Here is a 114445-nt window from a genome sequence, read left to right as displayed (position 1 = left end):
CCCTGTCTGAGGCAGGACTCGGGAGAACAATAGCTGGCTACAGTCAATGATGCTGCAGCAGAGACTGGTTAAAAATACATGTTTGCATTGCCATCTTCTACTGAGAAATGCCAGTATATAATAGCAGCACATAACAGTTACAGCAGAAAAGTATTAGTAATTCTAAGTGCTGAAAATCACCAACTGATTTATCTTTTAGCTTGACAATTGCTAGCAAGAATTATCTCCCTTTAAAAAGAAAACCAGATAGACGGCATAAAAAGGTTTACAAAGAAATTCACCACAGTACAAACCAAAACCATGGCACAGTGAGGTTTAAAACAGAAGAGCTCATTTTTCCCCAAGGCCATAATTTTTCATCTTGATTTCAGTTCCGAGGATTGGCGATGCCATAGCACCTGAGATGGTGAAACAGGGTGGGCCTAGAGTCATTATTCTGCATATCCTTCTCAATGCTATATCACAACCTTCAAAACTGATAAGCAGTTTCTTTCAGTGTAAGCTCCAAAGCTGTTCATCCTGTTGTAGTTTTCCAAAGCCATCTTCAGTACTCAAATGAGTTAGCCTAATTTTCCCACAAAAAGCATCCCTTCTTTGCCTCCTGGAGCAATGACAAAGTTGTCCAGCATGGAAGACAAAGCTTGAGTAGCTACACAATTCACATGGTTGCCTCTACCAGACTAGAGACCCCAGCACACAAGTGAGGGAACTAAATGTCGGAATGCACAACAGGCTGTGTCCTTCTGTAAAGTTGCCATTGTCTCCAGCTTACTTCCCACCATTGTCAGCATAAAGCTACTAAAAATACATGACGCTTTCCAGGTTGCTTCAATACATGTGATAAGATCTCCTCTATAAAGATCTTCCTCTTCAAATCCTGCTCAGATTTCCTCTGATAGCAGGGGACATCATAGAAAAAATCAATAGATGTGAGGCTGACTTCTTTTGAGGAGAAGGTGAAGTGTCATCTCGTATTTTTCTCTCGCAATGCTGACACTCAGTTGAGTCTCCCACTCAGCACTGGCATCACCCAAGATATCAGCTGTTCCCACTGATTTGGAAACTTGAAAAACCAATTCTGAAAACAGCAAACGGGACCGGAGGCCTGAATCCTGTTTATCTGGCTTTAAGGGAGAACCACACATTGAATCAGTTCTTCCTTCTGCAAGAACGCATGAAGCAGAGGCGTGGCTGTATAAGCAGCAGTGGCTGACTCGGGGAGATCCGGTCAGACCGCAGCACATCCGACAAATTAAAAGAGGCTAAGCGGAGCACAACAGCCCCTGTCCTGTTGAGAACTGGGAGGCCTGACGATCAAACTCTCTCAAAATCAGACTGCTTACCAGAAGCATCTCTGCATATGAATGTCTGGTGCCTACCCACAGAGGCTCAAGCTTGACCAAGTTGCACAGCCTAAAAATGTCAAGATCACCAAGGAAATTCTGTGAAAAAACAGGAATAAAACCCTTATTGTCCTATCACTACAAGGCTTGCTTTCTTGCTTTGTTACAGTAATTCATTTCGTACAGATTTAACAAGCTAAATCTTAAAGTCTTCCTAAACCAGATTTGGATCCAAACTGCCCTGCATACCAGCTGGCATAACCGAGCTCAGAACTCAGACTTTCATTCTTCTTCATTCCCTTCCAGGCAGCCCCCCAGCTCCTTCAAAATAAAGTGTAGGTGCCAGTTACAGAATTAAGAGTTCATCTCCACGTAAATAATTAGAATTGCATTTTTTTCTGTACTTTTTCCCTTATTAATAGCACCATAGTATTTCTGGAGAGTAATGGTAGCATTAACAACTAATGATCATTTTAGAAATAGCAGTAATACTTTGCTTTGCTTTCCCTAATAGGGTTCAAGAAACACAACGAGCAGTAGAAACCCCTGTTGTGCATCTCAGTCTCCCACGGAGATCGTCACTGGGGCGCACGTGTTTAACAGAAGTGCCATCGCCACCTTGCTGTTCCCAAGGAGAGGAAAGGCCTCTGGAAGGAATTCATCACAGTCGTTAGGCCACAGGTTTCTTGTGCTCAGAAAGAATCACCGAGCTCTTAACTCCTGAAAGAAGTGTTCTTCAGAAAGTTCAAGGGCTTGCTTCTGCGCCGGGGAGGAATACTGTGAGGAACAACCCCTGGCTTCAGTGCCGGCTGGGGGCTGCCTGGCCGGGGAGCAGCGCTGCCGAGAAGGACCTCAGGATGGTGGTGAGCAGCGACCTGGGCACCAGCCACAGCCTCCCTGGCAGCCAGGAAGGCCAGCAGCGTCCCGGGCTGGGCCAGCAGCATCCCAGGCTGCAAACCAAGGGCAGCCATTACTTCCTTTCACTTGGCATTCATGAGACTGCACCTAGAATATGGCATCCAGTTCTGGCCCCAGGGTGAGAAAGAGGACAGTCACACAGGGCAAGCCCAGGGAAGGGCCAGGGGCTGGCACACAGCTCTGTGAGGAGACGCTGAGGGACCAAGGCTTTTCATCCTCGAGGAGGGACGGCTTGGGGGATGGGGAGGGAGGTAGACAGCAGAGAGACAATGGGCACAAATTGAAGCAGGGATGGGAAGGGGAGAACTCCCTGTTTGGACAGTCAGGCAGTGGCTCGGGTTGCTGAGAGTGGTTGTGCAACCTCGGTCCTTGGAGGATTTTGGGATCTGACGGGATAAAGCCCTGAGCAACCTGGTCTGATCTCATCGCTAATCCTGCTTTGGGTAGGACGTTGGACCTGAGGTCCCTTCTAACCTAAATGGTTTTATAAAATATTACAAAGCAATAAAAGTTGCTAGACATCTACACAAACAAGTAAAAAAAAAAATCCACCCCTTGTCACAGCAGAACTGCAAAGTTTTAGTAAGCAGGATTTTTCAGACGCAATTTATAAAAACAAAACCAAACACTCCCCTTCTTCCTCAACAACATGCAATATTGAGCCATTATACTCAAACCTACTCCAGATATCATTATCTGACACTTCAACTTTGTCCTGACCAGTCATTTCAGAGATGAATGCATTTGGGATTCTGAAGAAAGAAATCCTTTCCTTTCTTCTGGCACGTATTCCTAGCGAAGCAAAGAAGGGAGTGTATTATTAAAGCTTAACTGCTGTTGAAGCTTTTGAAATAGGACTTTTGCCTGTTTCTTCCAAGAAAATCCCTGCTCCCCTGCTCTACAAACATCAAATCACACTAAATCCACTAATGTCATCCAGGGAGATTCTTGTCCTGTTTACACTGGCCTGAGTCTGAACAACTCCCCAAGAAAGAAGTTCCTCTTGATTTACACCATGAGGACCGAGAAATGCACACCCCACTGAGTCTCAGCATAAACGACTGCACAAGAAAAAAAGCCCAATCAAGCTAGGTATGGCTTAAGAAGAATGGAAAGGCATCAAAAGAAAGCAGTTAGTGCCTATCACTCTTTGTCGGAACAGGTAGGAAGCTGCCTAACACTCTCAGCTCCTAAAGTTACGTGCCACGTAAGTTGGCCATAGGGGCTCGTAGGACCCGAGCAGAGAAGGCTGCTCTCATCTGCACAAGAACTTCTAAAGTCCTCGCAGCTGTATGGGGTTATGCAGGACACGTCCAGAGTGCTTATTGCATGTCCCATCAAAGGGCCAGACAGGGTACCACCTTCTCACAGCCATGAAAGGAGTCAGAAACCACTTGCATTAGCTCTTTTGACATCAAAAACCATAGGTCTCGCTTAATTCTTCATAATGACCTAGAACAGAGATGACCAACTTGGGAAAGATATGCAGGATCAGGTTCCATGTGAAGAAGAGTTTTTAACTAGATGCTGGGTGCATTATAGGTTTTTGGTCTGGGAAGACCATCTATATGGCAACTTACAGGGTGAAGAGTAAGCTCTGTGCCGAAAACGTACCTCACTCCATGCTTTGAAATGTTACACTGTTTTCAAATTAACTCCCATTCCTTTTTGGTTAATGCAAGTTTAAATATTCTTTCATATACATCTGCATTTTAAAAAGCATTCCAGAATGAACCCCCTCCACCCTACAAGAAAAATGCTTTGGGGAATTTGTAGGAGGATTAGAGCTTTAACAACAACATGCAGAATAAAATATTAAAGTAATTTTCAGAAGCCAGCCTTTCAAAAAGTGGCATTTTCTTTGGCAGTTCTGTGGTAGAAAGCCCTGACCATGAATCTTCTCTGCTTTTAAGTCTTAGCCCTTTTGCAAAATAGGAAAAATTGAATCTGGAGCATAGGGACTGTAATTGTACTCCATCATTCAAAATAAAGGGGAATAAAAAGCACATGCTTCCTTGAGTCTTAAAGCTGTAATGCTCATGACCATGAAGGAGGTGGTAAAGCCTCGGGATAAAATTCCAGCTTCGCTGAAGTTGACAAGGGCTCTACCATAAGATTCCACACTGAGGATTTCACTCCAAGGGCCTGAACTTGGCCTTGTGCTGGTGTAGGTCTTGCTGCATGCTGGTGTGCAACAGCGTGTTGCACTGGATCACCTAATGCTTCCAGACTCATGCTGACCTCTTCCTTTGCTGCTCCAGTCCCCTCAGAAGTCAAGGGACCGAAAAGCTTAGGTTCAAGATCTTCCATTACATAGAATACATCCACATAGTCTTAAAGCTGATATCTGACAAAGCATCAGAACTCAAGAACTTCAATCATTCACTTTAGTTCAAAATTAAATAGTCCTTATATCACTTATCAGCACAAAAATGTGGTCCAAAAAAGCTAGGGAAGAACAGTACCTACTGCACGCTCCATGTTGTCATTTTCATTGAGAGCATGAGGATTTATTATTTGTCTTACTGCCGGTTTAGATATTCTAGGAAAAAAATATAAAAACATCAGGACCGAAAGAAAGAAAGAAAGAAAGAAAGAAAAGAAAGAAAGAAAGAAAGAAAAGTAAGTTATGATTTGGTGTGCCTATTTAAACAAAACCTCTGCTTATGCATGCTCTTTCCTCATCTGTCTGACATCACTGGATTTTGGTTTACATGCTTTTTAAGTCCAGCCTGAAGAAAACACTTTCCTAATTAGGGCCTAAATAGTTCAGAAGGCAAAACTGGGAGCCAAAACACATTGACAGCATCATCCGCATTTTGTAGTTAAGGAAGCAAGAGAAAAGGAGACCAGCTCTGGAGCCCCACAGCCCTCTTGGTGTCACCTGCGACCTCCACTGTGGCGTGCCCCCTAAAAATACAACTAGGAAGAGTATTTTTAGGTCACGGGACTAGGAGAGCTCTTCTTCGTCCCAAATATTGGGTCTAGACAGCTTATTTGTCCTTCTTAACTTGGTCAGTCATAAATGCTGCAGTGGAAGATGACATCTGACTTCCACAGTGATTGTTTGTGATTTCATAAAAGCATCATTATGATATTGATTCAGACGGAAGGCAACTGAGATATAGGTAGATAAACAATAGTTAACAATTACAGATACACCAACTCTAATCATGTAAAACCCTTCATTCAAGGAATTATACCACATCTGATTAAATATGATGGAAGATACATGGAAAGCATATGTAATAACGTATTTCAGCAGCGACAAGCGTTCCTTCTTGCTAAGCATTTCAAGTAAAACACGGACAACCACTCTAAAAGGTTAATTCAGAATAAAACACTGAACTAGGATCAAAGAGATCCACCTCCAGTTCTCCCCAGCAACAGAAGTTTCTCCTGAAACTTTTAACAAGTCTCTTCTAACCAGCACTATCTGTGAAATGATTTTCTCTAGTCTAAGAAACTCCAGCATTTCAGTAACTTTCCTTAGTCTATGTCAGTGCCATAGGCTCTTCACTGGGTTAGCAGAGGCCAAGCCTGAATGCCTTGATACTGACCAAGAATTCGAATGTGATCTAAAACTTCAGGATGTTTTGTAGGGGTGCAAATGACCTTTGATAATTCTCTTCTGTAATCAAAATTCTCGTCCCGATAACAGATTTCCACTTCTAACACTTCAGAAGCACAGACAATCAGAAATCCCTCTTCAGTTCAACTCCTCTAGATGCAGGCAACATTTCTCTTCGTCTCTTTACAACGCAGAACACTATGAAATACACATTTAGCTTCGCTAAGGCAAAATGCCCCAGAAAATGGCATATTCAGGACGTAATGAATACAGCTCCCTTCAGCTGCCTGCAGAGCAGAGCCCAGTTTAGTACATTAAGGCCCTTTCTTGCCCGTGAACAGCAGTTAATTAACCTCTAGGTTGTCCTGATGAAAATCCTTGTAAGACCAATCCAGACTGCACACTGGACCAGGTAAAAGAAGGAATGTTAGTTTAAAAAAAAAAAAAAAAAAAAAAAGGTGGTTTCACCTTTCTGGTTTCGTAGCAAGGCCCCACAAGCAAGTGCTCTGGCTCCTGTTTGGAAGAGGAGGGCAGCAGAAACAAACCACTCTCTAATTCAGCTGGTCTTCTATTCTAGCTTCATTTTAGTCATCAGCAAATTTCACATTTACTTTATCAGATCTTAAGTTTATACATGTTTGCTTCTATTTGTCACTTCAAACGCTCAGTTTGTCATAACTGGTTCATACTCTGAGTTTCCCCTTAAGCACTTCAAATGCTCTCTGTCTAGACACTACTTCTATATATCAGGTCAAAATTATTTTCTCAGTTGTGCTCAGCTCTGGGCAATAACCTCCTATGTGGTAAATGCTACAAAGACCTTCCCCGTCTAAAACTGAAAGAAGGATTAAAGCAGTGTTTTCCTCACATAGAAGTAGCCCTCCCCTCCCTTTGTAGGCCCAAAGAAAAATATTTAAAATGGGTTTTCATTGAAACTCTTCCCACTTTCATTTGCCTACATTTTCATTGTGAGATGTGTTACAAAAAGGAGCAGAAAAACAAGTTTCTGTGTTTGGTTGGTTGTTTTGAAATCCATCAAAAGTTTTTTCTCCTCAATTTCATATCCAAAATGTTTTCGAAAAGAAGAACATAAAAAGTAATAGAAAGCAAAAGCAATACCAGCTTCTCTTCTCTCCACCAAGAATAACAAAACAAAAAAGGAGAAATTACGATCTCTCTACAGCCATATATACATTGACTCTTTTATCTTCTCCACTAGAAATCTAGGATATTTAAGAGCATTTTACTACCCTATTCATTTCCCTTCATGATTTTATTCATGTTTGCAGAAAATTAAGTCTATTTTCAGTCAGTACTCCATCAGATCATATGCATTTTAAGAGCCCGTTTGGCAGCACACCTTATCAGAACTCCTGTTCATAGGAGTCAGACACCGCATTCACAGGCACAGCACAACCCTGCTCTGCGAGCAGCTCCGTAAAGAAAGGGAGTTTCAACTTTGCCCATTACCTCTTTCTTCAATAAAATGAAGTGAAGGGTTGAAATTTCAAGGGTTGGTATGCGTCCAGCCAAGACCTGTGGGTGACTTCTGCCTTTCAGTAGCAAGGAGGTAACTCCACTCTTGCCGAGTGAGACAGCTGCGACATCAGAAAGGAGCCTGGAACATCTTCAAAGTCAGGCTCAGCCCTTACTTCACAGATGCAAATCCAGAGGAACGCCATGTATCCCTGGAACTGCATTAACATCCCACGTTGGATGACGGGATTTGGTCCATGTACATCAAGAAAACTATTCTCAGGTTGAATCTTGGTTACTGGGGGGCAATACAGGTATTGGGGTACACCAGGAGTCCAGCACAGAACCAGCCTGGGCAGGCTGAAACATAACAAATGCCTCTGTGAGGCGGAGAGGAAAAGGGAATTCTTCACACATATACAAACCAGATTTTTATCATTTGAAAAGGGTTCTTTTAAGGACACTCTGCCAGGACAGGTTTGGGAGTTTTTTTGATAGCTGCTTTGTCACTTCCTTCTTGTCCAGCAAAAAATGAATTGATGCTTTTTGACAAACTCATACTCACAGCTCAGATAATTCCTAGCCAGCCATCACATACCATACAATTTAAGAAACCATAAAAATAAAATAATGTGGAAAGTTTGGAGTTTTTAAAAAGAACTTTTTACAGTTTCAGCTCAAACATGCTGCCACCAAAGACAATTGGTGCTCTGGGGCTTGCAGCAGTGGCAGACTTAGCTTTCAGCAATGGACACTTCTTCCAAAAAGAGTTTATTTTCAGGTCAGTTCTTCTGAAAGTGTAAGTCTAATGGTAGACAACACTGCTACTATACCATCATGTAAAGACCATTTGCAGTTATAAGCTTAAGCTATCTTTTAACAGGGAATACTGGACAGTATGTGCCCTGGGCTTGCTGGTGTACACATTTGGGAATCGGAACAAGGAAGAAAGGTAAGAAACATCTCTTTGTACTGCTGGATTTTGGCCTACTGCTTTTGAGGAGTTCTGCAAGCTGCAGAACTGCAAACCCCATTAACTGCAAACCTGGCCTCGGTGAACTTAGTAATGGAAGGGACTATCAGAGCTTACAATGTAGGAAAGAGAAGACTCCTAGAACACAGGACATCAAAGGTTAACACAAGCCAGTGAAAAGGCATTGTTGGTACCTGAACATTCACCTACACTTCTATTGCAAACGTAAATGGGACAGTTTATTTGTAAGATACAAAAGGAAGACCATAGAAATGTCTTCTCTGAAAACTTTACTAACAGCAAAGCATTTATTCTAATACATTCAGCATGTCCTTTTGAGACCTGTCATCCATGTGCATTAAGTTCTTCTTGCTGCTTTAAAACCGAAAGGGTCTCCATGAAGGCCCTGGATACCTTAGGTAATGAAGACTGACCAGGAGCTACTGGTGCAGAAGGGCCCAAGAAACAATCTTCCCACGTTCAAGCTGATGTTCTTGGGCACTCTGTAACTTCCACCACTGCTGAATGTGATCAGTCCTAACACTGTAAGGAAAGCTAACAACATCTATGGGCAGAAACCTATTGATCCGAGTTGGAATGGGTCTCAGGTCGCCTCTCAACAAGATGGTGAGCTAAAGAATGGCTAGCACTGTGCTGGCAGCCTGGGCCACATCTGCAGCTGTGCAGATGACACAGCGGCTTGGCATTAACCCTCCAGTCTGCCACTGCTCCCTCCCTTACCTGAGCTCTGCTTGTCTCCTGGCATGCTTTAGCAGGTGACACCCTGAAAGGCCACATGGCACAGGGGAGCACTGGGCAGCGTGGGGCACATCAGGAGCGCCTGGCAGGACAGAGCAGGGAAGCGAGGAAAGGAGCAGTGAGGCAGGCGCGCTCCCCCCCGGGGAGAGCAGAGCGGAGGCTGCTGCACAGCGAGGGGCAGCACTCACAGCCCTGCCAGGCGGCTGCGGGACGCGCGCTCGGGAGCGGACGATGGTAAAAAGTTTGTAGTCACAACAAGTACTGCAATGCAGAGATCCTCCCAAGTGCCACGATGTGCAGCCTATGGGAGAAACAAAGCGTGTAACCTTGTAGTTCAAATGCAAAACCAGGTTATGCCAGTTCTTAGCAGATGACCTCTTAGATGTACGTACGCATGCATAACAAGATGAGACAGTTGTGTGCAAACGGAGAGCCAGCGCTAGTGACTGGATATAAAAAGACAAGCCTTTTCGAAATAATGTGTTTGTTTCAGAGAAGTTTTAGATTAACAAGCTTTTAGGGTAAACTGCTGCAGTCCATCTAATCTCACAAAGGCCACTGCGCCGTAGAGCTGGCAAGCGAGGATTAAATCTGAATATGGTCCTAGATCAGTTTTGACAAAAACTTCCAGAAAACTCTTCCGAGGTGGCAACAACCACTGTGCAAAGACTTCCAGGGCTGTGTCAAGGCTCCTCTTCTCTCCAAGAGGGTGGACCATCTTCTTAGAGTTTCAGATCCTACCTAGGACCACCATCTGCACCTGGGGTCTGACATCTGGAAAATACATACATATATGCAACACGGTAGAAGCACAATGTGCAGCTTGAATTTCTCTCCAGAGGAAAAGAAAATAGCAGAAGGCAAGAAAAGTAAGAGATTCCATACGAAATAGGGAGGTGGTAGTTGCAATAAGTGTATTGGCCCATGAACAGCTCTTTCCAGTTTGGAGGCAATAGAAGTCCAGTCATGAGCAAGATTCTAGGTGTGACAGATAAAGTCAGAGATGTTAATTGCCAAGAAGAAAAACACCTGATGTGAAGTGCCAGATCACAATATCATGTGAGTTTTGCCACTGACTTCAGCGCAGCCAAGCCTTTGCTGCAGGTTTCTTCAGGGCAAGTAACGGTAATTTCCTTGAGCTGCAAAGGAAAGCATGGAATTTCCTCTCTTTCCCTCCCTTGAGACATTTTCAAGTTTTCTGAATAAGGCACAATGAGGACTTTGCATACACCAGGGTTTGTAGAACTTCCCCTGCATCTGCTGGAACAGTATTCACACCAGGGTTAACTTTGGCTTGGTGACCTCAGTGGATGTCTCGCTCACATTGGCAGTCCCTCACAGAGGTTTTCCCTGCTGCAATGTATTATCTGGAAATCTCAGGTCTCTGTTAAAGATTGATTTCCAAACAGCTCTTACGTCAAATTCATTATGCTGTACCGCAATCCTAGACAGAAGACAAAGGCAGCACATTTCATTAGAGCGACTAAATGTTACAGAACACGACACAAGTGCTAATATCTAGGATGGCCGCTCTCCCAAACCTATGCCAAATTTACATTTACACGGTGTGGAAACCATCAAAACAGAACCCAATAGGTGCTACACAAATAACTGTGCTCATTTCAAGCCTCAACTCCATGCATCTAGAATACACAGCTCTCTTTCTGTGACTGCAGACTAAAGGAATCTTGTAGGAAAGGAAGCAGCATCCATCGGTATAGTCCCACTGCCCTTCTTGAAACCCTCTGTGGCGCCGTGCCTCTTCACCTGCAGCAGGTATCCCATTTCTCTTCTGAGCTGTAAGCTTACTCTCTTTTGAGAAAGTCAGACGCTATTTTCTGTTTTCACATCTCCAACCCAAAAGGGCTGGCTTTCAAGACAACCTGCGAAGTCCACAGGAAGCCCTCCCTCTGTCTCTGGGCTCAATTCCACTTTCGTCCTCCTTGGCCTACAACAGCCTTTCAGCTGTCCCCAGGCAGCATAACCTCTTTAATAAAAAACCTCCATCAGAAAAACATTTCTTGCACAGCTCCCCTGGAGCTTTCCTGCACTGAGGCAGAAAAGGAAAAAGAAACTTCCACATTTCGCTTGAGATCCTAGTTTGGAGCCTCTGAAACACCACTGGTGCCTGCTCCAGCATTTGCCTTTGTTGCACTACCTTTTCCTCTTCGCAGGTTTAACGTCGCCGCAGGGTTCTCTCCCTTCCCCTCCTCCCCTGGCCTGCAGCCAGCTCGCTTGGATGATTTCACTGTTATCACCCCTTGGGTCAAGAGCCGCAACACATCTCTCCAGCAAGTTCCACAGAGAAAGCCAAAAGAAACACGCGCTGCACAGTCTTGCAACCAGCAGCCTTTGCCATATGCCCTCTGTCGTGAGCCTCTGATCAGGCAGTCAAGATTGTAACCTTCTCAAATCCTTTGCTTTGGGCTGGCTGAGGTGGTTCCTGTCTTATGGATTCCCCCATGAGAGCCAGATACCAGCCGGTTGACATCCTTATGATTCATTTATCAGCACATTCGAATCAATACAGTTAACACTGAGGTAGTACAAACTTGTGTAAAGATGTTTGCACAACATTTGGAGTTTTGATGAAACAACATCGAGAAACAGATACCGGAGAACTAGACTCTGGAGAAGCCTCGATTTTATTATTTGTTCCTCCCTTGGGTTCTTCTCTGCTTTCTCTCCTGTTCTGCATGGTTTCCAAACTCTTTCCTCCTTCATGGAATTCTTCTCACCCTTGACTCCTGCCCTCCAGCCTGGTGGGTTTTTCTGGTTTGCAAAGCCAGCGTGGGCTGGGGAAAGCAGGTGCTTCCTCCGGCAGTCAAGGGGCCACCGTATTTTCAGTAGTGGCTCAGCCCAAAGCGAACCCCACAGCATAGGGCTAGCAGTGATGGCTCTCGGTGTCATGGCACTGTACAGCCACACTGGTTTTGAGCTGTCTTCTCCATAGTGAATGATCTCCATGGGGGAGAAGTGAGGTGTCACCACCCCCAATTTTTTTTCCCCTCTTAACATCTGCAACTTCTGAGAACACTTTCCCTGCAGCTCCAGATTCAAGCCCCAAATCCCATGCTTTCTTCACAGGAAAACCAACAACTGTTCCTTGTTCCTGAATAGCTTCAAAAGCCCAAACATTGCTTTTCCAACACAGATTGATCAATATTTCCACATGGGAGGAAAATGATGGTCTATATTAATACTTTGACTAATACTCAAAGATACCAAGCAACAAGTATCATCCAAAATTTTTCTAGGCAGAAATGAAATCTAAAAGAAATTGCTCATTCTGCCACCCACAGCTTCCTAACCCAGACATACCAGCAAAGGCACGGAACTAGAAAGAGTTCCCACAGCCACTTTCATTAGGAAAATGCACCTACTATGATTTTCCTACCGCAATATGAATTGTTATCTCTTTCACAAAACACATGATCGACTGTACCCTGTGTCTTCTCAGAAGACCTGTGAATTCCTTATTTGCACTACAGCAAGCGAGAGTAAGTGCTATGTTTGGGACTGTTGCCTTGGTTGACCCTTTGAATGTGCTGATTTTTTACTTCTTTAGTTGTTTGTTCAAAACCACTAATCTATGAGGACAGGAGTTTGCTGGCTACCATTATACTATTTAGTGAAGTGTCTACAGAACATCTTACAATATTGGTAAATACAACACTAGAGCAGCAGCAGCAATTCTGTAATTGAAAGCGTCACGAGGGGCAACTATAATAAAAAACAGCAGCACAGACCCCTGGATTAGCTAGGCTGAAATTCTTCAGCTTATAAGGGCTTTGGAAAACACTACAGAAATAATTTTGAGACATACTTGGTTTTAATTTCACACATTACCCAGAAGTCAACTCAATCACTTCTAACAGCTGCTGGAAAACCCACAAGATGCACAGTCAATTTTTTTTCAACCTGATCGCTTCAAACCTCATCTGTGGTTTTTTGGCACTTGCTGTGTCTCTCATCTGGAGTTCACGTAGGTTTCAAAGAATACCAGACCTCACTCAAGGCTTGCAGGTGAACAGAAAACATCACGACCTCGCTTCCCTTCTTTGGGAAACAGCTGTCAAATTAAGAAAAATATCTTCTGTTCTTCAATATTTTCCTCTGCCTGCTGTTTTCGGTTGACATCAGTAACTCAGTGTCAAGTAATTAGTCCAGAAGGTTCATTGGGATGCAGCACTCACACCATACCTCTTAGGTGGAAAAAGAAAGGAAATTAGAAAAGACTGTCTCCAGTGAGTATTACTGCTCTGCAGTCAACAGCGGGGAGTCCAAGTGTCTGCTGCGTACCTGGAGGCTGAGATAATTGAATCGTGTGATCTTCTTTGTATCTGCCAGCTTGATGAAATAACAACCCAGAGCTGCTTCTGCACCCTTTCGTGATCCCACGGGTTGAGCTGCCATGCAAGCGCTTGTTTTGACTCATGTGGAAGAGGGTTAGTGCCAGTCTTCATCCTCTGCACCGACCGCAGAGCAAAGGGAAAACAAGGAAGACTGAATGCATCGCTCATTAAACACTGCCAGGGTTTCCTTTCACTTGAGATTGCGATGCTGGATGTTAAGAAGTTTTACTGGTATCACGTTAACATGGGAAATGTTTGGTCTGTGAAATCATTCATCCTCCCAGCACTTCCCCTCCTGGATTTCTGTCCTTCGGCCAAGCCAATCTTCTGAGTATTTCACAAAGCTGCAATTATCACTGCCTCGTAGCATCAAAGCAAGTACACAGTGAAGAAGCCTGCTTAGGTAACCACAGGAATGGCTCAGGAGAGGCGGGAGAGCCAAGTTTGGTGAGCAGTGCTGAGTGACATTACCTCCCAGAGGGGTTCAGCTGCCTTCCCAGGCTGCAGTAAACACGTCTTCCCCTCTGGCAGAAAGGAGGAGTCATCAGTAAGTGTTACCTACTCCTGTTGCTATCTGTGAGCCTAATACAAACGTTGAGGTAGCCTCATAATTTACACAGAGAACTTAATTAAATTCTGGTGGATCCAGTTACAGGAGGGAGGGCAGGGCACAACAGCAGAGGAAAGCACCACAGCTTCATTTTTTAAAGGTAATTAGGTGATATTTCCATGGCATTAAGAGGCCTAAATGCCATTTTCAAGAATAACTCAGGTCTGTGGAGCAAAGTCTCAATGACGTGCAAGGGGATTTCAGCAGAGTCAATGCCTGAGGTGAACGTCAGCCATCCACATCACACAGGCCATGCAAAAAGTGGAAGGACACCCAATAACCTGTAAAATCTGAGCCTGGGCCCCCATTCATTGCCAACACTATTAAACAGCACTCTGCATTTTATTGACGTTCTAAGGGATTCACCCCTTTACTCTTCCATAGTAGAAGGAGCAAACCACTGATTTAGTGATAAACCTGCTAGAGGGTGCAGGCAGTACTTCAGATACACTGTTGCTAATTACCTGATGATCTATCAGATGCAATTTGTTTCAAAACACAAAAGCAGAGTGGTCTTTTCAAATAGTCAGCCAACTAATAATAACACAAAGTATTTATTTTGGAGCTACGATTATTTGGAAAGGAAATGCGATTTATCTTTATAAATCCTTTAAGTATCTTGAAATATTCCTGTTGTCTCCAAAGACCCCTTGAGGGCATTCCTTTATGTGTCTGGATCAAAGGGAAAAAGGGGTGTATGAGAAATAACACAGTCGCTCAGGCAGTCAGATTATTCAACAGAACATGAAGTCCTCCGTAATGTCAGGAGAGCTCTGCAACATAAAGAAAGCACGACTCTTTAAAGAGAATAGCTGTAAGCAAAAAAAAAATACTCCTAGGAACATGAAAATATGGCGAAAGCATGTGATTTGTAGTAAAAGAATCTCAAAAACTGTTTTCAGAAAGCCTCTCACTGAAAAGCTCAGACTGCAGAAAATTTGCTTCCTCCACGGAGGTGTTTGGTCCTGATTTTTAGAGGCACTACTTCCATGACAGTCGCAGTTTCTTGGCTCTTCTACTATGGATCACGCATAAGGAGCAAGAAGTCAGATGAAATGACCCCCTCAAGTTTCCCAATAATGCTACAAAACGTTGGAGAGCTGCCCACAGCTTGCCAGTGGAAGCCTGGGCGTCCTGAAAGCCTTTTGCATGAAACGCCCGCTACAACAGAGCGTAAAAATGCACCCTTTGCAGAAGGGCAGGCTGTGGCTGAAGAGGAGCACCCCCAACCAAAGGCGTGCAGCAGGGTAGGGGATGGAGCCACACACAGGGAAACGCGATGCAGGACTGCAGTCAGCTACGAGAACCGGGTAATGGGATATGGCCCACGTCCTTTTCCCAGCATCCCGTTACTTGAAGCGCGTGGCCAGAGTCCTGACTGAAGGCCATTTGAGGCAATGATGCAGACCCTGGCACTGGCAGTGGTGTGAGGAAGGGGTACCATATGCCTTGGCAAAGAGTAATTTTATCAGGAAATAGACACCAAAGGCCAAAGAATAGCCTTAAAAACTGAAACCACCAGAATAACATTTACTTCCCTGGGAAAGGAACTTTTCATGAATGCTTAGAAGGTTCCATGTACTTTCCCAGTCCCACAACAGCTATTTTCCATACAGCATATGGGACAGACCAAAATAATCAGTCACATAACTCTGCTCTGGTCCTGAACAAATCCTGCCAAAATTAATCTGGGTTTGGACTTTCCCATATAGGCCCTCCACATGCAGTTGGCTTCATTTGCAGACCCCACTCATTTCTAGGGGTCAGATAAGACCGACTCACAACTTCGATCCAACTCCAAACAAGTCAGTAACTCGAATCAAATACATTATCTCTTCGTGATGGACTTCTGGCTGTAGGCTGAAGGATACCAGTGACTGTCTGGACGAGCGCATACAAGGGAATGTCAGACCCGCAGTGGGAATTGTGAGCAACATGCTGCTGGGCAAAAAGGGATGGGGATAACCTAGGATGTCTCTGCCCATGTGGAGGTTATTTCTGCAGCTGGCAAAAGGTTCTGGGGGAAGCTTCAGAACGACAAAGATGACACATTCCTTCTTTGCAGAGAGCATCAGTCCACCACTGCCATCTTGGGAAGAAAAATTACTTAAGCGTCTGCCAAGCACCTAATAAAAGGTCAATATTGTTATGATAGTCAAGGCTGCATGGGGAACACCAGTTTTTAGGCTCAGAAGGCCTGCAGTGTAGCTTCTATAGGAAGCACTGAATGTTTGGTGCCCAGAAGAAAAGCAAATTGTACTGAGCCAAGGAAAGTATATGGGAGTCAGGAGCTTCATTGAAATTTCCAGCTCATTGCCTTTCAGATCCCTCTTTCGTAAACTGTGGATGAAGTTTCTTTGATTCACGGAATTGTTTGGAGAACAAGATAATGTTTATGAGATACTTCAAAAGTAGAATGGTCAGAGTATTATTTTACTGCATTCATCTTCTCACTTCCTCGGTATCGTTGTCCCATAACAAGACCTCAGACCCTCTTAAGTGTTTCTTTACATTCACATCGCTGTTCAAAATGGATGCATATATGAATTTATGCTGGTCAAGAACTGTGAAAGGTTGTAGGCAGATCTTCATCTAGACCATTGAATGGCCACTATTTCAGGCAAAGATCTTGAGGCACCCATATTCCTCTATTATTTTAATTCTTGGCCCAGACTGTGTCTGCTGACAGCATTACAGCACGGGCACACAGGGCAATAAAATTGTTCTCTGAATGATCCTGGGAACAGATTGCAGAAGCAGCATGAACCAATGAAACAACAAAGAAAAGTACATCTGAGTGATTGCCCACAGAAGATTTCCCTGGGTTCTCATGTAGGCATTTCCATTAGAGAGAAGAATCTTAGGGCTGGGGTAGCTGAGCTGGTTGTCCACCCTCCAGGTTCAACCAGATGCCACATATCATCCGTAGCAAGCAAAAATGGGCTGTCTAGAAATATAGGGGGTATCTAAAGGAGCTGCTGGAATGAAACTGAAGCTACAAATAGCTAACAAAAAAACAGAAAGATCAATAATGCATTTACAAAATAAAAACCCAGACCAGAGGAAATACATTACAGCCACCTATTACTGTCTGAGAGAAAGGGGTAAAACTCATTCATCTGGCTTAAAGGCCATGTAGCTAATGCTTCCTGAATTTTTGCTGCCAGACAACGTACCTAAATAGAAGATTTATTCCTCTCCTACATACATAGCTAATCAAAAATTGTCATGGTGTTATGGGACATCTGTAACTGGCCTTGTGTGGAAGCTCTGTATTCCACTGGTAATTAAAATTACTCTCCCATTGCAACCAACTTCAGCTTCACTAAATCAGCCATTTATTTTCTCAGCTGTCAGGGTCCTGGCTGAAAACACAGGAACGATTCAACTTCCATCCTCCTCTTTCACAGTGCGGTATACAAGAAACATCTATACATTCTTCACTTTTCATAAGACATTTTATTCCGTTAACTCGGAGCAGATTTCCTCCAATAATGTACACATTCAAGGCAAAATCCAGCTCCCCTTGGATGGTAGGCTTCAAATGCAAAATAACTCTTTGATTCCTTTTTTCCCCATAGTTACGTCTCTCCCTTCAAAATGCTGTTAGACAAAACCCCAAGTTCTAACAGGTAACACCACTGAAAGTATCCACATCCCACACCAACCTACAAGCTTAGCTACAGGCTGGACCTTCAGCCTGTGTAAGAACTAGGCAGTGTCCCATGAATTTCATAGTAACAACCATTGGCATCGCTTTGCTTTTGAGGGACTTCCTTTGAAACAGATTTTACAGACGTTTCCAAATTTGGCATCAGTGCAAGCCCACAGAGTTCATCAGAAATAGCATCATTTACTGTGCTTCATGGAGAAGAAAAAAGGACTGGAACTCTGGAAATTCAGTCACTTGTAGGCAGTGTCAGATTCTTAAAATTAAGAAGCAAGACAGCTGTCCCCAGGAATTTCAGAGCAGATGAGGTTGGTGAAGACAAATTATATGTGCAGGCATGTGTAGGAGCCTGAATTCCTGTTCAGGAAACAGGGACTAAAGCAGGGGAATGACAATGCTGCATGCTCGCACCTGGATCTGGGCATGCTTGGGGGCTAAAATAGCCAAAATATATTCAGATATATAATACATTATATGATACAAAACTTCACTGAAAAATGAAGTTTTGTGGAAGGGCAAAGCAACCTACAAATTTGAAACAAGACCATAGAACAGGAGAAAAATAGGGATGGCCAAATCAATTATTTTTACATCCTCAAATGATTTTTTTTTCTATTTTGAAAATTGGCTGAACATAGTTTTAAAAGGTAATTAAAGGAGGTTTGAACAAATGTAAATGCCTCACCAAAACTTGGATGGTGCCAAAATATTTCATCCAGTCAAAACAGTTTTGTTTTGTTTGTTTATTTTCCCCAGAAAAAGGGAAATGGGGAATTAATTGCTATATTTATGCTTTCCTCATACGAAAATCAGCAGTTTGCAGTATGTGCTACAGTTGCCAGTCAATGTCACATCTTGTGACTGGACGTGACTAACCCACGTAAGGTCTGGTGGTTTCTGACTCGCCGCTGCCGCAGTGCGAGCGCTCGCTGCTCCCCAGCGCAAACTCCCTGAACTCTCAGGGGAAACAGAACTTCCCTCTCACGCATACAGCCGTCCGCTGCCACAGCATCTCCCTCTTCAGCCTGCTGCTCGCACTACCAGGACTGCTGTAATCCGAACATGTGCCTACAGTGACAAAATATAAGGCTTTAATTAAGATGCTTTTAAACACTCATCATTCCTGAGATTTCCTCCCAGTGAATCACGAGTTTATTTTCGTACGCCTGCGCCAGCCGTGCCTGCTGCACCAGCACTGGAGCTGCTAGTAGGGAAGGGGTTTGCGGGGACGGTCACCTCTCCTCCAAAACAGACGACATCGGTTACCCTCTCTGCACCATCCTTTTCCTCTTGCCAAACCACATCTTAAAGGCGAAAGAAGGAAACGTGGTGCCTGGGGTGGCACCGGGCAGAGAGGGACCCTCAGCCGTGGCTTTGAACATGGCACAGGCACTGGCGACCCGGTGAGGAGCTCCTCCGAAAACCAGCGCTGGTCGGTGAGGTGCTGTGGGAGGCAGAGGGGTACAACACAGTCACCTCCCCACTGGGGCTTCCTTTTGTGAGAGCATGCAGAAGGTCCTAGCCAGCTGCCTAACGTGCTTTTCGTGCCTTTCGCAGGCAGGGCCGAAACAAACACCCTTCTGAGCATCCTCACCTGCCGTGACCGCAGCCCTGCCACCAGCCACGGCTGCCGGCACAGCAGCCTCGCCCCAGAACGCGCAGCACCCGGCAGGCTGCGACGCTCGCTCCTTCCTGCTGCTGGCATGGGTTTTCGGCCTGTGCTATGATCATCGCTGCCCGCTTCCGCCCTTTCGCCTTCCTCCTGGCTGGGTCCGCGGCTCTGGTGACACTGCTGCCCAGCAGCCCCAGCTTCACACGCCGCTGGTGCCTACTGCAGATGAGCACAGTCGGGGAGGAATCACAGGCCAGAGGGGCCGTCTGGCTGGCTGCACCTCCTCTGTCTACACCTTTTCCTACGCTACACTCCCGCAGCGCAACACGGGGAGCCTGGGAGAGGGGCAGACATTGCAGCAGGGGTGGCTGCAGCAGCCTCGGGAGCGCGCATACCCTCTGCCCTGCGTTGGCACCACGTCCGGGCTTCGGCTTCGCTGTCTCTAGAGCTGAGCTGAACACCTTGGTCACACTGCAGAGGCTGAAACTGGGCTTTTCCAGTTCCTTCAGCTAGAAGGCTATTATGCAAGAAAAGTAGTCAATGTGGTTTGGTAAAATATTTTCTATGTTTTGAGCCTACTGCTTCAGAAAACTTTTTTTTCCAACAGCTTGCCACAAGGTGTGACTTTCCAGATCACTATACACTATGCCAGTAAAATGTCATTACTAACATTCAGTATGTACGTTCCTTAAAAACGTTGGATGGGAATAACAGTACTGATGCCCATAAATTTATACAAATCAAATTTAAAAAACAATTTTGAAATCAGCACATACTTGATTTTGTTCCTCACCAATGTACCTCTGCCAGTTTTACATCTGGACATGCTTCTTGCCAGGCACCGCTACTGATTTTTAGTTTATTCTTGTATTGTAAGAGCTGCAGAGACAACTATTGTCCTAGGCACTGTTTACTAAGCTATAGCAACATGCTGGATTTCAGAGACTCTTATCAGCTCTGCCACTGAGTGGTCCTTAAGCCAAAGTCCCACTTTTAAAGGAAAATACGTCAACGCAAACATGCTGCCTTAGCATCTCCAGATTTTCCAGCTAATCTCTTACAAGGTACCAGAAGCACAGTCTTGAGAACTCAGGGATAAAGCATATCAGGTTGTGATGAGTGCCTGGCGGCTTCCTTTTCATTATCCTAGAAAATAGATAAATTCTTTGCTAGCTTTGTGCTTGCAGAGTTCACAGGAATCGTCACCTAGGTATAATTCTTATTCTTAAGAAGCAAAAAAAAGGAAATCCAGCCAAGCAAACCCGCACTGGCAATCAACTGAGAAATGTAAAGAAGATTAGACACTACTTACAGTTTCTATACTTTTTTACAGATGTATAATCACCTGTTTGGATGGGATTTTTCTTCAGTACTTTCAGCTGTTTCCCCTGCTACAATTTACACATCCATATCTCCCACTTGACTTGTCATTACTGATAAAAACCTTACAAGACTATGTCTAGTGCTATTTCGCAGGACAGCCAAGAAACCAAACTGCTTCTGCCTCCGAGCATCACTCTGCAACCCTTCTCACAGCAAGGACGGCATTTTCCAAGGCCTGGGACAGGATGCCGAAGCACTGATGTAATCTGCCTCAACTGCCAGGCCCTTCTTTTCCTGTTTCTCTTCACTCAACAAACTCCTGAATCCTTCCAGCTCCACCATGTGACTCACACACAGCTTGTTCCATAAATAATTGGAAGTAGGAGGGAGCCGAGAGCAACAAAAACAGAACCTGAAAGTGCTGGAATGAGATCGGTTGCCTTGGTGTTGCCTTGGGTTTTTTTTTCCTTTTCCATCAGGAAATCTGCTCTTTAAAAGCAAAAAAAGAAAAGTCGTCATCTTTATTTAGCAGGAGTTAGCAATGCATGCTTTGTTCCCTGCAATGGGCCAAGCTGATGTCACCAGCAGCAGCTGGCTGATATATTCCTCCTCGTATATTCCTCAAACCCTTATACTGAAGTTGGGATGAGAGGATTCCAAGCTGATTTGCCTGAACGCAAGCCAGAGGAATAAAGTTCCTCTAGTGGCTTCATTTTGTGCTGTTGTAGGTGTTTATTAGCCATCACATACCTCACCTGGAACAGCGATCAAACCCTGTAATCTCCTAGCATCTTCCAGCCAATACTTATCAAATATTAATTATATTAACCTTCCATAATTCTACTCCTGTGAAGTAAAGCAGAACCTTTGTCTATCTTATCTCTATTTTAAACAGAAGACAAGAAGATAAGGGCAAGAATAGGTGTCTATGCCAACACACACAACAAATCTGCACTAAAAATGTGAGTAGAATAAAAGGACTGCATTTTCTTATCTGTCATATGATGCATATTCAACTGAAAAGGTTAGGTGGATTGGCTGAACTACGCATTAAACAGTGCTATCCAAGCGCTAGGAGCAAGGAGAGATATCACCAAGTTTTGACATATTATAAGAAGTGTGGGAGTGATATTGCAAGGAAGCAAACAAGCAAGGAAACAAATTGTATTCAAGGCCAAATTTCTCATCAATCACTTAACATGGTGCCCTCCAAAACAAGAATCATTTAGACCTGTGAGAGAGATTCAGCTTGCCTGCTTTCCGCTCTACGTGACTGATCTACACAGCAGACATTAGCGCAGATGTGAGGTTACCACACATTCAGGACAGGGTGGGAGCTTTGCCACAAACAGCTTTCAACTCATGTTATGGGTTTGTGTGGCAAGGTTTTGGTAGCCAGGGGCCTACAGGGGTGGTTTCTGTGAGAAGCTGCGAGAAGCTTCCCCCATATCTGATAAAGCCAATGCCAGCTGGCTCTGAGACGGACCCACCGCTGGCCAACGCAATCAGTGATGGTGGTAGCACCTCTGGGATAACATATTTAAGAAAGGGAAGAAAAAAACTGTGGGGAGACAGCAGTTGAGAGAGAGGAGTGAGACGATGTGAAAGAAACAACTCTGCAGACACCAAGGTCAGTGAAGAAGGAGGACGGAGGAGGTGCTTGAGACGCTGGAGCAGAGAGTCTTCCCTTGCAGCCCGTGATGAAGACCATGGTGAGGCAGGCTGTCCCCCTGCAGTCCACGGAGGTCCACCTGTAGCCCAGGGAAGGGACCCCACGCTGGAGCAGGTGGATGCCTGAAGGAAGCTGTGATCCCGTGGGGGACCCATGCTGGAGCAGGCTGTTCCTGAAGGACCGCACCCGTGGGAAGGACCCACGCTGGGGCAGTTCGTGAAGAGCTGCAGCCCATGGGAAGGACTCACCTTGGAGCATTTCATGGAGTTCTGTCTCCAGGGGAGGGACCCCACGCTGGAGCAGGGGCAGAGGGTGAGGAGTCCTCCCCCTGAGGGACAAGGAGCGGCAGAGACAGTGTGTGATGAACTGACCATAACCCCCATTCCCCATCCCCCTGCGCTGTTTGAGGGGTAGAGAAATGGGAGTGAAGTTGAGCCTGGGAAGAAGGGAGGGGTGGGGGGAAGGTGTTTTAAGACCTGGTTTTATTTCTCATTACCCTACTCTGATTTGATTGGTGATGAATTAAACTGCCCTTTCTCCCCAGGTTCAGTCTGGTTTGTCCGTGATGGTCATTGGTGAGTGATCTCGCCCTGTCCTCGTCTCGACCCTCGAGCCTTTCATCATATTTCCTCTCCCCTGTCCAGCTGAGGAGGGCGAGTGACAGAGTGGTTTTGGTGGGCACCTGGCATTTATCCAGGCCAAACCAAAACATGAAGGTTTTATTGATTGCACATTAATGTTACATGCGTACCCCAAATGGGCCAATGCTGGGGGGCACTCCTGATTTGTGTGCTCATTGTTTCTTCTGGACAATTCACATCTGAATGTATCACATAACTCATTCTGGCTCTCTGTTCTCTTATTAATTTCTGTGTTGCCAAATTGGATTAGCTGACCCACGGCCCACAGCACCTTTAAGATACACACACCTGTGAAAACAGTTTCCAGACCAGCAGGTCTGCATTTCTGCAGCAGAATTGTCACTGTGGATGCATGCCATGCAAAGCAGCTGTGCTTGTGGACAGCTACACCTGAGGTGCCCCCTTCCTTTTGAACACCTCCAGATCACCCCTGAGATTATTAACTCATCCACGATTGCAGCCCTGTTGCCCACTGCTGCAGGCTCTGGAACAAAATGGGAACGGATGTCTGAGTGTACCTAGTAAATTTTCGCTAGGAAAGAGCTCTCCTTGAAGTGGTCACAAGAAAAGAACAACAAAAACATCTATCAAAATAATAATGGAGCAAGAAAAAAAAATAGTACAAGTTCTCTACGATTTGGATTTATTTATCACAGAGAGCTATTCTTCAGTTATTTTGCCACTGAATCTTTTAAGGCCTTTCTTCTCCCTCTAGCCCCACATAGTTCAGGGGATCTGTCATACAGGTCTCCAGTGCCTCAGCTGCTCCTGGCTTGGTCATTACTCGTGAGTTAGACCAGCTCTACTCTCCACAGAAAGGCACTACCTTTTTCATCTCTGAAGTCAATTTTTCTGCCAGACTGTGGCACTGACACCCTCTGGGTGTGATTCAGACAATTTTCTCACCCACTTCAATGAGACTTGACTCTGTCTTAAGAGGATAATTTCTTCCCACAGCTTCTGGGAACATCAAATGAAATTGGACTGTCACTTACTGGACCCCACTTTGTCTTGTTTTTAGGGCAGCCTAAGTCTCCAGTGTACTGGATCTGCTTTCTTTTCACTTCTTTCAGCCTGTGTTTTCTTTCAGCCTGTGTTATCCTTTTACCTGTTTTTCTTCCACAACACAAAATAATCTGCCTTGTCCTCATATAGGGCTGGAAATTCACCAGCATGGCTCAATCTGCAAGGGAAAAGGTCATCCCAAATTTCCCTTGTATAGAGATCTTCAGGCGCCCAAAAGAGTTGCTCTCATGAGGATGCCACTGCCTGGGCCCTCTATAATTCTGCTTGCTGAAAACACAGCAGGAAAGCATCAGCGTTAGAGCAGGTAGGAATATCTGTTCAAATATCCAGGAATATCTGTTGACATTGTGAAGAAACCTGTCACAGAATACACCATTCTCCTCCACAGTTGTACCCACCACCTTGGCAGAGCAGATTCTCTGCCCCTGCAAAGCTATCCCAAGAAAGCTGAACTGAAATTTTTGTGGGTTTCTCTCCCATACAAAGCTTTATGGGATGCAGGTCCTGGATCTGACTTCATTAGGATATATGAGGCGGGCCAGGGCCAAAGGGGCCTTCCCAGCTTGTCCTCGCTGTCTTTCCCACCCTGTAGCAGGTATGTGCTGTCCTCAAAATCTGCCAGGCCCATCTCTAGAAGTATTCAGATTTTTTCCCTAAGGCAAATGGTCAAACCAGGAAATGTTGCAACCCACAGCAAAAGAGAATTTAAAACCGGGAAGAGACACTCCAGCTAAAGAAGGAAGAGATCTGGATGTGTGTCTCGCTGTCGCCGCAGTATTCTCTCCTAGACCCATTTTTCAGCACAGCACTGGCAGGAAGGCAAAACCAGCAGGCTCCTGCCAGGTCACTCACCCTAGCCCTCTGCGAACACACGCGTCCACACCACCCTTTGCCAGTCATGACCACAGCAAGGTCTGTCCGAAAAGCAGTCACGCATCCCGCTTGTGGGGCTACCGTTCGAATGCCTAGAAACCATTTTCTGATTTCAAGCTTAAATTTATTCCTGGTCATTTGTATTCTAAGCCATCCATGGCTCCTTTTCTCCTCTCTGGTATTTACCCGCCTGATGCATTTCCAGACAGCAAACATATCCCATTTCTGCTTTTGTTTTGCAAGGTTAAACAAATAGTTCCCTTCAATTTCTTACTATAAAGCAGGATCCCCGTTCTGCTGATCTTTCTCACTGCCCTTGTCTGCATCTGCCAGTTCCATTTCACCTTTCTGCAAAGAGAGTGATCAGAACTACATGTGGTATTGGAGTTAAAATTAGCTACCTCAAAATGGGGAGAAAAAGGATCACTTCTGAGGACCAGCTAAAAACTTGTAAAGAAAACCCCATCGACACTTACAGCACCCATTAGAACTAAACTCCTTCATGCCTTGTATCTGTGGAAAAAGACTTTAAGAATAGCACTGTGTGGCTGTTCTGTCTAAGGATTAGATGGTCAGTTGGTCGTCACTACTATTATCTTGTATAAATATGTTATAAAATGATCCCAGACTCAAGAAGAGGTTGATAGAAAATAAATTGTAAGGTCTCTGGGATGTCTACTGTGTCATGGTGACATTGCTTCTGGCCCTGAACTTGGGATTAAGGGCTTGCGGCAAGGACGCAGAACTCGAGTGAAAGCCTATGCGCTGATATCAGCAGGCAGAAAACCAGCTCGAGAGGAGTGATTCTCATATTTCTGAACCAACGGACCTTTGCAAGTCCACAGAATTTCCTTTCTTTAGGTGGGAGCAGAGCGTGGGGAGTGGCCTGCTGAACACCTGTAAGGCCCTGTACATCCCTGCAGCCCCAGTGTTTGCCACCTGCCGGGATGCATCCTACATAAGCCCTGATGCAGCCTCTGCAACCAACCAAAATCATTTTCTGTAGCCTTCTGACCACAGAGGGTTTCCCTGGAGCAGAGTTTGTGCAATGCTTCCCTAGGAACATACTTGGACACAGAGAGAAGCTTTCAGAGACAGTTTATGAAAGCTCATGGACATATCTTCTCAGGCCAGATGTAGAAACACCCTCACAACGAAAACCAAAATGGCTCTACCCGGCAATCATTTCAGTGACTTTGTTTCTGCAGTCCCAGGAAGGATTCCTTCAGTTCTGAAGGTAGCACAATGCAACCACAGCAGATACTGTCAATTTGCTGCATTAGGAGTCCTTCCAGGGAAAAAGTGTGTCACTTTCTGGTACCATTCTGTCTTGCATGGATGCATTCTCCAAGCAGGAAAAGGGGAAAGCCAAGAGATTCCCACCACCATCTGCTTTCTGTCCTTTACACACAGAAAATTTACGTTATGAACAAAGAAAAGAAATATGCATGCACTAGAGCCACAGTGCCAGCAACATCCTCAGAGTATTGGCCAGACCTTCTCTGTAAGCTGTTTTTGAAGCCATCAAAAAATAGAGGGATTTCTTCCACACTTATGACAGAAATAAAGTTCAGAATGCCTTATGGCTACCTCAAGCAATTGCTCGACTTCAGCACTTACTGTTTCACAGGCCTCAAGAATAGCTACTGTCCAGGTTAATTCCAATTGTACATCCTTGGTAGGTTAGATTTATGCCGAGATATGCTAGTGCTCTACTTGCATACAGCAGAGAGGAACAACATCCTTGGGTCTGAACTTTTCCAACTGTCAGCCTTGCTAAGGTCTGTAGTGCACGCTTAGTTGGGTTTACATGGCAATCGAACAAGAAATGTTTGTTTCTAGGTCTTTTCATGTGGAGATATTTGAAACAGAGATATTGTTTGTAGCACAAATGACTTTTCAGGGTATCACATGGATGTCAATGAAACACACTTTTGCCGGCATTGGTTGAAGTCACAGAGAAGTCACAATCTCAGAGAGGCTCAGCTAGGCAGGCACGCCCAGGCTCTCATGCCTGCTCTGTTTTCTTGCAGGAGACTCTGTCTGTACACATATTTATTCATGGGAGAGAACTGTTAACAGCAGCAGAAGTGTAACAGAGTTTTAAACTTGCTTACTAACATTTTCTTGACCTAATGCCCAACCTACTGGAAACTGCCAGAGAGAAAAACATTAAAGTAGCTGTAAATACAAAATTTCTTGTGAAGGGATGAAAGCCAACTCACAAGGCTGAGCCTTTCCCCCAAGAAGTATATAGAAAGCTGGTACTAGGAGAGAATCCAGGACATCTAACAGTACTTAATGTCTTGAGAATAGGTCCTGAGACTGTATTCAAGTCTCCTTTTCTCATCACAAGAACCTATTAGCTCATCTGCCTTAGGGCATAAATCTCTTTGCGTCGATTCAAGCATGCCCACAGTGTACCTATGCACTCCAACACTGTTACCTATGCTAGTAAACTGTGAGAGAGCTCCCCGGCATGAACATAGCCTGCTCCAACGAGTGCTTTCCCAAGCAACTTCTGGACCTGTTTTGGCCGCGGGAGCGTGCCAGGAACCGCACCCAAGCAGCAGTTTGCTTGCAGGCACCTAGAGCAGGCAAACCCAGCCCACTGGCACAGATGCAGGCTGTTCCATGCCAGTTGGCCTCGATGGCTGGGACCATTCCCAGGCACGTTTAATATAGTGGTATAAACCCAGCCTAAGTCCTTTAACAAAATTACAAAGTCAAATCAAATCGTCACTGAAAAGCTGTTATGCATACGGTTTTAATAGTGTACAATTTTGCAAGTGTCTGGCATTTTCTGGGCTCGCTATGCTAATAGTGTGCTCCAGTTACACACACTGAAACAATTTCTCAGCTAACCATGGAGTTGCTGCGACGCAGAACTCCAGAAAGGCTGTAATGAACTGGCTCCTATAGAATGACAAGGGTGGAAGAACCTAAAAAAAGACTTTCTGAGGTCAAGTTTGGCCACGACCTAAGCTGCTATCAATAAATCTTTTCTACATGTAACAATCTCATGGTAATTTTCTGCTGTGTCATTGCAACTGCCTCCCACAGCCAGGCACCACCTGAAACAATTCCAACAAAGCAACTGCTCTCCTCTTCTGAGAGCAAAGTTGGAAACACAGATGTGATTGATCGGAGGTTTGGCAAACTCCAAACTCTATTTTTAACTCAAATCACAAGCTCTAGGGTGTCTCATTAAATTACTGAAATAAACATAATACCTTACTTCCTTCAAAACCAACATGCTGTCAGTCCAGTTGGAAGGGACTTCCAGAGGTCTGCAGTTCAACCTCCTGCTCAAAGCAGATCTAGTTAAACCAAGTTGCTCAGGGGGCAGCTGTGTTTTGAAGATCCCCAACGGTGGTGAGTTTACAGCTTCTCTAAGAACCTGTTCCGGTGTTTGACCACCTTCAGGGTAAAAAAATCTTATACAAGTCAGAATTTCCCATGTTCCAGCATGTGTTTGGTTCTTCTTGTCCTGCCATGGTGTGCCCGACAAGTCTGGCCCGATCTTCTCTATATTGTCCCACTGGGTAGCTGTAGACAGCAAAAAGATCTCTCCTCAGCCATTCTCTTCTCCAGGTGGGACAGACCCAGGTCTCAGCCTCTTTTCACACATCCTGTGCTCCAGGTCTCTAACCATTTTGGTGGCCCTCCACTTAACTCCCTCCAGTATATCAATGCCTGCCTTGTACTGGGGAGCCCAAAACTGGGCATAGTACACCAGATGCTGTCTCACAAGTTTCCATGATCTTCCCAGGGTTTGAGGTGAGTCTGAGCAACCCGTAGCTCCCTGGATCCTCCTTCCTCTCCTTGAATGCAGGTGTGATACCTATTCTCAGGCAGCAGGAACCTACCTCACTCGCTTATACTCACTCGCTATAACCTTTCAAAAAGGATAGAGAGCAGCCTCGCTATGACATCAGTCAGCTCCCTTTGCACCCTTGGGTGCATCCCATGTGGTCACATGGACTTCAGTATGTCAGGCTGGCTTAGTACTCTCTACTGTATCTACAGAAAGTAATGAGATTTGCATTCCCACAGACTCTGCTAGAAGGCTCAGGGAAGCAGGAAGCAAGAAATTAGATTATTTTGGTTTCTGTACCTTTTAGACACATATCTGGTCTGTCATGTGCACTGAAATTGCAAGAGTCAACAAAGACTTTATTCTACTCTGTATGTCCAAATGGGCCAAGTTCAGACTGCACAGTGACCCTAATTCTTAGTCTTCTCAGTTCCCAAGGCAGAGGTTTTAGTAATACTGTTTTTCAATGCAGGATATAGTATGTATTTGTAATATACTGTAAAATGCAACATAGAATATGAAAAGCTTGACAGCTAAAAGCCTACCCCGTACTCTGCCTCCAAAATTAGAGACAGTTGAGCAAGGCCCAAACAGATTTTTTTCCTCCTTGCACTTATCTCTATCTCTATGATGATTCTTTACCACAGGAGCTTTATGAGATATGATATGGCCTTTAAAGTAATTGGTCCAGGCCCTTCATAATAAGGACAGCTGAACTCAGTTTGGTTCGCTATGATTGATGCTAATTCTGGTTGCTTCCATTAGGAGGCTTGCTGTACTATGAACAGTCAGGGGAAAAAACACCACTACCTTCATTAGGGGAACTTCCATACCTTTTAATAAAGGACAAACCCATCAGACCTGTGTGTCACCAAAGCCACATCCACCGCTAAAGCGCTTTGTTGGGTCAGGGCAGGAGGTGATGACACCATTCACTGAGCATTTAGGCCAGTGCAGGCACAGCCCATCGCATGATTAGGCCCTAAGAGAAGCATCAAGGATAAATTACAGGACATTTTTTTCTAACAAAGGTTCAAAACCCAGTAACAGAAGATACGCTGTGCCCTGACAGCTACTGAATTCAGTCTTGCATGGACTGCCAGTGAACTTGGTTGGTTGGTCTGCATCTTTCGCAGTGACTCATGTTGTGACACACTTGTCAGGGGAATACTCACATCACCAGAAATACACACACAGGGCAAACAGGCACAGTATTACAAAGGGAGGTCAAATTATGGTTCCATTAACCTTCAGAGCATCTTTTTAAAAGGAGACGAAAAACAAAACAACAAACAACCAAACCTAACCTCCAGCTAAAAATAGGAGCTCTTCAGCTGAGCTCTTTTGTACCAGACCAAATATTTATAGATTGCTCAAAAATCCTGAATAATGGGGGGTTTAATGGAGTCTGAGAGGTTCTTTACTAAAATAGTGCTAACGGGTACCATGATGAGGCTTCTCTACCCTTTACCACAGGGGGCATTGTGCCAGCAGACGGTTTTGCAGTCTCTACCACCATGGATAATTCATATTTCATAATTAACAACTCCTCAGAGGGAAGCAAATGATCGTTCCTGGAGCTTAATGGCAAAGTAAGTGGGTAAATAAATAAATAAAACCTACAGCTTTCAGATTTCTGTCACATCCATCAGGAAAATCTCAGAATAAAATGCAGAGAGAAAGATCTATCAAAGACAAACCACAAAAACAACAATGGCATGTTTTTGACTGCCATCCATCTGCAACTGGACATGGTGAAGGATTTGGGGCAGATGGACAGTGCACTCAAATTTTTAAAATCACTTGTTTTTATTTAAGAACTTCCAGTGTTAATTTTTAAACTTTCCACCAGAAAATAAACGGCTCATTGTAGTGTCAAAAACTGTCAAGAAATGAGTAAGAGACCTGCAGAGTTCTTCATGCAGCCCTAGGGAGGGCTCTCTGGTGACAGCAGACAACCCAGAGTGTGTTTAAATAACTCAGATGCTAAATCCCATGGAAAAATAGTGGGTTTTGTTTGCTACTCGTAACGTTAATAAACAGCCTCCATTCCTTACAACCCCATCCTGACTCTTTTTTAGGGCACAGGATTTTAGAGGAGCCAGTGGGGTAGTTGAGGTCTGAGTGTCAATTCAAAGGACTGAGATGTTTGGCTCTGAAGCTTGGGTTTGCCTGACTGTAAAGACAGGAGAGAGCAACAGGGACCAGAGCCAAGGCTAAACCTGGACGTCTCTGGACTCGGCCTGCCCACAGGTTACGTCTGGAGCATCCATTCTCCTCCACAGCAGGACTGGAGAAGTACTAACAGTCACAATCATGCAAGCTATGGTATTAATCCCTATGACTTTTATCCCTCCATTTCACAGCGACTTTGTTTATGACTCAATCACCAAGAGAATTCTGGAAGCTTTTATTCTGGCGATCCCAAAGCATTTTTTTCCTTTTATGAAAACGTTAGTATTTCTTTGGGGTGTGGTATATAACTTGGATATAAATTTTGGCTGAGGGCTAAGGCTGACTAAGAAGAGTGGGAATGACATTTTGCAAGAGATCAACCTTTTTGAGTTCTCTCAGTTATTACTGTGAATAACTTAGGCACCTTATTTTGAAACAACATATCTAAAATACATGCTGAAAGGCTAAAATATACATTGCAAAGTATTGATCCTTACAATACCAGATTTAGAAAAGTTCAGTGCAAGAAACTGGCTTTAATCCAGTAAATAAACAATGCCTCTTATTTTGTTTCAGACAGCTGGAGGGGGTAGCCAAATCTCGGTTCAAACCCAGAAAAAATCAAGTCCAGCTTTTCTTATTTTGCTAATAAAATGAAGTTTCATCCTCCTGGGTGAACACTTAGTAATAACGATTGCTTGAAGATTTTGTGACCTCTAAACAACACCTCCTTGACTTTGCATATCGTTACAGTTTCTCTGAGTGCCAGTCACCGGAGCAGTACATGCCAACTACTGTCCTTTTCCTCAGCAGTGGCTGCCTTCCAACAACTTTGGTTATATATAACTACTGGAGTGTTTGAGGAATTTGGAGAATGAAAAATCTCCAGCAGACTAATTTGCCCAAGTCTGTAGTAGAAGCTTGAGACCTATCCCTACATTTCCTAATTAATGGTAATTCAGGAATATCTATTTTGCTGGCCTCTGTACAGTGCATTACATCTGCAGTCCACCCAGACCATGGCTCCTAGATGTCTCTTTTAGGGGCAGTGCTCATGTGAACCTCCACCGGCTCCCATTCCCTTCACAGCCGTTCCTTTCCGCTACTTCACCACCTCCCTCTTAGTGGTGCCAGGACACTTCCCGATTAGAAACTCGTGTCTCAACAAACCTCAGGCCGCAGCACTTTCCTCTTAGGGACCATTTGTTTGGGATGTGGTTATACAATACAGCTATAAACATCACAAGGTGAACTGATCAGGGAATTGATCCAGGTTTTGAATCAGGATATTTTTCACTGAAATAAGTTCCTTGATCTGATTCATCACTATAACTAATGAAGAATGAAACAAAAATGAGGAGACTGGTGGTGCTGAAGGTGGCACTGGCATCAAGAGTATCCACAGATGTCTTAAACGGTCTTTCTGTGCCCACAAGTCGCTACAAAGCTGCTTTATGCCAAAATTGATGGCCTTATCTCACCTGCTGATGGAGCATATTGACATCTGTGTAGGCCATGGATCAAACCTAAGAGCAGCTCCCCAGGCAAGAACCAGGCAGAGCACTAGAGGAGTTCATCCTTTTCCTGTGATGCTGGGTCCAGATGAAAGCACAATGATCCGGAGGAGAGCTCTGTCTCCTGTGCTCAGTGTGTGCTGGCCAGGGGCTATCCCTCTGGCCAGAGGTGGCCAGGAATTGGATAAAGTCTGTACGATGGACTCCAGGGCATATCCCAGGCTACAGCATATCAGCTTAGTTCAAGCGGAGGACTCACGCTGCCCAAGCTTAGACCGCTTGCATAAGGAACGGAGAGAGAAGACCTCCGTCATTTAGGCACTCTCAGTCACTCTCTGAAGGTCCCATTGGCATATGATGCCTGCACTTTTATTTTAGGCTCTCATGATAGACAAAAATAAAGCCAGACAATGTGAATACTCCATACCCTTTAAAAAGGATAGGAAGGAGGACCCTGGGAACTACCGACCTGTCAGCCTCACCTCTGGGCCTGGAAAGACCATGGAGCAGATCCTCCTAGCAGCTGTGCTAAGGCACATGGAGGACAGGGAGGTGATTTGAGACAGCCAGCACAGCTTTACCAATAGCAAGTCCTGTGTGACCAACCTAGAGGCTTTCTATGATGGCGTGACTAGATCAGTGGACAAGGGAAGAGCTATGGATGTGATCTGCCTGGACTTCTGTAAAGCCATCGACACAGTCCCTCACAACATCCTTCTCTCTAAATTGAAGAAATATGGATTTGATGGGTGGACTGTTTGGTGGCTAAGGAATTGGTTGGAAGGTCGCAGCCAGAGGGTAGTGGTCAACAGCTCAATGTCCAAATGGACGCCAGTGACGAGTGGTGTCCCTCAGGGGTCTGTACTGGGACCAGTGCTGTTTAACATCTTCATCAAAGATTTATACAATGAGATTGAGTGCACCCTCAGTAAGTTTGCAGACAACACCGAGATGAGTTGTGCAGCTGACACACCAGAAGGACGGGATGCCATCCAGAGGGACCTGGACAATCTCGAGAAATGGGCCTCTGTGAACCTCATGAGGTTCAACTAGGCGAAGTGCAAGGTCCTGCATCTGAGTCGGGGCAACCCCCGCTATCAGTACAGGCTGAGGGATGAGGGGATTGAGAGCAGCCCTGCCGAGAGGTACTTGGGGGTACTGGTGGATGAAAAGCTGGACATCAGCCACCAGTGTGTGCTCACAGCCCAGAAGGCCAACCATATCCTGAGCTGCATCAAGAGAAGCATTGCCAGCAGGTCAAGGGAGGTGATTCTGCCCCTCTACTCTGCTCTGGTGAGACCCTACCTGCAGTCCTGTGTCCAGCTCTGGAGCCCCCAGCACAAGAAGGACATCGACCTGTTGGAGCGGGTCCAGAGGAGGGCCACAAAGGTGATCAGAGGGCTGGAGCACCTCTCCTATGAGGAAAGGCTGAGAGAGTTGGGGCTGTTCAGCCTGGAGAGGAGAAGGCACCGGGGGGACCTTATAGCAGCCTACCAGCACCTGAAGAGGGCTTACAGGAAAGATGGGGAAGATACTTTCAGCAGGGCTTGACACGATAGGACAAGGAGCAATGGCTTTAAACTAAGAGAAGGTAGATTTAGACTAGATATAAGGACAAAATTTTTTACGATAAGGGTGGTGAAACACTGGCACATGTTGCCCAGAGAAGTAGTGGAGGCCCCGTCCCTGGAAACATTCAAGGCCAGGTTGGATGGTGCTCTGAGCAGCCTGGTCTAGTTGAAGATATCCCTGCTCACTGCAGGGTGGTTGGGCTAAACGACCTCTAAAGGTCCCATCCAACCCAAGCATTCTATGATGATATATGTGTCCCTACTTACCATGTCTTTTGTCACTTTGAGGGTTGAAGGAAATGAACAGGGGCTCTAACATTGCAGACTGCTCAAATCCCAGAAACGCTATTACCGATGCATGTTTGCAAAAGCCATCAAACAGCAGTATGGAACAAATTGTTCGGCAGAAGAAAATCTTTAGCTAGCAGTCGAAGATTAGATCCTTTTTTAACCATTGTCTTACTGCAGTTTCTCACACCATCACTGGACATTTGAAATTCTATCTAGAAACCCTTGTATACATAAGAACAATTTCCACCTTCTTTATTTTAACTCTGTACTTTGTGGTACACAGAGTTCATCTGGATCGCAGTGCGAATTTTGTGCCTCACACCTCTGTTCAGACTCAGACATAGCAGATGCATCAGCAGGCGTGAAGTTTCAGACCATCTAGCAGAATGTTACAGCTCTGGAATTCTTCTTCCCTTTTTTCTCAGTCATATTTCTCACTCATTGAGTAGAGTGAGGATACATATCTCTGGTCTTGTTTCCCTATAATGCACTTCATTTTCTTTTTCTTCGAAGCTGTAGTAGGAAAATCAGCTTCTTAAACAGCTGGGCGAGGCCAACAGTTTCAGCAGCTATCATTATGGCACGCGAGGTCAGAGGCTCTCACCTGCAGGGCAGTGGGTATACCATCCCCACCAGAGCTTTATAAACTATATTAAAATCTTTCTTCGTTGTTCTGTCTTAACACCATCAAGCACGGGCAGCATAACACAATGGAGACAGCATGTGATTAAAAGGTACCATGTAACAAGCTTCCATAGATTTGGGTTTTTTTTAAAATGCCTAAATGCATTACAGAGTTCTCGTGCATTTGTGCGCTTGTGCAGCAGCCCACAGCGGAGATTCTGCTGGCTCTCCCCCAGACTCTCAGAGACCGGCATGTGGCAACCTGGGCTGAACATAAAAAGGAGGGCATAGGAAAAAGTTACAAGGTCTTAAAATGTTCATGGTCATTTGCTTCTGGCTTTCAGTATATAACAAATAAATATACTCATCTTGTTAGTACAATCTTAGTAATCAAGAACCCAGACTGTTCTGGTTTTGCATGATACTGTTCTAAATCTCTCGTGCATTACACTCGTGTGGGCACATGTGCACACACTCCGCTACAAAATTTTCTGCTGTGATCCCCCCAGCTAAAAAGCATTACAGCCACTACTGGCACCAGCAGAGAAGGGAAGGAGGTACAGCATACTTTTTAACAATGAGGCTAAGCAAGCCAGTAATTAGAATTTGCTATGGTCAGCTGCATTCCAGAACACTTTACTAAAGGCACATTAGAAGTCTGTCCTTTCTGAAAGACTTTCTCCTGTAAGACTCACATTCATGCAGAAGGCAGACATGCATCTGTGGTTCGCAGCCTTTCAATAAATAAGTCGCCCACAACTAAAATTTAAAAACCTGGAGAAAGCAACAGATGAACCCAGCTTCTGAAGAAGCGAAAGAGACTTCCCCGCAGTGAGGATGTCACACACAAAGCTACTTGAACAGAACATCTGTTGGCTATAATCTGATAGCAGTCTAGTTTTTGTACTGCACAAAGAGATCCGAAAACACGGGCAGATGCGTGGTTAAAGGCTGTGCACAGGATGGGGACCATCCTGTGCTACCCTCTCCCAGCACATGGAAGAACAAAACCCCACGCCTACCAGAGCGCCGTCTCTCTGTCAGCACACATTTGGACAGCCGAAGACCCTACGGCTTGTTTTATGGAGTACCAGCCTTGCATCAGTCAACCTGAGCCTTTGTCCTTGTGAAATCATGCCAAAACGCTGCTCGGGCCAGGGACAGATGTCCTTTGTTCCAGAGCAGACGTGGCCTTGCTTTGTGCCCTTTCTTTCACGGCCTCCTGGCTGGGGCTGCAGCAGAGCCCCGTCCCCTAAATTGCCGTGCCTGACCTCTGCCGCAGAGGCACAGGGGACACCCCTGCCTTGGACGCAGAGCAGCTGCGTGAGCTGTGAGGGATCCGCTGCCGGGATCTGTTCGCCGCGCCGCGGGGAGTTCGTGCGTGTGCTCGCCTTCCTGTCTGCGCTTGGTGACTGCAGGAGCTGGCACGCCTGTGACTGAAAGCGGTGACACCAGCGCCGAGGGTGCCGAGCAGCCGGACGCGGGGAAGCACCGGAGTCGCGACGGCCGAGTCAGCCGCCCCAGCCAGCTCGCGCCCGTTTGTCTTGCAGCAGGCTGCACAGCAAGCTTCCCATCAAGCCACGCTTGCTCGGTGCATTAGAAAAGTGCATTAGAGTGGTCTCAGCTCTCCCAAAGCAGAACAAAATATCTGAATTTGCGTCCCTGGGCTGGCTATTTCTGCTCTGATCTTTGCACGCAGAACACCGCTCGCATTTCATCCCTCACCAGCCCTCCACACCATTCCTACAGAACTCATTGATGGAGGCAAGGATAAAGACATTTAATTCTGCTTCCCCACAGAGTTCAGCTTCTTTACCATCATTCAGAAAGAAATTCCCTGTCCACAACTCTTAAAAAGTTCCTGTCCAACAGCATGTGTGGAATCACTATGGCTGTGCCTAACCTGACCTTCAGCATATTGCAGGATGCTGAATCACCCAGATCTTCTGTCTTTGTAGATCGTCTCCCTACCTTTTCATTTGTGCCAGCAGTAAGTAGCACAGCAACTGGAAAACAAGCCACTTCAAATAATTTAAAATTAATTTTTTACTTTTTGCTAAACTCATTTTTAGCTGTATCAGTTCCCTGAACCACTCCACTGCCTGATAACAGAAGTCTCTGGGGTGTGAGCGAGCAGGGACTGAAGGCTGGCTGGATTTGGACTGGCTTCAGCCATGGTGAAACTGTGTCTTCCTTTGAGAAGGGAGGCCTCTACCAAGGTATGACTCGTGCAATGACCTGGAAGGTTTAAAAAACCTGTGGTGAGTGATAACAGCAAAGCCTGAGGTAGAAGAAAAGGCTGAAGGACAAGCAAGGCTGTGTGAAGTAGCCAGTCCCTTGGTGGAGCATGTAATGCTCCTCTCTTTCATACACGCCATTAGTTGGTTGGCTCATGGCTGAAGATTAAGCTGTCTAATTTCTAATCACTGCCTGGTGTGGCAAGGACTTGCTACACACACCTTCTGGAGGGAGAAGCTATGAAGTTCACATCTATGAAGTTCAAATAGAGAAATATCTTCAGATACCCAGAGGAAGAAAAACTCCCTGTGAAACCTGAGGCAGCTACAAGTGTTCATGGAACTGGCGGGGAGAGGATCTGAGTCTGTCTTGAAAGGGTGGGGAGAAAATATCACTATTTTCCTAGAGAAAATACCTTAATGTCTTTTTGGTCATTGTCAGGAATACCTCTGCAGTTGGAAACTGTGGAATGATGGTAAACTGTAGAGAAAAAAAAAAAAAAAGAGATGCCCCCTGATGTCTTACGTTCTCTTCCTGAAGCATATATGGTAGTCACAGCTTTTCAAGTTGGTATCGTATCTTAAATTTGTAGGGACATTTTCTGTAAGTTGGGATATGTAAGGGCAAGTGAAAACAATGTTTTCTGGCCTCCAGAGTATACGAAACAGCTCTTGTCTTGGAAAAACAGAATCATTAGGTTCAAGTGCACAGGCTTCCTCAGAGGCCTCACTTCACCAAGCAAATTCCTTAGATCCTACTACCTGAAATGGTGACACCAGGGGTTTCAAAAGTAGTATCCCAGTTATTCTGCATCCATCCCATTTCTGTAACAGTTTTTCTCACTGAATTCAGAAATACCTCCCACCCCAGTACAGTCACTATACAAAAATGCTCCTTTCTTCCAGGAGTTGAAGAGGGACACATGTCTTATCATCAGCCTGGAGATTAGGACCAGTAGATGGATGTCAAGGGTTAGCCTTGATCATCAAGCACCTCTCTCTTCCTCAGGCATGGACACAGGCTACAGGTCCCTCCCCCAGGACTAGCCCTCTCCCAAAGTTTATCTTGAACATACAACTTCTTTCAACCAGACTAATCTCCCCCATTGTCTAGACTGCACAATACAGCTTTCAAACAAGAAGTGCAAACGAGGACATTGGAATGTTCTCTCCTTATCCCTCCTACGTGAACAGCCAAGAGACCAACAGGGAATAGAGACTTAGATCTTTGATTTAGTTTACACACTGCAATAAAATCGCAATTCAAATCGTAATGATATGACAGGAGGAGGATTTCTTGGGTATATTCATAGACTCCACAGGCATTTCCTCGGAGATATTCTTTGAAATTCAGGGCAAAGAGCTTCCTCCTCAGACAAAGGGTTTTCTGTCTTTTCTAGATGACTTGTTGCAGAGGCCTCTCCTTGGCTTGCCACTTGCACTCCGATTGTCAGACACGACCTCTTTCTGTGAGAAACCCTCAGAAAGCCTTTGGTGCTGTTGGCGTCGACCCCCCATGGGAAAACCTGTCAGTGTGAAGGAAGAGGAGGAGATGTTTATAATGTGTGACAATTGGGTGGCTCTTGGCCAGCAAGAAGTGAGGTCCAAAGGTCATGTATGCCCTGCTCTGCTGCCTGTTCTGAATGAATAGTAAAGGTCCAAACAAAACAGCCCTTGCTATAGCCTTCTGCTGCAGGTTCTTTGACGGTGTTTCAAGGATTTTATTCTAAAAATTATTCTTCTGGCCACAGTTTCCACCTGGTTTTCCCAGAGTTGGTGGATGGTCAATTAACTCGCGTTTGGGGAAATCAGCAGGTTTTTGTTTGCAATCATTCATGCAAATCTTTCTCTGCCTTCAGCCTGAGCTGATTTGCAAACAAAAACAACTAAAATAAACATAGCTATAACACTGCCTGGTTCAGAGTCAACTGAATATTCAGCTCTGGAAGCACTATGTGATTTTTAGGTAAAAGCATAAATCAGTCCCGATTTTTGAAAGAGACCCATCACCAGATGGGCCTGCCTCGGAGCCAGGGGCTGACGGAGTTAGACTGCGCTCACGCTTCCTTCCTGGGAGCAGCGGCAGCAATTTCAGTGGAAATACTCACAGAGTAAAAGCTGAACCCTGAGCAGGAGCCTCACAATCTAGTCTTTTGAGTTAACTCCACTTCCTTGGCTTCCACATTGACTGGTTGCGAGAAAACACCCTTCAAATAGTTCCTGGCTTATTCCCCTGACGTCCCTGCTCCTCACCCCGTGCTGTTCACTTTCAGCTCTGCCGACATGGCTCTTTGCATGGCCAAACTGTAAAACCAGTTGAAAAAAAAGAGGATGGACATTTAGGGGAGAGGAGGGAAATAAGGAGTTATAACACAAATTGGTTCCCCGAGCCCATTTAAGATGGGATCCCACCAGCCGCTGTGTTAGCCCAGCCGAGTGGGGAGGCTGGAAAGGAGAAGGGGGAACCAGGGCAGGTGGAGACGGAGCAAGTCTGGCTGCTGAGCATAACGGCTTGTGAAACCCTGACCTGGCCTGGCCGGGACAGGAGCTCCGTAAGCCAGCGCTGCAGCTGCTGCAGCACCCGTCCCATCGTGCCACACCACGGGGCAGCCTGAGAAGCAGATTTAAATCCCCGTGGACCTTCAAAAGAAGATAAAAAATCTGTAGCTTTGTGGGGGAAAAAAGCAGAGGATATGTTTCACTGCTCCTCGCCTTTTATGATTAGATACTGATCTGAATTTCACTGAATTCATTTGAAAGACTGTTACTGAGTGCACTGCCTTGGATCAAGACTTCAGATCAAAAATTTTAAAGACTTCGTCAACTCTTCCACTGGCTACAAAGCACTGAGAAGGAAGCCTGGGAAAAGATACAAAAAGGAGAAAGAAACACAGAGAGACAGAAACAGCTGTACGCGACTGAAACAGGATGTTACTGCGAGATGTAGTTTATAATAATTAGTTGATCAACATGCTAGGCAAGGGATTTTTTTCCATTCTGAACCAGTAGATGCACAGATGGGGTCTATAATAGAACTGGCATGTGTCTGGATTTTTTTTTTTTAAGGCTGCATAATTTTACAACCACTACTAACATTCACGTGTGTTCATATAATGGTAAGTGTACTCAAAATTCTGAGAATGAACAGTGTCAAACTGGCTTCCTGCCCACCAGGTGACGTTAAGATTGCAATAGTGCTTGTCTGGGGCAGCAGTAGTGGCTACAGCCAGGTTATGCAGATCCACAAACTGCTCCTAACTAGTAGTAACAGCAGTAGTAGTAGTATGATCAGAAGTAGTTTAAAAAAATGCAATTTTCCCCATGTTTTCAGCCAGAGGCACAGTGACAGCTACATTGATGAGGATCAAGCAATAGATTTGCTTTTGAGTCAGAGTCAGAAATGAGCTTTTCCGACTCCTGTTCCAGTGCTCTTGCCATATACGATATGGTTTCCACGTGAAAGAGAGCGTCAGCGCACACTATCCGTTTAGGCCACATTGCCAAACCACGTCCAAGAGCATTCCCACGCGCTCCAGCGTGCTCCTCCCCACCAGTTCACTACCTGAACGTCCTCTGTCACAAATTCACCACTTCCAGCCACACTTTCCTCAGACCATGACCAGACACGGTCTGGCAGTTCGAACGGTCCCGGGACCTTTCCCAAGAGGTGGTTTGCCTGTGCCAAGCCTATTCTGGAGGTGAGGATAGCCCCCCTTGGCCAGAGGCGGGCTGTCCCACACAGGCGGCCAGCCCCTCGGGTTGTTGGTGGCCACAGCCATGGCGGCCACTTAGCACACGCGCCTTCTGATTGCCCGTTCACGGGTTCACTAAGTGGCCAGATTTTCTGAGGCTAGTTTGAGGAGGGATCATTACCCCTTCCTCATCCACCTCTGTCAGTGAGAAGTGAAGAAAATGAAACAAATACCACCATTTATCAGGAATAAAAAGCCTCAGAAAAACAAAGATAAGTCCACAAATGTGTATTCTGCCTCTCTCCAAGCACACTGTCAGGAGTACATTTTGTTCTGGGATTTCCACAAGGAAGCAATTAACTCTTGGAGATTAACAAATAAATACATTAGTCAATATTTTAAAATTTGGATGTGTTAGAAAAGATCAGCACTAGAGAAACTCACACAAACACGCTTTCAATATTCTTTTGGTGCTATCAGTTCAGATGAATGCCACCCGTTCACGGGAAGTGCAGGGGGTCCCATAAGCCACTCAGCAGCTTTGAAATACTTATTTAAAAGTCCAGCTACAGCAGGAAAAGCCTAACCTACAGATCTCTGTAGATCTATCGGAGTTCCATGCATAAAACATTACACTAAAAGAAGGTATTCCAGCATTTGGTCACTCCTAAGACTGATCCAAACTATTCTGCAAAAATATTGGAGGAAGCGTCCTGATCCCTGGGATGCAACCCAGTTGTGATACATGCCACTGCAGACATATCTGTCCACGTTTTAAAAGAAATGCCCGTATAATGCTAACTTGATCAAACCACAAGCTCAGCACTTAAGCAATAAAACTGTAGTTTTATTGGTCTTCATTACTGCATAAGTCTTCAAATCTCTGACATGTAATATGATATCTAAAAGAACTGATACCTGCTTTTAAAAGCATAGCTATCCTAGACAGGAAAAGAACAGAGTAAAATCGGAGTAATAATTAAAGTAACCATAATCCAACTAACTAGTAATCGAGAGCCTCTCTGAAGAGCCTCCTATTTTGGATAGGTTCTGCTGATCCCTTTTATTTGTTTGATTTTATCAGCAATGTCAGTGAATCAGCAGCCCCAAGAGCTGAGGCCCATACAGGCAGCCACTGCAGGCACCACACCAGCATGAACATTGCTGCTCCAAAACGAGTTGCAAATTCTGGGACACCAGGTGAACAAAACCCACCTCCACCAAAAAAGAAAACCTACAGAATTCAAACTCGGACGCAGGCAGGACGAAGAAAGCAATGCTGTTACTGTAAAGTCATAGACTTTTTCCAGTATGCTTGTCGTTCAGATTATTGCCTCCTCAACTGCAGGTAGCTGAATTCCCATCTCAAAAGTTTTTTGGAAGAAAATCCCTCAGAGATAGTCTACTTTCCCATTTTTTTCTTCATTTCTTTAGCTCTGTGGGAGGCCCACCCACAGTTCTGGCTCCCTACTGCAGCTCTCTATTCTGTTTAAGTTTTTTTCTTGCTCAGTTATTTGCAGCTTCCAGTTAGAGCAAAATGTCTGCAGGGGTCTTATTAATTTAAAAAAAAAAAAAAGAAAAAAAAAATCTTCATCTCAGTGCCAAAATCACATTTGGAAACCTACAAATATTTGAAAATAGATCCTATCTTTTTTGTTTGGTTGTTTTTTTATTCTCTGTCCTGACTAGCTCCGAAATCATTACCTATGATGGATAAATGCAAAAAATATACCATCACTTATAGCAGTAATTCTCAGTGTGAGGTTTGTGAACCACCACATACCCATGATGCTTTCCTCAAGAGATGCCAGAGTGGTCCTTGGAGGCAGAGGGTAGCAGACATGCTGAAGTTGTTATAGCACAAATCATAAGGGCTGTGTGACCACTGTTTTGGCATTATAAAATGCTTTTGTATAGAGTGGGAGTTTTCACTTGAGTAACAAGGCACTGTGATAATTCATGAAAACACTTCCACAGCTCCATGAAAGGCTACGACCAGAAACAACACCTGTATTCTAGGCTACCCTCTTCAGGTTCTGCCTGAAACTGTGTAAGCCTTCAACTGTTTTTTGTAATACATGTTTCCTACCTCCAGTCCCCACTTTGGCAGTGGTACACACACTAATTGATGTCTCATTGTAATACCATTACCTCAAACCTTCCTATAGCACAGTTATCTTGTAGCCCTGCAAAACACTGTTTTCATTGCAGTGCCATTTTCTTTCACTTAATGCAATTATAAAATAGCACATACATCTGTTAAATAGTTATTAGTGAAGCAATAAATCCCCTGTAGCACACGCAATAAAACTTTTTACAGAGAGCATATTTATCTTTTGACATGTTATTATATTGACTCACGAAAAACAGAAGCAATGCCCTCATTATTTATCTAGTCTAACTTAAAGGATGCTCCAGCCAGTTCCTTCCAGGAAGAAAGGATGTTGAATATTTGATATACGTGATTAGTGAAGTCTGCAGCGACCCTCTTCCAGTATTCTGTATTGTTAAAAATCATTGAACCTTAAAGAGGAAGAGGAACAGGGGCTTTAAGAGATGTCATGCACTTAAGATGATAGCTTCACAAAGCATTAAGTTCCTTGAGGGAAACACGTAACTTAAACTGTTAAGGAACTTCAACCAAAACATGGGTAAAAGTCACCATCCAATACAAATGGTCATGAGAAACTGCTCGGGGGGTTGAATTCTGTGCCTAAGTGGGATTCCCTGCGTACTATTTTATGTTTGTTCGAGACAACAGGAACACATCTGGATTTACCTTTCATCTTCAGCGTTGAAATTGAAAATTACTACAGTAACCTTGGGTTTTCTCTAGCTCAACCTCTCAGCAAATCTGCTGGCTGCTGAAAACAATGTAGAAATAGGTCCAAAACACAGCGAGCTCTAGAGGCATCGCTTCCACGACAGCTGAGATGCAGGCTCTTCCCATCCAGACCCTAAGAGAGTAAGAGTGGACAGTGCTTGTAAGCGGGATTTTGGCTTGGGCTCTCCTCCAGTCCAAAAGGGTCAGGCAAAAAAGAAATCAATGCTCACAGGAGCATTGGTGAAAAAGCAGGGATCGTAATTCGGTATTCACTAGAGCACTGGGGTTACTCTTTCCCCTCTCGCAGAGCTGCCCTGTTCCGCCGGTGCCCCCTGCCCTTCCCAGCACCCAGCAGCTCATGGACCCTCCTGCTGGCACATCCCAGCTCCGCTGTTGCTCTGGCAGATGAGAAAAGCAACCTTGGGGATGCTGCTGCACCCAGCACTTACTCCTACGGTAACTGTGCCAGCTGAAGAGCGCTTTGCATTTTTCTTCACTACTAGCTTTTTCTTGGAAAGGGAGAGATTTTTAGAGCATCATAGAAAATTCATCTGGGGCTTTTTACATAGCATGTTGTAGCCAGATTCTGACTGCTGCACAGCAATAGATGTAAAACTTGTTTTGAAGTCAACTCTTGATTTTCTCAAAGCAGAAAAAGCATTTCCCTCTCCTGCTGGGATTAAGGCTATGTATCACTGATCACAGTGACTTCTCACAGTGATCACTTCCAGAGGCAATAAAATAAACTGTATTTCAGCATTTGCTGACCATAAGGCTTTAATAGTTTCAGCCATAAGCAAGCAGCATATTTTCTTTGCTGTCATAGATGTGTGAATTTCAGTTGTAAACTCTTAATAAATACTTATTCATGTACCTTTTCCTGTTACATTTCTCAAATGCGTTGAGCAGAAGACTTACTTCTGTACTTCTACAGCTGATCCAAATGGCTTTAGAACTCTCAACACACTAGTCACTTTTGAAGCCTCATTTAACCATCCAGGCTCTTCCTATATGTCAAGCATAGATTTGAATCGTGAGACAGACACTGTAAATTTTTGGAGACCCATTTCAACTACAGTCAGACATGGCAGAAAACACTCTGCACTGGAATGAAGCTTATGAAGCTTCCTTCACTTCAGCCAGAGCAACCTGCAATAGCTCAGAGACATCTAAACAGTGCTGGTTTTCAAATTTCTACATTGGAAAAATTTTACAAAAATCTTGCCTCCTTCCATCTCTCATTTTCCTCCTTGGAATAAACTGGCTAGCTCATGGCTGCCTTCTGATGTGCTATATTAAAGGGAAGGAGTGCTAGTACAGAGTTTTGCATTGGGCAAAAAGAAACAGTGCATCTGCCATATTTTTCTTGGAGTTTCTTTATCTTACAGAACATGCATATTATTTTGCACATACACAACAGCAGTCCCAGACTTGTACTACTACTGAGAGCGATCTGACCTATGATCTTCAGCCCAGTTACCTATGAACTTCTGCAGTCTAATCATCACCCTCCCTTTCCCCTGATAACAGACATAAGTAATACAGCCACACTCATACTTCTAGCTGCACCTTGTAAAGCCGGGCTCCACGGCTGCCAGGAGCTCGTTCCCAGCAATGGCATCAGGCTACAACGCAAAAGAAGCTTTAGGAGTCCCAGAGGCAATCCCCGAGCCCTGGAGAATAGCTAGGGTTACGGTGGGTGGAATTTCACAGTTTCTCCCTTTCCCACGTTGTAAAGCCATCATCTACTCGGAAATGTACGGTACTTGCAAACTGTTTTTGCCAAGGGTTAAATACTTTTTATTCACAACACCACAAAAACTTCTCTGTCCATCAGTGCCAGAAATGTCTATGAATTCTGCTTGGCTCCATCTACATCTCTCTGGATGTTGTGCGTACTACATTTTCACACATTAAGGATTTCTGTAGAATTTATCATTAGCTGTAATGGTTTCCAGGAGAATTGCTGGCTCAGCTTGAAGAGCGAATAGCTTCGTCTTTAGTTTAGCACTTCTGTCAGGCTAGGATCAAATCCAGACACTTTCAATTTTTCTTTTAGTGGATCATCTACACTTAATCTTAGCCTCTGACAAATGGGATTAAGAAAACTCTCTATTTTTCTTCAAGGTCCCAAACCCATATATAAACACTGTAATTTACTATAATGGCAGCTCTTTCAAGGCATAAGTATAAACAGCAATAACAATCATGCCTTTTTTGAGAAGTTCTTGTTTCCAGAGGTAAAAACCACACAGCCAAAGCGGGATGTGCATGACCTTCATGTGCCTGATCTCCATAACGCACTGAAAATCCTGCTGCAGAACAGCAGGATCAACACCATCCCTTCTCATCTGGAAACCTTAATGAGACTACACAGAAAAGCAACAATTTCTCACTTGATCCCTCCTGCAAATGAGGTTTGTTAAATTGGCTTGGAGATTTCAGAGGGCAAATTCACCCACTGAGTTGCAGGAGTTATGGCAGGGTTCCGTCTGGTTTTGGCTTTTGAGTACTGCTGATGTTATGGTGTGTGCAGAGGTAATAAGACAAATTCACAGATTAGGGAAGGCTTCATTTGCTAACATCTTTTAACAAAAATAGAATATTCCTATGCATCTAGTGTATTTTATCAGTTTAGCTGGTGGGGGGGGGGGAGAAATCAACCAAAAACTCCAAGCTATTTTCCATGGAGACTTTAAACAAGGTGAGGAAGGGCTTACTGAAGTAAATTGGTTTAGTTTCAATTTAACAAACAAAGATTTTGGGCTGTAAAGACTTTTGAATGAAACATTATCATATTTAGCAAAAAATCCCTTTTTGGCCAAAATTAAAATTCCAGCTGAGAGAAGGGTGGGGGGGGAAAAGGTTTTGAACAATTTCTGCAAATATTCTGGGGAAGCTTTGCCTTCTGGTACAGCCATAGCAGGTTAGAAGACAGCATACATTGCATGTTTTAAAAAGCATACATTTGACTTTCCCTGTTCTTACTTCCTTTACTGCTGAGCTTGCAGAAACAACAGGCTGAGGGGAGGAAAGATTCCCGTGCTCCTCGCGGGCTGGTTTAGTCTGCACCTCCCCGCTCAGTCCCTGAACCAGACTGCAGCGGCTCCAGAAAGATTCTCAGGCACGGCGCTGTGCTGTTTCTTCCTGCATGCTGAAGTAACAACAATTTGTATAAATCTTTTTTCCTCTATTCCCCCACTGTTCCTGCACAGAGCAGCAAACAGAACCTGTTTTTCCAAGCACTGTGTTGGAAGAGCTAACATAGACCTAAAGAAAAGGGGGCAGGGAAAAGTGCAATATTTTTTTGTTTCTTTGAAAGGCTGAGTGAACTCTGAAATAAAGAAAGTTCTTGTTATAACAATTCCTTTAGTATGTGAGGTTTTAACCTAAGTAACTTTAAATAAATGAAGAGCTTTATACAGGGATAATAAGCTTCTCAATAATATTTCAGCAGGGAATATTTCAGTAAGCCCCACAGAAATGAGCATAATAAGAGTTAAATTGCTCCTGCTCCAACAGTAGATTTTTCTTCAAACAAATGCAATGAAAGCACCGTCCCCTGAGTATCATTTGGTACTCTGGAGCCAAAATCCTCTCTTATTTACACATAAATCTAGGTGCCTTACTCGCAGGGTACCAGTTGCCTCAACTCCTTTCCCAAGGCATGCTCTCTCCGTCCCCCTAGGTACAACCCAACATCTGCAGGCAGGCTGTGGATCTCAGCAGACATTTTCCAGAGATACATCAGGATAACCACGTTCAGAGCTTCATTCTCATAGTTATGGCTAATGAAAGCCCGATGTTGCAGAGGTTGATGTACCAGCAGAGGCCAGCAATATCTGAACAGGGGTAGCTTAAATTACTATGTATAACAGTGTTCAGACTCCTTTTGCAGCAACAAAGAAGAAAAAAAAAAAAAAACCATTTGAATCTGACTCAAGAAAGGAAAGGTTATTACTCCTATCCCAAGGAGATACGGTGTGTGTGATGAACTGAAAATGTTATCAGAGAAGAACAGATTCCTGTTATGATAGGCCAAGTAAGTGCTGGTTTCACTGGTATGCTGTTAATTACACATTCACTCTTTCACATAATGAAAAAAAAGTCTCATGTAGTGTCTACAAAAGGGGCTTGCATATTTGCATATAATAAAACCAGCAATGACAAATGTCAGCAGCACCATACACTGATGCCATGAATAATGCATAACAGCGAATTGTGGAGCTAAAAGCAGAGAAATAATCTAAACCGTTGCTTTTTTCCAGCCCCCTCTCTCTACAGGCAGATAAAGTCTAATTTTCTGAGCACTTCAAATCCAAGCGGTTTCAAGGATGCTGTTTCAGACAGAGGAAACCGATAAATGGCCATGGTGGCTTTCACTTTTAGAGCATCAGTTCATGTCTGGTCAGTCAAGCTTTATCTGCCAGCTTCTCTGTCTGCCCATGGCACTACCTGGGACTTTATTTGGCCATCCCCAGCAGAGGCCAGGATTTACCTGGTTGTTTCCTGCCAGGAGCAGCGTCTGCATAAAAATGGTGGGGCTGGTAAGAGGAAACATGGAGAGTCACCAGCCCCTGCTGTATTTACTTGGGTTCCTAAGATTTTTTCCGTGTCAGCTGGAAGCCTCCTGAAAGGTTGCTTCAGAGCAATAACTGAGGATGGAGAAGAAACCACCACGTTCTGCTCATATTCAGCCATGCTATATCCTCAGACAGTACCAGCTGGGTTACTAAGCTGTGCTTTCTGACGGCCTGGCTGGGCAGATGGCACCTAGAAACTGCCAGATCAGAAGTTAACGTTTCTCCACTGGCTATAGGAAGCACTGTAATTGCCTGAGCTGAGGGATGCTTGGATAATCGTTTGATTAAATAAGCAGATGCTCACTGACTTCGGAAAGCATCAGCACATGCTTCCACAGAGGAGTTGACATAACCAGCCCCGCCAGGCGAGAAACAGAAACAGCCCACGGGGAAGAGGGATACCGAGCAAAGCTGGGGAGAGCGGCATTGCCGCTCTGCAGGGAGGTCTAGGAAGAGACTTCAGGTTGAGCAGTTCAGCAAAACGCTTTCCTCTGTCGTGACGAGTATTTGAACTGGAATTTGAATAAGATCTGACCTGAATGAGGCAGCACTGATCTAACTCTCCACTGATAACACCTCACGCTATCACACAGACAAGGAAGGAAGTCACCACCTCTCCACAGCCATCTCTAGACTAGAAGAGGAGGCAGCTATCATCTAGTTCATAATCAAAGCACATTCATGGGAATCTGTAAACTTTTATTCAGCATCACCTTACACTGCTGGTTATCTCTATCACTTATGTTCTCCACCACACAGTTTTCTAATATATGTACAAGCACATATATATTATGTAGCTTTTCATTACTGGTTCACACTGCTAAGTATCACCTGTCTCTTTTCCTACACAGAAATCCACACTGAGTCCCCATGGGATCTTTAGTCATGTTCCCACTGCATTATACACTATGATAGACTTCTTAATCATTTGATCACCTGCTGTTTAATCCAGAAGAACCTGGTCTTGCTCCCTCCACACAAAAGATGGTGTCTGGAAACACAGTAACATTTTAAGACAATTTAATTTCTTTGTGGTTCTGGGTGTGACATTGATACTTATCTTGCAAACACTCCTGCACAGATCTGTGTCATTCTGCCCAGCCTGAACAATTCTTTCTACAGAATTAAAATGATGAGTTTAAGTGAAAAAGACTGAACTATAAAACATACTGCAAAGGGAGAAAATTTTTTTTTTTTAAACAAGGAAAGTCCAGAGAAGAGGGCAGATTATTTTTAGTACAGAAATCCCATCATGTGAAATGAGTATTTGGGCTAGAAGGCCAGTTCGCTTTGCACAATGCAGATAAATAGCAAGACAGGGTCGTTGGCAGCATGAGACAGGACACTCCAGGAAGCTTGCTTACTTCCACAAACACCATCACAGACCACATAACAAGAGCCTTTATATATTAAAATGCAACATTCTTATGCATGCATGTGCAAACACAATGGAGCACTGAGAGACTGCCTATTCAATGGGCATTGCCATACTATTTATGTACGTATGCATGGGCAAAGCTAATGAAATGCAGAGACAACTTGGTTTATTGTATGACTAATAACAGTATACGCAAAAGAAACAGATTTTTAAGAGACCGTTAATTCAGTCCTCTGAGAACCTGTTTCTTCCTGGCACCAAAAGACATAAGAGACAGCAGTCCAGTACAAAATTCAAGCCTATGCTTCATTTCAGACTTATGCCAATGTGCTGCAAGTCCAGTTACAATCAGAAGCTAAAAATTCAGAAGGCGCTTAACAATGTTTTCCTTACTCAGGACCTCGTTTTCTGTCAAGGATGTTTCCATTGTCTCTTGCTGAGGTCAAATATCAGTATAAAAATGCCACAAAGGTGGTTTGTCTTTTTTTTCTGGAGAAGAAAATAAAACATATTTTTTGTCTTCTTGAAAAACTGCTAAACTTCCAGAGAGAAAGAAAAAAACCCCTGTTGATGTACCAAGAACAAGTGGGACAAGTATGAGCCAAAGAAGGAAACGCTGGATTAGACTATCTGAAGAGTGTGAAATGATGCTTAGCAACCAGCTGAGGACTTGCATCCTCCCAGATGCCAAAACAAACTGTCCCAGAACACAATATTCATTCCCCACATTTCAGTAAATAACACTTTTACCATTGCTAGTTTTCAAACGGAAACTCTACATTCCACACACCCCCACGCATATTTTTAAACAAATAAGTAACAGCGAAGAGCAAAAACACTGCTAAGAATCTGCATTAAACCCAGAGAAAATGTAATCTAATATACATTGCATAGCACTAAGGACCTTGAGGAATTTGATCTTTTAGCATAGTTCTAGCACTCTGCAGCAATTAGTACAGGGCACGTCTGCAAGGCAGAAAGAGCTCTGTAGAGAAGCAGAGGACTCACATGTTTTGAGGATATGCTTGTCACTGCAGGTTGGGATTTAACACTGTGTGGCTCAGTTTTTACCCCTGTAAGTTGTAAACCAACTTTCTTTCTAGAAAATATATTACCTGCAATAAGGTCCCCAAAGTGTGCCATGTCTAGCACTGAAGGGGCACAGGCCCCTTTAAAGCAGCACAGTCCGGCCGTAGCGGCACCGTCGCCGTTCTGCGATGACCACTGACGGTGTGTTTACACACGGATCTCACTTCGCAGCTGCTCGCTGTTTACTCTGTTTCTTCTTTAGACAGGTGGTTGCAGGCTCAGCACAAATCAGCAAAAAGGGACTGATGGGAAATGAAACCCAAAATACTCAAAACTACCTTATGCTGCAACTCCTTGCAACCGTACTTAGGACATCAACATTGGCAGGAACCTAGCTGAGAGAGAACAGGAGCAAAGCTGCAGCAGCAGCAGCTCCCCATCTCTTTGGGTCCCTCCAGGCAAGCGTGCCTCCCTCCCAAAAGCTTTGGATCAGAAAACCTGAGCTTGAAACTGAACTACTTGAAATCCCGCTGTTCCAGGGTGATAATTTATGCTGCATTTTAGGTCAGGAAGTAAACTGGTTGCTGCATGCTACTTAAATTTTATTTTTAAGATCAGAAGATACAGTGAAATGCTATTCATACAACCTTCTATTCTGGTTAACCAAAAGTGAGAGCTGGGAAAACCAAGGACAGTTAAGACCAGAATGCTGTTGCCCTACGCTGCAGTCTTCTCCAGCACCGTTTTGCCTTGGTAGAACATCACCTGCTTACATGGTGACAGATGCAGGTCAGCAAGGTCTCAGAGTTGCATCTACCCTGGCTTTCTGTCCATCACAATACTTACTTATCCCATTGCATCAGGACCAGAGCAAATGCCTCACACACATGCAGTGTGAAAATCAGTCTACATTGATGCAGCCCATTCTGCTGCCCCGACCCACGGAGAGGCAGCTTGGCGTTCTGCTTCACTGACTTTGAGAGCAGTGTTTGAAAGCAGGGCTGCTAGAGTGACTGTGACCACCTAAGAATACAGTTTTGCTCCTGCAAACTCCCAAGAGCTAACAAGAACCTCCAAGACACACCTTCTATTTAGCCTGCACAGACACGGTGGATGCTCTCAAACTTCTGCGGCTCAGGTAGGTGAGGAACCTCAGATGCACCAGGAATAACCCTCCAAGGAGAAACCCAGAAGAGCAATATTATAACAAGGTTACTCAACATTACAAATGAACCACCAGGGGCCTTTCAGCGAGGTGGCTGTGTCGCGTCTGCCTCTGGCGTGCATTATCCACTTCTTAGGCTAATGACAATGAGAGAGTTCCTCCAGCCAGAGTTATTCCGGACTACAACACTGCACTTCTTAAGAAAATACGCGCTTCCAAATGCTGCAGGAATAGCTCAGACATCTGGACAGATCTTGTACTTTGAAAGTCTGTAAACTGGAGTGGCCTCCTGAGTTTCCTTCAGGGATGCTTTCCATTTCCAGGTGAACTGGTCAGGTTTTTTCATCATATCAGATCAGCACAAGCTTTGGCAGTTCTTTTTAAAAAGCTTTTCCTGCTGCTGGTTTTAAACCCTGTATCTTCTTTTGCTTGACGGAATAAAATTTCTCATATTCTCGTCTTCACATAAAGCTCCCCTGTCTGTTCCAGGCAGCTAGTTATTCCTGCTCTGTACTTTACATTTTCAGAGTAAACCTGGTTTCAAAACCCCTCCATCAATAGACAAGAGGAAACAAGTTTGGTGATAAGAGGACTTAGTTGACTGCCATCTCGAAATCAGATTTTAGAGTCTTCAACAGCAAATAAAGAGATCTGGAGCTTGTTCAGTTGTCTGAATTAATAAAACTCACTTGGATATCAAAATGTCCCTCTCCTTTGGAGGGTTAAGTTCCCAAGCTCACTGCCCCACAAATCAGTCCTATCTGGGGGCAAGGGGCTAGTTGGTTGGTTTTTTCATGCCAGCAAGGAAGCAAATTCAACCTTGTACATTTAGACATTTTCAGTTGTTTATGAGTAAACTGTGAATTATAGCCATATTTATGTGATTTGGCCAGCATCACATAATAACTACAATCTCTTCTCCATGGCTTATTAAATGTAGCATGACAACCACATTGACCCACTGGTAAGATTCAGGTGAAAGTCTGGAGTTTTCAAATACTAAAGCTGTTACCAGAATAAGCATCTGGACTTGCAGCATTTTCTACAAAGCCTATCTGACATAATGAGATTTTTTTTTTTTTTTAAAGTGTAAAGATCTCCCTCAATCTGTGGAAGTCTTCTTGCTTGTCTCCTGTGACACACGTGAAAAACAGCTCCGTGGTGTTAATCTCATCAGCAACACAACAGATGCCAAACCATAGTGGATGCTCCATACCAAATGATTTCAAAATCACTTTCCATTGGCTCTCACAAGAGACACTGTAACAGCAAATAGAAAACTTGAATTCATCCCCCCAAAAGGTTATCTCCTTAAGAGACACACGGTAGAAATTCTAGAGAAGATTCTTTTTAAAACATAGCACAGATGATTGTTTTGGATCAGTGAGAAGAGCTCAGTCTTGCTACGGCTTACCCTAAATGTTATTACCTGGTGTGCTTTCCTATTAAATATTTGGACACGCAGTGGATGATCTGTGGGAGTCCATCTGGAAAAAGTTCACTTTTCTTGTCTGCTTTTACCGGATGATATCGGAGAGTGCTCAACACATCGCTGGATCAGGCCCTAGGATCATTTACTGTATTACGCTAAAACTAACTGCTGAGCCTCGTTTCCCATCCTTTTGCATCAATGTAATTAAAAACGGGTTTAAGTGCCCCAGATGTGTTGCAGAGCAACACAGCCTCAAAGCTTTCTGCATTTGCCTACCAGAACCAGCTGTTCCACCACAGCTCTCGCCAGCAGTGTCGACTGCAGCAGTTTTCCTGGTGGTACTTTGCTTCGCTAGTTCTCAGCCCCATTTCAGATCACACATACAGAAACTTCTTTCTCTTGCCTTCTGGCTCTAGAGTTTTTGTCCTTCTCCTCTCGTATTTTTCTCTGCAAGGTCTTAATTTGGCAACATATTCAGGGAGATGCCTTAAGAAATGAGTGTGAAGGGCAGAATTAATAAAACTAGCTTATGCAATAAGAGATGTTAAAAATTCAAAGGTTGCTTTATTACACGTTTCAGTAGAAGCCTGTTTCAAATTCTACTAGTAAATGGCTACAGACATCAGATACGTGCCCTAGCTGAATAGTAAGAATCATTACAACCTATCTAATAAGGATTTATGCTGCATTGACTGGAATGTAACAAATCCCAGACACATGGAGGCCATACTCGGAGGGATGTGAATCCTTCCAGGCGCATATAAACGAGAGATTAATGCAAGTGCTAGTGTACACATAAGAACAAACTTGTCCCGCTTTCCCCATTCTGCCATCAGTATCAGCTCCTAGATTGTCCAAAACCACAACAAATTACAGAGCAGAAGAGTTATAACTCTCTAAAAATCTCTGTGCTGGAAGCATTGCTGCAAATCATGTTGCTGAAATAAAGCAAATAGACAGAAAAAGTTAGATTTTCTTTCTTTTTTTTTTTCTCTGAGAGCAGCTTGCTTATTTAATATTATTATTAGCCCTGTTTATTATTCATTTCTGGAATCATATTTATTTTTAACTAGGCAAAAGATCACCAGTACTTTTTCACAACCAGAGAAATGCTCCATAAATAAGGAAGGGGAGGGAGAAAAGAACTCTGTTAGAAGTGAAGCATCTGCTGTTCCCAAGGAGGTACATAGTTTTGGGACTGGGTTCACGGGATGGGATCCAAAAAACACTGGGTGTTAGGCTGCAGGGTAAAGATCTACATCCAGATGAGATGCAGTATGGCTTCTCCTTAATCACTGAAAACCAAACACTAGGTTATGCTTTTAAATCCCTGCAAAACATTTCCGCTTCCCTTGCTATTATACATCACACATTTTGGTAACTCTTGACAACAACCACCATAAAAAACAAACAAACAAACAAACCTACTGGCTTATGAGTAAAACACAAATACTTTTGAAAATCTGTTTTTCTTCCATGTTGTGCTTGCAAGGAGGGACTGTAATTACTGCTTCACAAGTGCCATGACACACAGGCTGGTTTCGGCAGCTTTAGCCTGTCTTCCACAGTTTGCTGAAAAACTCGGATCCCCCATTTGCCTAAAGCCTGCTAATTATTAACTGCTGTGGTAAAGAAGCCAGGTCTTAAAAGATATGTATCTGATCTATACTAATAGGACCTTTTGCTGGAGTACTATTTCAGCCTCTGCAGCCAGCAGGGCATCCCTAACGTGGATGTAACTTAACAGCAGGACAACCAGTGTATTTGGCAACCCTTCTGAAAGTCACCCTGTCACTAGATAATAATTACATTGGTGTAACTGCGTTTGTATAAGTAGATTTTCCTAGCCTGGCTCCTCTAGCCAGAGACCATGCCTTTTTGTATCCCTGGCTGATACTGCTGCGCCAACAGAAGTCTGCAACATAGACCTGGCTACAGATGTCCTTGCTGTGTGGTTTTCCAAAGGGATTTTGTTCATGTCAAACAGCACAGCTACATTTACAGCATGTAAAGGGACTTATAAATAACCATCCTAACCTGACACCATCCCTTACTAGAAAGGGAATTGCAATTCTGTAGAGGAGGCCCAAACACGCCAGTGGAGGCAGTCAGTCTCTTCACTTACACCACTAAAGGCCACTAATTTCTTTGGATATGACCCAAATTTCCACCAGTGCGAGAGCAGAACACAACTTTGCTTTAAATCCAATGCTGCCGCAGTGTTTGGTGCTAGTGATGTTGAATTCTGAACTACTCTCCATTAATGTGATTGGTTGGGTGGTTTGCAGCTGGACCTAAGTTACATCTTCATCTGAAGATGTGTTGGATGTTTTACTTACATTATCCAAGTGTTTAAGATTTTTGCCTCACGCTAATGAAGACAAATCGTTTTGCAGTTGCCATGTGATTTAGAAAAATGAATTAAAGATTACAAAGGAAATTTGTATCAACATTGCTTTTTACTGTCATGATTTATACCAGCTGCAGACCTGACCTCAAAACCCCATACTGATGTACACGGTGCAAGTCAAACAGCACAACGCAATGCCATTTCTCACAGCCCCAGACCTCCTTCTAGCCACACTGTACTATTTATACTCTCTTGGGAGACACATCAGTGATACATTTTGGGGTATAGATTAGTTTTTTCCGATTCTGTGGTCTTGCTACTACTTCTGCTGCATGCACACAGCAGTAGGATGAAATTAGTCCCTTACATTTGTTGTCAGCACTGAGGACACCACTAAGTCACACGCCCCTCGCACTTCCCAAACTTGCTTAGCAGTTCCCATTTTTTTTTCAGTTGTTACTGCACGGAGAGGTGTTTAAATTGTTTTCTCCTTTCCTGGATGGCAGCCAGCACAACATATAATCTCAGGCAGCTCCAATGCAGAGTCAATGCTCTGCCTAATGGTCTGAAAGCATTTTGGGAAAAGAAAATACGAAAAAGAAGGAAATTACTTGTTGCTAATGGCTTAATCCCGTCTGCTCTTTAGCAAATGCCGTCATAACCAAACCCAGGAGCACTTCAGTCAGAAGGCAAAGCCAAAGCAAGCGTGTGAGATTTACCTTCTATCTGATGTGCACTTCATTCAGTATGCAGAGCACAACGCCAAAGCTCACAGTACCATGACCTGAAAGAAGCAGACAAAGATCCCAAGGGGGAAAGACTGGGTGCGGGGACAGGAGGATGGAGGTGGGTGATGAAGGGTGTAGAGCTACACTTCTCATAACCTGAGCAATATACTTCAGCATTTGACTGCGTTGTCATTGTCTTATCCACGCCTGAGTCAGAACACGGCTTATTTGTTTTTATCCCTGTTCCAATTTAGTTAGAGCACCACAAAAAAGACAGTGGTATTTGTGAAAAGGGTGAGATTATACAACTATCCTCCTATGGAGATTTGCCAGTTCAGTACGTACAGTTAAGGCCATGCAAACTATAAAGCTGGAATGATATGCCTTTGAAAGATTTGGGGTTTTTTCCTTGACGAGGAGAAAAACCACAGCCTTCCAGCAAATCTACTGGAGGATGATTTGGCTCACTCAGCACCTGCACACTGGAACAGAGGCCTTTTCTACTACACAGCTCTGAAGTATCAACAGCTAGGTCTTCAACCAGCACTTTCACTCAAACTCTACTTGTCATCTCAACCTCCTCTCCCAGCCACAAAGCCACTGGGTATTTCTCTCAAAACCCGTTTACAGCACCCCCAAGTAGCCAACAGTGAAGTACAGAAACGGAGTTCTCAGATGAGAGCAAGATGTTTGCTATTCACTGAGGATTTCTCTACAGGAAGAAGAAACACTGAAGAAGCATCAGTCTTAGTTAACATGTTGAAGAATCCCTTGACTAGAGAAGATACAGGTAATGTGTTTTTCACCTTGATTTCTTCCAGTGTACATTATCTCACCTCACCCTCCTTACGCAATGTGGACAAGACCCGAGATACTTACCCCTCAGGTCAAACACACAATTGTGGAGTTAGATTTTAAGTGACTTGAACTGGAAAAGAGTAAAATATAGTTTTAAGGGTAGACTAAAATTTACCTTCCCTTAGTGACAACATTAACCTTCAATTAAAATAACAGAGGCCTGTTTCCACCTTCTAGAACAAGTTTTCAATGTCCAGCAATGCAGGCAGACAGTGTTTCAGCTGGGGACAGTCTGGGACACAGACAACACACCTTAGAGCTGGAATTTCCTCAGTACATTACACTGCACTCAAACAGTTGACCTACCAGGTATATTCATCTTTCTGACATTGCACCCCTACCCCCCCACTGCAAGCAATGTTCTAGCACAGACTTTATAGTTTCAGAAAAGTGACAAATCAGCTGCCACTTGCTGGCATCTAAACTTATCTCTCACCATTAGTGATAATCTAAAAAAATACTTTGAGAACCCTAGGGGGAAACCACACGGTTCCAGTACAGAGTAGTGTATTTGCAGTTCATGTAAACATGTTCTCAAGACTGGGCTCTTCTTGAATTTAGTATAAAAAGGTGTCAAGTACAGTTCATAAAGGCAGTCTCACCTAAAACACTGTTTTTTCAGACTTCACAGAGAAGTGCTCCTGTTGTTTCTGGCTGTTTACAAGCTCTGCTTTTCTAGAGAGCGTGCTCTCTTTTGCACCCTCAAAAGAAGCATCAGGGAGAGAAAGAAGAGCTCTAAGAGCAAATTCAAACTGACATCAAAATATAGAAAATAACTCTAGAATTTGTGGTGAGAATTAGAAGTTGACTTTAAGATAGAAGAGAATCAGAACTCCGGAGCAGCTTTCCAACAGGGTGGGAAAATAACAGCTCTCAGAGACAGAATTTGATAAATTAACCAGAATTCATTTAACACTTGGGCAAGCAAGGATAAGACTCAATGACCCAAAAGTTCCTCTACAGTCCTGCATTTCAGAAGTGATAGCTTTGTGATAATATTAGCTGACAATTTTAGAACTTAGTTACACATAGAGTTGAAATGATTATGATGAAATTATTATTATTAATTATGTCCTCTCCTTTATATCAGGTGTGTTTTCCTAGTGTGTCTTGCTCTAGCATGAGACAGGCAGGAACAGACATTGGCTTCACTCCTAAATGACTTTTAAAGGATAGAGGAAGAGCAGATTTCTTGCATGTAGGACTCCTGCCAGCAGTTCTGGAAGCTGGAGCTGTTGTCCTTATGCTTAGCAATACAGATCTACAGCACCACTTCATTTCACTGTAAGGAACATATGGTCTGTCTAGCGTGCACTTGAACCACTGCCATTTCATTCTAGCCTGGCTGTTTTGTAACAACAAAAGAATCTGATTTTCAACCCATCCATTTTGTCAGTAGCACTGTTTTAAACCCATACAACTCGTCACCCAGCTAGAGGCACAGCTGCAGCCAGCTAAGTTTAACTTTGCTCTGCTGCAGCACACACAAAAAATGAAAATGACCTGCCAGCACTTCATCACTGAATGCATAAGGTTAAAATGTTTCTAAAATAAAGGCACTAGCACACTCCGTGTAATTAATGTTTAGCCATAAGGTGAAATGTTTAACTGGAATGCATCGATCATCCTCAGAGACTAAGGACTAAGCCCATCACTGTCTGCGTGGAAGAGTCGCTGTTGCACAAGCGAGAGGGTGCAGCAGTCGATGAGATGATGCTCTCCTGCATCAGCCAGGGACAAGCAAACAAAACTGTTGCAAACATTTACCCAAGAAAGACTCAACAGGATGACAACACCGGATAAAACTGAGACAAACTGTAAACTTCACAACGTTTGCTTATTATTGTAATTAAAAAATAAATAAATTGCTACTTCCGAAGGCATTTTTAAAAGAGGAAAATCTGATCATCTTTTTGCCTACAGTTTCAAATCTTTTGTGACGCTAGTTTGCCAGACAAGTTAACATATTAACAACAGCCCTGATGCATTCCTTGTGCAGGGCAAGGAGCTGAATCAATCGAGACCGCTAATCATATGAGAAAAAATACACCATAAAAAGAAACAGCTGGCAATAATAAATTTAAATTCATCTTCATAGAGAGAAAAGTGGAAACGTTGTGATAGGCGAACATCTTCATGAATGCACACACTGCTGGGCTTTGAGCAGGGCATTTGAGGATCTCAAAGGAACAGCATGGTTTGACAAACGCTTGCTAATGAATGCAAGAGTTGTAAAAGGAAAACTAAAGATAAATATTATAAAAATGCAACTTCATAAATTAGCTGGTTTTACAGCTTGTACTGTACTAGCATCTTCACAGCCACATTGAAAAAAAACCCACAAACCCAGTTGATGCTGCCACCCTTACATTACCATATGCTTCTCTTGCAGATAGGAAACAGGATATCGTTCTCTTTCTGCAGGTTCTGTGCCAACCAGAAAGCATACTATTGACAGAATCTGACAAGTAATATATGATTATTTTTTTTTTACCACACTGACTGTAATTAGAGTGAAAAGAGGAGCCAGAGTAACACGAAGGCTAGAGAAATGCCCTACCACAGGGGCCCAGAGAGTTCAGTGTGCTTTTTATATCAAAAACCAAATCAAGAATGATCCAATTACGGCACACACACATACACACCCCTTCGTGGTGAAAAATAGCTGGTCTCAGATGGTTGTCTAACCTAGCAGAGAAATGCATTGCAAGACTCAATAGTAAAAAATTAAAGCTAAAAATAACAACACAAATTCAGAAATAAAATAAGAAACATTTAACTGTGACACATTGCTGAGACAGATTATGAACAGAAGCAGTACATTTCTTTTTCGGTTTTAAATGACATAGTATTTTCATAAAACACAAGCCACCTCTTGTCTAGCAGGAGCTGGCACACAGAAGCTCTGTAGAAGGGACTACAGAGAACGGGTGAGGTCAGGGATCTGACACAGGCACCTTTCTGTGCTTTTTGGGGCCAACCACACTTCAAAATCAGTCATTTCTCAATACTCTAACACATCACCGCGCCCCTTGCTCTAAATTTGTTGCCAGGTTCCCCATGAAAATAAAACACATGTCTTTGTGCTCTACATAGACACAGGTCTGTCCACGGCCTCTTAGTAATTCTGGAACCCAGTGGCCAATTTTAACCAACAGAAAGGTAGCGGGTTTCTAAAATACTAAACCCTTATATATTTTGTGAAAACAGACAAAAGAGAGAGGATCTCGCAATCCCCACTGAGGGACTGGCCACAACACTAGACACCAGAGAGTCCACCAGGGAGAAGAGGCACGCATACACACACTTTGGAAACGGCTTCATTAGTTTTGCTGTTCATGGAATTGCTTAAGGGAGAGTATTACAAAAGCAATTTTGTGCTATGGCTACTGATAGTTTATCTTCTGAGCTAAACATGGTCTGTATGCTATCTGGGAGATGTTGAGCTGATGATCTCTTTTGGCCTTAAAATCTAAACTAGCGTGTTACTTTGTCTTCAAATTTGTCACACAGTCATCTTAGTCTGAGGAGCTCTCTAAAACATCGTAGAGAAAAACATGATGGACAACACTGCTTTTCTTACTCATCTGAATTCTGCATTCAGCGCTAGACTGCAGGGTCTGTTCTTTTTTAAAATGTCGTTTCAATTTTCAGATAGATCCCAAAAAGCAGTTTTACTAACCAGTTTGAGTATGGACAGCATGTCATTTTACTGAAAATCTAACCTGGAAAGAGATCCCTCCGCAGATCGTGTCGCAACACGTCGGATTTGCAGGGAGCAGAGGCGCCGGCTCTTAGAACACTTCCTGCTGTGGCTACAGCAAGGAAGCAACCACCTTGCTACCCCACCACCCCCGGTCAGGGTGGGGTTAATTACTCCCAGGAAATAAACACTCTAGAAGGAATCCAAGTGCCTAATTTTAGACAGAATGCATGACTTCTTAGGCTACTAAAGTTTGGAAAGATTAATCACACATCTGGCTCCAGGAGAGTCTGAAAAGAATGGGAGCTCAGGTTGGGAAGATTCAGTAGCAGCCAGCACAACCCCTTGTAGCAGGGAGGGGAGTCAAGCCCATTGCCTGCAGATGTGGCGCACGAAATCCTGGCTTCACTCTGAATAACATGACTGGTACCCGCATTTAGCCGTATCTGTCATCTACAGGAAGGAAAGTACAATAGAAGGAAGGCCACGCAGAGTCCATCCTTAGGAAGCAGGCTTTTTGCCTGAAGAGGTTTCCCCAAACCTTTACCAGGACATGTTTGTATCAGCTTTATTAGAAACAGTTTCTATTAAATGACCTGTTTCTGCCTGTTCCTCCAGCAGTGATGGCTAAGGCAGGTTTAATTGCATCCTGTGAAAGCTGTGCTGCATTGCTCTTTCTGTTAAGGAAACAGAAATTAAAGCTGCCACGTGAAAACGGAACTGCTGCACCTCCATGCAGCAGCTGCCAAGTGAAGAAAAGGCATTCCAATCACCCAGACATCATTTCTGAAACTCAGACAACAATCAAACCAGTCAGTTGCACCAACTATCGCTGAGGAAGCGACGCTTTCTTAGTATGTAAAAAGATTATATTAGGTTGTTGTTTCCTTGTATTTGCGTATGAACAAAGAATAACGACAACAAGCAGCAGTGCAGCTATTTGCCACTGCATGGCATTTTCTAACACGGGACACACCCACTCATAAAAACTAGGAGCCAGAGAGAGACACTGTCTCACAGCAAGGGCGTCAGCAGCAAAAATCTGGGAACAATCCCCTGAGCAATTTCACTCTGGACAAGAGCTGCCAGCGCACATAACCCCAGTGGCAGCACTGCTGGAGAGACAGACGGGACAAAGAGCCACAATTTCTTGCCAACCCATACTGGCAAGAACAACAAAAATCTGGCCAAAGCATTCCTCATGACACAGGAGTGCTACAGATTCGTTTCCCCAGGGATAAGAATTACTAATAATTACAGCAGCACACTCTGTTCTTCAGCAAGACATGAATTGACAAGGCTCTGAGCCCCACCTATATAGAGGAAAATTCCTTTGGTCCTGCTAACAGCTATTAATCAGTACAATTCAGACCAGAATACATTAACACCAATTAGATGCAGTCAGCACTTTCAGCAACAGCTTACAGGCATACCTTTGAATACGCCTGGTTAGGAACACAAAAAGAGCTTCCTTCTCCCTGGGCTATAGTGGCTTGTCACTGCCATGTGACAGTATTACTCACCGGGTGTGGAGTTGTCAAGGCAATGACCCAAAAGAATGCTGAATATCAGTTTACAGTGTGGAACTTTCACCTACCACATGTCTGTTGGTTCATCTTCACATGCCACCTCTCGGCACAGGTTTTCTGTATCTAAGAGTCCACAGGCAGCTCCGTATTGTGAAAATAATCAACACACTGTAAATGAGGAAACATAATCCATAAATTTTTTTGAGATATTTTCTGCCAACACTGCTGCTGTGTTTGTAGCAAATTTATTTCTGTTGGCCTTTTACATATCCTGTTATACGCAGAATGACTTTTGAAACGAGGAATGTCAAGCTACAAACATGGATTTAGATTTTCAATAAACTTGGAAAATTATTCAAGATGCTTTCAAGCAATGCAATCCAAGAACGTACATCAGGTACATCACTAAGTCCTCGTTAGTCATGATCAAGCAAAGCATAACATACTAATACAATGCACTACCTTGCAAAAGATAAGAGTTAATGCTTTAACTATTGGTCCTCCAACAAAAATCCAGTTTGAGCAATTCCATCTGAGTCAGACTTCTCCTTCCTACCTTTTTAGTTTTATTAGCTATCCTGAATTTGTTTTTGAGAAGAAACTTCTAGGGGAAGAAAGGAAGGAATTTATCTTTCTTCTCTGTTTTTACTACTGCCCTAAAAAGGACAGGTATATCTGAAAAGACTGATGCATGAGACAAAACTATTTTTCCCCACTTCACCTCTGCCCCTGACTTGCTTTGTAACCTTGGTGAAGGAAAAATTCCAAAAATCTCTTCTGTCTGTCTGATATCCCCACCACCCCTACAGAAAGGGCCCTGACCATAAAGCTACAAGAACATCTGAAACCATTGCTACCACATAGACTAATTGACTAATCATTAGCCAACAGTAAAAGAAGGCAATGTCTATACAGCATAGCACTTAAGATGTGCTACATGGAATGATGAGACCTAATCCCTATTCCACTTAATACAGAAGATTCAAATATTATCTGGAATAGAAGTTAGAAGCCTGGTCTTCCCATGCATAAGTAACACTTTCACAGGAGCACTTGATAAACCCCATGTCAGAAAGGTTCTACCCTTCTGCACTGTCTTGGGAAACACAGAATATGAAATCCTGTCCTCCTGTGCAAAGCAGTGATCTGAACTGTCATGTGATACCTACACAGAGGCAAACAAATTAAAGCAGGGGCCCCAGGACTTTCCCCGGTTGTGCTTTGAGCAAACTCCAGCCATCAAACAAGGAGGTAAGAGTTCATGACTGAGTCACAACAGCCGGAGGTATCTAAGCCTGCAGATCAGGGGTAAAACTCAATCCCACATTCAGCCTTGCCTCAACTTGAAGGCTCCCTGCTCAATGTGAGCATCTTCTGGATTGGATTCTGAGGCACCCAGCTCACCTGTAGCTCAATCTATACCCATGCTGGGACACTTGGTTGCTCTAGGTATGCAAAGCTTGGGGTCTGGTGTTCCTACGGTGTTTTCTGAAATCAGCCTTCAGTCACTTCTGGAAAGATTCCACATCACTTAGGAGTTCTACACATTTAAATACTGTTTCAATCCAAAATTCAACTCTTTGGAAGCATTCTACGTATATGTTGGTTAGGCTTGCCCACAAACCGCAGGAGACTAGGGTGCCCAGACTGAACAGCAATAAAATTACATTGGGCCACCCTAATCTGTTTCCCCTTTTTTCTATAGTTCTGCAAGTTGGAGGGGGACTAATTTACCATTTTAAAACCCCTAAAGTAATAAAAAAGTGTGTAAAATTCATCTTGACAGTGCTAAATGAGTTTCAAACCAGATTGGTGAATGCATGCAAATAGAAATGATCCAAATTAAAGCAACAATCAATCACAGATTCACAGAATGGTTGGGGTTGGAAGGGACCTCTGCAGATCATCCGGTCCAACCACCCCTGCCAAAGCAGGGTCACCAACAGCAGGCTGCACAGGACCACGGCCAGGCGGGTCTGGTATTTGTCTTACTTTGTAGGAAGGAACTCACTAATGCATGTAATACTAACCAAAACAACCAACCACAAGTTTGGGGGATGCACTGTGTGTTAAACACGCAACCAGAATCTGCCTGTAACAGATTATACCAAAAAGAACATGCCTGTAGAGACGGATATTTCCATTTGCAGCTTCCAATTAAAACATGCATTATTTATAGCAGTAGAACCTTTGCCTGAATGCAACGAGACAAAGAGTTCTTTGTCAACCCTGTCACAGCCCCTAACGTATGCTGAGGCTGCATTTTGTGGAACTACTGCTCTATGAAAGGTCCTTCCTGACAGCAAAGGGAAGTAAGAAGGAAAGGGAATGCAAGGGACAGTTTGTTCCAGAGGAAGCACAGCTAACAGCTTTGTAACAGTCACACAGAAAACCTACCCGAGCTTGCCCTCGGACTCGCATAAGCTGACATTCAACAAACCACACACACATCACTGCTTACTGGTTTACACTGAAAGAACACAAATCATAGTAACTCAGATGTTCCTAGAAAAATTGTGCTTGGAGCTGGAAGCAGACTTGGAAGATTTCTAATCTATGTGGCAGCTGAACTAGAAACTAATTGTTTACTGATCTAACTAGATTTAAAATATTTTATATTAAGAAATTATAGTTTTACATGATAGCCACTTCAGTCTTCCATTAATAGCTACTCCTGAATGACCAGGGTGTGTGGACTTTTGACAGGAGGTTAGTATTCCAAGATGTCTTACACAACAAACAAGAAACATGCCAAGATTATTACTTTCTGTATCTAAATTTTGTTCCTTTTCTAGAGAGCAAGAAAGCATTTCTGATAGATCATGTCATATCCACATTGAAAGATCACTTACAAAGACACACCAAAATCCTTCACTTCACTGCAGAATAACCGTATTGCCTGAGGCTGGTACAAAGGACAGATTAGAATGTGGCTCAATAAATCATACCTTATATGTACAAAAACTGCTATCAGCAGTCAGTCTTTTCAGTAAACTAGCTAATGCTGAATATTTCTGCCCACTTACAATACGCTCATAATTATATAAAAAAAGAAATAAAGCACTTCTTTTATATTCAAGATCCCATTCCTAATTAACTTATGAAGCCTATTATACAGCTTGCACTAACAACAGCAGGAAAACAATGGCAAAAAAAAAATGCCAGCACATTAAAAATTCTAGTGGGTATCCAACTGCACCATGCTATACATGCAGCTCTGCCACTCCAAGCTGTACTCTTGCCTGTTCTCAAATGCCAAGGTTGAGCCTGGTGCTTACATGAAAGACATAAAAACAGGATAGAATGCCACCAGAAGTCATCTGCAGTAATTACTAGTAATTTAGTGAGTGGTATAGACCACCTTTCACAACGCTACAGAATAAAATCCCTGGAAAAGTAGGTACTATATTGCTTACACCACAATTGTCAAGGTGACATCAAAATGAAATCTCAGTTCACTTACCAACTATTATAAGTCCCCTTGCGCTTTTTGCAGGATTGGGACTGTTCATCTGAGTTTTGGCTGAATTCCAGTTTGGTTAATTAAATTTCACATATCCTCTCTGCAGTTCACATCTTTTGCTACTGCTAAATGCTATTAAACAATCAACATGTTAAGTCAGCATCCTCTGGGCCTAACATAAACAAGGATCAAAATATTTCCCTAATGCAAACTGAGTGAAAAGCTGCTGGAATCCTTCAGAGTAAAGTACTGCTCTTGTTGCAAATGAGTACTTACCATTCAAGCAATTTCAAGTTACAGAACCATCAGACTATTGTACAAGCAAGTTTAAATGACGCTATTTAGATTGTATTAAAGAAAATACTTCCCATCAGTAATTATGTATGTGCTCAGTTGCAAATGTCCAATTATTATATTTTCAGATGAAGAGGAACCAAGTGTTTATGACTGGCAATGCATTTGCAACCTTTTCTCTTCCAACTGTACAACAGGAAGATGAGGTCTGTAAGGCTCATCAGTTTCTAACAACATAAACATTTTCTTCTCTGAAAAGTGTTTTGCTTTAATTGTTTAATAAAGATTCTACCTACAGTTTGCCAGTAGCTAGTCCCCACATAACCCTTCTACTAACATTCTTCTGTACATCAAGAAATCCACAACTTACCTGAAGGGAAACTTGTATCCTTTTGAAGTAGTAAGTTCTTTACCACTGTGTTTAAGAGAACAGCGTAGGCACACTTCGGTCACTCTTTGCTTCTGTCTGGAAGGAAGCTGTGATATTAGGGTCTTTTTATTTTCAGCAAGAGTTACATGTCCTGCGTAACACTGATAGCTAATAACACACTCCACAAAACCACCGCAGTCAAAGAACAAATCTTTAGAGTCTTAAGAGTAAAACCAGTCCTCTAACAGCCTAAAAATCAGAAAGTATTCCATTCTCCCAATTTAATCTTTTTTTAAAGTGATCCGTTTCTGTTTGGCTAAATAAGGTACGGATGTATTTGATCACTGAAATTTCAAGTCAAGTTTATTTGATGTCATATTTCAATGTTTTATATATACACTTCAACATTGGATTAGTTCATGATAATAAACACATCTTGTTATAAAAAATAACCACGAAGAAATTTAATTTAACGAAATTTTTCTACCACATTATGAGTGGTATGGCATGGGTAGATTTTCTTTAAACATTTACTGTCTTATATAGAGACCTGTATTAAAAATGAGAGATGTAGCACAGAAACCACCCATAGGGTTGGTTCACTGTCAGCTCTGGTACATTCCAACAGATTCTGCCTTGAAATGTCAAACCCTTCATTTGTAAGCAAGCAGAATGTACCAGCAAGAGGTAATCAGAACAAAAATCAACACGTCCACCCTTTGTGCAACACAAATCTCCACGCTCCTCTCAGCACACTGGAGTTACCACCTGGAACGCATACAAAGCTTTTTGGGAAAACCATTCTAAGTGCTTTCAATTACCACGTAAGGACCATTTCTTCTCTTCTTGCAGATAACCCCGGCATTCAGCACAAAAATCTGACAATACCAACAGCTTCTTCATTTGCTGGGATGCTCTGGTGGGAGTTTAAGCATGGAGAATCTAATGTTCCACAGGAAGTGACTTGAAGATACGGGTGGGCTGGGAACTGTTTAATGAGGCTCCTGAACCCAGGTGATATTTCTTAATGTATTTTTGAAGAAGTTGTTTCTCAGGGGAAGAACAGCAGCAAAAACTACAGCCAAATGCCTCACCGGTGTGATGTCAGCACATGTGAATGTCCAAGCTCTTCTGAATGCTGTAAAAAAAAAAGTATCAGACATTAGTACCATTAGCAGCAGTGAGCACTGCACAAACAGAGGCAGTCAACCACTTCAGCCTGTCATTGTTTTACCTACCACTGCAGTAAGTTAGTGGAGTTTGCACCATGTTTCCAGCAGTATTTCTATTTTACTGTCAGTTGTGCACCGGTGGATATACCTATTCTTTGAAAATAAAGCCTCTGTACACGCAATAACAATTTAAACTCCTACAAGCACAAGTGTCCCAATTTACTTCTTAGTCTTAATAGAACCTACACGCATTTACATCCTTAGGATACAATTGCACCAGCGTGCAGCCACACACACCGAGATGCACTATTTGCATATATCTGCATATAATTCCAGCTCATCGTATTGAAATCTGCAAGCCAGTCTGAATATACTGAAAAGCTTTGACCTTGCATTTGTCATTTCATTCTACCTATTCTGCATGACAGAGGGACATACCTCAACATAAAGAGCTTTACTGTCACACAAACACTGTCAAGGATTCATTCTGTATTAAAATGTGAGGTCTCCTGCATACTTACTACGGGTCTAAACCCTGCACTGAAACAGTGGAATTATCACCTGATCCTAATAAAAACCTCAGTTCTTTTAGATTCAGGGAATACCAAATCTAGAATCTAAACCTTTGGATTTTGGCACTTCCCCCATACAAGGCCAGCCTAGAATACAACTGTATACAGGCTGTAAGAGAACCCAGACCGAGACTTGTCTCAGCACTTGTTACTTAACATCACACAATCAGATTTCAAAACTTACCAATTTGTATTGCAAGTTTCTCTGAATTTAAGGTTTTCCTCAAACAGACATTGAGGGTCTGTTTATTTTGGCAACAACTATTTGCAGCCTGATGAGCTAGGAAGTTAAAACAGTCACCTACAGTAGGATTCATCCCACATAACGTTAGCCAAGGGGCATATTATCTTCCAGATTTCCTCTGTTAAGTTGGCTGTAGGCAGGCAGCAAGTAACCCTAACAGGGGTGAATTAGCCCACACATTTAAGTAATGTCTCATATGAAACTAAGATGTCTTGTGGGTGATGATGCCCATCATTCTCCTTTGAGTATAGAAGGGGATCCACAAAGCGGTCAGATTAAACAACTAAGTTGGCTAAAATTAATTCTCAGACTTAGCAATGTTTACATCACACCAGTTTAAAAACCTCCTGCTCGGTGCTGCTAGTATTTACAGGTTTTCTATACTCAGGGTTGGGATACTTAGGTGGTGGTGTTATTTATATGAATGCAACAAGCAAAACATTCTAGACTTTCTTGAAGTATGCTTCATCAGAAAAGCATACCTTAATCCTCCCTTCCCCTCACACCTACCACAAAATGTAACTGGTTGATCTGGCATGTAAGTAAACATTTTGCTACACAGGCATAGAAAAATTTGCATATTCAAGCTCAGATTTACACAAAAGATGAAATATACTCCCATACATTTTTATTAAAGCAGCACAGAACTCCCCCTATCTCTATTATCATCAGGAATGCACAACTTTCAGGAAATCCTCCTGCAGCCTTTGACAGCAAAACTACAAAATTGCAAACCTGTTGGACTCTGTGCCATCAGCAGCAACCATCTGACTCTTTCAAGCCATCAAGCAAGGCAGGTATCTCCAGCAAATTTACATCTCTTCTTCTACATAACTCTAAGTTCTCGATAAGACAAAAGTCTTAAAGTAAAAAAGACTCTGTTGCAAACAGCCCAGTTGCATACACATTTTAAGTCTTGAGTTTATTACACACATAAACATATCTACTTATCAATACATGCAGAGATGCACTTTAAAATTAAATTTCACTCTAATCCTGAATTTTGATGAGCAGTTGCCACTGTAGATTTCACTATCTTGTTTTTCATTCAATGTATCTGGTAAATTCAAAGCATAAATAATCTTAACGGGTGAGAGCTTGAATAATGAAACTCTTTTCTAATTGAAAATCAGTGAACAATATATATTTATTCATGAACTAAATCAGATTACTGGAAAAGTTTAGAGGTGACACTTTTCTGTCTATTTCGTCACTGAAGTTATGCCATCCTGAGTCTTGCTCACTCTCAGATCCATGTGCTCATGTATGATTTCTGCCCTCTACACCTCACTTTTGAATACAGCCCACGAAATCAGTGAATGGGCCCTATGTGGGTGTAAAGTATATGCTTGGGGACTGGAATATGGTTGGGATGGGTTTGCTTACGGGGTTGTTTTTTTTTTTTCTTTCTTTTTTCCTTCTTCAGTATTCCTACATTTTGTTGTATTTCTGATACAATTTCTGAAATAGGGGGTGTTATATCCTAGTGGGCTTAAACATCTGAAGACTATTAGACCTGAAACAAATTACTTAAGAAAAAAAAAAAACACCCTTAACTGTATTTACCCAATCCAGACAAACTGTTTCACAAGTGGCAATTTCATACATCCAAACTATTTAGGTCTGGAACACTATGCAGACAGGAACTAACTGTTTTGCAAATATAAATTTTTACATACAAGAAAAGAGTACTTTCAGACAGTGTTATCGTTTACTCTTACAGACAATGGTTAAAACATTCGCTTCCTGATCTCATTCATTACAGAATAAGTTTTGAACCTATTAAAGAACAATCCTATTAACTTCAAATGGAACTAGTTCCACAGCAAAAGTTAAGCATGCATGTGGAAATAGGCACATTGTTAATATGCAAGCAACAAAACCTTTGATTTCTGTAAGTAGGGCTGACTGATTACAAACAAATGAAAAAGTATATGCTTGTTAAGTAATACTGCAAAAAGAGACAAAATACTATGACAGGTATTACAGAATGCCTTATTTAAAAAAATAGATTTTCAGTAGCACGGGACTTAACAGTCCCCTGTCATGCTTGGCTGTATCCTGTAACTAACACTTATCTGATAGGAGAGGAAACTGGATTTCTTGTGCCTACTACAATAATGCATAAAGAGTAATAGGTTACCAGTGTTCCACTCCATAGTCTGTGGAGTTCACCACTACCATTCCCCTCAAATTTTCCAACTACTATTTTCTCCTGCTCGTGTATTAGGACATACATGACACATCCTAGAAAGTAAATAACTGCAAATAATTATCTGTCTTTGTAACAAGGCCAGAAAGTGACCATTCCATTATGCAAATTTCCCCCATTTTTTGTTACAACATTTGGATAATGTTAACAATTCTGCCTTTTTACACAGCTGCCACAAAAAACAGGAAAAAAACCTCTTCCTTATTCTTCCGTTACCAGATACTGAAAAGGTCTCTGTGAAGGAACTTACTTTAAGCTCACTATATCTTATTGCTTTCAATAGATGCATTTCCAGATTTTAATTCTGGCATCAAAAGACTCTCCAAAAGGCATACTAGTTCTGTAATCAGAATTACCTTTATTACGACAGATAAAGAAACAGGGTAAATTAAGCTTTCCCCCACATAAGTAGCAAACCAAAACAAATCAAGCCATCTCTCCACCAACCTCTGCACATCTCAAAAAGTGACTTGTGGACATTAGCTTAACTTAGTTTAAATCTTTCAAGTTTAAAAAAACCAATGCAAACAGTACATCATTTACCATACAGAGTTTAAACATACAAGAATCTAACATTTAAACAGCCTTTAAGGCTGCTACGTACACACTTTGAGCATGTACTTTGGCTTTACTAAGACTAGCTAATGCTCCCACTCATCCCATGACACACTCTGCCAACACTGCAAAATGACACGTGTTGACACTGTCAGAAATGGGATCATTTCCTCAGTCGGCGGGGGCGGGAGGGTGGAATCAAAACACTACAAGCAAAACTGCAGACAAAATCAGTGTGAAAATGCAGCATGGGGCACCTAATACAGCAAATTCAGACATGCAGTTAGTGAATTAACGCATTTCTGGTTTTATACAAGTCACTACCATTTGTCCCAGTATCCCTTCACACAAAGATTCAGATACTATCACCTTCTACTGGTTATTTTTGTATTTATCACATGAGTGTTCCATACATCTTCCAGCACAGTCTACGCAGTAGTTACAAGAAGAGTCATAAAGAAGGGACGGAAAGCAATCCCTTTAAGCAAAAAAGCCTTCACAGAACCAAGCTCCCAACAAGAATATATTTAAATGTTTGACTTGGCTTTTATTGATGGGTAGGAGTGCATACATTGGAGTGTGGTGTTTTGCTGTTGTTTTTTAAAAGCCAACAGACTTACAGAATTTGTCCAACAGAAGGATTATTTACACTTACCTACTATATGAACAGAGTCAACATTTGCAGGGCATCTCACTAGCGCGTGTTCGGAAGTGCTGCTGCAGAGAGCTTGCATCAATGGAGGCGCAAGAGCAGATCTCTCCTTTGAAAGGCTTCTCACCTACCAGGAAATGAAAAGTAAATATGAAGGCTGTAGTATCTTCTATGGGAACACAAAGTGTGTGGGTGAAATTCAAAAGAATATCAGCGTCTTAGCATCCTCAAAGCCACAGCTCATCTTTCACAGGATCTTCTTGCTAATGAAGCACGATCTTAAATAATGGTCTAGGCAGCTAAAGGCTACAGTCTGTTTTACCAGTAGGAGACCTACTGCATCTAAACTCGGCTGCCACCATAAGTGTAATCAGGAAAAACTGGCCTGAACCATTTCCAAATTTAGTTTTGATCTTTTTGTCTGAATCAAAGTTCAGAGGGCCAGCTTTCAGCATACTCTATGTCACCAATTAAAAACAAACAAACAAAGGGGAAATGTAGCAGAACAGGAAATTTTCAAGCAGCAGAAGGAAGTGACATTAAGGGAAAATAATTTTAAATTAATGAAGAAAGCACATAAAGAATTTTCTGTAAAGACAGCAATGGCAACATTTAGGTAACAAATACAAAGGAAAGTGACAACTTTCAATAAGAAAAACATTGAGAGGTACATTCTTACAGGACTAGCCTCCCCTTTCATCTACATTCCCACGGACAATTTCTAGTTTACAATTTTTATCTTCATATTTTTCTGATGTACTAAAATTCTGAAATATTAGCCTTACAGTGCCAAACCTGAAATGAACCTAACCACTGTCTGAAAAAAAAAAATCAAATAGAATCACAGAATGGTCAAGGTTCAGTGGAATCTGTGGAGGTCATTTGGTCCAGCCCCCAAATAGGCAAACCTATTTTCATTTTTGCAGCCAAAAAAACCCCATAAACCTAACAAACAAATACATTTGAGTTAAAAAATAATGAAAAGTGAATATATGTCAAGAATCTATGTCCTAACACCAACCCTGGTATAATAACAGAACTCCTCAAGGCAGCATTTCACACCAATGTCATTACAAGTAACTCTGCAGCTCCATTTTTATTAGTGTTATCTTTTAAGAATTAATGCAGGGGATATGACATTGCGTGATCACTACATAGTCAGCATGATGTCAAAAACAAAGCATTTTTTGCAAGCTGAGCCCCAGTTGTCGATGGAGAACTAAACAGGAAGAGGCTGATGACATTTTCAGGAGCAACTGTCATTGACTTGGTATCTAGATAATAAACTATATTTTCATAGGTAATAAGCAGCTTCCTAAAACTCATTAAATATGTTTGCTGTAGGTTACATAGCAGGTCAGCTGCAGAACAAGGAATAGGAAACAGTTCTGGATTTGCAATCCTCCTTCTAGACAGTGACTTCTTTTGTTCATTTTCTGCAAAAGTCTAATTTATTTTCCATGGTTTTGGTTACTTGTCTGCTTATGCACCTGAACATCATTAACAGTGCCCAGTGACACCACCTAGCCAGGCTCCTAGGAGAAGTCAGTGATCTCTTCTTTGGGTATCACTCTCCTTTTCCTGTACCTTTCGATGCCCTGTCGGTTGCGTTCTACATAAGCTAAGAATGTTTAATAGAGCAACTGCCTGTCTTGGAAGACACGGCACACTTGCTACCACAGAGACTGAGAGCCATCTGTCCCAGTAGCATGAGATGTCTCTCAGCCCCCTTCACACCTATGTTTCCTGCCAGACATCTGCCTACCCTCCTCTGCCTCTCCCGTGCTGCCACAGCTCCAGCGCTGCGGGATGGAACACCACCCACGTCGCTCAAGTGTCGGAGCGCCGCACTCCTGCCAAACCACCACAAGAGTATTTGGTTTCTTCAACCCGCTGAAAAGTTAAAATTTGCCAGTGTGGACAAAGGTGGATATTCCCTATTCACTACGCTGCCAGGTCCTATAGGACGAGTCCTCCACAAGCTGATTTATTTAAATATTATCACAAGCAGCTAACCGGCTCCCCACTGCCCTGTCCGCACACATCAAGCAGCAGGTTTCACACGGCCATTAACGCCACATAGCACATTCCCATCCTGTTCATCCAGTTAAACTCACTTTCCAATCCTGTAAAATGCTCAGTTCAGAAAAAAGGAGAAAGGCTTCACTTTTTAATACCAACAAGCTGGAGCAGATCCAACAGTTCCAGACAGACAGTGATACAAAGTATGTTCTTCTGTGTAAATTCAGAATTTCTAATGCAAGTGCCTTTTTCGGCAGACTGGTAGACTTAATACAACCATGGCAACGCAAAGTCTATGTAAACAAATCACTTGACCAAGACAGAAAGAACCCCAGAGCATCAGCCACAAAGATGCTGGGCCTGTGATAGAGGTTCAACACTAAACTTTAAAACAGAGAACTGAAGCAGGAAGCTTTCCAGAAAATGAAAGGGAATGTAGCCAAGGTGGACACGCAACACTCTACTATATTAAAAAAAATGAAACATGCCCGTATGTGCAAGTTGATTTAAAAAGTTTTGAGCAGATATTCCCATTCTTTCCTGGCCATGGAGTACCAGTGTGGAACAAAAAATTATGAACTGGTTGAAGTCCACATGCATCTGAACCAGTGAAGACATCCATCTCTGTTAACGAGCCAGGATCATAAGCTGTCCTTGTCTTTGCAGTATCTATACTTTTCCATAGATGTCTTCTAAATATAGATCCTCAGCCAGGATTTCTGTAAATATATCCATATTCAGGAAGGCAATTCAAACATATCTTTAAAGATCAACATCCCTTGATGCCACAAAAACCACTTTAGTTAAAAATTTGCCTGTTTTGTTAAATCAGGATTAGTGTTTGGTTTTTGCACATTCAGTGCAAGAGGGAGAACTACCAACAGGTAAAAAAAAAAACATCCCTTTTCTCTAGAAATCCTTTTCACAGCACAAAAGAAGCACTCCTACACAGCATTCATGTTCAACTGTGCAGTACTTTCTTTTTCTCCCTAAGCAGTTTCTCTAAGCGGTAACATAAGGACGACATACATGTAGTCTCCCCGCGTGCACTCACATACCCTGTGTCAGGGAGGCCCTGAGCCTGCGTTTTGCACTCGCAGTGCTGGCAGCGAAAGGCTTTGATGCCAGCATGCGCTCCCACATGTTTCTGCAGAGCTAACAACAGGAACGCTTCCTGCCAGAAAGGAAACGAACCTTGTCACAGCTGGAAAATCATCATCTATCCTTCCTGCGTAAGTGGTCTGAAGGGATGACATTTCTCAGTCACTGTGTTAATTCATGCTTTTAATGCCTTTTATCACGAGAGTTTAAAGCTATTAGTTAGGACAGATTGACATCATTACCGAGGGATGAGAGCACAAAGATTCCTATTAGACCTGTCTACAATCAAGTACTTCCGTTATTAGTTTATTATCTTTCAACTATTTATTTATGTTCCCAGAATGACATATTTTGCTGTGTTGAGTAATTTACTGGCAGCCAATACTGCACAATGCAACTTGATTATATCAGATGGTTGCATTTGGATGTTTGAATGGTCCACCTTAGACTTCTAGAATTGTTTTGTCTGGGTGAAAAAGACAGATTCTACTTTCTCATTTGCATGACATGCTACTCTTTCAGGCCAGCAATTTATCTATTTAGAAGGAAAAATAACGCATATGGAAATTATACAAAGAGAGGACTCCTACGGAACAAAATTGTAAAGCGTTTGAAAAGGCCTACACAGATCACAGGTCTGCTGTTCCCGATTCCTTGATCTTCCAGATTCTTCCATACACCATGCTTAGAATACCTCAGAACCATTTAACCCTATGCCTTAAGCACTTACAGTTCCTCCAAACTCAGCAACAAGAGAGGAAGCGCTGGTTGTTCACAAACTGACAAACAAGCCTATAACGCTGTAAAGTCACATCTGTAACACACAATAATTTCAAGGGGACAAGTGTAAGCAAAGAACAACCTTAAAATCCTTTTCCTGTGAAAGCAAACCATAGAAGGTTTAAAAGGTGCTTACATTTCTACCCAGATCATTGATCAGCACTCAGCAGAAGGAAACAATGTCCTTTCAAATCATACCTGTTAATAATTAATTACCAAGTAAATACTAGTTCCACATACACACACTACATTGACGTTAGATGTAATAAACAGGATTACTCATTCTTTAAACACTCTATAATGAAAACATAGCTGTTTTCATGAAACTTTTGTGAAGGTAATTAAAGTCCTGCTATTTTGAAAACAAAGTATTATAGAAAACAATGAAATTAGTTTACATTATACTCAAGACTTCTACCGGTAAGAGTTTTCCTGCTAATTCTGAATCAAGAGTGAATCACGTAGCTATTATTTCATGCAACAGTATTCAAAACAAAAAAGGTGCAAAAAGGGATTCAATCCTCAGTTATTTGTGTGGATTAACACTTCGCTGCACCACAGAAATAAAGCGTACATTGCTCAAAGAATAAAAGCCCTTAACTTGCATGAGGGAACTTTAGTACTGAGGGGAGCTGCTGAAGTGTTCAATGCATAGAAGGTGTGAAAGCCAAAAAACAGTGACCTTGGTAGAACCGAGGGCCTATATGGAAAAATCTGGGATTTAAACAACAGGCTTCAAAATGAAAGCCAACTCTGAAAGGCAAGCTGTGCCATTCTGAATAAGTCTGTATTGATTTTTCCTCTCTTCCCTAAACATCTGTGATCTTTCAAGAGGAAACGCCATCACAAAAAAGCCTGTCAAAGATCTAGATTCTAAACTCCTACAGAACAGACAGAAGAGCTATGAAGCAGAGCCCAAATGCGCAGAAGCTAATTTCTGTAATACCTTTGTGAATCCAGCACAAGTCCAGTAGTTCAAAGGTATAACATGCTGATTCACAAACTAGGCAAATGTTAATATTCCTACTAATTGAAATCAGAATTAAAACTGTACTTTTTATGCATTTAAAGGACATCTTTAACAATGATGTAACAGAACAATCTTCCTTTGTTAAGGGATTAAATGCTTTGGAGAAAAGTAGAGCTATTTGGATTTTCTACCTATTTGAATTACTCCTTAAAAACACATGTAAGCATAGTTGCCTATTTCCAGGGCATCTATTAGCTTTAAATTCAGATTTCAGAATTATGATAATACCGTGGGCAGTGCACATCTTATGCAGTGCTTGTGGTGCAAACTCCCCGCAAATACTGATGTGTTCTTTTTTCTTTAAGCACCAAAGAAAGACGACGCTGTTACTAGGAGGGTTGGTTCAATCTTCTAAGGTCAAGGAGCACAAGTCCAAAAGAACCTGGAACTGTAATATGGAAGATGTCACCTTTCATCCTTCAGACGCAAATAAGGTGCTTGAGACAGTAGGAAATTCCAGCCCATTAAGACTAAAGGGTCTTGAGTAGTTGCGATCAAGTTTTAGGCTCCATGAAGGTCCCAACATGCATTATAACACTTATGATTTTAATGAAACAGTCAGGCAAGACTATCAATAAATCAATCTCGTTCAGAATCAGTTTCATTCTTCCCAGTTAGCTTTTGAACACTGACTATAGGCAGCTGATTCCCGCTATGATTTTCCCTTTTTTACACAAACTATTCGCTAGAACTCAGCAACTGAAAAGGTTAGACTGCCCTCTTTCTGTGACTTCTTGCTAACTACTTACTTGATCTGTAACTTGAGCACAATTATGGCCACACACTTTCAAGAAATTCGCAATGGTAGGTACTAATCAGCATTTTCCCACAGTTGTAAAAAAACCCCAATACTCCAAATCAGTAACATGGTATGTCTCCATAAAGATTGAGATGATAAAACTGTACTTTGTTGCTTAAGACAATAAAATATGGTTATATCGTTTAGTATCACTAGTATTCCCTGTGAATTGAGGCCTTTAACTCGCATGTGCTGCCAGCAGAATGCACCAGCCACCCTTGTACATGAATGCATTAATTAATATGTGAATTGAAAGCATCGCTGTATTTAGTGTATTCTTTTTTATTTTCTGATGGGAGAAAAATGGCCATGAGGACATTATCTTGCATTGTAATATTATGTTGATTTAACTTGAAATATAGAAAATAAATATTTGAAAGATGTAAGCAAGACTTCAGTGACATTAATAATGTCATGTGGTTTGGTTGTTCAGCTGTTTTATCCTTTAAAATATACATACACCTAATGCCACAGTCATAAAAATCTTAAGCCTTCATATACAACTGCCTTTTAATAAGCTTGACACAGATTTTACTAAATAAATTCTGCTGCCTAATACTGAAAAGAATGAAGACTTCCAATTCATGCATTCCAGCTACCCTTGCAGCAAATAAATTTGGCAGAAATCATCGTTTTAAACTCTAACATCAGGAGGCAGCCTGGACTGAGGTTTACCGGGAAAGAGGAACACTGAAACAGCCTCGGAGCAGCCAAAGCCATTGTGAAGTTGTTCATGTGCTGCCCCCTCCTGGGAAAACCACCCAGCCACAGCAAGCAGGCCCCGCCAGCCAGCCAGCAGTACAGCCGCGCAGCCCAGCCCTGCGACAGCACATCTCCTGCAGCTCAAAGGCTTCTCCAACTTCTAATTTCAACGTGTCAATAGACTCTAAACTATTTCCCAAATGAGTCTGTTAACCTAGGCATAACGAGCGACGATTCCGGGAAGCAGAGAAACTGTGGCTACTTGCTGGGGCACTCGGGCGCTCCGCGCAGCAGCACAGACGCACGGCGTAGCAGCATGATCTTTTTGCCATTCTGCCATCAGCCATTCGGCCTACGCTGCGGGACACAACACTGACCTGGCTGCGATTCGCAACAGGTTCTGTGCTGCCGTGGGGTCAGGGCCTCTACTGGAAAGAAATAAGAGACAGCCACAGGCTGGTAATATGGCTAATTGCTAGTTTCATTAGTTTGCCCTTCAACAAAGCTGTAAGAAAGAAACAGATGTAACATGAATTTTGCTTTGCTGTACCAACAGCAAAACTCATGTCAGAACTAGGTATGAAAAGTTCAAGTTCTTAATCTTTGCAGTAATTACAAACATTTTCCCACGGATAGCTCCAGAGACCCAGTCCTCCACTGTTCTTTTTACTTCCCAAACAGCAGGTAATGCGTTCTCATCAGATAATGACACATTTCATATGTAACCTCAGACTACATTTGGGTTGCCATACTCCACTGGCGCAAAAATAACTGTTGTAACGATACAATGATACAAAGTGCTTAACCTTATACTTCTCCAACTTCTTTAAAACTGAGACAACTTATTTCAAAGTATCTCACTGTGAACACGGGAGCAACTTATCTACCAGCTTTGTGAATTTGTGACGACTGAACTGTGCTTTGACTATGACAAGGTTTGTTAACTGACTACTTAATTGAAAAAAAAAAAAAAAAGACAGATGCCTATGTGCAAGGTACATCATCCCTATGTCAGTCTGCTCCCTACCTACTAGCAAAGCTGCTAGTTCACTACATGTAATCAGGCCTTTGACTTTCGAAACCCAAATCCCTTTTTTCCCCGTCTTTTTATTATACCAATTTCAGTAAGCTACTAAAACACATATGTATGTCTTTCCACATCAGCAGAAACAACTTCAAACCAGGAAATACAGATTCAGTAAGACAGTTACTTCAGTCCTAAAAAACAGTGGGGTAAAGAAGCTATTTGGGGAGAAAAAAAACTTTGACAGACAATTTGAATAGATTAGATTATAACACACAACTTCAAAAGTCAGAAAGTGATTTCTCTAGTTAAACTGAAGGTATCTATTGTGAAAATGTTTTCTAATAAAGTAACAGACATGTATGGTCATAAACTACAACAACAAAAAAAGAACATCCCCAAAAAGGAAACTCAGATACTTATAAGAAACCTAGAGAAACAGAATGTACAGTATCTTCTCTATCTACACACTTGAAAAGCTATCATTAGAATATTGCATGATGTCAACTTGTGGATGAGTGGCTACCAGAGATTGCTATCTTCTTTATCAAAGAAAAAAAGATCTTTTTTGAGTATCAGGAAAGCATCAAATGCCTTCTCCTCTTTGGAAGACGGCATACACCTGAGGTCAGACAAAGTCTTAGTGTGAACTCTTACAACTGCAAATAAGTGGAATTTTGCATTAACTGGTAAGACTGGGGCTTCAATAAACACGCCTCTTAGAAACGCAGCCATGACTGCAAAGGAAGCTGTACATTGTCACAGTTTTTTCATCCAGTTTACACACAGACTGCCAGGGGTCTTCAAAGAGCACATCTCAGTGGCTCCACTTTGTTATTGCCTGTAAGAAAATATAAGAGAAAACCTTTAGAAACACCTTTTGATCAGCCTCTGCTTACTTTATTCAAAAGACTGGTACTACCACAAACCAAGTAGAAGACAGCTATTTGAACAGGGTACCTTATTTTTGTTCGGGCTATCTGTGGGCAGCTTTCTTGTAAAAATAAATAAGTAAATAAATAAATGTGCCGCATTATCAATTGTTCTGCAACGAAGATCTACAGAATTACTTGGAGAGTAACAAACAAAATGCAAATTTTGCTATAACATGGGTCATACCTACCGTAGGTATTGCATGCAAATTAACTTGAATCCTTCTTTCTAGTTGCTTTTGTGTTGGAGCACACAGGATTATCTTCAGCCTTCTTCTTTCTCTTGCATTTGTTTTTCATTTCGGTTGTTTTTTTCTGATGGATTTGTTTGTGGTGTCAACTCGTCTGACATCTGGTTTTGAGTACTTGATCCCAAAATGAAGACAGAAGGGCGCAGCAGGTTTGTGATTTTCCATATGTTCTTTCAACTCTGCTCTAGAATGTCAACTAAGAAATAAGTAAACTAATTCAAAAAGAAACCCAAAATACAGTATCAACCAATATTTTATATTATCAGCAGTGACTGAAGAGACTTAACAGTTTGAGACAAGATACTTTCAGGTGAAAGATGACATTGTAGAGGTACTTTTGAGACAGTGTAACCCTCACAATTCAGTCCACTAACAGAAAGAAACCCTTGCCAGTCATTCTGTATGATGCTTGTGAAACACACACACGCAAGGAGATAAAAAAACAGCTTCCCCAAAACGCTAGACAAGCCATTTGTTTGGGGTTTTGTTGTTGTTGCTTTTGTTTGGTTTTGGATTTTTTTTAAAACTGTAGCACAGAATTAGATCCAATTTGTTAAATACAAGTAACCTTGAGGAAAGAACTGTTCTATTTACTTTTGCACATATTGTAAATATAATAAATAGGCAGAGGACTTGCAGCAATGTTTACCTGCCATTCACACACACCCTAGAAGTACAGGTTATCATTCTCGGATGCACACTTTCATTGTAAGGTTGCCACAGTGCTGCTCAGAACAAAGACAAAACCAAAGGAGTGTGGCCAGCAGGGCGAGGGAGGTTCTTCTCCCCCTCCACTCTGCCCTAGGGAGGCCCCGTCTGCAGTGCTGTGTCCAGTGCTGGGCTCCCCAGTTCAAGAAAGATGAGGAGCTACTGGAGAGAGTCCAGAGGAGGGCTACAAACATGATGAGGGGACTAGAGCATCTCTCCTACCAGGAAAGGCTGAGGGAGCTGGGCTTGTTTAGCCTGAAGAAGAAAAGGCTGAGAGGGGACTTTACAGACACTTATAAATATCTTAAGGGTGGGTGTCAGGAGGATGCAAGTTCTCTTCAATTTTTGTGTGGTCGGTTTTTTTTTTGTTTTTTTTTTTCCCAAGTGTTTCAAATATTTTAGGCTTTATTTTTTGAAACAAAATACCTAAGAAGTTCAAACATAAATTCCAGATTTCAAAATGGGGAATTATATTTGAACCAACTGGCATTGCTGAAACCCTTAGATACACACTCTGACACTTGAACTAAGTAACAACAGCAATAGTAAATAGAAGTGATTGTGTATCCTGCTACATTAATCCTAGTTCACATATCTGAGACTAAATCTTTTCTGTCCACTTCAGGCCACCCTGTTGCCCAAATTATTTTCATTTTCAGAGACTCCCCACTTCTTTGTATTCTCTGCCCACTATGCCCTGTTCCAGTAGCAGTTTTCCTAATGTGCCAAATTCTGCTGGAGTTCATCTCCTCAGCTCGTCATGTCCTCTAGCAACTTCTCACAGGTTCTCCAGCCCTACTGGTCTTTAGTATTCAACTTTTTTTATATGTTCTGTACGAAAGAATTAAAAACCTTTGCAGCCAGGTACCAAATAAAACTGTCCCTGCCTCCCTAAAGCAGCCTGTCACAATTGGCTTCCTGCAGCAAGGTATATTCACTGTTCATCGCATTTTTCAGAGGCTGTGAAGAGGCCAAATCTCACAGACTTTTGCATCAGGAGTGTGCCTTTCATCTATTTCAACAGAAGACACCCTCTGAAAAATGCTTAGATCTTTCCCGCAAGCCATGGAATATTAGAAATTTTTAAATAAAAGGTATCCACAGTCTTACTGGTTCCATTTGAAAACACTATGGACAGAAAGTTTCCCCCCATATGCATTCTAGAAAATTGATTGAATCATTTTAGTTGATCTGTTTTTAACGGAAAAGCATCAGGTGGAGGCAAAGAACCAACATAAACAATTTCTGCCAATACACTTTAAACAAATAAACAAAAAACCAAGACAGGTAAGCAAGTAAAAACAGTATCTTTTAAATAAACAGCAACATTATTACCAAAGCAGAGCACCTAGTGCAGTAAAAAAAATGCAGTGCGGTTTTATAACACTAAATATGAAGCAAGCAGTTAAAATTTAGAAGTGAGAGATACGCAGGCATATGTCATAAATTCATTTAATTTTGTTTTCAGAGGAAGGGGCTTTCTTTAACATAATCTTAGGGAAAGAATATTTAACAGCATGAAGAGGAACTGCTGCTAGAGGTGTATAGCCTCTACTACTATTAAAAAAAATAAATTACAAAAGCAAATTTGATGGTGTAAGAATACACAGCTCCCCCCTCCCTTTTTTTCCACCCTGCAAGAGATAAAGCTGGATAGAGTCCTTTGAAAGTTGCTTTAGGATTTAAGAAGTGTTGAAGTTAGCCATAAATATTGCTCACTTGATGGAACTAAAGTAAATATATATTAATAGGCTGCTATACCTTTCCCCATCAGATTCACCCTGATTCAGTTGACGAGATTAACCAAAAACTGCAGTTAGAAATCAGAGACGCAGGGACAAGTCTCTCCATGTAGCCAGCCCTGTTCTAACCACAAGTCTAAGATTTTGTAGGTCAAAGTCTGAGGAACTGGAACCGCTAACAGTACGAACAGCAACATGCACTTTCGACATCATTAAATATCTGAAAAGGAATCAGAAAGAGACCAAACTCTTGGTCAAATAAAGATCTAAATTGTAGACCGAATTGGGCTGGTCATCATTCAGAGTATTACAATTCTGATGTTATCCCAGTCACGCTGACACAAAGCTGAAGTCGAAAAAGCTTAAGACAAACTTGCTGCTACTAACCTAGCAAAGCAGAATTTCATTTTAAACAGAAAACTGTTCATTTAATCAAGCACTCATCAACTGCCAAAATAATCCCATCAGAAACTCATATCATTGTAAAACATATCCAAAACCCAAGCATCTCCTCATGTCCTGCATCCGATTCCCCGCGCTGAGAGTCACTGGCCTCTTCTTTTCTCCTCTATTTACTTAACTGCTGCCCAGCTGCCACATCCCACTGCCACCAGTAGCCTTTGAAGATGGGGATCCTTGTTTAGTGTCTTCGAGCAACCTGTAAATCGCCTCTAATCCTATTCCCTCTCTTCAAGCCACAGTTTCAATCTAGTTTAATGAATTGTAAAGCCTTCTTCCACCAATTAAAACAAATTTACTTGTGTGTACACTTGCATTAAGCAAACATTTAGCACTGGGAAATTCACCTCCACTCTATAAAAGCAGACAGAACTAAAACGTTTCATCAGAAATCCAATACATGTTCATAGTATTTATAAAGCATTTGCTGCACTTTATAAACTAAGCAGGTAAAAAAAAATGTAGAAGACAGACGGGGGGCAGGGAGTGGAGGGAATAAAAAATAATTTTAAAAATTCCACCTACACTTGCGAAAAATGTCACTCATCTCTCACATTCAGTACATGGATACATTCTCAAACTGTAACCATGGTTGTGCATGCTTGTAGACATTGATCTATTCCTCATGTGTATTAAAACCCTCAGTTTGTTACAATGTTAATATCAGAGTAAATATATTAATGAAAAATAGAAGAAAAATACTTATCTCTGCATGAAACAATTATCAGCATAAAAGTTCCAGCTTAACTCCTATGTAGTTTTAAAGTGTTTTGTGCTTATTTAAGCAATATGATGCTGAATTTGGCTGAGGTGCACAGTATTTCAGAAGAGAACTTATTAATTATGAAGACACAATTTGACCACGCGATCTCCAGCAGCAAAAGCAAGGTTAGCTCAGCTCTAAGGATGCTTAACTGTCACTAGACAGTCTGTACAAGTAACGACAACTATTTTAATTTAGACAAGTAAACAACAAATAACATCGTATAACTGCATACAAGAATCTCTCAGCATGACAGACTGAAGTTTCTTCTCAATTTCTTATTTAGGGCAAAGCTATCAGTCTACTCCACCAAAGTATTTTAGCAATTTTTATGGTTTTTTTCCATCAACCAGTTACGCTTTCACATAGGTTAAAAGCTATAACAAGCACACTGTAGCAAATAAAGTTAGCAATTACCGCTAAAACTTGACACTAAGTTAAGCATAAGCTCGGTGCTAAGAAGCTACAGTTTAAACTTCTTTCAAAAACTATCCCCACAGCAAGCAGGAAGGCTCGCATACCCATCGTATCAGCTCCACAACCACAATAAACTGGCAGACAGCAGTTCTTTGTCACGTTACAGTAGAACTCCCTTTAATGGGATGAAACGTCTGAAAAATACTAGCAAGCCAGAGACTTCTCACAACTTCTTCAATGTTTCTTCGCCACCTCAAAAAATGTATAGAAATTAGCATGATGTTAAAAAGATATTTAGAAAGGCTTCCTTTGCTCACATTTATGACAAAAATGCAAACAATACTCAAAACAAATCTAAAATATTTATAATTCTATAATAATACAAATAGCTTAAGAAGTTATTGATTATTTAACCTACTACATTTTTCAACAGGAAGCTACAATGAAGTAAGCTTTCTGCATATGTTAACATAACAGTGAGTGGTAAGTTATAATCTTCAAAATTCATTGCTCTCAGACATGACGGAAATTGTCCAAAAAATATCCCAGAAAACCTAACCCCAAGTTGTCTTCTCACTACAGTTGTAAGGGAGATAGATTTTTTGTTGGTTCTCTGCCCCTCCCCACCAAACCTGGAAGGAAATTCAAGAGACAACTTACAATTTGTTAATACAAAACAGTTCTCCTTTCACTTCAGAAAACATTGTTTGTACAAACACTTATAAATATTATCACTGCTGTAGTCATCTCTATCTTGATACACTGTGAATTTCAGCTGTCTTTCTATGTGCTCTCCTTTCCAACCTCTTAGAGAAAGAGTTGGACTAGCCTGCAGCCTTGCTGTGGGCTTACAGTTGCACAGAATTAAGTGGAGACACTGTATGATGTTGTGACGCGAGTAAGATACTCATTTTGCTTTTAGTTCTAAAAATGACCCCTTTTTTAGTTACTTTTCCCGCAGAAGTCCTGCAATAACCGTCTATGAAAATTCTATCTCCTGCCCCTTTAAACAGTAAAATCTCAGAACAACCTCACCTATCCCAAAGACAAAGCAGACATCAAAATCAGATTGCACAACGCAACTCTAATCTAAACTCTTCAAAACTTACACCGTGACACATACGCAATGCCCAGCCCGGCTACAGTCACAGGAAGCCCTGTTATCCCACATTCCCCAATGCTCCTAACGTTGCCTGTTTTCATGCCCGACCACTACCACAAACTCCAGAACACTCCTGTAAGCCACCATCTTCTTTCACAGAAATTCTTTGTTTTCGCACTGGCCTTACAGAGCAATCAGAACCGGGTCAGTAGTTCAACCCGGACTGCAAAAATTTAGTCTATATTAGCAGTAGCAGCCATGGAAACCTTGCTAAAAATGAATCCATCACTGCAATCACCTGCAACACCCAACGGTAAAGCAGAAAAATGCCCAGACTACCTTTGTACACAAATCTTTCCGGATTTTACCTACAGACTTGAAGGCAAGCACTAAATGCATGGCTATATTGAGGGCAAAACACTTGCAATTAGTAATGGAATTTTTTTCTTTTTTTTCCCTTCTTACTTACTTAAAGTACAATTGGTACAAGAGAAACATTTGTAATCAATGCAAAGGAGATCGGCACCAGAATAAATCACGTCCTTTTGTGATTTAGAGAGACACAGACCATGTTACTCTGCAGAGGTAGAGTATTTATGGAGATAATATTTAGCTACCAGCAGTATCACAAAACTTCAAGATAAAAAAAAAAAACTTCACAGAAGTACCTTTGCAGTAATATTACAGAGCCATTAAAAAGCTAATAATATTGAAATTGTTGGAACATGGCGGTCAACTACTGCTAAAAACATTCAGAACACACAATAGAAAACAAGACAGGATTTTGCAGAATAAGGGAACATCATCAAAAAGCGAACATTTACAACACTTTTTAGAATTTTTGCAATTCTTATATTTTCTATTTAAACCAGTATGAAGATGTTTGGCTCTAGCTCTTCATGATAGCATTTACAGCTCACAATGAAAATCTCTAAAAAATTTTGCATTGACCAAATGAAGTTATGTGCACAGAGAAGTTTATAGCTGAGGCAATAGTATGACAATGAAAAATAAAGTTTGACTTACTGGTAAAATCACTGTGCAGACATTTAAACATATCCTGATAATGGCAAGATACGTGAAGATTCCTTGTCCGCTCAGTTGCAAAAGATGATGAACGTACTGTGGACAGAGAGGTGAGCTTTTCTCTGATGGCTGTGTCCATGCGCTTTCCAGGCACACTTTGCAACACAAAAGCACTTTCACAGGCGAGGCACTGGTAGGTTTCTTTCACCCGCTTGTGTGATTTCAAATTATTTTTCCATTAAGTCCCGTTCAGTCATGTGACAACTACAATAAATGCACTTAAAGCCACAATCCACATCATGACCCTCTTCATCGATTTTTATGAGCATCTTTGGACTTCAGTGCCATGTCGCAGAAATGCTGTGCTCTCTCGGAACCCAGCTTTAAGGCACAAGCATCTTTCCCAGGATGAACTAACCCTTTACGGTCACATCTAGCTTCCTTCTCATTTTTGTAATTTTCACGCCTCGATTGAGCTTTAGGAGTTTTTATCTCCCCAGCTAAGGTCCAGGTTCTAACACTGGAAACATGATGGAGGTTAAGATGCACAGACTGGGCTGCTTCTTCATCTTTGCTCTTTTGGGATTTGCAGGGGTCCATGGAATATAAGAGAGAAGTTGGCGCTGCAGAACAGGGCTCCTGCAAAGGAGCTGTCGCTTCTCCAAATGAGGCATTCATTTCACAGGAGTTACGTGCAAGGAGTTATTGCTCAGACTGCCCAGACTCATGCCACAACAGTGAGGACTCGTATTTTGAAGCATCTGATACACAGGTAATAAGACAGACATTATTGAAAGATTTTCTTTGTAGTCTTTATTTGCTTGGTTAGCTTCACCTGCCATGCTATACAACTCATTTTCACCTGGGTCCATTCTGGGGCAGCCTGAAGTTTGACACCCTGTTATCCATTTCCCACATACAAGCCAGATGTGTCCTGACCTTACTTTTGATGCTGCTGTAACCTGGCAGAACTTGCACCTCCACCAGCAACATGTCCCCCAGGCCGGCAATCTGGGCTTCAGAACCCTCAGGCACAGCAGCACACAGCTGGGATGTTGCGATCTCCTCAGGGCGATGCAGGTTCATTGATTGAACACACTGGTATTTGGAATTAAATACACTGATTTCCCATAGATGCTGGTAGGCAGATCTACAAAAGACAATAAACAAAACAATTAAAATCTGCTTTAAGACTTCATATGTCTTTTACCAAAACTCTAGGCTAGAATGAAATCTAGATTCAGAGTTCTGTCGGAGGGATGTCTGCAGATCTCAAGACTATCTGCAAGGAGCGCGGGTTTTGCCAGGAGGAAAACGATGCCACTAAACGATTACTCAAATCACTCGCTGACATTAAAAACACACTACGGGTTGGTAAGGCTACGGCATTTTTTGCGTGTGGTTTATACCAGGCCCTGCTACGAGACAGGCTGCGTTAGCCCTAAGGCGCAGGACCCCGGTGAGAGCCGCAGGGCCAACCGGCGGCCGCCCGCGGCCTGCCGCCCCTCACGGCACAGCCTGCGGGCAGCCCGGCGCCCCGCGCTGCCGGCCCGCCGCCCCCTCCGCGCAGCCCGGGCCGGACAGGCACACCGGGCCGCAGCCACGCCGCACAAGGGGCGCCAGCTGCCCCCGGAGAGCCCACAGCGAAGGGCCCCCGGCAGCCCCCTCTCACCGCCGGGCCCGGTTCCGAAAGCGACCGGCTAGAGGCGGGATGCCCTGAGGGGGCGCGCGGGGCCGCGGCCCGGCCCGGCCCGGCCACCCCGGGAGCCGAGGCGAGGCGGTGCCCCCGCGAACGCCAGCGCCGAGGCCGAGCACCCAACCGACCCCCGCCACCGCTCGGACTCCTCAGTCCCTCCCGCCGCGCACCGGGCACCACCCCGCCTCCGACCGCCCCTTGAGGAGGAGTGGGCGGAGCTTCCGGCCCGCTCCCCGCCCAGGACGCGCAGTTCACTTCCGGCGGCAGGCCCCTCCCTCCTTCCCCCCTCCTCCACCCCCCCCTCGACGCCCCCGCGCGCGTGCGCCGCGGCCCCGCGCCTCCCCAGCGGCGGCGAAGGAGTTTGGAAGTTCAAAATGGCCGCCGCGGCGGAGCCCGAGCTGCGAGCGCCCGAGTAAGAGACCGGCCGGGAGGCTCCTCACGATATCGTCTCGGGGAGGGGGGAGGCGGGAGCGGGGAGAGCGGGCGGGGGAGGCGGGGGAAGGGCGAGAAGCGGCGCGGGCGGAGGCGGCGGGGAAGCGGGTTTGCGGCGGGGGGAGGAGGGGAGGAAGGGGGGGGGGGGGGGGGGGGGGGAATCCTCCGCGTGGCTGCGAGGCCGCTGCCCTCCCGGGCCGGGCGCAGCGCGGAGCTCGGGCCTCCCTGAGGCGAAGCCGGGCCGGCGGTTCCCCCCCCGTCACCCCGCTCCGCTGCGGGCCGCGGCTCCGGCCGGGCGAGGCCTCCCCGCCGCCCGCCCCGCGGCCAGCCCAGCTCCCCCGGGTGCCGGGCGCTCTCGCGTTGTAAAAGCTCGCTGCGCAGGGGGAAGCGAAAAGCGATTTGTTGCCGCCGGCCCCTCCTTCCAGCCCCCGAACTGACGGGCGGCTCCCGGCGGGAAGCGGAGGTCGGGCTGCCGCCTCCCCGCCGGCCGGGCCCGGACGCTCGGGCTGCGTTCCCCCGGGGTCCCGCTCGGCCTCCCGAGGCGTGGGGCTGGCGGCGCCGGCGGGGTCGCGAACGCTCTCTGCTCGGGAGCTTTGGCCCGGAGTGACAGCCTGACGCTTGCTATGTTGCCCCTCTTCGCTGTAGAAATATTGTAGCCGTGCAAACCGCTTCGTATATGTTTTTTCTGCCTTAGAAAGCTGCGATTTGAGGCTTGTTTTTTTTGTTTGTTAATCGTGGGAGTAGAAAACGGGTGAGGCAAAGCACTGGATGTACGTGTGGACCATGTAAAAACGTGAGCACGTGGAGAAGAGAGCTTAGTATTGTATAGAGAAACATAACTGAGACTAATAAGGCAAAAACTGATGATAGGAAGCCCGCATGTAGGGAAAGATGGGTGAAATCTTTTTGCAAATCTTCATGAATTTGCTATAGTTGTTCTTGAATTCAAAAGTAAGAAAAAGTGGGGCTGTAACACCATCATGTCACAATTCCTCTCTATTTAAATCCATTAGCACCTAAACATGTATATACCAATCTGCCTCATCACCACGTGAGATCTTAAAAGGTTTCTCATCCATGTCATTGTGTCTGTGAAGCATTTAAATGAAGTGAAAGTGTATCCACACTTTGATGGAATTACCCCAAATAAACAGATTCCTGTGCATGAAGAAACTCTGAAATGTCTAATGCATATGGATGAAGTTAATAGCAATTTTATAGTTGAGATACAAATGCAAAGAAAGCTGTCAGTCGTATTGGCAGTTGGTAGTGGCGTGAGATAGAATCATAGGATGGTTTGGGTTGGAACGGACCTTACAGATCGCGGAGTTCCAGTCCCCCTGCCATGGGATGCTGCTGTGGTGATGTAGCTCATCCAGCTTGCTTTTACAGAATGGTAAGGTGAGGTTTATTACATAACATTAAAATCAAAACGCTAACAAAATACCTTCCTCGTGCATTTCACTGTCACTTTCTGCCATTAAGAGAAGGAAGACTTATCTGGAACAGCTTGAATGGATGTGGGTTTTGTTGTTCTGTAATTTTTTTATAATGTATTGAAGTACTATTAATGCTTTAATCAGGGACTTATACAGCATCCTGTATCCGACTGGAAGAAATTTTGAAAGATGCAGAGTTCCCATAAATTCTCCTTGTGACATTTCTCTGCCCTTTAGCCAACTTATGTCACTGGCATTCTTGCTCTGGATTGCAAATCCACGTTGAAAAAGTTTTACATGTACACCTTCTCTTTCGTGTCTTTTGTGCCAAATGCAACATAGAGCAAACTAATTTCAAGGCAGTTTGTCCTCTTTCGTTCTGATGTTCTGTTGCCATAATGGTGTGGAGTGTCAGGAGAAAGCAATTAAGACAAACCCCGTTCTTTCTATATTCTCTGAGTAAGCAGTAACGGTAAAGATGTAAAAGAAAAAGCATACAGCTCTGACTTAAGTCTCTGAATATTGTGTATTGTTAACTCAAACAGTCTGTTCCCTTAGGAAGTTTTTCCTTTCAGAGCACTAAAGTCGCAATGGTTTTAGTAAATGATTTTAGTGTATGTATCTGCTAACAGATACTGTCAGTGTTGAACCTAAAAGCATAAGCATTGATTCACCCACACGTTTTGTTTTGTTAGTGCTTTTGCCGTATCTTCCTTCTGTAGGGTTTCTTTTTGCCGTCATAGCCGTCTGTTCATGAGGAAGTGTGTCTGCTGTTATAACTTAGTTACATTAGTCGTGCATTTTTAATTCTCCCAAAGGTAGGTAATTAAATGCTGGTTAGTTTCTTTCATAAAAAGGACTATCAACACAAGATTAAGGACTGCAGCAAGTTGATAATACTGATGTGTAGGGTTGTTTTTTTTTTTGCAGGGTTGAGGATGCGAATGCATCCGAGAAAAGTGTAAATGAAGAAAATGGGGAAGTATCAGAGGCAGACCAACCTCAGAACAAGCACAGCCGACACAAAAAAAAGAAACACAAACACCGAAGTAAACACAAGAAACATAAACATTCTTCAGAAGAAGATAAGGACAAAAAACATAAACACAGACACAAACATAAGAAACATAAACGGAAAGAGGTAGCTGATACCTCTGACAAGGAAGATGGACCAGCTAAAAGAACTAAAATTGATTTTTTAGCTCCTCTGGAAGACTTGGAGAAACAAAGGGCATTATTGAAAGCTGAACTTGAAAACGAATTAATGGAAGGAAAAGTCCAATCTGGGATGGGATTAATATTACAAGGTTATGAGTCAGGATCTGAAGAAGAGGGGGAGATCAATGAAAAAGCGCGAAATGGGACGAGACCTACAGCTAAGTCAAACACTAAGGGGAAATTAGAACCTGTGGACAATAAAACTAGTTCCAAGAAAGGAAGTAAGAGTGAATCAAAAGAAAGGACTAGGCACAGATCTGACAAAAAGAAAGGCAAGGCAGGAGTTGATGGAATCAAAGAGAAGACAACTAGAAGCAAGTCAAAAGAGAGGAGGAAATCCAAAAGCCCTTATAAAAGAAGTAAGTCTCAAGATCAGACAAGGAAATCTAGGTCTCCAGTGCTGAAAAGGCGATCTCAGGAGAAAAACAGAAAGTCTAAATCTCCCCCAGAGGATAGAAATAAGGCTGATGATAAAAGTAAATCAAGAGATCGCAGAAAGTCTCCAGTTGTTAATGAAAACAAAAGCAGAGATCGTGCTAGAAAATCTAAATCTCCAACAGAACTAAGAAGCAAATCCAAAGATAGAAGATCACGGTCCAAAGATAGAAAACCTAGGAGATCAGAGACTGACAAAGAAAAAAAGCCAATTAAATCTCCTTCTAAAGATGCTTCTTCAGGGAAAGAAAACAGGTCCCCTAGACGACCTGGCCGTAGCCCAAAAGGAAGAAGCTTATCTCCCAAACAACGGGAAAAATCAAGAAGAAGCAGATCCCCTCTCTTTAATGATCGTAGATCGAAACAGAGTAAATCCCCCTCTCGAACCCGCTCTCCGGTTAGAAGAGTGAGGAGTAGGTCTGCAGAAAGGAAAAGAAGAGAATCAGAAAGGAGGCGTCTTTCTTCTCCCAGGTAACTTAAAGATGTCATGAACCTTTGCAAAAACATGTTGCAGGATGAACTGTCTTCTAGTTTGATGTTTATCACTTGTTTTTTTCTGAAAATAGCTATTGAAAAAGGTAGTTGGATTGTGTGTTATATTATGACCTTACTTTGTATGCATTCAGTTTTTAAAAAATACTCCCACAGCTGCCAGACATGCAAATTCAGCTTTGCTGGTTGAAGCGTTATTTGCTGCTCACACCATTACTGGGAACAAGTTTTGTAGCTCCGGTTCTCCTTTTGTCACTTGTTTGGATTCAGAATTTGACTTCTATTTTATTTCTTGGTTAATAGTTCTGTTCCTTCCAGGAATTTCTGTGAAGTGAGAGTTCCCTCCACGCTTACATATCAGTGTTGGCTAAAAGTGGATAATTAACCCATTTTCCACCTCAAAAAAAACCCTAACGATAGAGTCAACATGTATGAATGTAAGCAAATCTTTTATATCAAGATGCCCTTCTCACAGTCATTTTTTTCTCACAAATATTTTGTATTTTTCTTCTGCTAGAAGTACGGTAGTGTTGCTTCATTGTTGGTCTGTGGTATGTCATTACCATATTTTGCGTACACTTAAAGGAGAAAGACTAAAATCTTTATAATGTATTTTTAGTCTTGGGCTTTTTTAGCCTATGAAAGCAGTTATCTTGAAATTTAATGTAAACTGTGAGACAATAATTACTAGCATCTCCTCTGAAGCTGATAAGGGCTGGATAGTAAGTTCCCAAGCAGAGAACAATAGGAGTGTATGCATTTTTGGAAGTTAATTCATTAAATGTGAGAAGTTCAACAGGCAGAATAGTTCAGCATTACTTTTGAATAATGAATAATTTAAACCATTTTACCCTGGGAGTTTAGCTTCCCCCAGTCCTAGAATTAAGAGCAAAGAAGTATGAATTTAAAACTGCATATTAGAACCACAAGGATCTGGCTCAGTAAATAAGCACCTAATAAACACGGAAGCCTTTCTGCCTGCATCACTGAAGGTTCCTCTGGTTTCCAGTACGGGGTATCTTCTGCAGGTGCGTTATCAGCTTATTTGTCTGTGCTGCTGCTTAGCAGTACTGCAGGTGCTTTGGAGGATGGCCCCAGTGGTGTTAACCAGATTAAGCAAGCATTGCAAACATTAGGAGTTTATCTGACTGCTTTCTGGTGAATCAGGAATGTATCGGCGCAACCACTAAGTTTCTTTCACATAGTATTTGACTTTTCTTCTGTGGCATTTTGCATTTTTCAGTTTTCCTTTCTCATGACAGCTTGCATTGCAGCCAGTTTGAATTAGTTATCTAGACACTGTTTCAAGTGATGCATGTGTCTAGAATTTTGCTGTCAAATTCATGCTTCTGTAACACCATGAGCAGCATGTGAGTGGGGGACTACTAAGAAATATTTTCTGCTAGAAGTATTTGCAAATCAGTGGGAATCTTTCTTTGTGGGACACCTTGAACTAACCCCTACTATGCTGGAGTTTTAACTACCTGTGATTACTGATGCTGCCAGAGAATTTCAGGAGCTTTAACGAACAGTTTTAACAAAAAAAAATTGTCAGCTTTTTTATTTTTCGTGTTTGTTTCCAGTGTTCTAATCATGTAAGACACTTCTCAGGCCTTTGACTGAAGTTACTCATTATATGACATTACTAACAATTTTTAATCAGCTTCTACTTTTATCTCATACCTGTGATCCCTGAACTGATTTAGTTTTTTTTACAGTTATTTTGATTTGGTTTTGGCAATACAACTGCTTTGTTAGCCAGGAAACCTGGAACTGTCAGTTCATCCTGTGACTTTTTTTTTTTGTAATATTGTTCACAAGAACATTACATGAATTACATGCATTAAAGGGATCAGCCTTCTTCAGCATTTGAGTCTGCAGTAATTTTTTGTAGAAACTGCCAGTACTTCTGCATGGGCGTAAATTTTCCTTCTGTCCCGCTGTTTATTATTTTGCATCACTTCTGTGTGCCTGGTCATTATACGTAGCTAAGGTAACTGAAGCTGATACAACAGTCTCAAAACAAAAAGCCATTACAGAGTGGGTGGAATTAATCTTTGAGACCCAAGAGATTTTGTTCATTGATGAGAGATAACACCTGAAATAGCTTGTCCCAATTTGATTTAAAAAAAAGAAAAAAAGGGGAGGGGAACTGAAATAGAGTAGCAACGTTTTCTTTCGACAATGATGTGGAAATACTGTCCAGAAATTTCTGTTGCAGCCTCATTAGAACAGTTGTTAAATATTTTAAACTTCTATCCTTTGCAATTTTTGATAGAACTCTTGCTGTCATGGAATACAATTGAGCTTTTTAATGTAGTTGTCCATCATTTTTTTCTTGAATAATTGTGAATCTGTATAGACAGGAATGAACAAATTTGAATAGTATATAGAGTCAAACTTGAATTATTTTTTGACAAGGCTTAGTTATACATGTTAGTTAAGAATTTGAGTTTTCACCTGCTGTATTAAAATGTGTGAAATGTTGAAGCCTTCCAGTTCTAGTCCCCAAATTAAAATAGACATTAAAGTAATTGCTGTGGAATAGCATGGTCCTAAATTTCAATACTGTGTTGTAAAGCTGCTGAGAAAATTCTAAAGAATTAGTTTTTGGATTTTATTTATTGTTTAAATACTGTTTCTGATAAACATGAAATCATGCCACTATTTAGGTAAGACTTAAGCACAAGCTTTGTTTTAAAACCTCTCTTAGCTTTGTGGTAGTAATTAACAAGCTCTATTTCCAGAGTTGTCCTGAACTAGACCCGTGTATGGGCACGTATTTCCCAGGGTGGGCAGACACACGGAAGAAGGGCAGCCAGCTCTGCAGCATACTTATCCATTGCTCCCTCCCTCAGAAGCCCATCTGGTGGCACCTCACCTGCAGTAGGATTTTAAAGTGAGCTTTTAGAGGGAATTGTGTGTTTTGTTTTCAGCTTGCTCCTGATTTTACTACCATTCTCTTCCTATAGAACGCGGACCAGAGACGATATTTTGTCTAGACGTGAAAGATCAAAAGATATTAGCCCACCCAGTAGATGGTCCCCATCCAGAAGAAGGTCTCGGTCCCCCATTAGAAGGAGGTCTCGTTCACCCCTTCGACGTAGCCGATCTCCAAGAAGGCGGAGTAGGTCTCCACGGAGGAGGTAAAGACACACTGCATTTCTTAATATATTGTGTAAAACGTTACTAAAAGAATAAAGATTGCTATCTTATGTGTAAAAAGCTGATGCATTTTTTTGACCGTATTTATGTATGCTAGCATAATTGGATTCATTTTGTCCTTTATGAATTAATTTGTTCTATTACTTGGAGTCATTATGTACCTTTGTGTTTTATGGATAGGTTTTCCTCCTGATCTTCAGAAAACCAAACTAACCCAAAAACCCAAACACCTCTTATTGTTACCAGGGATAGAGGCCGAAGAAGTAGATCTCGCCTGCGAAGGAGGTCCAGGTCACGTGGTGGCCATAGACGTAGGAGCAGAAGTAAGGTTAAAGAAGACAAATTTAAAGGTAGTCTGTCTGAGGGTATGAAAGCTGAGCAGGAGTCTTCATCAGATGAAAAGTAAGAATTAATTTCTAACTTGCGCTGGTTATCTAAAAATACAGATCCACTGATGTGGAGAATGAACTGACATTTATCTTCATGGTGTAGTTTTTGGGTTGTCACCTAAAACCTTTATCATATTTCAGTACTTGTGATCTTGTCAAATTACTGTTGGAATGATCTGGAAAACTTCGGAGTATGCAAGAAATATCAAGACCTGTTGGGTAGTGGGCAGACCTGGGGGGATATGTTGTTCAGTTTCTAAATTCAGCTTGATCAGTATCTTTTGAAAATACTTGGTCTGTTTCCGCAAGCGTATTGCTGGAGAAATAACTGTAACAGCTGAAAGGATTAATTGCTATCTGCAAATTTTTTTTGTATTTGCTAAATACCTGCTTAATCCAATTGCATGAAAGTATGCATTCTTAATCAAATTACCAAGGAAGAATGATACCGGAATGAAATTGAACAAGGTCTTTTTTAGTTGTTGTTTTTCTCTTTAAAAGCAGTTACTGTTAGGTGTTTGCAGTTAAAAATGAAATACTCAAAGTCCCAGTGAAATAACAAAAGATAAATTTTATCTGTAAGGAGATGTAAATATACACATTGGGATTTAATACACTTTTGGTTTGTGAGTTACTTGAACAGCTACTGTTTAATATATTTTGTGCTTTCTACACCAAAGATTTGCATTTGGTAAAATTCAGTAGCTAATCTTATGTTTGTGATGTTACATAAAAAGTAATTACATTTTTATAGTCTTGAAGACTTTGATTTGGAAGAAGAGGATGAAGAAGCAGAGATAAGACAAAGAAGATTGCAGCGGCAAGCAATTGTTCAGGTACATGGTTATATTATCATGTGGGCTACAGAAACTAGTTTTATTCTTTTAGTGTAAAATGTGATAAAGGAAGACTCTTAGCCTAATACACCTTATGATAGTAATTACTATTACTACATTTTTTCCAATTAATTTATTGTAAATGTTAGTCACAAGTAAACTTTACACTTCTATTGCAACAGCATTGCTTTTAAGACTGAAGCAACTCTTCTCTGAGTCGTTTTTGTGCTACGGTTGAGCGTTCTCTGGCAGTCCTATGACATGTTAAAAATGATCTGCAGTTAACCTAGTCTGTAGGTTTTCTTTATAGCTGTATCACTGGTATCGTAATGTCAGTGTTGCGTTAAGTTATGTATCAGTTAACCTAGGTGGTCAGATTGTTTCAAGCAGAACTTGTCTGTCTCCAGAACTTCGTAAAGCCACTGACATGGGTTCCTTCTTCATGAAAGTAGATAATGTGTGCAGTTACACATGTGACCTTCTTACTCCTGGTAAGAAGGTAACAGTAGCGACAGTAATATGCGATTGAGAGCCCTGAAAGGGACCGGTGGCCAAAGGGGATGTATTTGTACAGCACAAGTTGGGTATCTTGTTTTAAAGTTGGGATTTGGCACAGTTAGAACATAGTAAGCTCAGTGCTCTAGCATATTTACTTCATGTTTAGTTATAAAAACTCCAGTTATAATGTGCTGCTTATTTTAAGCAGCATTAAAAATACTGTTAGTCATTTGACTTTTGTGCAAAGCCCATTATAAAATCCTTCAGAACTATGAGTGAGCAAAACCATATAAAATAAATTATTTTTAAAGGCTGGTTACACCTGCTATTGGTCCATGCAGGAAGTAAATTCCAGAGCTTCGTTCCCTAAATGGGAAACATCTGCTTGTATTATTGAATAGTTTGACCTTGATAACTGAGTGGTATCAGCGTTTATTCAGTTTGATTTTTAACTTTTGGGAGAGGAAGTGACATTTGTAGAATTTCATACTGCTTGAGTTAAAATAATTTGTAAAGGTGCTGTCTTGAACTTTTTAAATGCATCTGAAATTTTGCAACAATAATGAATGAATAAACAGGATTTCCAATTAAAATAAAAAAACTGAACTAAAAACTACTTTTCTGTTCCATAACACTAATAAAAAAGGAAAAGATTCTAGGATGTAAGATCATTAATTTTTCATTAAAGACTTTATTTCACTACTTGTGTGCCAGAATGGTTTAGTAATAAATCTGTTGGTACTGACATTTTGTGACACACAGCAACATACTTAATCTTCAATAAAAGTCGCTTTTTACAGAAATCTGAAAGTCTGCAGGACATGCATGAATTTTTCAGTCTTATTTTATGGTCTGGGCTGTGGTGCATTGTCGCAAAAGGAGTTTTAGAAAGCTGTATCCCATTCTGCAAATAACCTGTTGCCATTAGAGATGTAGGTGATTGTGAAAGCGAAGATTAAGGTTTAGCAAAAAATGTTAGAAGAGCGAGTATAAAAATGTTTAAATTGTGATAAGCTGTGATGGTGAGATTAACAGTTAGATTTCTTTTTAGAAATACAAAGGCCAGACAGAAGACAGTAATATATCTGTACCATCTGAACCAAGCAGCCCTCAAAGTAGTACACGTAGTCGCTCAAATTCGCCAGATGACATCCTAGAAAGAGTGGCTGCTGATGTTAAGGAGTACGAACGGGAAAATGTGGACACATTTGAGGCATCAGTAAAAGCCAAGCACAACCTCATGACAGTTGAACAGAACAACGGTAAGAATCTGATATCTCACTGTATAGTGCAATTTATGAAAGCTCAACTCTTAAGCAGGGCACTTCAGAAGAGACATTTTGCTTACTTTCCTTATATACTTCCAGACCTGGAAGTAGATTGACTTTTTGGACAGCATTTGAGAATGTTTCTGCGGATGTTATGGTACTTATAACATCAAAATAAAGCTTGCTCGAACTAAGAAGGATCGTATGAATGGAACATGCTCTCTATATTTCTAATAACTCTTAACACAATTCATGCTATCCCCTTGGAAGAGCAAATAACAATGTCTGTCTTTATAGTTAAGAATCACCCTTTGTAACTTCTGTTTTGTTTTGGTTTGTTTTTTACTTATGCATGTTGTTTTCGTAGAAGCTTAATATAGTCCTAGTCTTTATTTTGGGGTGGGTTGGAAACCGTGCCCCTTTTGTCCCTTTTTTTGGTCAGAGCTACTGTGTTAGAAGAACATAGGTGGATCTGTGTCTGCAGTAATTTGAACGATTAAGCCTTTGAGAGTCATTGCTAGTAAGTCCATTTTGGTGGCATAACTTCTTGCAGTGCACCCTCTAGTACTGAAAATCTGCTCTTTTTTCTTTTTGTCTTTTGAAGGTGGATTACTGTGCGTCTTCCAGGTAGTCAAAAGGTGTGACTTAGTTGCTGTGTTGGCTTGAGCTAGTTTTAACCACTTCGGTTTCTCTTTAGAGTTTAATTGCAGCAGCAGGCTGTTTAACAAGGGCTGTGAAACCTGCCCAACCCCTCAGGAAATGGTTGGACAGTTAGCTTGTACTTCATGTCACGCGCTAGATGTATCCTTGGGGGCTAAATATGCTATCTTCTAGTGGATGCTTCTCTTTGAAGTAGTAAAGCTGCATCTCTTTGGGACTGGTGTACTGCTCTGTAGTTTGTCTGGGTGTTCCCTGGAGCAGTTCTTCTGCAATGTAGGTGGAAAGAACTATCTTAGGCGCTCTTCCTTTATCTGCATACCACAAGTTCAGACTTAGTCTTCTTGTATGTAACCGACAATATCTTTCTCCTTTTTTTGTCAGAGGCATATACTGCCTTCTAACTTTGTCCCCTAAAGTATATGAAAATACAACTGTCAACTACATAGACTTTTTTTAAGATATGAAAAAGATCTGTTACACTCAAATCTGGGAATTTTCATATATTGGTGGGATTCTGAGTTGGAAGTGGCTGTGTAACAACAGGTGGAAGCAGTGGATCATCTTTTCTTTGTAAGACCCATTTTTTATTTATATCCTGACCTCATACAGAGGCAGGATAGTAAGTTGCGAAGGAACTGGTTAATAACTCATTGTAGCCCAGTGCAAGTGTGAGTAACTGGAACCAAAGAGAAAGACTGAGGAAGTTGCTGGAAGGGTCTGTGTCTTGAAAAAACAGTATAACCTGTCTAGTGTCAGGTGACAGGTCTGTACATTGAAACAGTGGCGTCAGCACGATGGATGAGAGTTTTTGATGCTGTCAGGAGATTGCAGTCTAGTTATTTTGTGTGAAAGTGGTTGGCTATATGTATCGTGAAACCTGAAGAATCTAAGGTGAACTGTTTATTTTTCTCTATCGCTTAATACCCTGAAGGGAGTGTCTGTGATTTACCGTGGTCATGAAGGGATGCTATGAGAATGTGTTATGAAATAGTTTGAAGTCTACTTGCTCTTACTAATGTGTACTTCATTTATGTTTCTTTGCTTTTATCTTACCAACCAAGTAAAATGTCTTTGGGACTTTAAAGATGATTGAAAGGTGAGAAAGGGATAATCTTGCTCACATTAAAAATGTTTCTCTTAAGCATGATAGTTAACATTGACTGAAAGCTACACACGAGGTCCTTTTTGACAGGGTTGAAGAAAATACTTTCCAAAGAAAGAACTTGTGCGCTTTACAGCTTTGTTTTTTAGCAAAACACCTTGTGATTACCAGAAAAGCCTGAACTTGCATACTGAAAATGCGTCTGTATTTCTTTATGTATACACACAGTCATTTTGTATTTCTTTTTATAAATATATAGTCATTATCTGTAGGGATCATGTAAGTATGAACTTCTTTCTTTCTGCTGTGTGAAAGATTTGAAAGATATTGTACTTAATTTTTCACGGAGGTGTAAGTTTTTGAGTGATCTGAAGAACTTCTCCAATCTGAGTTTTGTATTTCTAGAATGGAAAATGGTATTTTCTAGAAACATTAGCAGAGCTGCCCGTTTCAAACATACTGATCTTAGATTATACTGTAAAGATACCAAGTCATGAATTATACTGGTAACAGACTTAATAGTTTGTCGTCTTTTTCTTGTTGAGTAATCTAAATTTTATTTTAAGGTTCAGCTCAGAAGAAACTGCTAGCTCCTGATATGTTCACGGAATCAGATGACATGTTCGCTGCATACTTTGATGTAGGTAATTCTTGGAGACTAAATGTATGATTCTTTTTTCTTGGTTTTTGTTAGTTACTGTAGTTTGAGGTTTGTGGGAACTTTGCTTTGTAAAAGCATGTGTAACAGTGGATGGTATGTTCTGAATCTTTGATCAGCCAAAGCACAGTAATTCTTAATTAATGTTTCAGTTAAAAAAAACATGCTGAAATTATTGGGAGTATTATCAGAGTAAGCAATCGGGGAATTCACCTGCTGTTTGAGTAGGACCTATAATGGCACACAGTAAGAAACCTATTTATAAGTTAAGCTTTATGGTAATGTTGCCATGCTGCACTGTGCTAATACGTGCTTTTTTCAGAGGTTCATGTATGGTTAATTAAAAACTGTCTCTGTAAGACAGGTTACTTTGCTGATGATGCTGTGTTGGAGTAGTGTGGTTTGTTTGGTGGTTGGGTTTTTTTTTTTTTTCTTCTGAGTGAAGAGATACATTTCCTGATTCTACTTTTGCACTGTTCCAGCAGCCTTTCTCTAAATGTTCTGAAGTGGCCTGCATATGTTGGCAGTCCAGTGACCAGTTGTGAGACTTTACTTGCCATTCTTTGTAAATCTGCCTCACTGTTGCTGATGCGCAACACTGAGAGAATAAGACAACAACTTTCTTTTTAACTTAGAAATTCTCCAGTTAATACGCGTTCATGGCAGACGTGATCTATTAGTTATGGCAGAAGCATTGGTGACAAAAGGCTGCATGGTGTCACTCTAGTGACACTGTTAATTATAATAGTAATGAAAAAATCAAACACCCTTGGACCTGGCATAAGATAAATACTTGAAGGATCGTGTAGGGTGGGGGATGTCAACTGTGAAGTGTAGTAATTTTATGATTGTAAGTATATTAGTATGAAATCTGTGAGGTGACACTGAGCAGAAATTCAAGGCTTAAACAGTTACATTTTCTCCACTAAACTTTTTTACTACAAACATACTGTAAGTGAAAAGTCTTATTCATATGGTCCAAAGCGTGCATTCTTACATGACTTGTGTAAATTTCTTGTGGGTATTAAATGAAACTTAGCCCATTTGAGTTCAATAATGGTTCTGTTGGTTGTTCCGATCCTCTTTGCTTGGATTGGTCTTTAGATACTGGTAAGTAAACAGCATTTTGTGTTCAGTAGTTTCTCTCCTACAAGATAAGTGTGTTTGTACTGTGGAAAGGAGCAATGTTTCAAAAGGAAAAAAGGGTTTTTGGTGAGTAAAGGTCAACGAAAAACATAGAGCACACAAGCAAAGCTGTTACTTTTCTTTTTATTTCAGAGTGCTCGTCTAAGGGCTGCTGGGTTTGGAAAAGACTTCAAAGAAAACCCCAATCTCAGGGATAACTGGACTGATGCAGAAGGCTATTACCGTAAGTTGTATTTGTTGGTTTGCAAGGACAGCTATAACAAGGGTGCTGAACAGAAAAGATCCTCATGTAAAAGTACTGAAACATGATTCTAATGTAAATGTACCGCAGTGCCCTCACTGAGCATGTAATGCAATGGTTAAAATGACCATGCAGGTTTTAACCTCAGTTATGAAAAGATACCAGACTTACAGAATCACAGTTCGTTCTCCAGAATTTCCACAGAGCTAAGCGATACAAAACATTGTACACTATGAAATTAAGTCATTATAGAGTTTATCCTGTTTTTCTGAATTATACAGATGGTTTATTTGTAATAAAAAGTTTCATTGTGTATGTCACTCATAACTCTTTGAATTACTTGATTTTATCCTTCAGGTGTTAATATAGGTGAAGTTCTAGATAAACGTTACAATGTCTATGGTTACACTGGTCAGGGAGTCTTCAGTAACGTAGTGCGAGCCAGGGACATGGCGAGAGCAAACCAAGAAGTAGCGGTTAAAATCATCAGGAACAATGAACTTATGTAAGTAATGGTTTTGTTTAATAACAATAAAACATATGTGACAGTTGGAAGTTTTTCCTGATGTGATTTAAATCTCCCTTTGTTTCAAGTGAAGTGACAGATTACAGCTGTGGTTCCTGCCTTTTCTGCTAATATGAGCCAGATAATGGGAAGCGCTTGAGGACTATGTATCCACACTTCTTTACAGCTATCACAGGAGAAGGGTACTTGCATTTTCATCAGGCACTTTCTCATTTGCAAAACTGCAGGGAACAGTGGTAGCAAGAAACAAGGGTACAGTTAATTATGAGGCCTGTCGAGCACTAAAAATTTTGGAGATGGGAGTTGTGGACTATAAATAATTTTGTTCTGATGGACCAAATCGATTTGGCAGGCTATGGGTTGGAACCTAACCAGTCATCTGCAACTTAGAAAAAGACGTTTGTACATTAATTGTTTTTGTGTGTTCTCTGTGTGTTTGCAAGATCTATAAAAACAGTTGGGACTCTCCCTGTTGAAATAAAAAATAACTGAGGTCATTCAGAATGAGTGAACATTAACAAGTATGATCTATTTAACTGCAATATGTGAGGACATGTCTATAACACTCACTTTCAGTATCTGCTGCGGTATTTCTACAGTCACATATTATGTCCTCGTCCATTAAAGAAAACTTAACATCTTTCCCATGCATTTTACCTTGGAAGTTTTAAAAGTTGTCTTGCTGTGTGTATAACTGGGTTATTTTGAGTCATATGAGTAGGTAGCTAGAAAAGTTGAAGGGAAAAAAAAAAAAGAGAGGGGTGAGAAGCTATTTGGTATGTCATACAGATAATCATTTTGGGTGTGTACTTGACTATAGTCAGTTTAGCTGAAAAACTTTCTTAATAATGTGCATGATTAAGTAGTTTTGTAAAAAAAGCTTCTCATATGAGTGTTGTCTGAAACTAAAGTGTCTTATTACAGGAAGAAATCTAATTTTAGCTTTACATGCAATTGGGAGGGAGGAGGAAAAGATAAGTAGGTTACAAAGGCACAGTGAAGATCAAAGAATGAAATAAACTTAGCCAATGTGTAGACACTGACAGCAAACTGCTGATGTGATTTTTTTTTTGTTTTTTTGAGCCGTGGTACATTAAGTAATGACAAGACACTTTTCATTTTCTGATAATTATAACTGTGCAAGTGAATGTCTAGATTTTAAAAAAGTATTAAAATTTCACTGATTTTGTTTTCTAATCATATTTCTTTGTTTTCAGGCAAAAAACTGGCCTAAAAGAACTGGAATTTTTGAAGAAACTCAATGATGCAGATCCTGATGACAAGTTTCATTGTCTACGGTTGTTCAGGCATTTCTACCACAAACAACATCTCTGTCTGGTATTTGAGCCGCTCAGGTAAGGTGGCAAATATTAGGGTTTCTCTGTAAAAAGTAAAGTACTATTGAGTAATCTTCACCTTTCTGATTTTGGCTGTTGTTTTGATACCTTGTTCTATAGCCAAGATTCAAGAATGCAAGGAACTTTAAAAAAAAAAAAAATTGTCTGGAGGCACAAATCCCTAGACTACTGAACTGTTTCTCATTTACTTAAAGCTTCATTGTGAACTTTCTGCCTGGACAATACTTGAAACAAAATAATGTATTAAGGATGGTTCATCTCACCAGTGCTGCTCTTACTGGTTTATTTTGTGTGCGTGTAACAATATTTTTATTAGTTTTCACAATTCTTTATTTTAAGAGTTTGGATTAAGAGTGCATTCCCAGAGAAGTTCAGCAAATGCTGTATGTTCTGTGAAGAGTACATATATAACAATAGTCTAAGGAAGAATATTGTTAGAGGACTTTCTTTGCATGCTCACTTTTTCTTTAAATAATTAGGCTTTTTTACAGGTTATTTGTAGACACTGTTTTGTGGTAGATGTGGATATATTCATTGCGTTAGTTCCCATTTCTGCTTAGAGACATCAGTTGTTCATATCCTAAGTTTTCTGTGTATGCCATACTTTAGTTTTGGCCATATTTGAGGTGAAGGTAGGTTACATGCTGAAGCAATGCAAATTTTACTAAATTACTGTTATATTTTCATTAGTGAGCCATACAACAAGCCATACATTTGTACATTATTTATATGCAATGATGTTTTTGTCCTGGAATTGTGGTGGTTTTATCTGGTGCTGAAGTCATCACAAAATTGCCTCCTCAACTTGTTTTGTTTGTGTACTTCCTTTTTTATTTATTTCTTCAGCAAACGAGTCCAAAGGCAGTACAGTTCTTAAGAAAATGCTGTTTATGTGGAAATAAGTCCTCTCAACTTAATCTTGATTTAAAAATATGTTCTGAATTAAGTAAGTCCAGTCTAATAAGTAATTATACAGTGTAGGATAGATCTGGTCGACCGGCATTTTTGTTTCATTGCTGTAGCTAACAGAGCGGTATGTATGTTAAGTTGAATGCTGCTTTTCTCCAAAAATGCCTAAAGCTAGCTGGTTTCTTCAAGTTTGTCTTACAGCTTAGGAGGCCACTGTGTTTTTCTTTGTTAAGCTTTTTTCTGTTCTTTCTCTCTTCCTTTCTTTCTTTCAATAGTATGAATTTACGAGAGGTGTTGAAAAAGTATGGGAAGGATGTTGGACTCCACATTAAAGCTGTGCGTTCCTACAGCCAGCAGTTGTTCCTGGCTTTAAAACTTCTTAAAAGATGCAATATCCTACATGCAGATATTAAACCAGATAATATTTTGGTAAGTGATAAATAATTGAAACTTATTTTGCACAGTCTATAGTGTAAAATTAAGCATTTGAAATTAATAGTCTGTTAATTTAGGTGAAGTCAAAGTTTACTTTTAACTGAAAATGTCAAGGGTTCATGTTTTGATATAAAATGCTATTGTTGTATAAATTGTAATTAACAAACATAATACAGCATAGAAATAAAATCTTTTATTTAGTACAATCTTTCTCAGACAAACCTGCATCCACTTGTATCTTTTTAGAAAGGAGAGATCTTCCGAAGTAAGACGGTATCCTTTCTTTAGGAGAAATCTTGGGACTTTTTCCATCAGTAACTGAAAAGTGTTATTGCTTTTTGCAGGATGGAAGTAGGTTGTTTGAGTCTGGATGGAGATTTTGTTTATGTAAATGAGATAATGGGGAAATGTCATTAATACATTTTTTTGTTTGTTTGTTTCTGTTTTGATTAAACTTTCTGGTTAGCAGGGAGTGAGAGCTACATCAGATGAATCAAGCATGTTTCCTTTGGTTTTGCTGGTGGTCATCCCTGTGACAAACTCAAATTTTTATTTTATTTAAAATGTCCTCTTCTTGCCATCACAGCCGTAAAATTTACTATGTAAGCATGAGATATGTGAATAATATGCTGGTTTATGAGTGATACTCTGGATGTTAAAGTGGGAAGTCTAAACTGATACATTTTCAGTATCTGGAATGAAATCCAGGTCCACCAAGGTGATGTTGGTAAGGGAAGAGGACATGAAACTGACCTACTTTGTATTTTGTAGGATCTGATGACATTAACTTTCACTTTCAATTTAAGAAGGTTTTACAGTTTCCTTAGAATGCAGAGAGGAGTGACTGAAGTATGGGAAGAACTTCTAATTTAAAGGCTGAATGTTGTTCTTATCTCTGACTTAAATGTATTGTTACTTCCACAGTACTATTGGTAATTCTGTCTACAAACAGTGTTAATTGATATTTATGTTTAACTTTCAGGTGAATGAGTCTAAAACAATATTAAAGCTTTGCGATTTTGGATCAGCTTCGCATGTTGCAGATAATGACATCACACCGTATCTAGTTAGTAGATTTTATCGAGCTCCAGAAATCAGTAAGTACATTTGGACTGGCTACATGTATCTTAAGCAGTAACAGGATATACGAGTACTAGCAAATGAGAATTTGACTTGAATTTACTCTCTGTTTGGTCTTAGCAAATTACCACTCTGGAAATAAGATGGCAGTCAAAAATTCAGACTTTGAAAGCATGCCTGTGTGACTCTTCATGTGTGTTGGTGGTCAGCTCAGTGAGGACAGGGAGAAGTCATTCTAATTGGTTATAATTATGTTTTAATTTAGAGGTATTGTTCTGACTTCTTGTTTTTTACTAACTTAATTCATGCTGATTAGTGTGGATGTAGGTGAAAACCCCCCTTTCTATAATAGGGATACTGTAAAAGTTAAAAGGCTTGCATCCTGCTTTTACGGTGACTTCTTATTCCTAAGAGGAGGAGCACCAATATAGTTTACACATCAGAATTTTTGTTTTGTGATACTATATTGTTTAACTAGAATTAACTGGAATAACTCTGTTTCAGTTATAGGAAAAATCTATGACTATGGTATAGATATGTGGTCTGTAGGCTGCACATTATATGAGCTTTATACAGGAAAAATACTCTTTCCTGGCAAAACCAATAACCATATGTTGAAACTAGCCATGGATCTCAAAGGAAAGATGCCAAACAAGGTAAGAAAAATAAGTATACGATTTTTAATTAATATCTGAAACTGTTGTAATGAACGGTGGAACATACTTTCTTTTTTCTCTCTGAATTCTGTTTCTTACCATATACATCTTCTCTTAACAGCAAGTAAATATCAGACACCGCTCTGACTGTATAATTTATATTGATTTAAAATCTTATGAAGTGAAAGCATACAGCTTCTTTTTCATAGACTAAGTATAAAGCGAAAGCAGAAACCTTCTAAGCACTGACCTGAAAAAAAATACGTAAGTCAATGGAAGATACTGTATCATTTTTCAACTGGTTTGAACTGTACTTTTTTATTCAATCTAGACATTTCTTACTGTCCTTTTGATACATTTTTCATTAATATTGAATTATTCGTGTTGTAAGAAGTTAGTAGACATTGATGCTAATTGTGGAATTTGTAAGACACGGAGAACTTGCCTGAAACTCTTGCCTTTTCCTCATTTTCCAGATGATTCGAAAAGGTGTGTTCAAAGATCAGCACTTTGATCAAAATCTCAACTTTATGTATATAGAAGTAGATAAAGTGACAGAAAGGGTAAGTCCTTAATGTATCGACTCACCTATTACTTTTTTCCAGGCTTTCCTACTACTACGGTCTTTCAAATGTATCTTGACATCTTAATTACAAATAAGATTTTATAAACGATTAGAATGCCTTTTTGCAGCAGTATGGACAGGATCCGTAGTTATAACCTGGCAACAGAGATTTTTTTCCTATGATTTAGGAACGTGTTGACGACAAATTTAATCTTGGTAGGTATACAGGGTATCTCCACATAGTCTATCCTTAAATTACTAATAGAAGAAACTCTGCCTACATTTTAGAGAAGGTTGTCCAACTTCAGTAAGATGTGCTTATGTTGTAGGAGGTCACTATTCCTTCTGGTACCGTTTTAGCGTAGTATATTTGTCAATAATCACAGAATTAGTGATCAGATGTGGGAACTTTCCATGTGGAATTTTGATGTTCTCCGTCAACTGGGATGTTAGGTTCCTTCGTGCACCCACTGTTGGCGAAAGATGCAGCCTGGCCCAGGCCTGACAGTGTTATTTCCACTCTTCCCTTGCCCACGTGGGGATTTATGAGGCCGCGTGATGATGAGGGGCATTCCTGACCAGAGACAAGAGAACCCTGCAGAAAAGCTGCTGCTGGCGCTCTGTGAAAGGGATAGGGGTTTTGTGCGTTGCTTCTGTTCTACAAGGTTGCCATTTTTGTATTTGTAGGAGAAAGTTACTGTCATGAGCACCATTAATCCAACCAAGGACCTGTTAGCAGACTTGATTGGGTGCCAACGACTCCCCGAAGACCAGCGTAAAAAAGTACACCAGCTAAAGGACTTGTTGGACCAGATTCTAATGTTAGACCCAGCTAAACGGATTAGCATCAACCAGGCTCTGCAGCACGCCTTCATCCAGGAAAAAATCTAAACCAGATGAAGAAGTTCAAAGGGTTTGAGTAATTAAGATACAAAGACTGAAGAAATTTCACAGCAGTTATTAATGTATATAAACATAAATATTTCCCCTGCAAAGTTGAGGAAGAAATGATACATTTGAGCTAACGTCAAGGCTGATATTTCTTTTAGAAATGTTAGAGTAATTCTGTTTTGTGTCTTATGTGAAAATTTTCACTGTAGAACTGTTTTAATTGCCAAGACTGCACAGAAGTACAATGCTAATGTATATGGTTGCAGTTCGTATATATTATAAAAAGAAAAAAGCATCTGTTATAAAAAAGAAAGAAAAAGAGCAGTAATACTGGGTGGTTGATTTGTTTTTAGCAGACTTGGCTTCATTTTTGTCTTTAAAAAATGGCCAGCATAAATGCTGTTTATATTCACATTTTCCTAGGTGTGTGTGTGCAGGCCACAGCAGCATGCCCTTGGTGTAGTCAGTGCCGAAGGGGGTCTGTTCCTTCTTGAGCCTGCCCGCAGGGATGGTCTCCTCTTTTAAAGCAGGTTGTGTACAACTTTCAGTACACTGAAGGTAAGCTAACCCATCAACATCACCGGTGTTTAAGCTGTTATTTTACTGGAACAACTGACAAATGAGAGACAATAGCATTGTGGCAGAATTCCCTGCATGTTTGATAAATGATCTTGTTTTATTTTCTGGCATTGCAACCGTGGCATAGTTACAACTTCTGTTCTGTTCATCACATTTAAAATTTTGAGAGTGCGCACTTGATGGATAGAGCGCCTTCAGTGTACTGTTTCTTATTACTTTAATTTTTTTAATCAACTTGCTATAGACTTTGTATACGTTTTGTTAAATACAATTCACTATGACATAGAACCAATACTTAAGGAAGAGTTTTCATTTAGTAATTACATATGTTGGGATCTCGTTCGAAAGACCTTATATCTAAAGGATAGATAGACAACATAATGAAATTTTTAACTATTTGTATGTCATTTTGAAAGTGTACTGCTTTATGCTGACAGTGTTTCATTTGTTCATTGTTTTCATTATTTGTGATCATGTTGTCTTTCAATACAGGCATAAACCTTCCACTCTTGAACAAAGCATCTGCTTTTTAAAAGCGGTAATTGCTTCTTTACCTTTTATTTCTTTTGTAAATGAAGCTTTTCTTTAAGAAATGTGACTTTAAAGTGTTGTCTCTTGCATAAAACAGTTGACACTTACTTACTGTAAAGTGAAGATTGTTCTGCTGCATGTAAAGTGGACCATGCAGACTTCTGTATGTTTTCAGTATGCATCATTAGATAATAAAGTCTTTTGTGAACAAGGCATTTGTAGCCATTTTTAAAAGAATCTGTCTTCAGTGATGGTAAATCAGGTAATTCGTAAGGACCACCCCTGCATTTCCTATTAATCATTTAATTAAAGGGATTACTAAATATTATGATCTTTGGGAGAGCCATAGGCTATGCTATTTAGATATGTAATTATCAGTGCTTAAACAAAAACAAAGCAGAAAGCCCTACAGATAATGTCTGTCTGCTTTCATTGTAATGAAATTATTCCTGTAGGACATGGGATTAAATTCAGGCTTTAACTAATGTTTGTGCTGTTTTTCTCACTTTTCCTTTTGATGGTGCTGAAAGAGAAAAGGAAAGCGAGTCACAGGCCACTCAACGCCTACTCCATGGGTCTGATTTGCTGAGACACCAACTTCACCTTCCTAACAAGGTTATTTCTGACAGCATGTGTAGATAAACATTTAGCAACCAGTTAAGACAGCTTGAAACATTTGAGTTGGTTATACAGCGTGAGGAAACGAGAATCGAGCTTTTCAGGTCCACAGTGCTGTTTTAATGTTCTCTCTGACAATATTAAGAAGTTCGTCTTCTCAATTTTACTAATATATTCTGAAAAGCTGTGAAAACCCCACTGGTTTCACGTACTTTATGATACTTCTTTGAACTAAGAAGGGTTTTTGTATCCATCTAGGTACATAATGGCAACAATCATGCACTCTTAGTGCACTGAAGAATGGAAAAATGACACAAAGCAGTCATTCTGCTGGTGGGGAGTACCCCACCGAGGAGATGTAATGAACTAACTACGAAAACAAGCAGGAGATGGGTGGTTTTATTTGCCTATTTGGAACCTTCAACCTGTCTCTTCTCAATTTATATTGTAAAATTCTTAATAAAAAATAATCTCTCCTTATTTCCACATATTAAGGGATCTTGGTCATACAGGAAATAAAAAAGTTAGTTTTCATGTTTAGTGAAGTTCTAGTTGCTTGCTGGCTAAATGCAGAAAGTAACTTGCACTTTTACAATAGAGGCAGCACTTCTGAGGGCAGTTTTACACAGATGTAGTAATAGCTTATTCTTTCTGTTGCTTTGTACTTTATTCTTAAAATAGGGATCTAAAACAATGAAATGAGTTGGTGATACAGAAACAAAGCAGTAGAAAAGATGCCCCTTAATGCCTACAGAACTATTTTAAGCTATTCTGGAGAAGCATAAAGTTGCTCGTTTACTTGTTCTTTGTGTTGTAGGTGCAGCTCAAAAGAAGATGATGACTACCAGAAGACATGAACAAAGGTTTCTGTCCTATAAAAGATATGAAAAATACTCTTCATGTGGTTCTGTCTTAATCTTTTGGTTTCCAGCACTCCAATTTAGAATTGATTAACACTGCCGCAGTATTGATAATTCCTGAAACGTGCTGTATTAGAATTTGTTACATAGATGTTCTTGTTTCGTTTCTGGTTGAAGACCTTTTTTAACTATGATTAAATGCAGGTAAATAAGCATTACTGTTTAAATGCAGTTTTCTTAAAATTATAGAATGATCAGTACAAAACCTGTGAAATCTAGGAAGAAATCTGCCATTATATTTGGTTAAAATACATGTGTTTTAACTAGTAAATACTTAAGATGATGAACCTTTTTCTTTGTTTTCAGCAGGTTCATTATGTATTTTAATTCTGTCAGACTGTATTGTTGATGTAAAGACTAGCTGCCAGGGGTTACTCAAACAAGTGGGTTTCAGCCCTCCATCCAGTATCAGCTTCAGCTGACAGTTGGTGTTAGCAGTAACAGAAAATGTTTCGTTCTGGCTTCAAAAGCCTCTGGAATGCAGGACTTTTTGACACTGTTAAGGAACCTCTCCAATTGCAGGCAACGCCTGTCCCGGTAGCTTGTGGTCTCTGAGGAGAGCAGAGTAGCTGCTAGGGCCACTGCAGTCAGCTGAATTCCAGTGGTTGCAGCTTGGGGCAAGCAGAACGGCTGTGCAGGAGAGTTTTCACGTTCAGCTATTTCTCACCTGATCTAAGAGGGAGGATAATTTATCTTTTCCTCCTGCACATGAAGATGTAATTTGTATCTTCACCTGAGTCCTGCACATAGAAAGTTTGGCTAGATCTACAGTGCTAAATTCTGTTTCCTTCTTCCTCATGGTGAGAAGGAGCTTCACTTCTAGCACACTTAGTTTGCCAAGCAGTCAGAAAGAACAAGATACCAGCCCTGTGCAGTTAGAATGTGTTTTTATTACCTTGGTGTGTACTGCTATAATTTAAAAATTAAAAACTGTTTAAGAGTTTTTGATATAATGATTTCTTTAAAAGCTTTTTAATAATACTTTATCTCTATACATAGGGTAAGTGGCATTAAACCTGTGAAGAACCTGTATGTGTGTATTGACCTGTACACAGAAGGCAGACTGGTCTGTGATATCGCTGGAGACAGAGCCATCTTCCGCAGTATGTGTAAAATTGTGACTCGCATGGAGGCTGTTGGCAAGTGGCAGCTGCTTGACATTAATAAAGTATGCTTAAAACTTGCTTGCGTCCTGTCTTCTGTTGTGTGTACAAATGTCATACTGCAAAGCTGCTAAATGCATGATCAATTTTTAAATACACTACAAACAAAGTGTAGTTCTTTGAATGGGATTGTCTGCTGAGGTGTCAGAGCTGTTAAAGAATCTGTGAAAAAGTCTCCCTGAATATGTGTAAAATGGAGCTGTTGTCTTTTGTTAATTTGCCTCTCTCCTGGACTTGGAAGCCGTGTCGGCGCCAAGGAATTGATGCGGATTTCACTTTGGCTTTCCCCGTGCCTTTTCTGATCTTTGATAGGGAGGTACCAGCCTGTGTGAGTTAGGGGATGAAAGAATTACACTGTGTTACGATGAGGGGAAGCTAGGTATTGTTCTAGATAAATCTTTATAAGGGAAAAATTGAAGCTGGTCAAATGGGAGAAGGAGCTTGGTGAAGTGCGTGGAGTGTGTATTTTCATTTCTTAACTTGTGAATTATGTATCAAATTATTAATCTAAGTATATTGTTACACTCATCAGCTGGGTACAGAAGCAAAGCTATCAAACGTCTCCTAGACTTTCATGTCTTAGTTTTGTTCATCTGAACACTTAAATAACTAAAACTTCTGAAAAATAATTATATATTATAATATTATGGCCCTTCCTTCCATGATACACCTGTTGAATGCTTCATTGTCTCAATTATTTCCTCAAAAACACTGATGTTGATGGCTGTGGCCCAGATCTTTCTGTAATGTAGGTACGAGCTAATTATTTACAAAATAGTGAAAGCACATGAAGTGTACTTACAAAGATTCGGTGTTCAGTTGAAGTTCATGAGACATAATGTGAAGCTACATCCGGGCAAGCAGAAATAAAAAGGTCACAACCTAGAAAGTAGATACTGATACAGTCATGGTCTACTCCATAACTAACTATCCATGGTGTTCTTGTTCAAGTGGGAGTGCAACACATGTGGATTTGTGTTCTTTTCAAAAGAAACCAGGAGGGGGTAACTGAGGACAACTCCAGTACACCCTGTTAAAAGGATGGGACTGATCGCTGCTACCAGGAACAAGGACCAAAGAAAGTCTGTGTGGCTTTAAAAAGGAAAGTGGAGTTGGTCAAGGAGGTTGTTGGGCACAGGGTGGCATCTGCAGTAAGGCTGGGGAAAACAAAGTGTTCTCTTGACAGCTCTGCCCTACCACCAGCTGCACATGCAAGGGGCCTGGTGTTTCATCCATTCCCGGTGGCCAGCAGCACCTGAGTCTGTCCATTCCTGGTGGCCAGCAGCACCTGAGTCTGTCCATTCCTGGTGGCCAGCAGCACCTGAGTCTGTCCATTCCTGGTGGCCAGCAGCACCTGAGTCTGTCCATGCCTGGGGCCAGCAGCACCCGAAGCCGTCCGTTCCCGGGGCCGGCAGCACCCGAAGCCGTCCGTTCCCGGGGGCCGGCAGCACCCGAAGCCGTCCGTTCCCGGGGGCCGGCAGCACCCGAAGCCGTCCGTTCCCGGGGCCGGCAGCACCCGAAGCCATCCATTCCTGGCAGCCAGCTGCTCTGCTCCAGCGCCTCCCGGCCCCGGCCCCCAGCCGAGAAGCGGGCACCGCCCTCAGCGCCTGCGGCAGCCACGCCCGCTGCCCAGCCCGCAGGCCCCCGCTGCGCCCCTGCTTTGGCGTGCGTGCCTGCCTAGGTACGCATGGCCAGGACCAGAGTGCTGCCTTTTGGGTTTCTCACTACCGACACCCTTGAGACCAGAGTCTGGAGTGCTGAAATCGAAGATTTATTTTTTTTTTTTTTTTAAACAACAGTCAGCTCCTTGTCATTGAGAGGTTTT

General features: G+C 41.9%; 1 protein-coding gene and 1 long non-coding RNA gene across 4 annotated transcripts; one reads left to right on the top strand and one right to left on the bottom strand.

Annotated features, from left to right (window-relative positions):
• Positions 1-38282: 38282 nt before the first annotated feature.
• LOC142360909 (uncharacterized) lies at positions 38283-88238 on the bottom strand. The gene is made up of 7 exons (XR_012763543.1): positions 86715-88238; positions 71860-71983; positions 67271-67587; positions 66450-66556; positions 65786-65917; positions 62391-62490; positions 38283-38577 (listed from the first exon to the last, which is right to left on the bottom strand). It is a non-coding gene; the product is annotated as an uncharacterized LOC142360909 (long non-coding RNA).
• Positions 88239-88714: 476 nt separating this feature from the next.
• On the top strand, positions 88715-109926 carry PRP4K (pre-mRNA processing factor kinase PRP4K). 3 transcript variants are annotated; one of them, XR_012763542.1, is made up of 16 exons: positions 88715-88822; positions 91212-92405; positions 95399-95572; positions 95838-95993; positions 96735-96816; positions 98366-98576; positions 100911-100984; positions 102281-102371; positions 102747-102894; positions 104133-104270; positions 105458-105611; positions 106600-106714; positions 107202-107353; positions 107830-107916; positions 108606-108883; positions 109233-109926. XR_012763542.1 is itself a non-coding variant. In XM_075417206.1 (15 exons), the coding sequence occupies exons 1-15, from the start codon at positions 88785-88787 to the stop codon at positions 108807-108809; spliced, it is 3018 nt and encodes a 1005-aa protein (XP_075273321.1). In that variant the 5' UTR covers positions 88715-88784; the 3' UTR covers positions 108810-109926. The 3 variants fall into 3 exon arrangements, 1 of the variants encoding a protein (XP_075273321.1); XR_012763541.1 differs by having other exon boundaries at positions 108606-109367; positions 109881-109926; XM_075417206.1 differs by having other exon boundaries at positions 108606-109926.
• Positions 109927-114445: the final 4519 nt, after the last annotated feature.

This window comes from Opisthocomus hoazin, chromosome 3 (assembly GCF_030867145.1).
Source record: "Opisthocomus hoazin isolate bOpiHoa1 chromosome 3, bOpiHoa1.hap1, whole genome shotgun sequence".
In the NCBI taxonomy this organism is placed as follows: domain Eukaryota; kingdom Metazoa; phylum Chordata; class Aves; order Opisthocomiformes; family Opisthocomidae; genus Opisthocomus; species Opisthocomus hoazin.
Note: the sequence above shows the minus strand (reverse complement) of the source record. Positions and strands in the feature narration are given on the sequence as shown.

What these genes read in the sequence shown, in the direction of transcription:
- PRP4K (XM_075417206.1), top strand. Translation starts at nt 88,785, where the DNA reads ATGGCCGCCGCGGCGGAGCCCGAGCTGCGAGCGCCCGA. An exon ending in CCCGAGCTGCGAGCGCCCGA is followed by an intron (nt 88,823 to 91,211) that starts GTAAGAGACCGG and finishes TTTTTTTTGCAG; the next exon opens with GGTTGAGGATGCGAATGCAT. An exon ending in TGATGCAGAAGGCTATTACC is followed by an intron (nt 102,372 to 102,746) that starts GTAAGTTGTATT and finishes TTTATCCTTCAG; the next exon opens with GTGTTAATATAGGTGAAGTT.